This window comes from Zalophus californianus, chromosome 5 (assembly GCF_009762305.2).
Source record: "Zalophus californianus isolate mZalCal1 chromosome 5, mZalCal1.pri.v2, whole genome shotgun sequence".
NCBI classification, from domain to species: domain Eukaryota; kingdom Metazoa; phylum Chordata; class Mammalia; order Carnivora; family Otariidae; genus Zalophus; species Zalophus californianus.
The window spans coordinates 92,683,626-92,807,354 of record NC_045599.1 but is presented as its reverse complement, the minus strand read 5'-3'; the positions used below and the strand labels follow the sequence as shown (position 1 = coordinate 92,807,354).

Genomic DNA, 123,729 nt, shown 5'->3' with positions numbered 1-123,729 from the left:
CGCACCTTCAGACCCACCACTGGTCCACTCAGGCCACACTTGCCCTGGACTGCCGCCAGCCAGGACAGAACACAGGGGGGGTCTGAGAAACAGACCTTTCTTGCCTTCTGTGGGATGCCCCCACTGGGCAACTTTGGCTTGGGGACTCTCCTTAGGTCTAGCCAAGAATTTTTATTTAAAGAAACAGTAAAAACAATCCTAAAATTTATATGGAACCACAAAAGACCCCAAATAACCAAAGCAATTAAAAAAATATTTTATTTATTTATTTGACAGAGAGAGACACAGAGAGAGCAGGAACACAAGCAGGGGGCATGGGAGAGGGAGAAGCAGGCTTCCCGCCGAGCAGGGAGCCCGACGTGAGGCTTGATCCCAGGACCCTGGGATCATGACCTGAGCCGAAGGCAGACGCTTAACGACTGAGCCGCCCAGGCACCCCAGGCAAAGCAATCTTGAGAAAGAAGAACAAAACTGGAGGCAGCACACTCCCTGATTTCAAACTATATGACAAAGCTGCAGTAATTGAAACAGTATGGTACTGGCATAAAAACAGACACATAGATCAATGGGACAGAATTGAGAGCCTAGAAATAAATCCATGCATATACGGTCAGCTAATGTTTGACAAGGGAGCCAAGAATACTCAATGGAGAAAAGATAGTCTTGTCAGTAAATGGTTTTGGGAAAACTGGATATTCACATGCAAAAGAATGAAACTGGATGCCTGTCTTATCACTCACCAAAATTAACTACTCAACATGAATTAAAAACTTACATGTAAGACCTGAAATTGTAAGACTCTTAGAAGAAAACATAGGGAGAAATCTCTTTGACATTGGTCTTGGCAATAAGCTTTTGGATACTACACTAAAAGCATATGTAAGAAAACCAAAAATAAACAAGTGGGGCTACATCAAACTAAAACGCTTCTGCACAACAGAAAAAATAATCAGCAGAATGAAAAAGCAACCAGAATGGGAGCAAATATTTGCAAACCATCTGCCTGATAAGGGGTTAATACCCAAAATATATAAGGAACTCATACAGTTCAATAGCCGCAAACAAATAATCCAATTTCAAAATGGGCAAAGGACCTGAATAGACGATTTCCCACAGAAGACATACAAATGGCCAACAGGTACATGAAAAGGTGCTTAACATCACTGATTACCAGGGAAATACAAATCAAAACCACAATGAGGTTATCATCTCACACTTGTTTTAATGTCCATTATCCAAAAGACAAGACCTAACAAGTGTTGGTGAGGATGTGGAGAAAAGAAAACCCTTGTGCACTATTGGTGGGAATGCATGTTGGTGCAGCCACTATGGGACAGAGTATAGAGCTTCCTCAAAAAATTAAAAATAGAACTACCATATGACAGACCCAGCAATTCCACTTCTGTACATAGAGCCAAAGGAAGTGCAACTGCTATCTCGAGATCTCTGTACCCCCATGTTTACTGCAGCATTATTCACAGTAGCCAAGACATGGAAACAACCTGCTTATTAAGATGGATGAATGGATAAAGAAAATGTGATATATATATTTCTCTCTATATACATACATATATATGGTATAGATATGAGGTATACAGACACAAACAGGAATATTATCCAGCCATAAAAAAGAAGGAAATCTTGCCCTTTGTGATAGTGTGAATGGAACTTGAGGGCATTATGTTAGGTGAAATAAGTCAGACAGAGAAAGACAAATACTGTATGATCTCACTTGTGCATGGGATCTTAAAACCTGAACTCATAGAATCAGAGACTAGATTAGTGACTGTCTAGCTCGCAGGTGGGCGAAATGGGTGTAGGTGGTTAAAAGGCACGCCTTTCCAGTTATAAGATGAGTAAGTCCTGGAGATGTGATGGACAGCCTATATAGTTAACAGGACTAGAGTTAACAATACTGTTCTGTATGCTTGAAAGTTGCTAACAGAGTAGATCTTACAAGTCCTTACCACACATACACACAAATAGTAACTATGTGTGTGTGTGGTAAGGACTTTCAGGCCTACCACAATCAGGCCATGTGTTAACTAGCCTTACTGTGGTAATTATTTTGCAATATATACATACACCAAATCAACACTTCATACACCCGAAACTCACACCATGTTATATGTCAATCATATCTCAATAAATCTGGGGGGAGAAAGAAAGGCAATCTCCTCGAGCTGTTAAATGCTGCGCCCTTTTCACTTTCTATGTCCGTACATATAGTTCATTATGTGCATGATCTGACTGAATCTTCACGAGGTAGGTCATGCTAGCATTCCTGTGGCAAACTGTGAAGTGAGCATTGCTGTTGTCCTAAGCGCTAACAGCAGCCCTAGGAAACGAATGTGATTCCCTATTATAGATGAGAGAATGGAGAGTTAACTTACAAAGGTTCTTTGGCCTGCTCAGCCAGTGTTATTGGTCAGAATGGGCTAAGCTATGCTGTGGTAACAATCAACCCTAGATCTCACAGACAAGAATTCATTTCTCACTCACGTAAGGCTGGCTGTGGATCTCAGCAATTCTCCAGGGCTGCTCTTCTCCATGGGGTGACTCAGTAATCGGGCAAATTGGATCCTAAGGCTTTTTTGAATCCCCACATGAGGCTTTGTTGGTGGCCATGGAAGGGAAGTGGGCAACGAGAGAATTGCCTGTGTGCTTCTCACTGCTTTAGTCTGAAGGTTACCGCTGACATTTCCATTCACATGTCGCTGGCCAGACTGGTCATGTGACTCTGCCTCACTGCAGGGGGCTGAGGAATATAAGGAAGCAAATGGAATATTTGAGGAGTAATCCTATCCTCACCATAACCAGTAATGGTGGAACTGAAATTTAATTGAAATAACAATAGCTAGTTAGCATTTATCTGGCACCTTCTATGAGCCAGGCCCTATACTAGGTGTTGGGCATGTATCATCCTGAACAACCTTGTGACAAATGTACTGTTGTCCCTATTCTAAAGATGAGGGAAATGAGGCCCAGACAGTTTCAATAACTGGACCAAGGTCACATAGCTGGTAAGTGGCAGGGCTGGGACTTGAACCTGGGTGGTCTGGCTTAGAACTGCACTCTTAGCTGCCGTGCTGTTCTGATGCAAAGGGCAGCCTGATGGCTAACCGTGAGGGATGTCCAGCCTGGCCTGAGCAGTGAGAGCCAGGGACTGTGAGACTTGCCGAGGACGGAGGACGGTGAAGCAATGGGAGCCACGACATCAAGGCCCTGCAGGGGGCTGGGACTTGGATCCCGAGGCCGCTGTGGGGACCCCGAAGGCGCTGTTCAGGGAGACATGCTTAGATTTGCATTTCTGCAGTTGTGCAAGGGAAAGCAGATCAGAGTGGGGCAAAAGGTGGCAGGGAGACTGGCAAAGAAGAAGTGCGATTGTTCAGGACAGGGTGGGGGGCGCCTAGTTGAAGATGCGTCCTGCGGGGAAAGGAGGAACTTCCCGGTCCAGAGCTGGTTCATTGTCCCAGCCCCCGTCTCTGGCTCTGGCAGAGAGCTGGCCGCCACCTTCTGAAATGAACTGATTCCAGTGGAGTCAGCGGGACTGGCTGAGGGCTTGGATGAGAGGATGAGGGAGCAGGGAGAGTGAAGAATGGTGCACGAACCTGTGGACAGGTTCATCTCTGGAATGGGAGTCAGGAGCTGTGGCCCCAGGATGGGTTGAACGTGACAGTGAGCACTTCTTTGAGAGGCAGCAGAGTCGGGAGGTTACACGCACAGGCTTCGAGCCCAGCTTACCTCTGTGTAACCCTGGGTAGTTTACTTATCCCCCCGTGCCTCTCATACACACTGGGAATACAAATAGTACTTACTTCAGGGGGTATCATGAGGGTGAAGTGAGTTAGTTTGGGGAACACCCCTGCAACAGTACAGGGCATGACACGCAGTGAGCACGTGGTAAGCGTTGGCAGCTCTTATCATAAGGGAGCCACGCTGCCTGGGACACAGATGATACTCAGTAAGTGTTATTTTCACTCTTTTCCTCTCTCCTCCCCCAGCTGGCAAATAGAGCCTGAACTTTGGGACGTCGTGTGGGTCTGGAGTTGACCTTGGTTCTGCTACTGAATAACTGAGTGACCTTGGTCAGACGAGCACACTTCCGGGGAGCCTCAGTTTTCTCTTCTGTAAAAGGGGAACTCGAAGGGTTACTGAGGATTAAATGGGATGGCTTATGAAGAGAGCTTGACACATAGTAGGTGCCCATTAAAAGGTAGCTTTTACTAACTATTATGTCAGCACCGGGCCCTTTGGGCTCTTGGTTCTTAAATCATGAGTCCTATAATCCTGACTCCCGCCAGATGGGGGCACTCACAGCTTTCTTATTCCTTATGTGCTCAGGGAGGGCCTCCTCCAGCAACAGGCTGACTCACCACCAGAGGGCTTTGTCACCTCTCTTAAAAGCAGCCTCGGGTGGACAGAGTCCTGGACGAGAAAGGCAAACCCATCAGACTCAAATTTCTTTCTCAATCGATTGTTTCCTCATCTAAAATGAGAGGTCAGACAGACCGTCACTCTAAGCTCCGTATGGCTGAGACCTGCACGCTCATTGCAGGTGCCCCGCTGGGTCCTAGTTTTCTAGAGAGAACATGCCCCAGGCACACAGGTGGGCCCCTGCTGGGTCCTCCAGGGGGAAGGGGGGTCATCTGGTGGCAGTGCTGTGCTAGAGCTGCATAGCCAAAGACGTGTACTCAGCCCATTCATCTGCCTTCTGCTGCATGAGCCCCCACAGATGCGGAAGGTGCAGGGAATGATTCAGCTCCAGCTTTTGTAAGTGGGTTTTCACTCATTCACAATTTATTATGGTTTCACACAGGGGGCTGGGATGACGCTTAATGCTACTTCTGCAAGAGGCAGGAAGCAGAGATGGCGGGGAGGGCTTCTTCACTGAGTCCTACCTGCCCAGTGCAATGCTAAGGGCACTGTGAGGGAGGGATTTGCCCAAAGTCACACAGCTAGAGGGGGCAGCCTGGATTCGGACCCTGGCTGTTGTGCTCCAGGAAACCTTAATGTGCCCCCATTCCCCATTCAGTCCCAAATTGGCAGCCTTTGTGGAGGGTCGGCACTGTGCCCAGGCCTCTGACAGCATCTCTGGAAGACCCAGGGATAGCGGCCAGCCTTGCTGGCAAGATAGGGCATATTTGTTGCTATTATTATTTATTACCACCTTCTGAAACCCTGATCTGAAAAGAGAACCAGGAAGGAGGAAGAGGAGCAGGGGTTCTCCCACCTCTACCAAATTGCTGATTAAAAAAGAAAATAAATTTTCCTTCAGTAGTTCAGTTTGGGCCTCTTAAAACTGTTCTCTTTTAGTTGTTTACCTAAATATACCTTTCTGTGAACATTTGCACGGATTCTTGGTTGTCTTGTTATTTTTTTTTCCCTAATGACTGGTGTTGTGGCCAGAGCTGGGCTGGATTTATGCTGACCTAGTTTTCAATTCTGATGCTGTTGTTAAATAAGCTGTGTGACCTTGGACAAATAACTTAACCTCTCTGTCTTATCTCCATCTGTGAAATAGGAAAATTAGAGTATCTTTCTCACAAGGTTCTTTGGAAAGCTTTCAAAATCCACTTTTCATAATGAAACATTTCAAACGTGGAAAAATACAAATAAAACCATGGGGAATGATACAATTTGAAATCCCATGTGCACATTTTGCAGCTACAATAGTCTTTGACTTCTGGCCACTCTTGTTTCATTAATTCTTTCACCACACCACCCCCTTCCCCCTGGATTACTTTGAAGCAAATACCTGTCATCACGGCATTTTATTTGTAGTATATCTTGCAATATATATCTGTAAAAGATAAGCACTCTCTTTTAAAACATAACTTTAGTGAGGTTTTATGGAACCTCTCTGTGGCCAGGATTTTCTTTAAAATTTCCTCGATGGGATGTAACTCCCATATCCTGACATTAGAACTCTTCGAGAATAATTATAACAAACATTCCAAATGCTTTCACTTATTGACTGTTGCTGGATTTTTTGAATGCAACCACATGCAGCACGGGACCATGAGTCTACTGTGTTGTGTACTATGGCAATTATATCTCTGATGATCATTTACTGAAGAAGAGTACTTACTGAACTATATGTTTTTACAACCTTCTGACGCAAGAATGACTAACCTCATCTGTACGCAGGGAAAGAGGCACAGAGAAGTGAAGGGTTTTCCCAGGTCACACAGCAGTCAGCAATAGAGGTAGAGTTTGAAACTAAAGCCCGTCTGACTCCAGAGCCCATACTTTTTTCCTCTGTCCCATGCTGTTATCTTTGGAATTCTGGTGGGCTTCTCTGTTTTGACTGTAAATTCTTTAAGGTGAGTGCTCCACCTTAGACTTCTATTTCCATAGTCCCCAGCTGTCTGATGATTGACTAATAGTCCGAGTAGTCCCTGCGGATTGGTGTGCAAGTGCAGGGGTTTATCATCCCCAGCACCATCATCATTGGTTTGCACAAACAACAAGTGCTTGTGAAAAATCTCTATATAGGCCTGTACTCAGACCCCGTGGAAGCTACAAGACACAGTCTCTGCCCTCAAAATTACTTAGGCAGTCTGCCAGGTGTCAGTTTGAACATAATGGCAACAAGATGGGGAAATGGGTTGGGTATCTCACTGTCTCTGAGTGTCTTACCGCCTTCTTATCTGTCTGGGTGGCCTCATACTCCACATGAAGGCAAAGATGTGGGTATGAGCTGAACAAATATTTACCTGTGCCCGCTTTGGGCCACGGGCAGTACTGGGATCTGGAGAGATCGTGGGAAATATGACAATGGGCCAGACAGACAATAATATAGACAGACAGACAATATACCACAAATGAAGAAATCCACATGATATTTCGAGATCGTGGTAAGTGTGAGAAGGAAATAGGAGGTCGATGCAGCAGGAAGTTATGGGGTCAGGGAAACCCACTTCGGACTAGGATGGTCAGGAAGACATCTCTGAGAAGGTGACCTCTGAGCTATGACCTGACTGTTGAGCCAGAGACAGCCAAGTAAAAGGCCACAGAAACCTGGTTCCAGGCAGAGGGAACTGGACATGCAAAGGCCCAAACACAAGGCAGAGCCTGTTCTCCTGCTCTCCTCCTGCCTCGCTGCCCAGAGCTCAGAGGACAATTTCTTTCCTGTAGGAGGGAGGAAAAGCTTTCTCAAGAGAGGCTCTCAGTTTCCCTTGGCCGGAATTGGGTCATCTGCACATTCTAAACGAATCCCAGATAAGGAATTGGGATTACCTGATTAACTTAAGTCAATCAGTTTCTCTCGGAGCTGTGGAGCGATCATCCGATTGAAATTGGAGTTTAAAGAGCAAGGAGGAAAGGTTATTACTTGGTGCGATGGCCTCCGAGATGGCCCCAGGGACCCCACCTGCTGGCATTCCCACTCTTGGGTAGCCTCCTCTTGCACGGTGCCGGCTGGTCTGTGTGACCAGCAGCGTGGTTCAGAAGGGTTGGACGGTCATTTCTCTGGGAACTAGACTGGGAGACAAAAGGCAGTTTCTGTTGTCACCATCTTGGAAAGAGGGCCCCCAGAGCACGGGGCAGGGCTGGGGGAGGCAGATGAGTGCCCTTGCCTGCTCAGTGTGCTCCTAAGCACAAAGCCTGCCCACTTCCATATCCTCAGCGGCATCTCCCCAGAAGTGCTCCAAGGCTGCCTTTTGTTTCCCGAAGACCTACTACGTGCCAGGCTCTTGGCTGGACATTTTCTGCCCAGCTCTGGCCTATAAGCCTCACGAGGGCAGATGCGTGTCTGTCTTGTCTGGCACCTAGTAGGCATGTGATACGTATTTTGTGAGTGAACGAGTGAGTGAGTGAGTGACTCTTGCTGACTGCTCACACAAAAGATAAAAGGTTAGCCATGGGAAGAGGTAAGCAAAGAAAGGGTGGGTGGAAGGATGGGTGGAATGGGAAGAATATTCCAGACACAGAAAATAGCATGTGCAATGGTCCTGGGGTGAGAAAAAGTTTGTGATTGGGATCCATGCTTCCTTGGCTCCATAAATAGCTCTTCCATTATATCCCATGGTCCTCTGGGGTAAGTCCTTTTGTGACCACCATTCTCAATTTGAAAAATGCTTCCCATCCGCTCCAAAGGGGTGAGGTCATGGGGAGTATAGAGTGCCTTGTTTGAAGAACAGGCTGCTTGGGCCTGGCTCTGCCACTAAGTAACTGTGCTTACCTGGGGTGCTTGCCTCAGTCTCCTCATCTGCTAAATGGGGATAATAGCAGAACCTACCTCAAAGCGCTTATGGATGTAAAGTACTTAGAATATGTCAGGTATTATCTGGTGGGGAGCAGAGCTGTGCAGAGGCAAACCCAATCTGGATACCTTAGGAGCGCAGCCCTCCTGGGGCGCAGCCAAGACAAGGGGAGGGTTGACCACCCCTGCTGGAAGTGGACATGCAATTAGGCCTGTTTGAGGCCCCCTCTGCTGCCTGAGTCCCCCAGTCCTCTGCACTGATCAGAAAGGACTGTTGGGGCAAAGGATTTGTCCGTGGCGTGAGGCCCCTAGCTTCTGAGAGTTGGAGACGACGTGCAGGACTGTCTCCACTTCCAGACAGTTCCAGACAAAACCAAGCCCAACTGCTTCGGAAGAGCACAGGAGTGAGATGAACCTACTGTTTTAGGGCAGCGACGGCGGGAGCTCCGAGGTGCTGTGTGTGTTCCCTTCACAGGCTTGTTGGAGCAGCTAGCCAGCCTGAGAAGCCAGGCGGCCAGGGCAGGTGAGGGGACGTCCCCCGCCCCCACCTCCCACCAGCTGGGCTGACTCACAGACAGACCCGGGGAAAGCCAAGGTCGAACAGGAAACCAGGCACAGCAGGGAGACTCAACCAGGGCAGAGAAAATGTTTGAAGTCATAGGCTGTGCCACTGCCCTTAGAGATCACTGAGGCCCATGTCTCCTTTGTACAGGCCTGGAAACTGAGGTGCAGAGGTGTGGGGGGCAGGTAAGAGGCAGAGGTTCCTTTTCTTTGTAAATTGATGTCTTTTGTTTTAAATATCACCATATTAAATAGTTAAATAACGCACCGGGCATCTCAGTACTATGTTCCTTTGTGGCATTTAAAAAGAACAAAACAGATCTGGGTGAGCTGACTTTGATCTCTTAGATTTGTTAACAGAAAAAAAAGTTACAGAAGAATAGGTACAGCATGTTGCTATTGACTGAGGAACAAAGCCAAACCAGGATGACACATTTCAATACATCCACGCATTGAAAGGTCTGAAGATGGTTCTGGAAGGATGACCACCGGGTCCAGTTGGATGGCCACTTTCCACAGGGACTGGATGGGGAGTGTGGGGCAAAGGCAACCTCAGTTTCAATGGGATTGTTTGGATTTTTAAGAGAATGTTTTCATATATTTCTTGTGCAATTAGAACACAGAATACAAAATACTTTTTAAAAAATTGTCAAATGCTTGTTTGGCCCTGGGCTCGGATTTGTCCAGAAAACATTTCTCTTTTGGGTATCAGACCAAATGACACCCTGACCTCTGCTCTCTAAAGCTTTATTCCCCCCACACCCCACCATGTGTGAGATTTAGTAAAATATGATTTAGTAAAATAGAAAAATGATGAAAACGCTAATTAAAGGACACTCACCCACTCCCTTTGCCCGAAGGCCGTGAGAAGATGGGAAGATGCTTTTTCTCAGGATGCCTCAGGCTTCCAGGAAATTCCCAAGCCCTGGGGGCAAGGCTGATGAGGGTGCACCCCCCCCCCACACACACACCGGTAGTTAGAAGTGGGGAAGGGGGAGCCCCTGGGCTTTATCTCCCGCCTGCTCTGGGTTTCCTCCACTCTTTGCCTTGAGATGAACAGTCAGCACCCTGGGTGCTCTTCCCAGAGAGATGCAGTTATCATGATTTCACTATGTTCAGGTATTTGATTTTTTTAAAGTTATTTTTTAGGAGTGCAAATCAAACGAGAGGACACTCTCCTCTGGGGACGAGTACTGTAGATGAGGCTCAAGTCCCCTGGAACAGCTCCCCATCTCTGAGCTACCCAGTTAGCTGTTGGGCATGGATCCTTACAGAGCGTCCCGCTCTGCATCTCTGTCTAGTTATTGGTACTTGTGAGACTATATATGACGTTGTTGCTGGGGTGTGTGTGAGCGTGGACGGTTGTGGAGCGTCACTAGAGTAGGCGGTGCACGTTGGGCAGCTATCGGGTGATGGCATGAGACTGACACCATGAGGCGATGCGCTTTGGTCCTGTTCCTGCTTTCCTCATTGCCTGGTGCACAGTAGGTGTTCACAAGGGCCCCTCGCCTTCAAACTCAGGGTTGTCACATGCCTGGGCACTTGCGGGCCGCCTCCAAAGCCCCAGCCCGGCCCGTGTTCCCAGCTGTGTCTTGAGAGGAAAGCTTGTGGTGTCCAGACCGGGGAGTGGCCTGTCAGAGCCATGTCACTGGTGGAAGGGACAGCTCAGGAGGTCCGAGCTTGCCCTGGGCCTCCGGGGGGAGAACATGCTAGTGGAGCGGGATCTGGGGAAAGGCGAGATAGGAGAGAAAAGGGCTGGGGCTCTTCAGAGAGGCCTTGAGGACACGCAGCAGGTTTTGCGGTGGGGGTGCAGGCAGGCCCCTGAGGGTGCTCCGTGGGAAGGCCTGTGGTGGGGGCTCGGGTCATGACCACCGGGAGGCTGGAAGAGGAAGCCGTCAGACGTCTGGACTATGTCAAAGAAGTTGATCTGGAGGCCACTCTGGAGCAGCCTCTGGGAGGGAAAAAGAGGCTTCCTTTCCATAGGACGTGGGCCCTTGACCAGAACTAGGACAACCCACTTCCCTTACTTCTGTGAGCTTAATAATCAGATTAACAGGGCCCGAGTCCTGGCTGGGCCACTTTCCAACTCTGCATTTTGGGACAAGTCTCCTCTTGGGGCTTCACTTTCCCCACCTGCCCGACCACATTGTGTGTTTTTAACTAGCCTCAGGTTATATTTATGGACATGGAGGGCACTATTGTGGGTAGGATCGGGGCGCTCAGCTCTGGAATAAACTTCAGCTGGATAAACATATATTGATCATCAGCTGGGTGCCAGTATCAGTTAGGATTCTTGGGTTGCAAGTGACAGAAGAGAAGCTCCCATAATGAAAACAGCCCCAGGGTGGCTCAATCTACCACTTCTTGGTTTCTCTCCATCTATTGTGTGGGTTGGCTCCTTCAGTGAGTCCTCTGCCCTCGGGCAGATCTGTGGTCCTAAGATGGCTGTCAGCGGCGCCCAGGGTTATATCTTCTTCATTCACATCACACAGGGAAGGCAGAAGGACAAGCACCTGTTCCAGCATTTTCAGGAAGACCTTGAAATTCATTCCAACAGGTCATCTTGGGTTCCAGGCCCTCCCTCATTTGGTCAGGTCTATGGACACTTTAAGTGGACAGGCTGGGTCACAGGTCAACCCTGGTATGGGGTCAGTCAGCTTCACTGCCCCATGGACTGAGGGCTGGGGAGGAGGCTGGGTGGCAAAACCCCAGTGCCCCTGAGGCAACAGGAGCATTGGGTCTTTGCTCTGGGCCAGCGAGGTTGAAAGATGGAGGGCATTTAGGTAGAATGTAGGCAAGCTTGGAGGTTCCCATGTCCATACACTCAGGAGCTGGGCCACCTGTTGGAAGGACAGGTGTAACACCACAGTGCCTTAAAAAATCACCCTGTGAGGATCGTAGCTTCTAGAATCTGGATTTCCCAACAGAGAACAACAAGATCTATGATTTCATGAATGAAGAGACAGGAAAGTCATGACCTGCCTGATCACACAGAAGCTCTGTGGCAGAGCTGAGGGTAGAATTTAGGATTTTTGACCCCCAGGGGAGTACTCAATCAGGTGTGTGATTCATTGCACCAAAGGTCACATTCCTGGGGTTGGAGGTGGTGAGTAAATGATCCTAAGTGGAGGTGAGTAGGGGCTGTGCTGTGGGGGATCACCCTGGGATGTATTTTCATGGTCCTGGTGGGCTGGAGGAGGGAGGGTGCCTGGAGCAGGCTGGGCCCTCTCTCGTCTGATGTGTCTCCAGGCCCTGGCTTAATAGACTTCTGTTTATTTCCCTGGTGGGGAATCCTGGAAGCTCTCCCTAAATTCTTGGTATTGTCTCTCTGGTGTCATAGAAAGAATGTGGACACAAAGCCAGACACATTGGTCACTTGCTAGTCTGTGTGACCTTGGGCAAGTTACTTCACTTCTCTGTTGATGCCTCAGCTGTGTAAAGAGATCAATCACCCCTATCTCTCCAGAGGGATGCGGGGAAAGAATGAGATAAGACTCATGAAATGTCCAGCGTAATGCCTGCCCTTGGCCAGTGCATGGCCCCCAGTGGATGGCCCAGTGTGCATGGCCCCCAGTGGAGCAGAGCCAGTCCACCCCTGGGCACATGCTTGCCCTCAGCGTAGCTCTAGACCTAGTATTAGGGCTGGGTCTAAAGATTCTGAGGGAGGAGTGCTGGTTCGGCCTGGCATCTGCAGGTGAGATGAAATTGCCTCTAGAATGATCTAGTTCAGCTTGGGTGCCCCGGTCCTGCCCACTGATCGCCCACACTCCCCAGCCCTGCCTCTGGGGCTCTGAGGGGAGGCCTCTGGCCACCCGCCAAGATGAGCTGCAGGGTTAAGATTGGGTGACTCATCCACAGAGAGGAAGGCCAAGTCAGGGGATCTAAACATGAGAGAGAAAGACTTCTTTCTCCCTCAGTGATTATGAGGAACTCCAAAAGGGACCCACGCATCATCAATTATTCATGGGGCCTGAAGGAAGCCATGCAAAGAGCCCAGCTGGGAAGCAGGGTAGGGTGATGGAGTAAGACGTGGAAACGCTTCACCTCGCCCCAGCCTGGGATAAGCAAAGCTGGAGCATTCTGGGGTGACAAGGGCTGGCTTCGTAGAGGATTTGCCCCAGGAGGGGCAAGCAGTAACAGGCCTTCTACAACTGCCGTGTTGTGGCAGTCCCGCCGCGCTGGGTCTCAGGGGTGGTTAGCCCCATTGTACAGTTGAGCAAACGAGGGGCAGAGAGATGAAGTGACTTGCCCAAGGTCACACTGCCGTGAAGTGACCAAACTGGAAATGAATGAAAGGGACTTGCTCCTATGAAACGGGGATCAATGTTTTTGCAGCATCTGCTATGCTCCAGGCACTGTTCTGGAGGCTGGGGGTATAGCAGCAAACAAAGCAAAGTCTCTACCCATGGGGCTTGTATTTTATTTGTGAGATGACATGTAATAAGCAAGCAATAAAGGAATGTATGAGATAATTTTAAGTAAGGATAAGTGCTATGAAGAAAACAAGTGCGTGAGCAAATAGAACGAGAGAGAGGATGATGCGCAGGGACAGCCTGCCATTTCAGATGGAGTGACCAGGGAAGAACTTTCTGAGGAAGCGACATTGAAGCTGAAGCCTGAATAGAGCAAGGAAATGAACCCTGCAGAGATCCGGAAGAGCATGCCAGATCAGAGAAACAGCAAGTGCAAAGGCCCTGAGCCTGGGAACTTGCTGTGTTCAAAACACTGCAAGAATGCTGGTGTGGGGTAGTGAGCGAAGGGTGGTAGGAGAAGCAGTCAGAGGGGAATAGGGGCTAGAACAGGAAAGACCTCAGAGGCCATGGTAGGGGGATATCCCTATGGAGGAACATGAGATGCTATGACCCCCGAGTGGGCAAATTCCTACTGTGCACATCTGGTTTCCTCTTCTTCTGGGTCAGGTCAATCCAGGTTTCCTGGCCTCCTTCCCCTCGGAAGCACTGCAGAGACAGGGAATACTCAGCCTGCAGAAGAGAGGATTCAGAGCGCACAAGTGTGTCACCACACATCAGCAGAGCTGTTGCCACCGTCCTCGGCCTCATGCCTACCCTTCTTCTAGCGTGGCTGCCAGGTGCCAGGCCTGAAAGATGCGCACATTATCTTGCTGAACGTATGCTTCGAGGCAACCCCGGGAGGGAGTATCCATATGTTACAGATGAGAAAACAGGCTCAGTGAGGATGGACTTACTCAAGGTCGTACTGATTTGAGTCCAGGCATCACTTAACCCAGGGCAGGTCTTTGAAGATCCTGACTCCTCTGCAACTGGGAGCCCCTCCAAACCCAAGCCCCACCACCCCTCCCTGCAGAGGCAGAGGTGCACTTACTTACATCTCTAACTTCCCTCTCTCAGGCTTCCTCCAGGGACCCTGGACACTCCATTAGCCATTAGCGTTATCAGCCTCTGATAGGGAACCACAAACCCTGCTGACCAGGGAATCACTGGTGAGAAATGCCATCCCTGCGCCTTCTTGACCCATTACTAGGTGAACAGCTGTGAGAACGGAAAGCAGGGATTCTCTTAGAGTGGGAATAAGGCTGGAGCCTTGTAGAAGTAGGTGCAAAAGTCTTAAAATGTTCACTTATCCTTTGGGCCACACAGAAATTCCAATCCTTGAAACATATCCAGGGGAAATCACAGGGTATGTGCAAAGATAAATGTACACACAGTGGGGACACATGGTGCGGACAAACCAGCCATTTATGACACTGCCCATTCCAGCTGGTTGGTGTCCAAGACCAGACCATAGCAGTTGATAGATATTTTGAAAGTCACTCTTGCACCTAAAGATGTTGCATCCCTAATGTCAATAGGGAGAAATTGGAAACAACCTAAGTGTCCAACAAGGGGGGGATTGGTTAAAAAAATGAGTGGTACATTCATTCATAGACTACTGTGGAGCAATGAAAAGTTATGTTTCTAAAGAACATATAAGGTTACAGGAAATAATTATAACCCATAGTTAAAAGAAAAAGGGTTACACAACAGCATGTTCCTAGTCTAGAAGACACAATATAAATTTTTCTGATTTTGGCAACATGGCAAACTGAGGTGACACTTCTCCTTCTTCGCCACAACCAAAGAAACATCTAGAAGTACTGGGTAAAATCAAAACAAAGGTATTGAAACACTTTGCTGAACTTCAAATAAATAAAGAGAAATCCCCATTGGGACAGGAGACACAGCCTTGGCACGCATGTGGTAGACACGCAGAATTGAGATACTCAGCAAGGCATTTCCTTTGGAGTAGTCGCTCAGCTTGTTCACCAAATACTTCCAGAGCGTTGTCCAGACAGGGAAGGTTCAAGACAACGGCTACTCCAACAGCCTGGCTCCCTGAGTGAAGACGCATGGAACGGATTTCTCAACTGATTCCTGATCGACATGGAGTAGAAGAAATAAACCTTTGTCGTGTTAAGCTACGGCAAGTTTGGGCTTATTACCGTGATATAACCTTGCCTTTCCTGACTGCCATGGCCCCCCATGAAAGGTGAGGCTTAGGGAGACCTCCCCCAAAATATGGTCTCAAATTCAGGCTCTGGGTGGAAATGAAAAAAGTACCTCTTGAGAATTTGAAATCTCAAGCCACTACCAGGCGAGTGAGAGGACATTGAATTTACACTGTTTAACTGGTACAGGAAGCCCAGACCAAGAAAACACTGTAAAAATCGGTCACGACTAACAAACACTCAGGCACACCAGAAAGAGCAAATATAAAGCTGGTTTTCAAAGACATTTCTCCAACCCAGGGCACATGAAACCCCCATAGGAATTACAGCCCTTGGAAAAGATGGGCTTACCATGAGGAAAACTACAAACTACACAGGAAAATGATTAGCCATAGGGCAGAGTCAGCAAACAGAACAAGTTAGGAGGATGTGTCTCCCCATGCCACAGTCAGAAGGAGACTGACATCTATACTTTCTTTTACAAAAAGGATTAAAAAATGTAGGCTTCAATTATTTTATGTAATGGAATTAAGAGCATGAAGTTAAAGACATGGTGAACTCCTTTGATCAACTTTTTGCCTGAAAACATTAATCCACCTACCCTATGATTCATACATTACCAGGAATCTATAACTTCCTGACATTTCTATTTAAGGCTTCAGATTTGTACTACTTGTGATATTCTTTTCATATCTCTGCAAAAATCTCTTTTGATTGTGAGAACAAACCAAATAAATATATCTGAGGGTTTATATGTTTTTGCAATTACCAAGCAAACATCTAGATATACAAACACATAACTATATATATGCGTATGTGGGTATATATGTAAATGTGTGTGTGTGTGTGTGTGTGTGTACACTGACAAATAATACTTGTGCAATATTGTAACATTTTTAACAATCGTAAGTGTGTAGCTAATACATACTTTAAAAATGATTTAAGATGGTGACCTTAAGAATAAAAGCGAAACCACAAAGGGAAAAAAACCAAGATACCCTGAAAGCACAGCCATCACCACAGAGAAAAGACTGGAAAGAAATATATTTTAATTTGAATATTATCTCTGGGTGTTGGGGAAACAGGTGATTTTAATTTTCTTCTTTGATTTTCTTTATTGCTCAAATTTTCTGTTATGACTAATAATGATTTTTCTTCAGTTTGCATTAAAAACTAATTTTGTTTAGCCATGCAGGTAATATATACAATTAAAATAAAATAATAGAATTAAAAAGAAGTTAAAATATAGACAAGTAAACAAAATTACTTCTATAATTAGGGCAAATACCTTTTCATTTTCCAGTGGGTATATTACAATTTTTCGAAGGGGATTAAGGGAGATTCTCCTTGGCTTAAGCCAGGCTCTGGCTCCTCAACAGGGACCTACATTTGTTTTGGGGGCTCTGGAGAATGGGCAGTTAGGGACCCAAAGCAGGAGACTTGCCTGTGGAACCCCACACCTCCTGCATGTTCCAATAGGAACGGAGGATTTAGGAATCAACAGTCACTTCATATTTTTTGAGGTTCCTTAGCTTACTTATTTAGAAAAAAATCAAGTAATACCAGTTTATGGTAGAAAATGTGGAAATTGACAAAAACCATAAAGATGACACTAGGAATGGTGGAGGGCCCCATCATCCAGGGGCTCCAGTGTTGCTCAGTTTCTCAAATGTGTACCCGGCGGCCCGCTCTGTGCCAGGCACAAGGAGAATGTACAAGGAGTGTGAGACTAAGTTCCAGCCTCGAGGATCTTATCACCAGCTTGGGAGAAGCAGTCTGTTCTTCTGGTTGCAAGCAACAGAAGCAGACGGTCTGACTTCAGCATGAAGAAATGTACTGGAAAAGTATGGTGTGGCTTCCAGACTTCACCAAGAAGCCAGAGGCTTCAGCAGGGGCGGGGCTCTGGGGATCCAGGTAGCGGGAATAAATGGGCACTCTTTCAGGAATGAGTCAGCAACATGGTCATATGTACAGGGTCCCTCTGCTAGAGACTAGGGTGTGAGTGGCCTGGTTGGGTCAGGGGAGGGTGAGGCACCTTGACCGACAGCCCCCCTGGACTGTATGTATGGGGGGGCTACCCCCACAGGAAACCAGGCTGCTGGCTCCAGGAGGAGGGGAGTAGAGGCGGGAAGATCACACCACAGCTTCCCCCACCTGGGTCTGAATCCAGGCAGTGTCTCAGTAGCCACGTGGTCCAGGCAGGCTGCTCAGTCCCAGGGGCCCTTCTCTTATCTCTTAAAGTGGGCGTGATGACAGAGGGGTTGCAATGAGGGGGAAATGAGTACAGTTAGTCTGTGCCATGATGTTGAGCCCAAGACGAATGGTACATTGGAATCCTAGAGTCGATATGGAAGAAGAATGACAGAGGAACCCCTAAACCTGGGCTGAGTTTCAAACCAGAGGTCCGGAGACCATAGTTGCCTCAAGATCTAGCCATTTCTCAGTGGCAAGAGCTCAAACAAGTCACTCCTTGGGCCTCAGTTTCTGTATTTAAAATGTGGTGATAATCTGTGCTGCCTGCCTCACAAGGGGGCCGCGAGGATCCAAAGAGAAGAATGGCTTTGTGAATGGCGTTGGATGGGAGGTGGGTGCCTCAGGGGAGAGGAAGGAGAAGGCCATGCCTTGGAGGGGCACCGGAAGGAGAAAGAGAGGGAGGGGAGAACGGACCGGATCCTCCCCCCCCAGGTTGGTAGGTGCTAATATGCTAATAACAGTATCCGTTTCTTGAGCTCCCGCCCTGTGCCAGGCCCTGTATGAGGTGCTGGGGCCAAAGGGACAACAGGAGGTACATAGCTCCTGGCCACATGGAGCCTAGGGGTGGGACTGGAGCTCAAATAATCAGAGAGGTGCGTGGAAGGGGCACTTGTTTCTTCCAGAGCAGTAAGAGGGACTTGAGCTGGTGTGAAGTCAAGGCAGGCTTCCTGGAGGAGGTGACCCTGAATTGACAGCTGACCATAAAGGAGGTCACTGGGCCTGTAGGTGGAAGAAGAGCACTCTGAGCTGTGGGGACAGCACTGCAAAAGCCCTTTGGCGGGAGGGAGGAAGGCATGCTGGGCAAACTAGTGCAGACTGAGAAAGTGCATGCTAAGGTTACCGAAGGAGCTCAGTTGCTCTGAGGAGCCCCCTGGGAAGCAGGAACAGTGCTACCTGAGGACATTCTGTTGTTAGGGTCCAGAGACAAGCCAATGAAGTGGAGGCTCTCGCTTTCCCTGGGCTCTGGTTCTCTGGGACTTTGAGTGCCTTGTCCAACAGAATTCAGTCCAGAGTATGGCCAAAAGGGGACTCAGATGCTAGGGAAAGCGGGAGCCTAGCAGAGAAAGTGGCAGAGAAAGCACCCGAGAATGAAGAGAGTGCTGTTGGAAGGCTGAGGAAGACATATTCTTTTGGGCAATAGGGAGCCATAGAGGACTTAGAGGTTCTTGGTACTCTCAGCAGCAGTTTAGCTCCCATGTCGGAAGGCTGAAGACAGTTGCTGGGGACAGTGTGCCATGGCCTCCACGCCACATGCCATGTTTAGTCATGGCCAGCAGCAAACCCCAGTGCTCTTTCAAGGCAGTAAGTGATGCTGGTGGGGGAGTGGGAGTTTAATTGGAGGTTGCTGCTATGGCCCCTTTGTTCTTTGGAGGAGGGAAGGCCAGCCTCTTCCTGTGACATGTCTGTTTCTGGGAGAGTGAGGCCAGAGAGAGGAGCTCTGAGCACCTCCTGTGCACCAACCCAGGACAGCCCTTGTGTGCTTGAAGGGAGGTGACAAGATGCCCTGAAGGTCCCCGACCTGACCTTAGAGAACCCAGCCCAGCGTTAAGAAGGCGTGGGAGGTGTACCCGAGGCAGGCGGATCGGTAGAAGTGCATCCTTAACACTGTGACACCTATCTGCAGTGCAGAGCCTTGCTTTGGCTTCGCTGTGTCAATACCTTCTATTTATGGCAAATGTGCCCCGTTTTCTTTTTAAGGTGGTGATAAGAAATTGGTTTCGATAAATTTCCGATAAATGTATTTGAATGATATATTACGATCCCTTTAAAGAAAAAACAATTAGTAAATAATGGGGGGAGATGTGGGTGTGTTACAGCCTGGCTGGTAACACAGGAATGATGGAGGGTTGGGCTATTCCCTCCCACGATCCTCACGATAGCTCTGCGGTGGGGCCTGCCATCCCCATTTACAGCTGGAAAGGCTGAGTCCTGAGAAATTCACTCTCCCCTGCCCTGCTGCTAGCGAGGGCCAAGCCAGTTCTGGAACCTGGGTGTCCCCTGACACTGGCCTCACTCCACCCAGGCCCCCCGTGGCTAGCTAGGGGAAGCCTTCCCCACGTCTCTGGGCTGCTCTTTGGCAGTTCAGAGCTCTCCTGACCACAGGGGTTCTCATCCAGGCCCTGCCTGGTTCCACCACTTACTAGTCAGTGGCCTTGAGCAAATGTCTGACTTCCTCTATGCCTGGTTGCTCGTCTGTAACATGGGGACAATGCTTGTACCTCAGAGGATAGTTTAAGCGCTTTAATGAGATGATATCTTTTATTATTCCCAAATTAAAAGTGAGACAGTGGAATCCCAGAGCCAGGAAGCTACTTGTCCAAGTTCACACAGGTGGGAAGAGGGGGAGCTAGACATGAATTTAGGTCAATCGGGTTCCCAAACTGCTGGTTTTAATGACTTCGTGGTGTTGCGTCCCTTCTGCGGAAAGCCGCGGTGTCCCCATGTTGGAAGAAGCTGACAGGGGCTACAGGGGATAAGAGATACCTGAATGGCAGGTCCATGGGGAGGGGGCTCGGTTCTCCTTAGGGAGGAACTGCAGGACTCTGCCAAGATCCCCAGAAGCATGCAGAGTCAGGAGTGAGGGAGGCCACTTTCCTGTGGGAAAATGTAGGGCGTTTCCACTTATAGCCTGATAATTGGGCCCAGCGAGGTCCAGAGCACAGATGATGTCATTCATCCTCTGTGGCCTTTGGGGCTTAGGAAGCCTCTAGGGAAAGCGGGTGGGGGAGGAAGGGCTAGAGGGCAGAGAATCTGGAAAGAATGGCTGATAAAAACAGGAATCAGGGTTTTGGGTGCATGGATCGTGGCCAAGGGAGCTTTAGAGCCATTGCGGCAGGAGTGGGGGCCACACGTAGGAATCAGAGGCAGAGGCTGAGGGTGAGGGTGACAGAATGCATGAGTGGTGCCTGAGTGGATTTAAAGGGACTCTCCATGCAGAACGCTTAGCTTGGCATGTGCCCCATGAACACTGCCCCCAAGGGTGGGTGTAAGGGCCTGTCTTCGGCACTCATGCCCCTGACTTCCACTTGGCTGTCCCCATCGTCTCAGATGCAACAAGCCTGACCTGTCCCTCCACCCTGGCCATCCCAGCAGCCCTTCCTGGCCACCCTGAGGCTGTGTCACCCCCTTCTAGGCCCCGGAGCCAGCTGTCCGGACTTGCATCTGGGCCCGCTGCTTCCGCTGTGTGACTGATAATGACCTCCCTCGGTAACAGCGCCTACCTCCCCTGAGAGCTGTTAGGGTACACGGCAGTGACTCAGGCACAGGGCCTAGCGCACAGCAGGTGCTCATCCGAGTCGGCCTGATCGTCCTGATCGGGAGACACCCCTCGGGAAGGGTCCGCCTCCCGCTCCAGCCCCAGCACTGGGGGCCCGCACCCCACACCGGTTCCTGCCTCTCTCACACCTCTGTGTCTCTGTGCTGGCTGCTCCTCTGTCCGGAATGTTCCTTTGCCCTTTTGCCGGCTCTTCTTTTCTCACTCGGCTAATTTTGCTTTAAACTTTAAGACTAATTGCTTTGGTCACCTTCTCCGAGAAGCCTTCCCTTGCTCGCCCCTGGGCTTCCACAGCCTTCTGTGTCCTGTCGGGCAGAGGCATTTTTGCAGTCTTGTCATTGTCTGCATTTCCGTCTCCACAGCCCCTGGTCTGTGAGCCCCTTGAGAGAGCACCGTGGCCCTCCTCATTTTAGGTCCCCAGGGTACTAACCGCCCTCACCCTCTTCCAACACGGAGACGCATGCTGGGGCCTGGCTGACGATACCGACAGCTAGCCCGTGATTTCAAGTTTTCTCACGGCTTTTTCTTCTGTGGGCTCTGATTATTGGGATGATTACTTTCATGTGCCCACTTGGCTAGGCTGGGGCCCCCAGTTGTTAGGCAAACACGAACTAGATAGTGCTGTGATGATATTCTGTAGATGTGGTTAGGACCTATAATCAGCTGACTTTAAGTAAAAGAGATTACCTTCCCTAGCGTGGGTGGACCTCATCCAATCAAGTGAAGGCCTTAAGAGCAAACACTGAGGTTTCTCAAAAAAGTAGGAATTTTGCCTTGACAGTCGTATGGGAATCCTGCCTGAGTTTCCAGCCTGTTATTGGCCTGCCTTATGGGTTCTGGTATATATAGATCTCTCTGTCTCTCTGATATATATACATAGGAGACAGATATAAATCTGTCTCCTATTGGTTCTGTTCTTCTGGGGAATCTTGACTAATACAACTATTATCCCCATTTTACAGATAAGGAAGCTGAGGCTTAGAGAGGTGAAATTTTATGGTCAAGGTCATAGAACTGCTCAATGACAGGGCCAGAACCGGGACCCAAGCAGCCTCCCCAGGACAACATCCCTGACCACTGAGGTGATGCTGGGATCCAGGGTCTTATCCTTCCTCAGACATTTCTGAGTGCCTGAGGCCAAGTTCGTGAGCCAGGGCAATTGTCCAGTGAATGAGGCCCTTCCTGTAGAGCCAGGAGAGTTTACAACTCTTCTCTACTTTCTGTTTTCCAGGGAGATGTAGCGAAGCTTCTCTATGTAAGAGAAATAAAAAAAGAGAAGTGGAGGACCTAGAAACAAGCCCTTCCTTCTACTTCCTGGCTATGTGACCTTGGGCAAGTATGTTCCCCACTCTGGGCTTCAGTTTCCACAACCTAAAATTCCTTTGACAGGAGACTGGTTAGATACATTATGATACCCCCATCCAATAGAACAAAGTCAGGAGGTGTATTATAAATACACAGAGGTGTGTTATATAGAAAAATCTTCAAGATAAATTATAGGGTGAAAAGAACAAAGTGTAGGACAGTATGATGTATGCGTTTTTTGTATAAGAAAACGGGGGGGCTTAAGAATATGTTCTTATATTGACATAAAAAAACTCTGGAGAGATACACCAGAAACTATTAAAAAGGATTCCTTGAGAGAGGGGTGGATAGGGACAGAGATGGAATGAGACTTCCCATTTATTTAAAAAATAAATAATAATGATTTTAAAATAGTGATAACAAGAGTATTTCCTTTAAAATGTTGTAGTAGGATTAAGTTAGAAAATATATGTAAAACGCAAAGCATACAGTAGGTGCTCAAAAGTGTAGCTTGTTGTCTTTTTACCATGAATCTTCGGGGCATTCCTCAAGAAAGGGGGAGATGATCATGATAATAGCTCCACTTGCTCCCCGAGCTCTCTCTGTGTACTTCTTGCTGAATGGAGCACTTTGGCTGCAAAGGAAATATACCCCACAGGCTTTGCTTTCCAGGATTTAGTCATCTACCCGAGAAACATGGGCTAACATCCTTGGACTATGTAGTGCTCGGCATTCATTCACTAAAGCATCAAAGGGAAAACTCGTTCATGGCGGGTGGGAATGCAAAATGGTACAGCCACTTTGCAAGACAATTCGGCAGTTTCTTACAAAACTAAATGTACCCTTACCATACCATCCAGCCATTGTACTCCTTGGAAGTGACCCAAAGACTTGAAAACCTGTCTCCACAGAAATCTGAACATGGATGTTTATAGCAGTTTTATTCATAATTGCCAAAACCTGGAAGCAACCAGGATGTTCTTCAACAGTAGGTGAGTGGATAACAAAACTGTGGTACATCCAGACAATGAAATATTATTCAACCCTAAAAAGAATTGAGTTATCAAACCAGGAAAAGACATAGAAGAAACTTAAATGCGTATTACTAAGTGAAAGCAACCAGTCTGAGAAGCCTACATACTGTAAGATTCCAACTCTATGACGTTCTGGAGAAGGCAGAACTACAGAGACGGTAAAAGATCAGCAGATGTCAGGAGTGGGGCCAGGTGGAGGGAGGGGAGAGGTGAACAGGCAGTGCACAGAGGATTTTGAGGGCAGTGAAAACACTCTGTAGTATGTTACAAGGTTGAATATATGTCATTATATGTTCGTTCAAACCCGCAGAATGTACACCACCAAGAAAGAACCCTGAGGTGAACTGTGGACTTTGGATGATGATGACGTGCCAATGTAGGCTCATTCTTGGTAAAAACATACCCTTCCGGTGAGTGATGTTAATAATGGGGGAGGCTGTGCACGTGTGGGAAATCTCTGTATTTCCCTTTCAATTTTATTATAAACCTAAAACCGCTCTAAAAAAAAGTCTTAAAAAAAAAAGATTCAAAGGAAAAGAAGGTTCACTGGTAAGCAAGAGGAGAGGGCTTTACGGGATGGGAGGAAACATTCATTGAGCCATACCAGGCATTCTCAGATACGTCTGTCTTGTAATCCTCCTACCAATGGTGGGAGGAATGGTGCTTTTGTAGGAGACTAAACTAAGCCTCAGAGAACTGAGCTAACCTGTCCAAGAACACACAGCTAGAAGTCAGCTAGACAGGCTCTGAGCCCATGTCCCCCAAATTGCAAGTATCCTTGTCTTCCCCTACACCAAGATGCCTGGCCAGGGCCTAGAAGGTTCTGTTGTGTTGACTAAGTAAAGCAGGGGGTAGATGGTGGGATGGGGGTGGGTCAGGGAGAATAGGAGTGGCAGCATGAGAGTGACCCGTAGGCCCATTTCAAAAATGCTTTATTTTTTTTTTTTTAAAGATTTTATTTATTGATTTGACAGAGAGAGAGAGAGTGAGAGCAGGAACACAAGCAGGGGGAGTGGGAGAGGGAGAAGCAGGCTTCCCGCCGAGCAGGGAGCCCGATGTGGGGCTCGATCCCAGGACCCTGGGATCTTGACCTGAGCCAAAGGCAGAGGCCCAATGACTGAGCCACCCAGGCGCCCCATCAAAAGCCCTTTAAACTTGACAACAATCCTAGTAGATAGGCGGAGGTCATAGTGTTATCTTCCCCCTTTCCGTCTTTTATTCTTTCACTTCTCCATTTAGCCAACCATTAACATTTTAGTGAGAACTAGTCCTTACCAGGCCCTATATTAGGAACTATGGACATCAAAATGAATGAGTCATGGTGTTGGCACCAAGGGTATTACAGTCCAGCGAGAGAAAAAGGCCCACAAACTAATGTAGATAATTGAACGCTGAGCTTAGGATGAACATAAAATAGTTAGGGGCAGAGGTCTCGGAAAATGTGTAGGAGTTTGCCATGTGTGAGGTGGAGCTCGAAGGGACAGCACATGGTAAGGACCAAGGGAGCAGAAAGTACAGTGAATTTGGAGAACAACTAAGGGCTCAGAGTGATTGAAGGGTGTGTGTGTGAGTGTGTGTGTGTGTGTGTGTGTGTGTGTGTGTGTGTGTGCGTGCGCGCAGGGAGAGAAGAGGGTGGGGATAGAGAAATGGTTTCGGAAGAGGTCAGACCCTGATATATTGTAACAGAGAATGGACCTCATCCTATAGGTCACAGAGAGGTAAGCAGGGCAACAGAGTAGCCAGGCAGACCGAGACTTTGGAGCAACCACTTTGGGGGCCTGAAGAAGGGGCAGAGACCGGCGACAGGGGCCCCGGGTCCATCCTGGGCCATCTTCCAGTGTCTTGCGCTCCTCTAGGGTCTTTCCTTTGCCACTGCCCCCTGTTTTATTGACATTTTTATTGAAATAATAATAGACACACATGCAATTGCAGGAAATTATTCAGAAATCCCTTGTAGATTTGCCCATTTTCTCCTAGTGGTAACATTTTGCAAAATGATTCCTTTGCCATGTTTCATATAAGAAGGTGGGTATTGTGATGGAGGTACCAGTGTGTTGAAAGACAGATGCCCAGAGAGCTCTGGACACTACGGGCCTTCTTTCCCATCACCTTCCCTGCCTCCATGAGCCAAGACCATTTTATAGATATGTCATGGGACAAGCTTGGGAAGCCTTGCAGCAAAACTCAACAGCTCATCCTTATAAGCCTCTTACAGATCCTTTTTTATCTCCTCGCAAACCAGGCTACCCCCCTGGGCATCACCCTTGACATGGCCACACCCAACACACAGTGGGTGGAGTGGAGATGATCAGCTCACCAACCAGGGCTGGAGTTCCCCTTATGGTGTGGTGCTGGGAAGTACCCGCCCAGCCCGGAACTATGTCTCCCAGCAGCCCTTGCTGGTCATGTGACCAATGCAATGTGAGCAGAAGGGAGCAGAGCCCTTCACCATGGGGTGCTAAGTAGTGGCTCTGCCATCTTTTGTTTCTTCTCTCACTCTGTTGTCCGGATGACTCCAGAATGATCTTCAGACCACAAGATGGCAGAGGAGCCACGAGATGGAACAGCTGTGTCCTGGAGCAGCCATTGGAGGGAAGAGGAGAGCCAGGGGCTGGGAGCATGAGCATTAGACTTTGTAGCCGTGAAAAGTAAACATGCATAAATATTTCAAATAAACAAAAGAAGTAGAGAGCATAGTATAATAACCCACTTTAGCCATCCATCATTCAGCTTTAAACATTATCAACATTTTTCTACTCTTCTTTCATTCACCTGCCCTGCCCTACTTTTTTTTTTTAAAGATCTTATTTATTTATTTATTCATTTGAGATAAAGAGAGAGAGAGCTCACGAGCAGTGGGAAAGAGCAGAGGGAGAGGGACAAGCAGACTCCGCACGGAGCACAGAGCCCCACGCGGGCATCAATCCCATGACCCTGAGATCATGACCTGAGCCAAAATTCAGAGTCAGTCGCTCAACTGACTGAGCCACCCAGGCGCCCCTGCTCCACCCTACTTTTAAATTGTTTGCTGGGGTTTTCAAAAGTAATTCCCAGGAAAAATACAGAAAGACAAAAACAAAACAAAAATCTAAACACACTTTATTGTGCTAAGCCACGAAGATGAGGGGCCACTTGTCATAGTAGTTAGCCATCCTTGACTAATGCAGTGGACACTTGGTACCTAGCTATTGAACTGAACCAAGTGACCTGTTTTTCTAGGCAGTGCAACACGAGGAGGGATGTGTCTGGGCCTAAAGCAGCAAGAATGCCAAGCCTTCTAGCTCTCTGAGAAGTAGTTCTGTTCTTCTGGCCTGGCTGCACCCAGCCGCTCCCAGCCGCACCCACCCACCCTACTGGCCCCTACCTCCTACTTCTTCCTTTTTCCAGGCTCTGGGCTGCTGAGGGGAGAAGCGGACCTAAGGTGGGACCAGGAATAGAGGGTTTTCAGGGCTGGGTCTTGGCTTGGGCAGGGCCGGGCGTGGTGGGGTGAGGCGGGAGCTAACAGAGCAGGCACAAGGGATGGATGTGGGAAACCCACAGCCTAGCAGCAGGGTCTGGGGCCAGGGGAGCAAAACCTTTTGTGCCTTTCAGCTTGGCCTGTGTTTGCACAGATGCAGGATGAAGCTTTGTGGTGGGCTTGAGTCCATTCAAAAAGTCATTGTTATTGAGTACAGGTTGGGCAGCCCTGTGCCTGGCACTGGGATGCGTGATGGGCCGGATCCTGGCTTAGCTACTCCCCATCTGCGTGACCTTGGGCAGGTTCCTTTACCCCTCTGAGCCTCAGACTCCCCATATTGAAAACGAGTATGGGAATAATCTTACCAGGGAAATTGGTCATGATGTATGAAGAAAGCCTGGCAACCAGTAGGCTCTTGATGACTCAGATTTTGCTATTGATTTCTCTTAACAGCAGCTAGGAGTTTGGAGAGGGCACATGGGCACCCAACCAGGGAGTGGATCAGGGCCAGAGGATGCTGAGCCCCACCCTGTTGGGAGCTGTTTTCAGAGAAGGAGAAACAGGGAATGCAGAGAGCCAAAGAGTTTTTCTCTGGGAGCGGCCAGGTCTAATTTTGCATGTCAGAGGAGGTGGGTGGAATCCTGCAATTCAGGGGCTCTTTCCTGGAAGGGGCTGGATAGGCAACAAAATGCTTCCTCCCTCAGAGACAGCCTCACAGCTGTCAGGAAAAAACAGCTGCATGGCTTCCCTTCAAAGAGGTGAGACCTCAGTCTGTGGGGGAGCAGGGCAAGATGTGACAGCAAACAGGAACTCTCAGGCAGATTTTCTCAGGGGGGATGGACCAGGTTCAAAAGCCAGTCCTGCTTCCTGGCTATGTGACCTTGGGCAAGTCACTTCACCTCTCTCGAGCCTTAGTTGTGTCATGCTTTAAATGATGCTCATCTCACAAGGCTATTATGGGAAGAAAAGATAATGCATCTAAAATGCCTTGTGGTGTCCTGGTACACCGGAAGCACTCGATAAAAGGTCATTGTAAATCAATCACTCACCCCTTGGGCTAAAATGAAACTCCTTTTCTTCTCCCAAGTAACTTCTAAATAGCAGAGGCACCCATTGCCTCTTCTCTTTCCCTACATTGACTTCCTGCAAGGGCTCGTTCACTTCTGCAGCCTTAAACCCCATCTCCATGACATCAGCTCTGTAGATGGCATTTGAGGCTACAGTGCCCTTGCTATTGTTGGTCACGGGTCCTTGATGTTCTTCCTAAGCTGCACCCCACCGCCAGCCCTTCCCATCCATTCAGCAGACAGGCCTTTTTTTTTTTTTTTTTAAGATTTTATTTATTTATTTGAGAGTGAAAGCATGAGGCGGGGCAGAGGGAGAGAGAGAAGAGGGAGAAGCAAACTCCCTGCTGAGCAAGGAGCCCGATGCGGGGCCCGATCCCAGGACCCTGAGATCATGACCTGAGCCGAAGGCAGACGCTTAACCATCTGAGCCACCCAGGCGTCCCGGACAGGTCTTGATTATTCTCTCTCCCTCAGCCCCCAAGTCCAACCCATCAGCAAGTCCTGACACCCCTATCTTCAGAATATATTTTTATTCCCCCACCTCCTCCACTGTGACCCCCGCGATCCATGCCACCATTCTGGCTCCTGCTCTGCTGTCAGCCCCTGCTCCCACCTTGCTCTTCCTGTAGCCTGCTCTCCACACGGCAGCCTTACCTTTTTCCTTTAACTGCTTATTCCCACAGAAAAATTGTAAGAATAGTACAAAGACTTTCTGTGTACTGTTCACTCCATTCCCTACATTAACTTCTCTCTCTCTCTCACACACACACATTTTTTTCTAAAACATTTGAGAGTAAGTTGCAGACATGATGCCCCCTTACCCCTAAGTATTTCAGTGGGTATTTCCTATAAATGAGGGCACTCTCTTACATAGCCACAGTATGATGATTAAAAACAGTACTATTAGCTAATTTACAGACTTTAGTTGCATTCTGCCCTGTTGCCCCCAAAGAAAAGTCTGGAGCATGCATCGCACTCCATTGTGGCACCACTTTGGAATAGTTCCTTCTTCTGTCTTCTTCTGTCATGATGGTGGCATTTTGAGAAGTACAGTCCAGTTATTCTGTAGCATGCCCCTCAATTTGGGCTCATCTGATATTTCCTCTCACAGCGAGAGCTTTTATTTATTTTTTATTGTTTTAAAGATTTTATTTATTTATTTGACACAGAGAGAGAGACAGCGAGAGAGGGAACCAAGCAGGGGGAGTGGGAGAGGAAGAAGCAGGCTTTCTGCGGAGCAGATAGCCTGATGTGGGGCTTGATCCCAGGACCCTGGGATCATGACCTGAGCTGAAGGCAGACGCTTAACGACTGAGCCACCCAGGTGCCCCTCACAGCGAGAGCTTTTAAGAAGTCAAGGCCATCTCTGCACAACTGTGTCTGGACCCTGCAATAGCTGTCCATCCCCCACAGAGAAAGTGCAGACACTCCCACGGCTCTTCCTCTGCCTGTTCTCCTCCAGCACTCTGACCTCCGTCCTCCGTCCTCAGACACATCGCCTCCTTCTAGCTGCACCCCACTCCCACCCCCACCGCGGTGTTCTCTGCCCCTCATCACGCTAGATTTTTCTTCATGAGACCGCCTGCCATGAGGTTAGACACTGAGGCTCCTGCCACTGAATGGAGGTCCTGGGAGGGCTTATGTGTCACCTGCCATGGTATACACAGCATCGTAACAGTGCTCTGGTCCTGGCCCTCCCCTCTGATGGCTTAGAGGCCCTGGCCCTCCCCTTTGGCTGGCTTAGAGGCTCCCTGTCTCCTTGCTTCATGCTGACCCTTGGCCCACGTGAGTGCCCCCTTTCTCCAATAAAGCATCATCCTTAACCCATTACATGTGATGCTGTAGGATTTGTCCCAAGCCCTGGTACATGACAGGGGGAGACCCAGGAGGCATCTCTTTGCATAACACAGACAGACGCGGGGTCCAATCCCCCTGTGCTACTTCCTAGCTGTGTCGCTTGGGCAAGTTGCTGAACATGTCTGAGCCTCTATTTTTTCATCTGGAAAGAAGTGAGAATACTTGGCTAGCGAGATGTTAGATGAAGAATTGAGACATGAATGCAGAAGAACCTGGCACATGTTCTCTCCCTACTTCTCTCGGTGGTGAAGTAATAAGACTGGTTTTATCTTCTGGAGAAATTGGGAGGGGATTGCAGTGGGTTGAATGGTAGCCCCCAAAAGATATGTCCATGTTCTATCCCCCAGAACCTGTGAATGTGATCTTATTTGGAAGAAACATTTTTGCCAATATAACTAAGTATCTTGAGAGGAGATCCTCCTGGCTTACTGGGTGGGCCCCAACCCAATGACAAATGTCTTATTTATAAGAGATACACAGGGGAGGAGATGGACCGATGAGGGCAGAAATCGGAGTGATGTGGCCACAAGCCTCAGAACGCTAAGGACTGCTGGCAGCACTGGAAGCTAAGAGAGAGGCATGGAACGGACCCTCCCCAGAGTTTCCAGAGAAAGCCCAGCCCTGCCAACCCTCAATTTTGGATTGTGGCCTCTAGTAGTGTGAGAGAATAAAACCTCTGTTGTTTTAAGCCACCAAGTTGGCCACGCTTTGTTACAACAGTTCCAGAAAACTAATATAGGAATGAACTTTGGCACCACAACAGATGGAAGATCCTGGCCCACTTGGAGCCCTTTTTGGATGGGACTTTCCACACCTGGGGGTTCACTCCCTCTTCACCTAAGGTAGGAAAAAAGGGAAGCAAGATTCTCCTGATAGGGCAGAAGCAGCATGGAAGGGCTCAGAGGGGAAGGGGCCCTGCCTGAAAGCTCTTGAGCCAGACGTCTCCTCATGTCCCGTGTCCCTGCCCTTAGTAGAGTGGACAGACCTCCCCGGCTCTCCCTTTGGACAGGCAGACACGAGAGAGTGGCCAAGTCAGTGGGGAATTGGAGGCTACTTGGATTCGGGCAAGTGGGGTGGGGGTGCCGGCTGTTTGCAGGGGTTGCCGGGGATGCTGACTGTCTCTGGGGCCTTTGGGGGCCGATAGGATATCACAGTTCCCCTTGGTGGTGGTGGGGAGGAGGTGGGAGCTGTTGGCCTATGGGAGCAGATTGCCCCCTGATAGGTCATTGCTTGGACAACACAGAACAACATTCTGGGGCCCTTTTCAGACAGCCCTCCTCACTGCACTAGTCTGTCTCCAAATCCACATCATTTCTACCATGTCGCAAGCTTCCCTGGAGAACTTGGCATCCTTAGTTTGAATCTAACACTTGGTGGTTCAGCTCCTCCCTTGGCTCAGTACTTTCCATGACAGCTCCAGGAAGCAGGTGCAGGCAACACAGAGCCCATGACCATGGGTCCCCAGTGTGGCTGGATGCCAGGTATAGGCAGAAAAACCAGAGACGTCCCTAGAGCCTCTGTAGCCCCCAAAGGAAGGCTAAAGCTCTGTGTGTGCAAGTAGATCCTAGCAAAGGTGGAGCTTGTGATAACACTTCCTTGCAAGGTTCCTGGCCTGAGCTTTCTTATGGAAAAAGGCACCTCCCAGTTGCTATGAGTCAGCTGGGCCAGAGGGCAGGCTGAGGTGCTCACGCAAGCCGCAAGCTCTCCCCACTACACCCCCATCTCCATTAGGGCCAACTCAAGTGCTGCCCATGAATTCTGTGTGGCTCCCACACCCAGCAGCAAGAGCATATCTGCTCTGGGAATAGCAGACCCCAGAGAGTGCAGACCCTGGGGAGGCACGTGGGGGAGGCAGTCTAGGCGGTTGTCTCACACCCTGTCACAGTGCAGGTAGCAGGTTCCTTTTTGGGGCCTGGAAATGTGACCTACTTCCTTGTAACAAGAATGCTACTTCAGCACTTGGATGGAAAACATGGGTGAAGGATGCATGCCTCCCCAGACAGAGAAAGAGAGAGGTCTGTGCCCTGCGCCCTGACGTGCTCCATACGTTGTTCCCCCTGCCTTAAACACCTGCACTCAGTTTTCCATCTGGAAGAGCCTTTGTAAGCCTGTGCTTTGTAAGTCAGAGTTGGGACTCCCTCCAGGGCAGTCTTCCATCACCTCTCCATGGGGAGCTGCCGGTGTTGGGGGGTAAAGTCATAGCCTTTGAGCTGGATCCTGGGCTTTTTAGGCTGCCTGAGAAAGGGGCCACATCTGCCCTGTAGATGGCTGCATTCCCACGTCTTGGGACAGGTGCTGGCACACGGTAGCTGCTCAGTACTGTTTGCTTATCATCTGTGGGATATGGATGCATGGAATCAACTCCCAAAGTCTCAGTGTCTTCACCTGACAACAAGTTTAGTGTACAACTACCTTTATTGTGTCCTTCATATCAACAAAATCAGGAGGTAGATACTATTATTAACCTCATCACACAAAGATGTAGATTGACCTGCCCAAGCTCTCACAACTGGCAAGTGGCCAGTTCATGATACCTTATAGACCCCTTTTGAGGACCAAATTATATATATGTATATATAATGTAAATAATCTTATGTACCCAATGGAACTGGTGTGGGGGGAAGCTTTCATGACGCACCATATAGGGAGTCAGTTTATTAAGATCAAATCTTCCACAGAGACAACTGAAAAAGGTACATGGCATATAAAAATATCTTAAAAGCACCAAAGAGCCAATAAGAGAGTGAAGAATTAGCTGACCACATTATACTAAAAAATGAGAACTCAGAGAAGTAAGTCTGGTACACAAAGCTTCATTTTCCCTAATGGCATTTACTAATCCAGAAGAAACAGTTGTAGTTTTTAGTGGCTTTAGGACAAAACTTAAGGCCCAGAGTCTATCAAAAGGGGAACTTGGATAAATGCTTCTTCCTGCTCATTTTAAGCTAGGATCCCAAATGTTTACACTGAAAGTTATGAGGAGTCTTAAGCAAACCAACTTTCTCAGGGACTCTCCAGTTCCAGTCATCTTGGTGATCCAGGTAACCTCAAGCCTTGAACTTGGATTAAGGTGGTTCCAGACTGGTAGAGTTCCGAGACGCCTGGCAGAAACAAACAAACAAATCCTCTCTGGAGAAAATGCCATCATCTTTGGTGATAAATCATTCTTACAAATAAGTTTTCAAATAAAACATCCAGAACACAGTGAAAAAAAAAATTCAGGGACTCAAGGAAATAATAAACTTGAGCAAGAACTGACAGAAACTACAAACAACAGAAATACACAGAAACTTCAGTTATTAGAATTATCAGAAATACAATATAAGATAACAGTATAAGATTACTGTTTAAAGAAATACAAAGGGACAAGAAACTATAAAAAACATTGCAGATTTTAAAAAGGTCAAAATAAAGAGCTCAGTCCTCTCTTTGAGCACTGAAAAAAAATTAACAACTCAAAGTCAGTTTATTAGCAGATTAGATACAGTCAGTTTATTAGCAGATTAGATACAGCTAAAGTGAAAACTAATGGACTGGATCCAGAATGTAGCAGGAAAAACAAAAAGACTAAAAATATTGAAGAAAGGAGGAAAGAATACAGTGAGAACATCTAACATATATGTAATTGGGGTGGAGTTCTAGAAGGAAAGAGGGTTATAAAGAAATAATGGCTGAGAATTTTCCAGGTCTGTGGAAGGACACCCATTCCAATATTCATGAATTCAAGAAGTCCAAGTAGGATACAAAAAAAAAAAATATCTAGATACATCATGGTGAATGTGAAGAAAAGCACAAAGTGAGAGGAAAAGGATAGTATCTTCAAAGGAGTGACAGAAAGGCAGCTGACTTCTCAATGGCAATGGTGGAAGCCAGAAGACAGTGAAATGATATCTTTAATGCACAGAAAGAAAATAACCCCAACATAGTATTCTAGACCTAGAGATATATCCTTTAAGAATGGATGTCAAGGGACGCCTGGGTGGCTCAGTTGTTAAGTGTCTGCCTTCGGCTCAGGTCATGGTCCTAGGGTCCTGGGATCGAGCCCTGCATCAGGCTCCTTGTTCGGTGGGAAGCCCGCTTCTCCCTCTCCCACTCCTTCTGCTTGTGTTCCCTCTCTTGCTGTGTCTCTCTCTCTCTGTCAAATAAATAAAATCTTAAAAAAAAAAGAAAGAATGAATGTCAAATACATACAATTTTTGACGAACAAAAGATCACCAGTAGGCTTTCACTAAGGTATTCTTCAGAAGCAAGTTATCTCAGATAGAAGGTCAGAAATAAAAGAAGAAAAGCAGCAAAAGAAAAAATAGGTGAATTGGACTTCAGAAAAACTAAAAACTAAAAACTGTTGTGTTTCAAAAACCACCATCAAGACTGGGGCACCTGGATGGCGCAGTCAGTTAAGCATCCAACTCATGGTTTCGGCTCAGGTTGTGATCTCAGGGTTGTAAGATCCAGCCCTGCATCAGGCTCTGCACTCAGTGCTGAGTGTGCTTAGGAGTTTTTCTCTCCCTCCCTCTGCCCCTCTGCCCTGTGTGTGCATGCTCTCTCTAAAATAAATAAATAAATCTTTAGAAAAAATCTTAAAAAACCCCAAAAAACACCATCAAGAAAGGAAAGAGACAACCCATAGAATGGGAGAAAATATTTCCAAATCATATACCATATAAGGAACAACACCATCAACTGGAGATAACTGACATCTATAGACTACTACTTCATCCAACAACAGCAGATTACACCTTATCCTCTAGCTCACATTCCCCAAGATGGACCATATTCTAGGCTATAAAACACACCTTAACAGATTTAAAAGCATTTAAATCATACAACATCTGCTTTCATACCACAATGGAATTAAACTAGAAATCAATATCAGAAAGATACCTGGAAAATCCCCAAGTGCTTGGAGATTAAGCAGCACATTTATCAATAACACATGGGTCGAAGAAGAAATCTCAAGAGAAATTTAAAAAATATTTTAAACTAAAAGAAGATGAAAATACAACTTAAAATTTGTGGGATGCAGTGAAAGCAATGTTTAGAGGAAAATTTATAGCATTGAATGCATATATTAGAAAATAAGAAAGATGTAAAATTAATAATTAAAGCTTCCACCTTAGGAAACTAGGGGGAAAAAAAAAACAAATTCAATTTGAAGTAAGAAGAAGAAAATAAACAAAAATAAAAAGTAGAGCAGAAATCAATGAAATGGAAAATAGGAAAGCAATGGAGATAACCAACAAATCTAAAAGCTGGGATTTTGAGGAAAAAAAATCAATAGAAACAATAAGCCTTTAGTCAGGCTAACTAAGAAAAAAGGGAGAAGACAAGACTATGATATTAGAAATGAAAAAAGGAGAGCACTACAGATCCCATGGGCATTAAAAGCATAATAAAGGAATATTATGCACAACTCTATGCTCACAAACGTGATAGCTAGATGAAATGGATAAATTCCTTGAAAGACACAGTCTGCCAAAACTCACACAAGAAAAAAACAGACACCTGAATAGACCTATACCTATTAAAGAAGTTGAATCAATAATAAACTTGCAAAACAGAAAGCATCAGGCTCAGATGGGCTCGCTGGTGAATTCTACTAAACATTTAGGGAAGAAATTATACCAATTCTCTACAGTCTTGTCCAGAAGATAGAAGCAGAGAAAATACTTCTTAATTCCTTCTATGATGCCAGTATCACCCTAATACCAAAACCAGACACAGACATTAGAAGAAAAGAAAACCACAGATCAATATCTCTCATGAACATAGATAATAAAATCCTCAACAAAATATTAGGGAATCAAATTCAACAATGCATAAAAAGAATTATACACCACGTCCAAGTGGGGTTTATCTGAGATATGAAAGCCTGGTTCAACATTCAATAATCAATTAATGTAATCCATCAACTCAGCAGGCTAAAAAAGAAAAATTACATGATCGTATTAATAGATGCAGAAAAAGTATTTGACAAAATCTAGCACCTATGCATGATAAAAACCCTCAGAAAACTAGAAATAGAGGTGAACTTCCTCAACTTGATAAAGAACATCTACAAAAACTATATAGCTAATATCATTAATGGTGAGAAACTAGAAGCTTCCCTAAGATAAAGAATAGGCAAAAAAAAAAAAAAACAAAACAGGCAAGGATATTTGTCTCACCTTTCAACATTGTGCTGGAAGTCCTACTTAAATGCAATAAGATAAGACAATAAAAAGTATCCAGATTGGGAAGGGGAAAAAAACCCTCTCTCTTTAACAGATGATATGATTGTCTATGTAAAAATCTGAAAGAATCAACAAAAACTGGAACTAATGTGCAATTATAGCAAGATTGCAGGACACAAGGTTAATATATAAAAGTTAATTGCTTTCTGGGGCACCTGGGTGGCTCAGTCAGTTAAACGTCTGCCTTCAGCTCAGGTCATGATCCCAGGGTCCTGGGATAGAGTCCTGCATCGGGCTCCTTGCTCAGTGGGGAGCCTGCTTCTCCTTCTCCCTCTGCCTGCCTCTCTGTCTACTTGAGCTTTCTCTCTCTGTCAAATAAATAAATAAAATCTTTTAAAAAAGTTAATTGCTTTCCTGTGTGTCAGAAATGAACAAGTGGAATGTGAAATTACAAAAACTTATTATTTACATCACTATTCAAAAAATGAGGTATAAATCTTAGAAAATATGTAAGATGTATATGAAAAAATCGACAAAACTCTGATGAATCAAAGAAGAACTAAATAAATGGAGAAATATTCCATGTTTATGAATAGGAAGACTCGGTATTGTAACAGCACTCCAGCCAGTCTTAAGGATTAGCTTGCTTTGAGCTTACGGTACTCCTTGCTTGCTGACAGACCACCATAGTTTGTAGCAGAACTAACCTGCCTCCCTTAGATCCTGCAGACCACTGGCCTTGAGGAACAAAGGACCACACTTTCTGGAGGATAAGGCCTGACCACACTTGAAATAACCACCAGTGACCATGGTATCCTCAATAATAGACACCTGGGAGTCTTGATTCCTGGTACAGGGAGAGGAGTCTCGACTGCCTTGCCAGGACATGACTTGTTGGGCCGCAGTGGTATCATTTACGGAGAGACACCTGGGAGCCTTGATTACTGGCAAGAGTGGAGGAATCTGGAAGCCTTGCAAGGACAAATGATTAATTGCTGAGCACCAGCTTCTCCTGCATGTAGTGCCCTCATCATTTGCCATATCTTCCCTTTTAAAAAAAACTTCATCTTCTTGGGTCAGCTGGGTTGCTCAGTGCGTTGACTGAGTGACTCTTGATTTCGGCTCAGGTCATGATCTTAGGGTCCTGAGATGGAGCCCACACTCAACAGGGTGTCTGTTTGAGATTCTCTCTCTCCCTCTCCCTCTGGCCTCCCTCCCACCGCCCCCCCCACTTATTCTCTCTCTCTAAAATAAATAAATAAATCTTTAAAAACAGACAAACAAACAACAACAACAAATCTCCTGCTTTGCCTGCACTGGGAAGATGGTCTTTGGGACATTAGTCCACCATCTTCCCAGGCTGTGGGCTTCCTGAATAAAGCAACATTCCCTTTTCCACCAGTGCTTCTCTCGAGTATTGGCTTTTGAGCTGTGAGCAGTGGAAGCTGAGTTCAGAACCCATCTTCTGTCCAATAACAATATTGTCAACATGTAATTTCTTCCCAATTTGATCTATAAATTCAATGCAATCTGAGTAACATCCCATCAAATTTTTTTGACAAACTGATTATAAAGGTTTTTTTTTTTAAAGATTTATTTTTGATTTGACAGAGAGAGGGAGAGCCCAAGCAGGGGAAGCGGCAGGCAGAGGGAGAGGGAGAAGCAGGCTCCCCAGTGAGCAGAGAGCCCAATGTGGGGCTCGATCCCAGGACCCCGGGATCATGACTGTAGCCAAAGGCAGACGCTTAACTGACTGAGCCACCCAGGCGCCCTGATTCTAAAGTTTTTTATGGAGAGGCAAGAGACCCAAAATGTCCAACTCCATATTGAAGGAGGAAGAGCAAAGTTGGAGGACTGGCACAACCTGACTTCAAGATTTACTATAAAGCCACAGTATTCAAGACAGTGTGGTATTGGCAAAAGAATAGACAAAAAGACCAATGGAATAAAGGAAACAGCCCAGAAATAGACCCTCATAAATGTAGTCAATTGAACTTTGACAAAGGAGCAAAGGCAATACAATAGAGCAAAGACAGTCTTTTCAACAAATGGTAATGGAATACCTGGACATCCACTGCAAAGCAATGAATCTAGACACACAGACCTTACAGCCTTCACAAAAACTAACTCAAAATGGGTCAGAGACCTAAATGTAATACACAAAACTGTAAAACTCCTAGAAGAGACTAGGAGAAAATCTAGGTGACCTTGGATGTGGTGATGACTTTTTAGATACAACACCAATGGCACCATCCATAAAAGAAATCAGTGATAAGCTGTATTTCACTAAAATTAAAAACTTCTGCTCTGTGAAGGACAATGACAAGAGAATGAGAGGACAAGCTCCCACAGACTGGGACACAGCATTTGCAAAAGACACATCTGATAAAGAACTGTTATCTAATATACAAAGAGCTCTGAATTCTCAACAATAAGAGAGCAGACAACCACATTAAAAAATGGTCCAAAGACCTTGACTGACACCTCAACAAAGAAGATGTACAAATGGTAAGTAGGCATATGAAAGGATGTCCCATATTATATGTCATTAGAGATTTGCAAATTAAAACAACAATGAGATATCACTACTCATCTATTGGAATGGCCAAAACCCAATACACTGAGCACATCAAATACCAGAAACATGGAACAACAGGAACTCTCACTCATGGCTGGTGAGAGGGCAAAATGGTACAGTCACTTTGGAAGCCACTTTGACAGTTTATTACAAAACTAAATATACTCTTGCTTTATGATCCAGCAATCTTATTCCTTGATATTTACCAAATGAACTGAAAACATGTTCACACAATAACCTGCACACAGATATTTATAACAACTTTATTCATAATTGCTAAGATTTGGAAGCAAACAAGATGTCTTTCAGTAGGTAAATGGACAAATTGTTGTGCATCTAGATAATGGAATATTATTTACTACTAAAACGAAATGAGGCTATCAAACCATGAAAAGACATGAAGGAAGCTTAAATGCATATTACTAAGTGAAAGAATCCAATCTCAAGAAGCCACATACCATAAGATTCCAACATTATGACATTCTGTGAAAGGTAAGACTATAAAAGATTAGTGGTTGCCATGGGTTACTAGAGACAGAGGGATGAATATGCAAAGCTCAGAGGATTTTTAGGGCAGTGAACCCTAATGTGGACTTTGGATGATAATGATGTGTCAATGTCATTTCTTTTTTTTTCCTGTTACTGATTATTTTTTAGCAGAATGTTTTTAAACTATTTTAGCATCCATTTCTCTTTTTCTTTAATTTAAATTTTAGGTAGTTAACATACAGTGGAATCTTGGTTTCTGGAGTAAAATTCAGTGATTCATCACTTACATACAACACCCAGTGCTCATCATAACAAGGGCTCTCCTTAATACCCATCACCCATCTAGCCCATCCCCTACCCCCTCCCTCCACCAACCCTCAGTTTGTTCTCTATTGTTAAGAGTCTCATATGGCTTGTTTTCCCTCTCTCCTTTTTTTTCCTTTTCCCCCTTATGTTCATCTATTTTCTTTCTTAAATTCCACATATGAGTGAGATCATATGGTATTTGTCTTTCTCCGACTGACTTATTTCACTTGCATAATACACTCTAGTTCCATCCACGTCATTGCAAGTGGCAAGATTTCTTTTTCTTGATGGCTGAGTAATATTCCATTGTATATATACACCACATTTTCTTTATCCATTCATCAGTCGATGAACATTTGGGCTCTCTCCATAGTTTGGCTATTGTTGATAATGCTGCTACAAACATCGGGGTGCGTGTATCCCTTCAAATCTGTATTTTTGTATCCTTTGGGTAAATACCTAGTAGTAGGTATTTAGTAGAAATTGCTGGATTGTAGGATAGTTCTATTTTTAACTTTTTGAGGACTCTCCATACTGTTCTCCAGAGTGGCTGCACCAGTTTGCATCCCCACTAACTGGGAACAGTTTGCATGCACCAACGAGTATAAGAGGGTTCCCCTTTCTCTGCATCCTCACCAACACCTGTTGTTTCTTGTGTTGTTAATTTTAGCCATTCTGAGAGGTGAAGTGGTATCTCATCACGGTTTTGCATTTGTATTTCCCTAATGATGAGTGATGTTGAGCATCTTTTCATGTGTCTGTTAGCCATCTGGATGTCTTCTTTGGACAAGTGTCTATTCACATCTTCTGCCCATTTCTTGACAGGGCTATTTGTTTTTTGGGTGTTGAGTTTGATAAGTTCTTTGTAGATTTTGGATACTAACCCTTTATCAGGTATGTCATTTGCACATATCTTCTCCCATCCTGTAGGCTGCCTTTTAGTTTTGTTGATTGTTTCCTTTGCTGTGCAGAACCTTTTTATCTTGATGAAGTCCCAATAGTTCATTTTTGCTTTTGGTTCCCTCCCCTGTGGTGACGTATCTAGGAAGAAGGTGCTACAGCCAAGGTCAAAGAGATTTCTGCCTGTGTTCTCCTCTAGGATTTTGATGGTTTCCTGTCTTACATTTAAGTCTTTCATCCATTCTGAATTTATTTTTGTGTATGGTGTAGGAAAGTGATCCAGCTTCATTCTTCTGCATGTTACTGTCTAGTTTTCCCAACACCGTTTGTTGAATCCAATCTTTCTTCCATTGGATATTCTTTCCTGCTTTGTCAAAGTCAAACTTACACTACTTGCAGATGAGATGATACTCTATGTATAAAACCCAAGAGACTCCACCAAAAAATTGCTAGAACTCATACATGAATTCAGCAAAATTGCAGGATATAAAATAATCTGTTGCATTTCTATACACCAATAACAAAGCAGAGAAAAAGAAATCAAGGAATTGATCCCATTTGCAATTGCACAAAAAGCAATAAGATACCTAGGAATAAATCTAACTAAAGAAGTGAAAGATCTGTACTCTGAAAACTACAGAACACTTATGAAAGAAATTGAAGAGGACACAGAAATGGAAAAGCATTCCATGCTCATGGATTGGCAGAATGAGCACTGTTAAAAGGTCTATACTACCCAAAACAATGTACGCATTTGATGCAATCTCTCTCAAAATACCACCAGAATTTTTCACCGACCTAGAACAAACAATCCTAAGATTTGTACGGAACCACAAAAGACCCTGAATAGCCAAATCAATTCTGAAAAAGAAAAATAAAACTGGAGGCATCACAATTCCAGATTTCAAGCTCTATGACAAAACTGTAATCATCGAGACAGTATGGTACTGGCACTAAAACAGACACATAGATCAATGGAACAGAATAGAGAGCCCAGAAATGGACCAACAACTATATGGTCAACCAATCTTTGTCAATGTCATTTCACGGACAGTAACAAATGCTCCCTACTGGTGCAGGATGTCAATACTGGGAGATGTTGTGTGCATGTGGGGACAAGATGCATACGGGAATTCTGAGTTATAAATTCTGTTCAGTTTTGCTGTGAACCTAAAACTGCTCTAAAAAAGAACATTTATTAATAACAACAAAAAAGAATGAAGTACTGAGACATGCTGCAGTGTGGACAATCTTTGAAATCATTATCCTAAGTGAAAGAAGCCAGTCACAAAAGTCCAGATATTATACGTTTCCATTAATATGACAGTCCAGAGTAGGAGAATCCATAGAGACAGTGTCTGAGTGGTTGCTTAGGGCTGAGGATGGGGAGATGATGCGGGGATGGGGTAATAAGCTAAAGTGTTTGTGATTTTCTTTTGAGATCATGAGAGTGTTCTCAAATTGGTTGTGATGATGGTTGCACACTAAAATCCATAGAACTGTACATTTTAAGGGGGTGAATTGTATGGTATAAAAATTACAATTAAAGCTGTTTTTAAAACTGATCATAACCTCAGCACTGACAAAATAAAAGCATTGAAAGAAGAATAGTGAAGAGAGCAGTAAATAGGAGTATAAATCTAAACGAACACTGACAGTATAAAACAATGTTAATAACGTATCAAAGAGCCTTAAAAATAGACACAGACTTAACATGCACAGAAACTATGACACGGAAGTCAGGAGGAGGATTAATGGAGTTAAAGTGTGCTCTGAAGTCGTCTCTCTGTGTGGAAGATAAAGGTACTAATCAATTATACTTTGTTAAGTCAAGGATACATGTTAAATACTAAAAAGTATATGACTTCCAAATCAGAAGAGCAAAAAAAAAAAAAAAATGAGCCCAAAGAAATAAGTACATAAAAGGAAAACTGCATAGGCAGTTAAAAAAAATGATCAGTAATTTTGTTAAATGCAAATGGACTAGATAACTGTCTTCAAAGAGTAAAACTGTCAGGCTGGAGGGAAAATACAAAATCTTTCTGCTATTTACAAGGGTCACACCTAAAAGACAAGAATAGAGAATGATAGAAAAGAAAAATATGGAAAAAAATGAAGTACCAACCAAGAGAAGTGATGGGGCTATATTAAATGTCTATCACATAGACTTTGAGGATGCACATGCATTGGCAGGATCACCCTCTGTACCACTCCAATCCGAAACCACCCACATATCCACTGAGAGTAGAATGGGTAAATTGTGGTATATTCATGCAATGCAAGTGAACAAACTATAAATACCCACACCATTTGGATGGCTCTTAAAAACATAATACTGAGCAAAGGGAGTAAGACACGAATGAATACATGCAGTATGATTCCATTTATAAAAGTATTCAGAAACAGGCAAGGGTAACAATCTCATGTAGGGAGGTATACCTGGTTGTCTAAACTCTGAAACAAAACAGGATGTGACCATCCTTCCCCTGGGAGGCCTTGGTCAGCCTGCCCACGTTGAGAGAGTTCTCCCCCCAGAAATATAAGGAGGCTTTTGGCAGATTCTATATCTGGATGAGTCAAGGCTCTGCCCATGATAATGAACAACCAGGGCAAGAAGGGGATCTTCTGAGGCTGGGGTGAGCCTGAGCAACCACCTTGACTACTCCTTGCCAAGGGGAGGCAAGGTTCCAAGGGACAGAGGTGATGGGGGAATAAGGGAGGAGAGAAGAGGGTCCTCCTTACTTTCCTGGCCTGTACTGTCTGGCCACAACGTGCCAGTGCTGGGGACCTTCTCGGGCTGTCCTTAGGGCTGGGGAGACCATAATCAGGATCACGTGACCCTTACTCCCAGTTGACTGACCCACCACGACCCTGGGGCCATGGATTCTACAGGCCATGGAAATGAAGGTGTTCAGTGTATCACACCTAAGCTGCAGGAGCCATTAGGATGGAGTCATTTCTGGCTGTCCTAGAATTAGGTCGAATTGGAGTGGGGATTTGGTAGGAACTAGATTTTCCAACAGTGGCTTCAGCTCGGTTCCCCCCAGATGGTCTTATCCACCCCCCTCCTGCAGCTGCTTTGGCCGCATCTGCAGCTGGTCAGGGAATTTGTACTAGTGAGTGCTTCTGCTCAGACCATTTGCAGGCCACTTCTTGATGCTTCAAGTGGTGAGAGTGGAGACTGGCTGGGGACGTTTGACTTGACTTAGTGATTTCTGCAAGAAGACAGTGATGCACCACTTCCCTCCCCGCCTCTTTATTTTGTCTACGCTCGGTCCATACTAGAATTCTTAGCTGCAGTGGACAGAAATTAATCTTGGCTTACTTAATCAGAAAAAAGAGTTTCCTGCAAGGGTGCTGGGTAGACAGCCTGCAGACTGGGTTGAAAGGGAGGCTGATGGGCTGAGAGCACAGAAAGTTCAATCCGAGGGCATGGTCTGATGAGAACGAGGCTGCTGCCGGGGCTGCCTCTGCACTCTCAGCTCTGGGCCACTGGCACCCAGCACTCCAGCTCCCAGGGGCCACCGTCCTGTGGTCACATGGAGTCTGAGGGACTTTAGCTTCTCTCTGTCCCCCACCCAGACCTGTGTCCCAGGTGGGGTCATCTGACAGGCTGGCAGAACCACAGAGGTCGGGAAAGCACACGTCTGGGTGTTTTGGCTTCTACAGAGAGAGGTGGGGCTCTGCAGGACTCACACGGTGGCCATGTCTCCAAACCCAGGAAGCGGGCTCAGATGCTGGGCGATGTTGCACTGTCGCCCACCTGAGGCCGGACGCTGAGGTGAGAGGGAGCGCGGGCCCGGCCCTGCCATCAGGTGGCACAGCAGGTACATGAGCAAAAGCCACCCAGGGACCAAAGGGCCACAGCTTTAGCACAAAGGCGGGGACAATGACTCAGGCCACAGTTTCCACATCTGTAAAATGAGAGTAGTACTAACAGTGCTTGTCTCATATGGTTGGTGGAGAAATAAAAAGAGCATGTGGCAAACTCCTTCTATTGTATTCGCACATGTAGGGCCTTGGCCTAGTGGCAGGAGTCCTCATTAAAGAGGCAGTTCAGCAGAATGGTCAAGAATGTTGTCACTCTTGCTGTGGGGTTCTAGTGGCCCCACCCGTACCCTTTTGGAGGCAGAAGAGTGGGGGTGGTTAAGCCCACAGGCTCTGGGGCCACACTGAATGAGCCTTTGAAACCCAGTTCTTGGGTGACACACTTTAATTGCTCGGTGCCTCAGTTTCTCCCTCTGTAACATGGGAATGGTCACAACTTCCCAGGGTCGCTGTGAGGATTAAGTATTACACATAAAGGCCCCTGAGCAGTGCCTGGCCTGTAGTTACAGTCTCAGTAAGTGTCAGCAATGTTTATTAGTCTGAGGTCTATTGTGGGCACCGATCCCTGCCAAACTCCAGACAGTCCTGTTCCAGATGGGTACACCACTTACATATGACAGCTAAGGAACTGCGAGGCACAACGCCGTTAAGGGCCCAAGGGAGCCATTCAGACTCTGTGTCGCAGCCCTGCTATGTTACGGGCCCGGAGCCTCACGTGCACAGCCTGTGGGAACATGGAGCCTTGTCCGGGCTGCCAGCTCCCAGCTGCGGTTACTGGTCCCCAAGACCCTGTTCCTGCACCAAGCCTGCCATGGTGGTTTGGCCCATCAGTCGATCACAATTTTCCACAGTACATCCAGTCTCACTCAGGATTTTGAACTGCAAAGTAGACTCGAGGGGTGATCGACTGGAGCCACGTCTGGCCCTCTGCCATCTTGCTCAGGCGCCCTCCCAGAAATCCCTAAACTTTCTCCTCACTACCTGTTGGGCAATGTCTCCTGATTTCCCATTCCAAGTCTTCTCTCGCGCACAGCTCTGCCATCTAGCCTGCCCTCCCCTGCCTCTAGGACAGTGGTTCTCAGCCAGGGATGAGCCTGCCAACAGGGGACACTTGGCAATGGCTGGAGACATTTCAGTTGTCACAACTTGAGGGATGGAGGTGTCCTACTGGCACCTAGTGGGTAGAGTGAGACAGTTGAGACAGCCCTGTGAGACAGTCCTGCACAGCAAAGAACTTCCCAGACCAATAAAGAATTTTCCGGTTGCTGAGATTGAGAAATCCCATTCTAGGAATTCTGCTGAATAAGTTGGTGTATATCTTGTTGCGGTATAAAAGTATAAAGAAGAAAGCAAAAATCCCCCCAAATCTCACTATCCAGACCGAACCACTGTCTACATTTTGGTGATCTGCCCTCCAAGTTTCTCTCTCTGCATGTTTACATGTAGACTTATAGATGTGTATAATTTGACAGAAATATGCTCATACTATACATGCTGTTCGCCAACTCATTTTTTTCCCCCACTCAACAACATACCATGGGCATCTTTCCACTGTCAACAAATGGAGATTTGCAACATCCTTTTTAGAAGTCCCCATGACATTCCATAGTAGGGATGTAACACTTTATTTAGACAATCCCTTATTGATGGATATTTAGATCATGTTCAGTATTTTGCTGTTATAAACACTACTGTGATGAATATCATTGTATATATATCTTAGCACACTTGTCTGAGTAAATCCTTAAGATAAATTCTAAGAGTGGGATTGCTGGCCAGAGAATAACATGCCCTTTTAGGACATCTGAATACTCAATGCTGAATTACCACTTTAAAAGTCACATTAAGTTACACAACTTCTAACAGGGCACAGAAGTGCCCATCTCTCTGCCCCTTCACCCACACTGGATAGCATCAATTTTTTAAAGGACTTTTTAAAGCACTCACAGAGAATAGCCAGGAATGCTCAGAGTTAAGTGTGTGATTTTCTCCTTGGCAGCTGAATTCTGGGATTTGATGTAACCCTCTTAGAGTCTGATTTTCTGTCTCCTCTCCCTAATTCCCCCTCTCCTTGTGGTCAAATCCTCAGCCAGGCCAGGGTCGGGGAGGAGAACTTGGTGAGCAGACTGGGGCTCCCATTTGGGGGTGTTGCCCCCCCCACCTATGGTTCTGTCAGGCTGGGAATGCTCCCCTGTCTCCCTGTCTCTATGGCTATTCTCCTGCCTGAGTTTTGAGGACTTAGGAGTGTGTTTCCATCAGAGCAGTCTCTATCTATGGCCTTGACCTGAAGCCCCCTGCTCTTTATTCTCTAACCGGGGCCCTTCTCTACTCCTAGTAAGGAGTAATACAGTAATAGCTCAAATGGACAGAGTGTTTTTGAGTTGAGTGTGTGGGGTTTACAATTCCTCCAAACAATCCCATGAAGGAGTCACTATTATTCTCGCCCCTGTTTTTCTCAGTGCAGCAACTGAGGCTCAGAGAGAGAAAGGATCAGCCCAGGGCCCATTGCAGGTGAATGGCAAAACAGGAATTTGAACCCAAACCTTCTGTTTGTTTGTTTGTTTTAAATATTTTATTTATTTATTTGACAGGGAGAGACAGAGAGAGAGGGAACACAAGCAGGGGGAGTGGGAGAGGGAGAAGCAGGCTCCCCACTGAGCAGGGAGCCCCATGCGGGGCTTGATCCCAGGACCCCGGGATCATGACCTGAGCTGAAGGCAGACGCTTAACCGCTGAGCCACCCAGGTGCCCCCCAAACCTTCTGTTTTAAAATGTACCTGTAGTTTGTTTTAATCAGGTAGGGTAAGACACACGGACATGGAAATGATGGTAATGAAGGGAGAAGTTTTTATACTCACAGATCCCTTGTAACAGGAGGCACTGCTTACTGGGTGGGGCTACGTGGGGAAGCACCAGGGTTGGTCAGGAGGCAGAAGGCTCAAGAGGAAAGCATGGGCTAAGTAAGGCCTTTATGGCCAGAAATGCCTCACCGGCAAATTCCCAGAGTGAAAGGCTTTGGCGTGTACATACTGTATTTTAGAATGGTGTGGGATTTCATGTTTCTGAAATCAGGATACATCTTACAATTAAAGTCTTATTTCACATGTTACCAGGCAGTAGAGTGTATTATTTAAAAGAGAGATCTGTCATTGGATGACTTTAGTTCAAATCTTGGTTCTACCAGTTCCTAGCTATATATGATCAAATTACTTAACCTTGCTGAACCTCCATTTCCTTTGTGGAAAATGGACTTGCTCTCTGTCCTTTGCAGTTAAGGGATACAGGCAGTGAGTGGGAAATCTACAGGGTAAGAATATCTTGCTGACTGCTCCAACAGCTGATATGGAAGCAAGGTGAATGCTGTACTGGGATTGGCTAAGCTCCTCAAAGTTTTTAGAGAAGGCGTATATATGAGTGTTTCCTATGAACTAGATGGGGGCCACCTGGCTGAGAGGGCTGATATGAGAGCATCCCCCTAGGTCTGTCCAAAAGGACCACCTGGAAGGGGTAGGCCTTCAACAGCTGGAAGCAATTCCAAAAGGCTAGATGGAGGAAGCAATGAACCCCAAGATAGGATGTCCCCACATTGAGGAACTAGTTTTGGGAAGTCTCTGAAGAACTCACAAAAGCACCTCACAAGAGTCATCTTTAGACAAACGAGTAGAGGGCAGCTTAAGGCAGAACAATCAAATGAGACCTTCCCTCTCCACTCACCTCTCCTCCCTTCCCGCTGCCATGCCCACCCAACCCCAGAACTGTCAGTAATGCAACTGGCAAGCGAGAAAGGGAGTGCGTGGGAATGAAAATGAATGATCTACCTCATCCTCTTTGCAGAAGGCAGGCAGCTTTCTTGCAGCAAGCATTGGCTCTTATCCAAGCATCCTATAAACATTTCCAAGGCATGGATCCGAAACCAGGCTCTGGTTAGGTGTTGAGGGTAGGGTCACAGGTGAAAGTGAAACAAAAGTGAACCAAGTAAAGCCCTTGCCATCTAGAAGCTCACATTCTACTGTAAGAGGCTGGCATTTGAAAGGTAATTACAAAATGGTGGGATGCATAAAATAATAAAAACAAATCTTCATTGAACACCTAGATTCTGGGGGCTTTGCTGGACTCATCTCATTCAATTCTCACAGCAGCCCTGTGAGATGGGTATTGTTATGCCCATTTTACAAATGAAGAAACTGGAATGCAAAGAAGTTAAATGGATTTGAACTTGGTCCGTTCTGACTCCAAGCTCCTCTCTTATTAATGGTGCACAGAGGAGGCGAACAGTGGGGGTGAGTGTGGAAAATGGGATCTGAGAGGATGTGCCCATAAGAAAGAGAAGTACCTTCCAGAAAAACGAACCAGCGTTTTCAAAGGCTATATACTTCTGTGGGTGCAAGACATTGTTTGTATAGCTGCTAATGAGCATTTATTGAGCACTTACCACATTCCAGGCAATTTACATGGATTTAATCCTCATAGCTTGCTATATATTTTTATCTGCATTGTTATAAAAGAGGGACCTAAGGCTGAAGGAGGGGTAGCCCAGAGACCCACAGACAGTAAGAAAGGGAAGCCAGAACTAGAACCTACGTCTGTCTCATCCCCAAGCGGTGTTTTTTCCACTACACCAGGTACGCAGCTGGAAATTAACAGCAAAGGGCCCCGCCCCCTGCTCCTGACCTGCCCTTTGGCATAAGGGCATACGGACTCTCCCTGGCTATAGGATTGGCTCAGAGTCGAGCACGTGACCCATACTAGTCCAATCACAGTGAGTTCTGGGCCTTGAGGCCTCGCTTCTGGAAGAGGCTTTATTCCTGCTTGTCTTGAAGGATTCTGGGGCGCGGGGCTGAAGCGCTGGCTGATGGGGATGGGGCCTGTGGCAGTGGTCTGGAGCTACAGGGTATGGGGCTGCAGATGTTGGGGTGGGAGAGCCATTGTGCCCAACTGATGTGAGGAGTTGGGAGTGGGGCAGAATCCCCGGCCCTAGCTTGGCGTCGTGGGCCTCAGGGCCCATTTGTAGGGGAGATCACGCTATAAATGAAAGAGAGTCAGGCACTACTTGTACTTTTGGTAATAGCCGCCCACAAGGCTCACAGACACAGTGTGTTCCAGGTGGGTCATCAGGCAGCAGCATTTCATGTCACAGTAATAAACAGGAGACTGAGATTATAATAAAAAACCAGTTTGGACTTCTCCTTGGGATGGCGCCGTGCCTATCTGAATAATGATGCATTCTTTCAGTACCTCCCGCATGCCAGGCTCGTTCCAGCCTCAGGCTTTGGCACACCCAATTCCTTTCGCCTGACACGTTCTTTATCCATCTGTTCACTTGGCCACCTTATCGTCCAGGTCTGGGCATAACTGCCACTTTTCTCAGAGGCCTCCCCGGACCCCCGAGGCTGGGCTCAGAGCCCCTCACCCTGGGCTTCGGTGGGTCCCATCTACCAAGCAGAGGACAGCCTGCCTTGTAGCCAGGCTGCGGTCCTCCCAAGGGCAGGGACACCTTCCCTGGAGGTCGCTTCTCTTTCCGTAGTTCCTAACACAGTGCCTGACATATGCTTGTCCCCGAGTACACATGAAGGTCAGGGATTGTGTCTGATTCATCCCTTAACGGGGGCTCCACCCTGGGTCAGGTTTATGGGCTTGTGATCATCACAGTCAAACAGGGCTCCATGCTCAAAAGGGCCCTGTGCTTGGGATTTAATGCTCCAGGTTCACCATCTTGAAATTCTTGAAGACTGTATACCTGAGTTTGTGTTTTGTACAGGGAGTGTGATGGAACAATAGAGCATGCTCTGGGTGCTTGGAGCCTCAGCTCAGGTGCAGTCCTGGCTTCCATTGCCTTCCCAGGATGGGTTCTTGGACGCTTAACTCCTCTGCCCTGTGGTGTACAGAACGCTGCCTCTGTCCCCCTCCCCACTCCATGAGCGCTGTTGCCCTCTGCCCTGCAGGGGCGTGAGCACATGGAGGTTGTGGTCAGGCATACACACTTGGTGACATCTTGCAACTGGCATGGTCCCACGCTGCATTAAGCACAAAAGTGGTGGTTGGCCAGCCAGAGGCTGCATCTCAAGGAGGTCAAGCCTGGTCCGGGTTCCAAGCCCTCGTTAGCACCAAGGTTTAAAGATCCTCGAGGATCACCTGTCTGCTGTGGGTTGGGCAGCAGACGGTGGGAAGGAGAGATGCCTGGCTGGACTTCCGCAGACCCTGCCCAGGTTATAGCACAGGGTGTTGGGCCAGTGACTAGGAGGAGGGTGAACCCAGCATTCATCAGACCCAAATGAGAATGCAGGCGCCACTCGCTGGGGTGGCTCATGGGTGTCTGTGAGCATATGTGCTCTCCTTGCTTGTGCCAGGCCTCCAGGATTGCTCCTGCAGCTGGCTCTGTGCCCGGAGGGTGTGGGGGGGTGGGGAGGTGGGGTATCTCAGAATCCTCTCCTCCTTTCCACTTTCCTGTGTCTGGCTTGTTTTTCTTTTGTGGCTAGCTCTAGGCACCCTCCTGGGATGAAGCACACAGTACAAATTGTGTAATTTCAGTGAAATTTTTTATGAATTAAATGCCCTGGTATTTACATTTAGAACAGGAATTGAACAATATACAGATGAACAATAAAGTCATGCTAATAATTTAAAATTTGTGTTTTTCCTTCCTTAGAGTGACACCAAATAACAAATGAAAAGCACCATAAGAAGTCAAGAGTGAGACCATGGTAGAAAGAAGAAATTCTCTATGTACCCTTTTTAAAGAACACTTTCTTCTTGTTCTTTGAACAATGAGCTCTGAATTTTCATTTTGTGCTGGCCCTGCCGTAGCTCTTGTTTGTTGAGTGAAAGATGAAATAAATAAATATTTTTATTAAAAAGTGGAACACGCTCATTATTTTCTGTTTCCGGACAGTGCTGTGTGTAATCAGGATTGCTGGCTTGTTGTGAAATACAAGAACATCCAAATAATACAACTACTCTTGAATCACATGTGCCTCTTGTGGATTTATGTGCCCTATGTCTCCAAGGTCATCACGCTCTTCTCAGTATCCTCGTTCCAGTTTCCAGATTCGGTTCTGGTCTTGCTGGAGTAGCTTGTATCAGCGAATCCTTCCCCAGACAACAATGATAAATTCTGGACAAAATCTTAAAGCAACTATTTAAAGAGTCTAGAGAGTAAACAGTCGCAGACAGAAACTAGAGACTTCAACTCATGAAAACAGTAAACGTACTGTCTCACGCACACACACGCGCGCACGCGCACACACACACATGCACACGCCCATGTACACACATACATTACAGAGGGACATAAGCTCTGTGAGAGGAAGACCCTCATTCATCTTATTGACATAGAAGATACCCAATACGTTTTTGTTGGCAAATGCATGTTTTGTTTGGTATACATTTTTTTTAAGTCAGGTTTATTGAAGCATAATTTAGCGAGAGTAAAATTCACTCTTTTTTGTTGTGCCATTTGATGCATTTTGACAAATGTGTACAGTTGTGTAACCTCCACTACAATCAGGATATTGAGAATTTCTGCCACTGACAAAAGTAACTTCTTTTTTTTAAAGATTTATTTATTTGAGAGAGAGAGAGAGCACGAGTGTGAGGGGCAGAGGGAGAGAAGAAACTCAAGCAAAGTCTGTGCTGAGTGCGGAGCCCGACTCGGGGTTACATGCAGGGCTCGATCTCAAAACCCTGAGATCAGGATCTGAATGGATACTGAGAGTTGGATGCTTAACCGACTGCACCACCCAGGTGCCCCCAAAAGTACTTCTTATTCCTCTGCAGGCAGTCCCTTCCCCAGCCCCAGCCTCTGGCAATAACTGACCTGATTTCTGTCACTCTATCTTCGTCTTTTTCAGAATATTGTATAAATGGAATCATACCGAATGTAACATTTTGTGTCTGGCTTCTTTCACTTGCGTTAACGCTTTTGAGATTCATCCATGTTGCTGCATGTGTTAGTAAAACATTTGTAGTATGGCTGAGTAGTATTCCCCTGTGTCAATGTATCTTAATGAGTGGACATTGGGTTGTTTTGAGTTTGGGGCTATCATGGATAAACCTGCTGTAAGTATTTGCATGTGGGTCTTTGTGGGGACACGCTCAGTTTCTCTTGGGTAAATACCTAGGAGTGACATAGTTGGTTCACATGTTGAAATTTGTAAGAAACTGCCAAACTGATTTCCAAATTGGCTGCATCCACAATGTAATGAGGATTCCAGTTGCTCCATATACTCGCCAGCGCTTGGTATTGTCAGCATTTAAAGAAATGTTTAGCCCTTCTAATAAGTGTGTAGTGTTATCTCATTGTGGTTGTAAGGTGCGTTTATCTGATGACTAATGATGTTTAGCATTTTTTCACACCTTTATTTGCCATCCACACAACTTCGTTTTGGTGAAGTATGTATTCAAATCTTTTGTCCATTTAAAAAATTGGATTGTTTCTTATTACTGAGTTGTAGGAGTACTTTATATATTTGGGATAGAAACCTTTATCAAATGTGTGTTTTGCAAATATTTTTTTCCACTCTGTGATTTGTTTTTTCTTTATTTTAATACATTTGAAGAGCAAAATTTTAAAATTTGACAAAGTCCTATTTATCTATTCTTTTTCTTTTCTAGTTTGTGTTTTTTGTATCCTAGGGAATCACTGCCTAAAACAGAGTCACAAAGATTGTTCTCTGTTTTCTTCTAGAAGTTCTACTGTTTTAAATTTTGTACATTTAGGTCTATGATTAATTTCAAGCAATTTTGTTTTTTGTATATGGTGTGAGAAAGGGGTTGGGATTCATTTTTTTTTTTTTTGTATGTCCAATGGTTCCAATATCATTTGTTGAAAAGACCATTTTTTTTCTCCATTAAATTGCCTTTGCACCTTCGTTAAAAATCAATTAGCCATATAGCTGTGGATTTACTTCTGCTAAACTGTTGGACTCTGGACTTCTGAACTATCTCTTCTTTCCATTTATCTATGGGCCTATCCTAACACCAGGACCACACTGTCTCAATTACTGGAGCTTTATAATAAGTCTTGAAATCGGGTAACATAAATTCCCCAACTTGGTTCTTTTTTTCAAAATTGTTTGGCTATTCCAGTTCTTTTGCCTTTCTATATAAATCTTAGAATCAGTTAGAATCAGCCTCTCAAGAAAGAAAAAGCCTATTTGGGTTTAAATTGATATTGTGTTGAATCTAGAGGTCAATTCAGAGAGATCTGACATCTTAACTATACTGAGTCTTCTAACCCATGAACACAGCATATGTCTCTTTATTTGGGTCTTCTTTAATGTCTCTCTCTCTCTCTTTTTTAAAGATTTTATTTATTTATTTGTGTGTGAGAGAGAGAGCACAAGCAGGGTGAATGGCAGGCAGAGGGAGAAGCAGCCTCCCTGCAGAGCTAGGAGCCTAATGCAGGACTCAATCCCAGGATCCTGGGATCATGACCTGAGTCGAAGGCAGATGCTTAACTGACTGAGCCACCCAGGCATCCCCCCTGATGTCTCTTAATACATTATAGTTTGATAGTTTTCAGTACATAGAGCTTGCACATATTTTATCAGATTTATCCATACGGATTTCATGGTTTTTGATTCTATTTTAAATTGTACTTTAAAAAACTTTCAAATCCCAATTGCTTGTTGCCAAAATATAGAAGTTAAATTGACTTTTATGTATTGATTTCGGATCCAGTGGCCCTGCTAAATTCACCCATTAATTCAAATTGCTTCTTCATAGATTCTTTGGGATTTTCACATAGAGATTGCATCCCTGCAAATAGGGACAATTATGATATTCCTGTAGACTCATCCTTTTGAGAACATGAAGTGTACCTGTTGAGAGTGTGGCTTGCAGTCACACTAGCCTGGGTTGGATTCTGGTTGCTTTGTGTCCTAGCTGTGTGACTATGGGCAAGTTGTTTAACCTCTCTGAGCCTCCATTCCACCATTTGTAAAATGGGAGAAAATAATTCCTTTCTAGGATTATCATTAGATAAGCAGTAGTTCCCAGAAGTGGGATTGTAGGTTAACAGGCAGTCACAATTTTAAGGCTTTTTTTTCATCCATGTTGCCAAAATGTTTCCCAGAACTGGCATGCCACTGTTTACCAACCCCTGTGACCCCACCCACTTACAATTATGTGTGCTTTAAGAGACTTAAAGGCCAACAGAAATCTGACCTCTGTTACAGTAGTTACTCTTATCTGCTTTGTTCAAAATTGTCATCTAATTGAACTTCTATGTTTCCTATTGTTTTAGGCACGTGGATCATCTTCACTGTTAGTTTATATGTATTATTCTTTTGATTTTTGAAGTGTTTTTCTTTACAGACTAGAAATTTGATAACCAGCACATCAACAAGAATTGACCTGCATGGGGCCTTTCCTACGTGCCAGCCACTGTGCTTCGCAGCTAATCTCTGTGACAGCCTCATGGCTCTCTTCCTACCTCTCTTTTGTAGGTGAGAAACTGGAGGTGAGACATTAAGTAACCTGCCCAAGGGCAAAACTAGGCAGTAGCAGAGCTGGGACTTTTGCCCTGGGCAGAGTGGCTCTGGAGCTCAAACTTACCACACACCTGCCTCTCATTCAGCACACCGAAAGTCTGGGCAAACTGACCAGGGTTCTAGACCAATTCCTGACCTCATGAGCTGGCCACCTTTGGGCTAATCTCTTAGCTCCTCTGATCCATTAGGCCCCTGACCACAAAACTTTAGTTGACTCTTCTGTGTCAGGCTCTCTGTTAGTTTCTCTCTGTCTCAGTTTCTTCATCTATAAAATGGGCCAAATGATGATAGCTCTGGCATCTGCCTACTGTGAGGACTGGATAAGGTGCTAGGAACACAAAGACTTGATGAGGAGCTCAATGAGGGCTGTACTCCTGCCAGTTCCTTGTGGTTGGGTGGGGCCCCACGACCAGCTGTGGCCAATGACTGCAGGCAGAAGTGACACGTGTTACTTTTAGGTAATATTTAATTACTTGAATCCAATCTTCCCTTTTTGTGTCTTGGCCAGAGTGTACATAGATGGGGCCTCCCTCAACCTGGGTCTCTGAGTAAGGATAGCAGAGAAGAGAGCCCCCTATGAGCAAAAATAAATGCTTTTTTGATTTCAGCTAATCACATTGTTGGGGGATATTTGTTACCACAGCATAATCTTACCTCTCCTGACTGATGCAAATCTCTCCTTCCCAACATGGTTGTGAAGATTCAACGTGAGGGTACGTGTACCGTTCTTGGTACTGGACCTACCAGGTAGTAAGTGCTCATTGAATGGTAGCTGTAATGATTATTATAGGAAGAACACACTAAGAAGCAGTTGGTTTCAAATCTCAGCTTTGCCTTTAGCTCTCCAGGTAACCTTGAACAACAACAACAAAAAAAAAACACTGAACTCTGTAAAATGGGATTGGTAAGCCTTCCCAACAGGAGCTCCTGCAAGGATTACAGAGGGTGGGATGGAGAGGATGTGTTGCATTACGGTGCTTTGGAGTCAGGCAGCATGCCTCAAATCCTGCTGATACCATTATTAGCTGCTGTGTGGCATTTGGCAAAAGCCACTTAACCCCTTGTACCTCGGTTTCATCATCTATAAAATAAGGATAATGTATGTACGTACTTTATTGTATTTATTTATTTTTTTAAAAGGTTTTATTTATTTATTTGAGGGAGAGAGAGAGACAGGGAGCACGAGCGGGGTGAAGGGCAGAGGGAGAAGCAGACATCCTGCTGAGTGGGGAGCCTGACTCGGGGCTCGATCCCGGAACCATGGGATCAAGACCTGCGCCGAAGGCAGATGCCTAAGCCCCTAGATGTACCTACTTTAAAGGGCTACGGGAAGGATTAAATAAATTAATATATGCAAATGCTTGAAAAATTGCCTGATACACAGTAAGCATTGCATAAATTTGAGCTTTTATTATCTGTTTGCCAGTATAGAAAAGGGGTTGGGAGCCCTGGCGTGGATTCCAGCCCTGTGTTTCATTAACTGTGTGACCTTGGGCTGTCATATTATTTCTCAGAGTCTCTCCTTCCTCCGTTATTAAACAAGGACACTACTACCTGCCCTTAGAATCCTGAGAGAATTAAGTGAGACCCCCTTTGGCCTGTGCCCATTGCCAGGCCTGGCTAGCTATGATGATTAAGACATAAATAAACACCCAATACACAGCAAGTTCTCCATCAATATTTGTCCCTCTGCTGTCCCTCACCTTGTGCTGTCTCTCCTCTTGCTTCCACATTTGCACCTTATTCAGTTTTGGGGTGCTCTCCCAGGGCAAGGACTAGGGTGAAGGAAGGGAAGTGCTGAGGACCTGCTCTTCCCATTTTACAGAGGGGAAAAGCAAGGTGCAGCTAGGCAAGAAAGGCAAGCCAGGCACGAGGTGATCCAGGGGTAGGTGGCATCCCCGCTGGGGCAGGGCTTCATTCTGCACACTCCCCCGAAGGGCCCCCACCCCCATCCGAGAGGCCACAGTCCTGCTGGCGCCCGAGCAGGCCTGTTGCTGTCCGCCTGTGCTCTGTGACGGGTGGTGAGTATAGCAGCTGGGCTCCGGGGGCCAGGTGGTGGAGGGGCGCGTCTCTCCCCTGGGCATTGACAGCCACTCTGGTTACTTTCTTGGATTTCCTCACTCACCAGGTTCTGCACTGGGTGGGCATTTGGGGGCTGGTGAAGCACTCAGAGCCTTCACTGCACCCTGCTGCTCCCAGGCCCAGGCGTGCTGCCTGAGCTGGGTGGCCCTGACCACGGCCACCATGGAGAGACCAGGTCCTCAGAGAACCTGTCCCCAGAGGCCACATGGGAATTTTGAGACTCTGTCCCTGAGGAGTGAGCTGAAGGTCGGGAGCTGCTTGCAGCCACAAGGTAGGAAAGGCCTATGAGGCCCGGTGAGCCCTTCCTAGCATATGCACCTGCGGGTTCCCTACTGGGGAGGTGGGGGGCTCTCTGGGGGCCACGAAAGGGACCCCTTATTTCTTTTGACCTATCCAGCAGTACATGAGGATCGAGCCCTGACTCAGGCCTGGCCTGATGCTGAGCTTCAGCCCAGCTGAGAGTAGAGCCACAAACCTGGGGTCCCTGAGGACTGAGCAGGAAAATGAGGGGTGCTGAAGGGGAGGAGACCAACCAGGCAGTGTTGGGACATTAAATCCTCTTTTTAAAAACGGATGCACCAGGGGCGCTAGGGTGGTTCAGTCGGTTAAGTGTCTGCCTTTGGCTCAGATCATGAGCTTGGGGTCCTGGGATCGGGCTCCCTGCTCAGTAGGGACTCTGCTTCTCCCTCTGCCCTTCCCACAGCTCAGGCTTTCTCTCTCAAACAAATAAATAAAATCTTTTTTAAAGTTTAAATAAAAACAGGTGCACCAAACGAGATCTGTATTCCACAACAAAATGTAGTGAGCGCTGTATTGGTCTGCAGGCTGCCATAGCAAAATACCACAGCTGGGTGACTTCAACGACAGAAAGCCATTTTCTCCTAGTCCTGGCAGCTGGACATCCCAGATCAAGGTCCTGCAGGATGGATTTCTGGTGGGAACTTTCTTCCCAGCTTGTCGATGGCCACCTTCTCCCTGTGCCCTCACCTCGTCTCTTCTCTCTGCACACATGGAGAGAGAGAGAGCATGAACTCTTTGGTGTCTCTTCTTACAAGGACACCAATCCTACTGGGTCAGGGCTCTACCCTTATGACCTCATTTAACCTTAATTACTTCCATAAAGGCCCATCTCCAAATATAGTCACACTGGAGGTAAGGGCTTCAGTATATGAATTTGGGGGGACCCAAATAGTCAGTCCATAATAAGCATCTACTATCTACCAGCAACATAAGCCACAAAGTCCTTGCTACCATGGAGCTGACGTTCCTGTGGGTGTGTGTGTGTGTGCCCATGCATGTGCACATGTAGACTGTTATCAGGGAGAGGTAGAGGTGTGGGTCCGTGGGCTAACTATGACCGGGTCACTGGTTTGCGGTGCCTAAGTGGGGTGGTTAACAGTGCAAAGCTTTGGAGCCAGCAGCACATGGGCTCATATCCCCAGTCTGCTGCTTATGAGCTGTGTGCCCTGAGGCAAGCAAGTTTACCTTTTTCTACCTCAGATTCCTTACCTGGGAAATGGGAATAATACCTACCACAGCCTGAGGATGCTGGTGGAACGTACTTGGTTTTAGTGTAGGGTTTGGAATGTGGGATATGAAGAATATGAGACGGTCATTATCATCATTACTGCTCGTGAACAGGGAGATCACCTCTAATTAAGGTGGAGGCTTTGAGTTGGAGATAATCTATCCTGTGAAGTCACATGTTGGAAGGTCTTAGCCATGGGGGGGTTGTCGATCAGGGAGAATGGGCACTGTGTGCGTCTGATACATGATGCTCTTCTCTGGTGCACATATTTTATTTATGTATGTATTTATTTATTTTTAGAGAGGGAAAGAGAGAGAGAGACAAAGATGCAGATGGAGAGGGAGAGAGAGAATCTCAGGCAGACTCCCTGAGCGTGGAGCCCGATGTGGGGTTCAATCTCATGACCCTGTGATCATGACCTGAGCTGAAATCAAGAGTCAGAGACTTAACTGACTGAACTACCCAGGCACCCCCTCATTCATTCACTTATTACTTATTCATTCATTATTTATTTCCCTTGAATTTTTCCACCGTTCTCCCAAAGCCGCCCAAATCAGCTGGTACTGCATTTGCTTTGCAACCTCTGCCTTGTCAGGCTGACTGGCTCCGACTGTTTGAGGACGGGGCTGGAGGCAGGCGGGGGCTGAGAGGTTCTATTTGTGCAGCTGGCTGCCCACCAGCCACAGGCAGACAGGCCCAACATCCATAGCACTGTTCTCAGTGTGTTGGAGGCTCAGACACTCTCCTGCGGAACAGGGCGCCCGAAGCCACGTGTGTGGCAGGGCCAGCGCATGGGGGCCCCAGGTAGGAGGTATGATCTGGCCTGGCCTCAAACCCCAGCTCTTTCCCTATTTGTTCAGTGAATTGCGCTGAACCTGTTTCCTGCCTGGTAAAAGGCAGGGACCTCTCTGGTGGCTGCCACAGCCCCCCTGTGCTGTGGTCGGCAGTGGATTTGATAGTGGAGAGCGAGCAGATACCTTAGTTGATCTGGAAGGAGAGCAGGGCTGTTTGGACATTTACGGAACACAGCAAGGAGGCCAATGCGGCTCGAGCAGAGTAAATGAGAGAGAGCGGGGGAGGATTTGGGATCAGGGAAGTGTAGGATCCAGATTGCAGAGATCCTTGGGGGCTATTATTGCAAGGATGTGACTTTTACTCTGAGATGGGGAGCTCCTGGGAATGAATGGGGAAGGAGAGGAGAGACACGATCCAACCTGAATTCAGAAAGGACCCCGCGGTACGCTGCAAAATGTTCCCCTCAAGATGTCTGCATCCTAACTCCAGACCAGCCTTGGGACAGGCAAAGGGGACTTGATTAAGGTTAAGGTCCTTGAGATGGTGAGAAGAGCCTGGATTACCCAGGTGGGCCCACTGATGTAATCACAGATGTCTTTATAAGAGAGAAGCAGAAGCAGAGACTGCTCCAGAGAAGGAGATGCGATGACCAAAGCAAGATGTTGAAGAGATATGAGCCGAGAATGCAGGCAGCCGTTAGAAGCTGGAAAAGGCAAGGAACAGAGCACTCCTGAAGTCTCCAGGATGAATCAGTCCGCTGACTTCTTGACTTTTTCTCAATGAGACTAATCTCAGACTTCTGGCTTCCAGAACTATGATAGAAAAAATTTATGTTGTTTTTAGGCCATCAAGTTTGTAGTTATTTGTTGTAGCAGCAACAGGACACTAATACAGATCCGTGTGGCTCCTCGGCAGAGAGTAAGCTAATGGGAGTCAGGAGGAAGTAGAAAGACCTTTGAGGAGCCTCTTGCAATCAGCCCCAGAGAGTTGGTGGGGGCGGGGGCCAGAAAAGTGGACGTGAAGAGGTGGTAAGAAGCAGCTGGATTCTGGATGCATTTCAGAGAAGAGCTGGAGTGAATTAGTTGCAGGGTGGGAGGGAAAGAATCAAGAATGGTCTTGCGGTTTTTGGCTGGAGTAACCGTGAGCGCAGGTGCCGTTTACTGCGATGGGGAGGGGTGTGGGGGGAGCAGGTTTGATGGGGGGTGATGAAATTGGGAGCTCAGCCTGATATGTATGAAGTGTGAGTTGTTTATGAAACAACCCAGTGGGACTGTCCAGGAGGCCACTGGATACATGAGTCCATTTCAGGGGAGAGGTCCAGGCTAGAGATATAAATGTGAGGGTTTCCAACCCAGGTCCTTCCTGTCCTTTGTACCAGGGAGAACTTTGGGTGGTTGTCCTAAAGAGCTGTACTTGGCCCTTTGCACACACTCTATGTCCCCCATACCTTTGAGGCCCCACTATCATGATCCCGCAGGGCTGTGGCATAGGCGGCCTCCAGAAGCCCTTACATCTGAGCAAGGTAAGCCAAAAAAGCGTGTTTAGGGTTACAGAGGGGCTACAGAGGGGGGTTGGGGGGCGTGATGAGAACTTCTCTTTCCAGATCCTGTGTCTGGAGCAGACGCCTGAGCTGTGGCTGTCCACCAAAGGTACCTGCCTTCTCCCCAGAGAGCTGAGCTGCTACCCAGGCTCTGGCAGCAAGAAAGAGCCCTTTGTTTCTCCCACACTGAAGGAAAGCCTTTTATTGTTTGTTCAGGCTCTGCTTGATTGTGGGTCATTAATAAATGCATTTGTTTGAATTTCACAAGTATATTTGAATTCCCCAGTCTTCCACAACATACCAGGAGCAAACATGGCCAACACTTTCAGAAGCAGCACTCCAGCAGGACGTAGGTGGGACTAGACTGGAAACTGCTAGAACAGAAGTGTGCAGAGCAAGAACCTGGCACGTAGTGAGGACCTACTGTGTGCTGGGGGAGGTGGGCAGAGCACTGCTATGGGATCAGACCAGGGCTCCAAATCTGTACCCATCGCTGACCGGCTATGGGATTTGGGGCAAGGCGTTCGTCTTTCTGAGCCTCAGTTTCTTCACGTGCACTGAGAACACTAATTCCTAATTGCAGGGATTGTGTGGTATATGTTGTGGAGTGTCTGTGTTGTCACCTCATTTATTCCTCACTCGGTAGGTTTAGGTATTAACCAGCCCCATTTGCAGATGAGAGTGCAGAGGCTCAGAGGTCAAGTCAACTGACCGAAGTCATACAGCCAGGACAGTAGCTCTGCTGGGTTCTAAGGTCACTGCTACCTGATGACCTCGGCCTCAGACATTAGCCAGCCAGGTTAGCTGTTCAGCCTTCATAACCTACTCAGGGACTGGAACTAGGGGAGCGACGTGACTTCCCCCGGGCCTTCTTGTTGACCGGCTGGTGGTTGCTGGTGGGCTGGGCTGGGGAGTGCGGGCCTTCCCCAGGGTGTCAGGCCTCTCCCAAAGTGCAGGTTTGGGCCTGGTGGCAGCTGAGCCAGGTGTCCCAACACCGTCCGGCTGCTCTCAGCCTGCAGGTTGTGATTTGGACAGCTCTGGTTCCTCCTGACACCCAGGGCCGTGCTAGGGGCTCCCTGCCTGCCTCCCAGGCGGCCCATCTTGGTAGATGTGGATTTCCATGTATGGACTCAACACAGCTCATCCCAGACCCTGGGTTGACTTTGCACGCCCATGTCTTTTTTTCTTCTCTCTCTCCTCTAGCTTCCTGGAAGATGGCCTGTTGGCCTGTTTGATTTTTATAGGTGCTGTCACTGTAATTAACCTTCACTGAATTCTGCACTGAGCTTGACTCGGGCTTCATCCGAGAAGGACTAGTGAAGCAGTTTCTTGTTTCTGCCCCTGGCTTGCTGAGTGATCAGCCTGCCTGATGGATTTCACTCCCCTGAACCTCAGGTTCCTCATCTGTGAAATGAGCATGATAATGTTTGAAGGATTCAATGAGATGGCACTTAATCCCGGATGAAAGGAGGTGACCTACAGAGGCCCAGTGCAGTGTGTGGCACTGGGCCTGCCTGGTTCTCTGCTGTCCCCCCAGTGCCTAGAACAGGTCCTCATGGGGCTCCGGAAACCAGCGCTGAATGAATAGTTACTGCTGTCACCTGTCTCTGGGGGCTCCCACTTAGAGCTTTATCGCCCTGGGAGAGGTTCCTAAGAGGAAAGACAGATGGAACAGTTCACACGCACAGAGATGCCTGCAAGGAGGGAAGCTTCTAATTAAATGAGCAGCCAAGTAGTTAAGGCGCATCATTGTTCCAAACGCCAGGCATTCCTGCCTGGGTATCGGGTTCCCAGAGGGGGAGGGATGGAGAGACTTGGCGCCTCCCGTGTACTGGGCACCGTGCAAGGGTTTTTATGTGCCTTAACCTATTGAATCCTCTCAAACATTCCTCAGAGTTGGGGTATCACCCCCATTGTGCAAATGAGGAAATTGAAGGTCAGGACTTGTCCAAGGTCACGCAGCAAAGATGAGAGAGAGCCAGGAAGCCAGAAAAAGCCCTTAGAGAGTGTGTCTTACTGTTTCTGCCCACCCAGCTTCTGCTCCCTTTGTCTGGAAACAGAGCCCTCATTTTCCTCTGAGGAAATACCCCTCCTCTGCTCTTGCGACCAGGAGTGGCTGCTCGGAGTCCCCATCCCCCGGTGGTTGGTTCAGCAATGACAGACAAGCAGGGCCAGGAAGGTCCTGGGCAAGAAGAGCTCTCTGTCTGCTGGGGCAGCTCGAGCAGGCAGGATGGGGCCTGGAGGGCTGGTGGCCGCCTTGCCCCCACGGGAAGGGCTTCCTGAGACAGGAGCCAACACAGAGAGCAGAGCCCTAGATGCAGAGAGGCCAGGTCTGGATGACATGGCTGAGCCTCAGGCTAGCTCTGCCTTTGAGTTCCCCTGTCTTGAGAGCCAATAAATGTCTGTTTTGGCAGAAGCCAGCTTGAGTCACGTGTCTGTCATTTGCAACCCAAACCATCTTGGCTTGTATCATCCAGGGTGGGAGACCAGAGGAGCCCTGTGACCTGACAAAGCAGGGGGAGGCAGGGCTCAGTTGGAGAAAGGGCTTCCTGGATGAGAGAATGGGAACTGTACCTTGAAGGGTCGGGGAAGTTCAACCAACCAAATGGCGTTGGTTTGGTCTTTCCCCTTTTCTCTTTCTTTCTTTCTGTCTCTCTCTGTCTCTGTCTCTCTCACTGGGGCAGAGCCCGATTGTCATGAACAGCTGGGCAAAGGTCTTTTCCTTGGCCCACCAGGATAACACCCTATGTTTAGCCCACCAGGATAACACCCTATGAGTTGACTCAGAGCTTTGGGAGAAAAAGTTATGTTTTCTCTCTTGGGCAGAGCTTTTTGTCCCAAAGAAGAGAGTTGAGGGAATTTGAATGAGGACCAGGAGAGGTGGTGGTGGTGGTGTAGTATCAGCAAAGGCTTGGGGTGGGGAGGGGGCAGACAGATCTGGGGTCCAGTGCCAGTACCAGCATTTCTCATAGCTAAGAGAACTTGGGTGACCTCTCAACCTCTCAACTCAACTTCCCTGAGCCTGTTTCCATGCATGAGAAGTGGGTATATGATAGTGTTCATAGAGTTGTTGTGGGGAGAGAGCAAGTATTGGTCATTTATTGAACAAACTGGAGATAGGGCAAAAAACAAAGCATGGTCTCCAGCCTTAAGGCCCCGCTACCCCAAGAGGGGAAGAAAGTGCTTGGCACAGGGCAGGGTCTGGCACAAAGTCAATCTCTTTCTTTACCCTTCTTCCAGAATAGACAGAGGAATTAACTTGGGTGTAGGAACTTGAGCTTAGCCAAGGGAACAAAGAGCTAGCAAGTGCTTCCCTGAGCCAGCGCCCAGTCCTAAGCTATTCCCTGAGGGCAAGGTCATGAATGGTTGAGTGTGGGCTCTGCAATCAGGGTTGAATGCTTACTGCCCTACTCTCTGGTCCCGAATCCTTGGGTACTCATTTAACCTACCTGGGCCTCAGTTTCCACATCCATAAAATAGAGCTTACACTTCCCTCTTGGTTGTCATATGGCTGAAATAAAATAGAGTCTCCCTGGATAAACAGAAGATAAAAGCCAGCTACTTGTTATTTTTATTTTTAAATCCTGACTACCATCTTTTGGGGTAGACATTATCATTGCCCTTTTTATTGATGAGGAAACAGGCTCTGAGAAGGTTCAGAGCCCACAGGAATGGTCCCATTCTCTGGGCCCTCCCCTGAAGGATGTGTGCAGAGCCCGGCTTCCCATCCCGGGGGCCCCCACTAGGATGGGGAGCAGTAGGCTGTGGCCAGGGCCATCTCCAGTGAGCCAGGACCTCATCAACCTGCTGCCTTCCCTGGACCTCTGCCTGCCAGGGGCTGCCAGCTCTCTGATGAGGGGCTGGGCTGAGCATGCTCCTAGTGACTGGCCTGAGGATCCCCAGCTGGGAGATTTGATGTGTCCCAGGAGAAACCTGCCCGCCCCCACAAGCCATCCCTTCCCTGCGTCCCCAGCCAAGAGCAGGGAGAGTGAGTAACAGCTCAGAACACTTCGGCCTGTTCCAGAGCACACACCAGCGGGGGAGAGCTCTCTCCCCAGAGCCCGGGAAATGCCAGGGCAGCATTCTTGGCCAGAAGCCCCGCCCTCCACCCTCCAGGCCTCTCTCATTCTTCAGCCACTCCTTCCCCATCACTTGAAGTGCACATCGGCAGTCCTGAAGGTGGTCGTGCCTCCGCCGCATGGCTATGGGCCCAGGCTCGCCAGAAGGGCAAACCTCCAGCCCCCCTGCCCGACCTGCCGAGTCAGTGTTCTTGGGCTGCCATCACAAAAGTCTGCAGCCTGGGGGGTTTACGTGACAGAGATTCATGTTCTCGTGTTCTGGAGACTAGAAGTCCAAGATCAAGGTGTCAGTAGGTTTGGATTTTCCTCAGGCCTCTCCTCAGTTTGCAGATGGCCACCTTCTCACGGTGTCCTCAGCGAGGCCTTCCTTCTGCATGACCCATCTGCTGTCTCTCAGTGTCTGTATCCTAATTTCCTCTACTTAAAAGGACACCGGTCTGATTAGATTAGGCCCACTCTAATCACTCCATTTTAACTTAATTGCCCTTTCAAAGGCTCAATCTCCAAATACCGTCACATTCTGAGGAACTGGGAGTTGGGGCTTCAATATATGAATTTTCGGAGCACACAATTCAGCCCATAGCATCTATTGAGCCAGAAACTCTGGGGCAGAGCAGTCTATGTTTTAAGGAGCCCTCGGGGTGATTCTGATGCATGGTCAAGTGTGGAAACCACCAGCCTGGGGTGCCCAGCCCTATGCTAGTCACTTCATTGGTCCACAAATGGTCTTAGCCACTGAGTGATGGGTGCTGGGGTCACACATAAAGCAGAGCCCCACTTTGTCCTCATGGAGAGCACACACGGTCTGGACAGAAAGACAAGTGTGACAACTGATTAAAAATTAAAAAAAATATTCCATCGAACCATTATGAGTGAGTCCAGTCCTGCAAGGGAGATGTGTGGGGTGGCCTGGAGAAGCAAAGCCTTCTGGGAAGAAGCGAGGGCAGCCTGGATCTCAGGCAGAGTGGTGGTTACCAGGCAAGGAAACAGGTGGCTCCAGATGAGTGCCCCACGCCTAGGGAGAGTGTACCCTGGGAGCCTCGAGTATGACTGTGGCACCCCAGGCGGTGTGCAAGGCAATTCCCTGGGGTGCAGGAAGAAAGGAAAATCTCTATTTACGCTTTATCTTGTTGTTTAATTATTTAAATTAAATTTGAGTATATTTTAGATATACACCATAAGTTAGCATGGCAGGACACAGAATAACTTCTTAATTAAAAAGTAGCCAAAAACTGTGGGATATATACCATAAGTTAGCATGGCAGGACACAGAATAACTTCTTAATTAAAAAGTAGCCAAACTGTGGGATATATACCATAAGTTAGCACGGCAGGACACAGAATAACTTCTTAATTAAAAAGTAGCCAAACTGTGGAAACAGCCCAGATGTGACAGATGAATGGATAAAGAAGATGTGGTATATATATACAATGGAATATTATGCAGCCATCAAAAAACGATATCTTGCCATTTACAATGATGTGGGTGGAACTGGAGGGTGCTATGCTGAGCGAAATAAGTCAATCCGAGAAAGACATGTATCATATGATCTCACTGATATGAGAAATTCGTAATCTCAGGAAACAAACTGAGGGTTGCTGGAGTGGTGGGGGTGGGAGGGATGGGGTGGCTGGGTGATAGACATCGGGGAGGGTATGTGCTATGGTGAGCGCTGTGAATTGTGCAAGACTGTTGAATCACAGACCTGTACCTCTGAAACAAATAATACATTATATGCTAAAAAAAAAAAAAAAAAGATAGTAGGAAGAGAAGAATGAATGAAGGGGGGCGGAAATCGGAGGGGGAGATGAACCATGAGAGACTATGGACTCTGAGAAACAAACTGAGGGTTCTAGAGGGGAGGGGGGTGGGGGGATGGGTTAGCCCGGTAATGGGTATTAAGGAGGGCACATATTGAATGGAGCACTGGGTGTTATACGCAAACAATGAATCATGGAACACTACATCAAAAACTAATGATGTAATGTATGGTGATTAACATAACATAATAAAATAAAATTTAAAAAATATATAATATGGGATGTCTTCAGCTTGGGAAGTGTAATATGAAGGGAACTGGCTTTTTTAAAAATGAAAGAAAGAAACAAACAAAAAGGTATACAGATACTGAGGGTGTGCTGAAAAATGTTAAGGGATGAGGTGTATGTCAAAAAAGTTTGGAGGCCACGGATATATATACAAAAGTGGGGAGGCTAGAAAGAGCCAGGAAGGCTGGTCTGGCCAGAGTCCAGACAGCAGTGGGCCAGTGCATTGACATGAGGCCAGAGGGGTACCCTGAGGGGCAGTAGAGGGCCACTGAAGGTGTTTGAGCAGGAGAGGGGCTCAGGGGACACCTGGATGGCTCAGTCGGTTGGGCGTCTGCCTTCGGCTCAGGTCATGATCCCAGGGTCCTGGGATTGAGTCCCATGTCAGGCTCCCTGCTGGGCAGGGGTCTGCTTCTCCCTCTGCCTCTGCCTGCCACTCGCCCTGCTTGTGTGCTCTCTCTCTCATGTCAAATAAATAAATAAAATCTTTAAAAAAAGGGCTCAGTCAGATTTATGCTTTAAAAATAACCATCTTGACACTATACATTAAATTGAATTTAAATAAAAAAATTTAAAAATAACCATCTGGCTTCTCTCAGAAGAATGATGTGAAGAAAGCAAGAACAGCTCCAGCTTAGCTGAAAGCTCTGTGCTCTTGGGGGTGGTCACCTGATGAGGGGGTGAAAGGACACATTCTGGAGGCCCACAGCCTCATTTCGAATTCCATCTCCACTTAGGAGCTGTGTGATCCCAGTTACAGCGTTCAACCTCTCTGTGCCTTGTTTCCTCATGTCTAAAATGCAAGTGGTGATAGTCCACCACAGGCTTGCACTGGGGATGATGGGAGATCACGCTAGGAAAGGACTGAAAGCAGGGGTCCCCACAGAGAAGAGCCGCCAGCACGTGAGGCATTCTTACGGTTCTGGTTATTGTTGTCTCTGCCATTTGCCAGGTGTTCCTCTCCGAAGGGATCCTCATCTGCTCCACCCCGTGTTTCCAGCAGCCTGGACCCAACCTGCTGTGTGCTTTTAGGCCAAACCCTTCTGTTTTCAGAGCCTGTTTCTCCTTGTACAGAATGAGCACTGTGGCTCAGATTGGTGGTTTTCACACTGGGTTCTTTGGAACCTTGGGGTTCTGTGGAGATGCCCCTAGGGAGGGTGGACCAAACATCTTTATTTTCATTTGCCTTATATACTGGGGTCATGCATAAGATTTCACTTGAACAAAGGAACCCATCACTTAAAAACAACAACAACAACAACAACAAAACACCCAAAACTTCTCAGAAGCTTAAATACAAATGGATGAGATGGTCTCTAAGGACTGCCCAAGCCCAGAGCTGATGAATCTCATTGCAACGTCATAATGGGTGAGCAGTTAAGTTGTCCCTGGCACAGAGTTCAAGTTTTCCGTGTATAATCCCCGCCCCCATTAGGCCCAGTAATGCCTGCACACCGGGATATATGATGCCTCTCTGCCTGGGCTGCCATCTGTCCCCAGGATTTATGTGTGGCTCCTGCTTTCCCTCACACAAACACTACCCCTTAGTTCCTTCCATCTTTCCTAATAAGTCATCCTCCTCATCCTTGCTAATCTCTCTCACTTCTCCCAGGACTGCCTCCAGCTGGCCGCTCTTTACGCAGCGGGCAGATGCCCATTGCGAGAATCCATGGGAAGGGTCTCAGCTCAGCTGGGGTTTGAGCTCACTTTAGACCTGTGCTTCTTGAAGCTTTGGAGAACATCAGGATCTCCTGGAAAATGTGTTAAAAATGCAGTTTCCTGGGCCTCGGGTCTTCTGATTCAGGGACAGCCAAGGGGTCCAGGAACCTCAGCATTTAAAGAACCCTGCAGAGGCTACCGAGGGAGCAAGTCTGCTGGTCTCAGGATTCTAGAGAGCCTGGCCTGGGCTTAGATCAGGCTATCCAGATGGAGACCACCCCCACTTCCACTCAAATCATTTGTTTGTTGGTTCGTTGATTCATTCATTCATCCATCCCCCTAGCCAGCCAGTAGATCCTTCCTGAGCACCGGGCATTACTTATGCAGGGCATTGCATTGAGGATAAAAAGATGAGCCAGACCCTGACTCTCCCCTTGCAAGTGCGTGGGACAGTTTGGGAGCTTCTGATGGCATGTCTAATGGAACGAGATATGAGGGGCTGCGGGTTAAAGAGGAGATGACTCAGCTTCGGGATGAGACAGACAGGCTGCTCAGTAACTCGGCGACCTTAGGTAAACGACTTGAGCTCTCTGAGCAGTGCTTTCCTCCGCTGTAAAGTGGTAATAACAGTATGCGTGGCTCAGGGTTATTGCGAAGAAACAGGGTCGTGGATGTTCACTGAAGCTCTTCGCCAATGCCCAGCAGCAGTCATTCTCAATAAACATAGTATTTCATTTTAGGTGGAATTTGCTTTTGATATTTAGTATCCTCTTTAATCGCCCAAATCATTTCACTATGAGAAAAACATATTTCTCTACTTGCTTTTTGTCATTCTTTTCAGATCAAAGTCCCTTTCCCCCAGTACACCCTGGGCTGAGGAACAGTTGGTTAGTCCTTCTCTAAGCAAGTCCATGGGTGTATCTGTTCTTGAGGGTGCCTGAGAGCTCAGTCTCTGGTACTAGGGGGGTTTCAATCCTGATTCCAGCTGTGTGACCATGGGAAGCCATTTCGCCTCTCTGAGCCTAAAGGCAGTATCTCCATCATGGCATCATGGTGTTATGGTGTTAAATAAAAGTAGGCAGACAGCACTTATCTACACACATATTAAGCAGACATGAAATATTAGCTATCATTAGTCATTTGCTGAATAGATATGTATTGATATATGATATATCAATGTGTCACACATTGGACCACAAACTAGGGATATAGCCATGGGTCCCAAACAAGTCCAACAATAAGTAAGTACATAGATACATTGGGTGGCATTAAGTACTATGGAGAAAAATGAAACAGGGAAGGAATTGAGTGTGATAGAGATGTTGTGTGTGAGTGTGAGTGAGTGTGTGTGTGTGTGTGTGTGTGTGTGTGTGTAGTGCTAGTCTAACTAGGATGCTCCAGGAAGACCTCATTGAAAATATGGTACTTGAGCAGAGATATGAAATTGAGGAGAAAGCAAGACTATCTATCTGGAAGAACATCCCCAGCAGAGCAACAGCAAATGCAAAGGCCCTGAGGTATGAGTGTGTTTGGAGTGCTAGTGATAAACCAAGGAGACCAGTGTGGCTGGAGCACAGTGAGTGAGGGGAGAGAATAGGCTTATGATGTAGGAGGGAGGGGATCATGGGGTTACAGGGAAGCCTTGCCATACTCCCATAAGTGGGATCCAAGATAGTCAGGGGTGTACAACACTAGATTTTGTTATTGAAGGTCAATGAAATGTTAAAAGAAGCTGAGCTGAGGAAGGGGACTGTGGAGTGACCACGGGGCAGGTGATGGTGGCATTTCCACACTTTAGGTTTTGTTCTGGGCGGATAAGGTGGGAGGAGGAAGACCCCTTGGAAGGTTATTTTCAGGTGAGCCCTGCCGGTCGCCTGACCACGGCAGAGGCGGTGAGGAGGGGACTGTGGTTCTCTTTTGCTGTAGGTCTTCTTGCATCATGAGTTCTTCTTCGCAGCCATTCAGCCTCCCTCCTACTGGCTGTCCTTCCCTTTGGCAACCCCAGGAGGCTAAGAATGTCCTGGGCCCCTCCTGCTGCCCTGAGCCAGAGCTGTCCCCAAGAAGGAGCTCAGCCTTCCCTGTGACATGTGGGTTCTATTCACTAAGGGGCTCACGATGGTATCCCCTCAGAACATGTGGAATGAAGACACTCCAGGAGTTAACAGAGGCACTGCGCTCCTGTCTCCACACAAGTCACGTATTTAGCGTCATCTCTGACTTCTCTCTCTTGACCTCTCCTCCAACCCTGTAGATAAATGGCCTTGCTCTGGCGCTTGGCTCAGGTCACCATAAATCAGCTGGCTGCATACGCATGTATGCTCACTCTCCCCAAGCCGAGATGAGCCTTCCTGCGATAAACCACCAGTATTTATCTCAGACGTCCCGTGTGTGTCCTGGAAATAAGAATGATTTTGGACTGGGGTGTGTTTTCACAATCATGGTCTGTGCTTCTTACCCCACTGTTTGACAGGCCTAAGGCAAGCCGGGGTTAAGTTGACACACAAAGCCAATGTGGACTACATCACAAGCCCTCCAAGGACTGCTGAGAGTCGTTATCCCAGCCCCAAAAGCGAACCCCTCTTCCTCCAAGTAAGGATGCCTACTGTGTGCCAGGCCATGCACAGGGATGCAGATGGACATGAAGCCCTCCCCTCCCCTGCTCTAGAAGAGCTGGCAGGCCAATGAGGAGGGCTGACAACTGTAACTCAGGACAAAAATCGCTAAAGTCCTGACAAGGAGACATCGCGTTTCCCTGAATACTCACTATGTGCTGGGAGCTGTTTTCAGTACCCATTAGCATTCACACACTTAAACCTCAGAGCAGTCCCACATGGTAGGGACCTGTTGCTATCCACCACGTGTGCCAACTCCACACAGCCCTAGGATGGTCTTATAGCCAGAGTGAGGGAGGATCCTGTGGCCTGGGGTCTGATGTCTGGTGGCTTTCCGAAAAGAAAATGCTTGATTGAGCCCTATTGGTGAGAATAGGCACTTAACAAAGTGGAAATTTATTCTAGGCTGAAGGGCCAGTATGGGTTGAGAAAGGTATATGTGATCCTATTGGATACCCTCAGTCACCCTAGATCCTATTATTGTACCCATTTCCAGAGATCGGGGAGGTTGAGTGAGTTACTCAAGGACACACAGGAGACACTGTTTGGATTTCTACATCTGGTCACAAACTATCAGGTCTCCTGCCTCCAGATAATATATGTCATAGTTCCACCTCATGTAGGGCCTCCTTGGGGGCTAGTTCTGGCCTCAGATGTCAGAAAGTTTGGCCCAGAATGTGCAGGGCTCTGAAGGCTCTGATAAGAAGCTTGGACTTGAGATTGAGTGGATAAGTTGTAAGCACAGCACGAAGGAGAAGACTCTAGAAGACTCCTTCTGGAGGCTATGGCCCCAGTTGGCCCTACCGCTGGCAGGAAGCTTGACTCTCCCAGACCACAGCCCCATGTCCTGCCATGCTCTCCTTCAGACCCTGGGCCTCTGAGAGGGGCAGGACGTGATACCAGGGCCCCCAGACACCCCCCTCCCAACACTGTACCCCTGTGGCCAGAAATCCCCAGCATCCTCCGCTTCTTCCTCAAGGCCTCCCTCAGTAGGGATATTTGCACGAGAGAGGAACAATGCTGCTTTAGAGAATGGTAGGCCCAGCCTGCAGGGCGGGGAACCAGCTCAGCCCTGTCCCCCTTCCACAAACAGGGAAGGCAAGGGGCGGGGGTTCAGGTCTGTTTTGAGGAGACGGAGCTTAGAGACTGCTGTTAGAGCTGGGCCGTGGCTGGGGGGGGGGGGGTGGCGGGAGGTGTTTGCTGTAGTAGAGGACTCTAAGCCCCAGGGGCTGGGCTGGGTGGGAAAGAGTCAGGCAACTCAGGATCCCTCACTTGCCTCACCTGTAGCTTGGGCATGGCGGGAGGAGAGAATGAAGCCGACTACGGAAAGGGCCTAACATGGAGTCTGGGGCGCAGGGAGGAGGGCTTGTTATCAGTGTGGGCCACCACGACACTGGCCACATCCTGGTGATTCTGTCTGCAGCAGGAGACCCAGAACGGCTGACACAGGGTGGAGGAAGGCAGTCCTGATCATGCTCCGCCCCACAGGGCTGTTTTGCTTCTGCTGGTGGCTGTGGTCCTGTTGGGGGTGGGGGTGGCTGAGCTCAGCTCTCAGCCCGAGATGTCTTGGCATTTGATGTGACACTGCTGTTGTTTTTGGCTCTATATCCAAGACTCTTGCGTGGCTAATTACTCATTGTCTTGGCAGACTGGCCCAGGAGCCTGAGAAAGGAGGGACGAAAATGCTGGTTGCTTTTTTTCTCCCGATTAAGGAGGCAACAGCACTGGGACTGATGAGTTAAGTCTTTTGCATGCTCTCAGGCTTATTAGAAATAATCTACACACAATAAAATGCATGCATTTAAGAGTACAGTTCAATTAGTTTGCATAAAACCCCCATAAACCCATAAACCCATAAAACCACCAACCCAATCAAGATACAGAACATTTCCATCTCTGGATAAAGTGGCCTCCTGCTCCCTATCTGTCGATACCCTCCACCTCTGGCCCAAGCACCACCACGTGTCCTCCTTCTGTCTCTGTATGTTAGTGTCACCTTCTCTAACATTTCCGGTGAACGGAGTCCTCCCGTATACCTTCCTTTGCATCAGGGCTGTGTTTGTGCAGCAAGATGCTTCTGTAGTTCACCTGCCTTGTCGCACGTGTCGGGGGTCTGTTCCCTTTCAATGCTGAGTTATATTCCATTATGCGGATATGGCACAATGTATTTATCTATTCGTTGATTGTTAAACATTTTAGGTTGCTTTTCATTTGGGGCTCTTATGAATACAGCTGCTATGAATGCTCTTGTACAAGTCTTCGGGTGAATATATGTTTTTGTTTCTCTTGAGCAAATACGGGGAAGTGGAGATGCTGGGTCCTATGGTAAGTGTATGGTTAGTTTTATAAGACACTTCCAGACTATGAATTCACAGGGATGAAAGGCACAGCATAGAGCACAAAGCCAGTGGTGTTGTAATAGTGTCGTATGGTGATAGATGGCAGCTTCCCTTGCGGTGAGCAGAGCATAACATATAGAGTTGTCTAATCACTATGTTGGACACCTGAAACTATGTAACATCGTGTGTCAACTGCACTTCAATGATTAAAAAAATAAAATAAAGAAAAGAAACTTCTGGACCTTTTCTCAAAGTGGTCGCACCATTTTACATTTCCATCAGCTATGTCTAAGCGTTCCAGCTGCCCCATTTCCTTGTTAACACTTGATATTGGCAATCTTTAATTTTAGCCATTCAGGTGGCTGGTAGTGGTATCTTATTGTGGTTTCAAATTTGCGTTTCTCTGGTGATTAATAATGTGAAGCATCTTTCACAGGCTTGCACCTTTCATGGGATTTTGAAAATGAACCAGGTCCTTGACCTTCTCGTGAGGAGACCATGGGAACTTGGGGGGAATTAGAGGACCATATGCCATAATCTCTACTTTTCCTAACCTAACTTTTTAAACTTGAATTTTTCATTACTTGAGTAACATATATAAATAAATTCATATGATAAGAATATTAAAACATTTCATAGGAGACTTGAGACCCCCCTTGACTACACCAAGGGCTCCCTTCCTCACCCCCCTTGCTTCTCCTCAGAGGCCCTTCTTTATATTTGTAGACATGGTCCCATAGAAAACGTCCAGCATTTATTTTTATATGTGTGTTCTTACATAAATGATATAATACTAGACCAGTTATTCTTTGGCTTACGTTTTCCAGTTATCAAACTGTCTCTGAGAGCTTGCCGTGTCACTACATATAGATCTGTACTGTTCTTTTTTAGTTGCTTAGAATTCCATTGTAAGGATGAATCCTAGTGTACGAATCAATTCCCCTACTGCTGGAGATTTATGTTTGCTTCCAGTGTGTGTTATTGCAAACAGCGGTGCAACGAGCATCCTGTCCTTACCTCATTGGCTGCCATGCATGTGTTTCTCAAGGCAGATTCCAGGGAGTGGAATCATCAAGTTGTTGGATCAGTCAGTTATCTATTGCTGCAATAATGCTGCATAACAAACAACCCAAGACTTAATGACTTAGAACAATAATTGTTTATTCTTTCTCACCAAGCGATGGGGTGGTTGGGCAATTCTGTAGACCTAGTATGAGCTCAGCGGATGGTGGCTGTGCTGCTTCTGTGTCTGAGCTCAGCCGGCAGGTTAGCTGGGGGCCGGCTGGTCTTGAATGGCCTTAACTGACAGAGCTCATCTCTGCTCTAGATGGCCTCACTCCCTCAATCCCATTGGCCTGGCTTGTTATCATTGTAGAGGAAGGGGTCCAAGAGAGTGAGGGGAAGTGTGCAGGGCCTTTTGAAGTCTGGGCTCAGAACCAGCACACATCACTTCTCTGTTCTATTGGCCAAAAACAGGTCATGAGGCCACCCACGCTCAAGAGATGGGGAAATAGAATCCATCTCTTGATAGGAAGAGTGACAAGACACATTGTGAAGGTTATGAATGTGGGGGGAGGAGGAATTAAGGCCATTTTTTTGCAATCAATTCACCACAGTTTTTGAGTAGGCACATTTTCCATTTAATTGGATGCTGCCAAATTGTCCTCCAAATGGCTGGTCTTGTCTACACCCCATGGGCAGCGGACAGGGGGGCCTGCTAGCCCACAGCCTCACCCACACAGAGTCTGTATACTTGGCCAGCACTTGGGCTGGATGTGTTATTCTCCAGCACAGCTCATGGGTTCATGAGGATATACGAGAAATGAAATCCATCCTCCCAGAGCATTAATTTTACTCATCGTTTTGAGAGGAAAAGAGCCCCATTTTAAAAAATTTTAAAAACACAGATACAACACATCAAAATGAAAAACTTACATGAAGCTTAAAGGAAATAAAGGGTAAAATCTCAAAGTACTATCTTGCTTTCAAGGCCAGCTACTTCAGACTTGACCTTATACCCTCAGAATTCCTGCATTTGTTCAGTTGTGTGCTTGTCTAAGACTTTGAGATTGCCTCCTACAGACCAGGCATGGCTCCTGTGCTGGGGACATAGGGGTAGATGTGAGTAGCCAGGTCCCTGAACTTGTGGATCTAAATCTTTAGGGAGAAGAGGAAAGAAAACTAGAAACATTGACATTGTGATTTCAGAAAATGATAAATACTATGAAGAAAATAAAACAGGGTGGTAGAGGGCTACCAGGGTTGGGGATTGCTACTTTAGACTGGGAGGTCAGAGAAAGTGTCTTCGAGGAGGCGATATTTGAGCAGAGTCCTAAATGACAAGAAGAAGACAATAAGGTTGGAGATCTGAGGGATGTACGTGCCAGGCAGAGGAAACAACAATGCAAAGGCCCTGGGGTAGGAACCAAGCTTCGTGTTGCCCAGGAACAGGGAAGAGGACAATGAGGCTAAAGCCCAGGGAGCCTAGGAGAGAAAGGTAGGAAAGGAAGGCATAGAGATCGGCAGGGCCAGACATCTCTTGAGCGCCTAATGTGTGCCAAGCACTGTGCCAGCTACTTTCACCCCCTTCTGCCGTTGTGACAGAGAAGTCAGTGCACCCTCTACTGGTCTACTATAAGGTGGTTAAAATGGATCTTTGGAACAGGCAGTAAGAGCGAGAAGAAGGTACGGTGGTCCCCACACTGAGAAGGTGATGGCAAGCCTTGGCTAGTGTTGGTGGGAGAGGGGGAGCGGCTGTTAGACCATGATTTGGTCCAGGGAAACAGAAGGAAAAAGGATGAACTAAAAATGCAGCAAGGGGGCTCCAGGGGCACGATCAAGGGCCACTAGGAAGGGGCTGGCTGCATAATAGACAGGTGAACCTGGGCATGAGTTCAACCACCAGGGCCCCACCAGCCAGCTGCACATGCCTACGCTCGACCCCACGAGGAACAGAAAGGAGGGTGGTTGGCTAGCCCAGCGGCCCCCCTCGAAGCAGCACATCCCAGGAAATTCTGAGTTATGTAGTTGCTGTGCAGGAAAGATTTGCCTTCAAGACTCTGCTCCCACCTTTTAGCAGTGCTGGGATGTTGGGCAAGTCACCCCACGACTCACCCTCCATTTTCTCACCTATAATACGGGATAATGATGTTACTTAACACCTCAGAATGGTTGAGGAAGATTTTAGAAGATATTGTGTATGTGGGGCACCAGCCAAGTTACACTCACTAACCAAGTACATTACCACTAGGGGTTCATTACACCCCATGGTCCATGACCACTCAGGGGGCCCTATAATCTGACAGACTTGGGTTCCAATCCCAGCTCCATCACCGTGTGCTCCGTTGCTGTGTGACCTTGGACAAGTGGCTCCAGCCCTCTGATCCTTGGTTTCCTCAGCTGTAAAATGGGGATGATGGGAAATCCCCCACTCCTCTTGACCTGCCGATTGAGATCATGCATGTGCTGGGCTGGACTCGTAGCAAGTGCGCAATGAAGAGTAGCAAGCGATGGTGGCCGTCATGGGTGTGCTTGCCCTGACGCCTCTCTGAGCTAGAACCAACTTCCCCACATCCCAGATGAAGACCAGTGAGGCAAAAACAACAGCAAGTCAGTCCGGAAACCCCATTCCGCGTCTGTTCTTTGCAGTCCACTTGCTGTCTCTCAGACCAGTGTGTCCGGGGACGCTCCCTCTCGAGGGGGCAGTGGTCTCATCACAGCCAGCGGACAGCTTTGAGGGGCCAGAGCTGGAGAGGACCATGGGACTGGGCCTGCTGTGCCTCCCCTAGAGGCCTCTGTCAGACCTCGCCTTGGGTCTGTTCCAGTGAGGAAGTCCTTCTTTCCATCCAGCCACATTCTCTCTTGTGGCCATTCATTGATCACTTCAGCAGCTATTTACTGAGTTCCTTCGTAGGATCTAGGCACCATTCTAAGTGCTGGGGGTACGTGAGTAAAGCGGACAGAGACCCCTGCCCTCCGGGAGCTGACGTTCCAGCAGAGGCAGGATGACAGAGACACACAACAAACAGAAAAGATAATAAATAAGTTATGTGTGTGTTAGGTGATAAGGGCAATGCGCGAAACAAAACAAAATAAAACCAACAATAGAAAAACAGGGATCAAAGGATCCAGCTTGCAAGGGATGGGGGGGGCAGTTGCCGAATGAAATAAAGAGGTGGGGGAGGGGTGGGTGATGCTGGCATACCTGAAGAGCCGAGGGAAGAGAAAGATCCAGGCTCAGGGCCCAGCTACAGCAGAGGATGGAGCCGCTGGCTGACGGCACAGCGCAGAGGCCCGTGGGGCCAGAGCAGAGTGGGGAAGGGAGGCTGGGTGATGAGGTCTGAGGGCAGCCTCGAAGGCCATCACAGGGTCCTGGGCTTTCGCGCTGCACTGGTGGGGGCCATTGTAGGGTTCCGAGCAGAGGAGAAAGGTGCTCTGCCTTCTGCTTCCACAGGGCCCCACTGGGTGGAGAATAGATTGTAGGGGCAGGCACAGGGGAGACTGCTGCGGAGGCTCTGGCAGCCATCGAGGCAAGACCAGGGTGCTGGCAGTGGGGGGAGTGGCCACACTCTGGATCCCTCCTGATTAAAGCCCATGTGCACCCATTTGATTCCCCGGGGCCACGAGAACACCCGGCCAGCAACTTCTGCCCCCCAGCACCCCCACTGTGGTGTTCGGCACTGATTGTTGGGACTCAGGTTCCAAGGAGATGCAAATGGTTGAAGGCAGTGGGATTGCTGCCCAGTAGTAACTGAAGGAGGACAGCACGTCGCCCCTAGCGCCCGTCTCCAGTTGGTCTTCTCTATGCCGAGGCGGGGAGTTTAGCGGAAAGACAGCCGGACTGGAATCAGAGGCCTGGGTCCGTTTGCTGCTCCAGCTTCTTATGAGCTATGACTCCTTCATGGGCTGAGGATCTTCATCTACTAAACTAAGGGAACCTCCTCCTCCCAGGTCCCATCAGACAGGGTTGGGGGGTGCAGCTATCTTCCAGGGGAGAGCCCAGAGGACCAGGGACACAGCCAGGGTGACGACAAACATCTTCCCCTCTCCCATGCCATCACACACAGGGCGGGGCAGCAGAAGCAGCAGAATGGGCATCCCAGCAGGTTACAAGCCCAATAAACAAGCAAGGAGAGCACCAACAAGCTTTTGACCCCACCCAGAACGGCATCCAAGGGTTCCTGGGAGATTTATTTTGGGGGCTGCTGCTGGCAGGTGGATCCTGCCTCTGCAAGGCAGGGCCTGGGATGGGCGTTGTCAGCCCTGAAGATGAGCTGGATCTCTTTCCTAATCCGTCCCCTGAGCCAAAGCATAGTACGCCTCACGGGCGGGTGAGCCCAGAAGAGCCGGGCCCGAGGATGGCATCATATGGATCCACGTGCACAGGTGCAACACCAACACACATCTTAGACAAACACTCGGTTTGTCTGTTCAGGTTCAAACCCTGACTGAACAGCCGCTATGTGCCAGGGGCCCTCACCTGCATCGATTCATTTGGTATGTTCCACAGAAGTCGGGAAGCAGCTTGGCAGCAGGAGACAATCTTTGTTTGTTTGTTTTTAAATTCCAGCCGGCTACCAGGCAGCTTCATACATGTTTCCCTCATCCAGGAATCCTTTGAGGTGAGGGTTGTTATCCCCGCTGTACAGATGAGGGACACTGAGGCTCAGAGAGATGTGGTGACTTGTCCGGAGTCACAGCGGGGAAAGATAGAGCTGGGCTTGGAACCCAGTTTGTGGTCTTGTCCCTCTGTCTTTGCCATGTGGGTGCGTAATAATCATAAATAATCATAATAACAATGATAATGATAGTCTCTACTCACTGAGCACTGATTATATGCTAAGCACTGCACTCAGCAGATTAGATGCATTGTCTCCTTTGCTCCTCTTGCCCTGGGCGCAGGGGGCGGGGGGTTGGGGAGCAGGAAAGTGTGGTGGGGAGGGGGGTTGCAGAACTGGGCCGAAGACACAGCACCTCTCTGGAGACTGCCTGCTCTGCAGAGGGTTGGGGTGCACCTCACTTGTGATCTGGTACCTTGTGGGAAGTGAAACTCCGGGGGTGTGGGCCTGAGCCCATTGGGTCCCGCCATGCCAGTGGCAGCCGGTGAGGGCTCCGCAGGACTTGACGCATCAGCGGCCAGTGGCTGTCCAGGCGGTGGAGGCATCTCTGCCTTACTCTCCCACTTTTCTTCCTCCTGAAAGCGGAGAACGTGGTGGTTGTATCTTTGAAGCCTGAGGAGGAGTGAAGCGGGTCTGCATCCCAGGCCTGCCACACCCTAGCGGATGGCCCCTCTTCCTGCTTCCCCACCTGAAAAATGAGGGCAGTCACCAAAGTACCCCTACGAGGCTGGCAGGAGGACTGGGTGAGGATGTCACTCATTCAGTGGTTTGCCTGCCTGGCGCTGGGGGCACAGTGGGGCGCAATGTGGCCCTGCTCTTTCTGGGACCTCCCCATCACATGCAGCCTGCCCCGGGAAGGCTCCAAAATAGGATGGGAAAGCCCAGGTTGCGGGCGAACAGGGCCTGGCCCTCACAGAGAAGGCCGAAGTATTAGCTTGCTAGGGCTGCGTGATCGACCCAACGGTTCCAACAACAGAAGTATAGGTGTCTCATGGCTCTGGAGCTGTAGGTCTGAGATCCACGTGTTGGTGGGGTTGGCACCTTCTGAGGGCCACGAGGGAGAAGGTGTTCATGCCGCTCCCCTAACTTCTGGTGGTGGTCTTCCCTGGCATCTTCCTGGTGTTCTCCGTGGCGCGGAGGGGAGGGTGTGGGTATGCATCTTCCCCCCCCCCACCACCCCCGTCAGTGCCCTGTCTGTCCCAACTGCCCTAGCATAATGGGGACCAACCCTAATGACTTCATTTTAACTTGATTACCTCTGTCAAGACCTATCTCCAAATAAGATCACATCTTGAGGTACTGAGGGTTAGGATGTCAACACAGGAATTTTGAGGGGACTCACTTCAGCCCGTAACAACCAGAAAGGGAAGAAATCATGCTGGCCTCTTCCATCTGCTCTCCCCGGGGAACCCTGGGCAGGACTGGGCACCTCTGCCGCACCATCACCCAAGGGGTCCCCCTCCCCACTGAAGTGGTAAGACAGGCCTTCAGAGAGGTCAGATCACAAGAGCATGGTGAGACAAGGACACGCCCCCCACCCTGTGGATATGGCCACCTGTCTTTGCCTCTTTGGAACTTTATAGGAAGGGGCAACAAGGCCTGAGTCTTCTGAAACACCTTTCCGAGAAAAAGGTGACCGAATTCTTGTTAGGAGCACCTTGAGGACAGGGCCTAGACATTGGTCAAGTCTGTTTGACACAGCCTGGCATGGGGCATGGCTGGTGAGCGTGGGGAGCTCCAAGGCTTGGAGTCCCTGCTCCAGCCTCTTCATTGCTGTGTGGCTTTGGGCAAGTTGCTTAACCTCTCTGAACTCTCGGTTTCATGACTGATAAAATGGAGGTAAGACTTGAATGTGTAAGCGAGCTCAGCACAGAGCTGGGCATACAATGGCAGCTCAAATAATGTTGGCTCTTCTTATATTTGATGATTTGATTGGATGGAAGGATGAAGGGAGAAGAAGTAACAGCTCTCAAGTTCATTGGTTTCCTGGCCATGCTCTCCTTTGAGAGCTCATGAAACCTGCATCTGGCATCAGATGCAAGTACCAGCCCCCATCACTTACTGGCCTGTGATCTTGAGCAAATTACGACCACTCTGACCCTCAGTTTCCCACATTAAATGGGAAGGAGAGGCCGCCCCTGAGAGTTGGTGTGAATATAAAATGACGTGCTCACGTGTGTAATGAGCTGGACCAGGCACTTGGCACACGGGTGCTCTGAGGAAACTCCAGCTCTCTCCTGGCCGCTGAACAAGTGTGCAGATGACAGCAGCTTCCATCCACAGGTGGGTGGTCTGCCCGCATGGCATCAGTGGCGGGGGGGGTGGGGTGGGGTGGGCAACAGCGTTTCCATGGTAGGCTCAGGCAGCGTTTTCTATTTTCAGATGACACTTAGTGACATCTTAACAATGCTGGAACAAGATAGGACCCAGTGAAACAGCAATTTCCTACCAAGGATCTGAGCCTTGATGGGCAGGGAGGGAGGTGTCTCTGACCCTGGTGTAGCCCTGAGCTGGGTTTTAGCTGAACAGTAGGGATTGGGGCCTCTGGAGGGGCACCTGTGGTCCATGCAGCCAGAGCCTACTGCCCTTCACTCTTCCTTTGTCACTCTGGATTCGTCCTGCACCCTTGCTCCCTGGACTGGGCCCCAAAAGGCTGGCCTGCATGGACTCTGTCAGCAGCTCCCTCATGACATGGTTTCTAGCTGGGGCTGGTTGACAGGAGCCTGGCAGGGGTCAGGGCAATGACTCCCTACAGCGCTTTCACCCAGGCAGCCCTCTGCACACAGGTAACCTCGTCCCCTTACCCCTTCGACTAGAGCTTTTGCTGGCTTTCCCAGTGACTGGCACTGTGCCATGGTTGACTTCCTTACACCGTACCTTTTGAAAACATCCTCGAATTACCCCACGTGAGTGTACCTTAGATTTCCTGGTGGATCCCGTCTGATACACTACTTTCAGTCACCTTCTCGTCCCTCCCTCCCTTCTCCTTGCCTCAGTTAAATGCTCGTCTTTCCTCTCCTTCAGGCCAGGTGATGCCTACTGACCCTTTCATACCCAGCCCAAATGTCAGCCCCTTGAGCAATGGGGAACTTCTCTCCTCCCAGCTCTCCCAGCAACAGGACGCCCCCACCTGAATCCTGGGTTTCTGCATTATCACCATCTGTGGTACCCAGCCTTCACGACAGGACAGGATGGGAGCTCCTTCCAGGCCAACCTACCACTGAGTTACCTTTGTGTCCCTGGAGCCCAACAAGGGGTCTGGCACAGGGTGGATGCGTGGTAAACGTTTATTAAGTTGAATGAGTGTAGAGCTAGCAAGTCCAGGGAGTTTAAAGGAGAGGATGATCACAAGAGCCAAAGCAGTCAAGGAAGGCTTCCTAGAGATGGTGGGCCTGGGCCTTGGCTTGAAATGAGGAGATGGAAGGGATGAGGGAGGGGAGTTCCCGGCAGGTAGAATGGAATGGGCAAAGGCCCAGGAGTAGACTGCCAGGATGTACCCAGGATCTGTTTGGACTAAAAAAGAGCCAGGGAGATAAAGTTGGGAAGGAGAGGGTAAGCTCTTCTGAGCCTGTTTCCTCATCTAGAAATTGGGAAATTAGTCCTGCTCTCATACCTATAGATCATACACATGAGGCTCTTGGTGTGGCGTAGACCGTGCCCATGAAGGGTGAGAGCTGGCATCACCCCAGTACATGTAGGGCCCTGGGTCCTGGGCCCATCTCCACATGTGCCCAAGTCAGATGCTTGGGTTTTTGAGAACTCAGATTGCCCAGCTTCCTGGATCTGACTGGGCTGCAATTCAGCAGGCCCCTGCCTTACTTGAACCTAATCCAGCCCCATCCACATTCCCAGAGACTCTCAACCTCCAAGCTCCATCCTGCTGTGGGAGATGTTATCCCAATAGGGCTTTCCAAAAATACTCAGAAGAAAGGGGTTCTCCCTGTGTGTTAAGCTTGATTCAGTAGCGATGTGAAGTTTCATAATTGTATGTTAGAAACATCAGAGGACCCAGGACTGACATCCTCCAGGCACCATAGGTACAATGCCTAGCGCACACCAGACCTTAAGGGGCCCGTGAAACCGTGCTCATTTCTTACAAAGTCATTAAAAATAATTATTATAATCTACTCTGGATGCATTCATCTTTATGCCAATGCAGTCATAAAATAGAATTTTTAGTAAATGTTTATAGGGCAATGGACCATGAAGACAAAAGTGCCTCGGGGCCCACGCAAGTCACAGCGTGGGCCCTGGCCTTTGGGAGGGCAGGGCAAGCTGCAGGGGAGGAAATAGGAACTGAGCTCAGAACTGGGGTGGCCCAAGGTCACACAGCAATTGGGTGTTGGAGCTGGGATTTGTACAGAGGACAACCTGGCCCCTAAAATCCTGTCTGTGGGTTGGTAGTTTTCTTCGGGTCACCTATCAACCTCCATGTTCCAGTCTCCATGGAGGCCTCAGATTTCCTGGCTCCAGTGGTCAGAAATTTGATAGGACATCCCCTCCCCCCCCCCCACCACAGTTAGGGTTGCCCATTACACACCATGGGCATTCTCACGTGCAGAGCTGGGAGGGACCTTCCGGGTGTCTGGTCCATTGGCTCCCTTTCCAAGTGCGGCCCTGAGGCTCAGCAATGGGGAATGCTGCTCATGGTCCCAGGCGTTGGGCTGTGGGATGGAGACTAGCCCTCCCCCAGCTGCCAATTCATCATCCAGTGCTCCCCCATTCCCACTCCATCTCGTTTATGTTGAGCCAGAAATTAGACAAGAATCTGAACATTGTCCAGATGGAAAAGTCCCCTGGTTTTTGGCGAGAAGCTCCTTGCTCAGGGGAACAGTTAGGGCGGGTGTACTACAGCCCAAGCCCTACTGGAAGCAACCCCCCCCGGGGGGGCCAGAGATCTGCTTTCTCTCCCGCCCCAACCCAGCCCCGTCCCACTGTCCTGTCAGAACAGCAGGCTGGAGCCTAGCTGAGAGGCCAGGCCCTCTCCCCACTTCTCTTGGGGTGGGGTTGAGCTAGCTGGGCCCATTCAAGTGTTGGCTCTCATCACATACTGTGATGGGGAGACTTCTCAGGAGCACCCTGACTTGAAGAACATCCCTCTCTCTAGTGCCTAAAATCCCACGATTTGTGCTCGATTCCCAGCGGAAAGGCTTGTTTACTGGGCATTTCCTTTAAAGGCAAAGAAGTGAATGACTGTGTCAGCTCATCTTTCACCGTGGCCAAATGCCTGGGCAGCATGGGGATGCTGAGGTTCTAAGAGTTTGGACAGGGAGGGGGATGGGGACCGTAATTACCGCTTTAGCCCTATATGGCCCTTTAGTGTCCACTCCTTGACCTGTCCTGTCCAGGGAGGTGGCAGAGCACAGTAGTTAGGGATAGGGGCTGACTTGGGTCAGGGTCCTAGCTTTGCCACTGAGCCTCCTGATCTTTAAAATGCAAATGAAGATTTTTGAGGGGAAATAAAAAAGATCCCTCACCAGGGAGTTTGCCCTGGCTCATAGGAAAGGTGGAGGGCAGGTGTTGAACGGTGAAGGAGAGGAGTCATAAGAGAGTAACCCAACCGGATGGGACACAGAAGGAGGAAGAGCGCTCTGGTCAAAAACAGAGCTGGCTGGGGGTGGGCGGGGGCGGGGGGGTGCGGTGTCTCTGAGGCGTGTCTGAACATTTGTGAGTGAGGGACACTTCCTAAGCGTTTGTGGGGCAGAGATGAGGGGAGATTTATTTGTAGAAGTGCAGACACAATCAACATTGGGGTCCCCCAACAGTGATCTTCAGCCAAACCCACTGCTGGGCCTTGCAGTCCTTCAACCCTGCACCACAGCTCACCCTTCTCTCTGGCTCCCCTTCCTCTGTCTTTCTCTCTAGTCCTTCCCTGTCATCTCTCTTCCTCTCTCTCAGAGCAAAACTCATTCCTGGGCTGTGGTTTCTGGGTGCAGTCTGTGTTCCTACTCAGTGGCCTGGCTTTTGGATACGGTGCTCTCAGGTATCTCAATGGGTTAGGTGGTGCTGTGCTAAGTCATCTCTTGGAGCAACATTCCCTGCCAGGAGGGAGCCATCACCATCTATGTTCTCTAGATGAGGAAACTGAGGCTCAGAAAAGGGAAGCCCTCTCTCTCTTCCCAGCCCACCTTCTTGCCCAGGGTGCCCCAGCTCCTGGAAAGGAAGGCTGGGAAGCCCTGGGACCCGTTAGGGGGCCAAGGAGGTGGGGAGCAATCTCTTCCAGCATGTCTGCCAGCCGAGAGGTAGCTCGTTATAGTGGAAGACAATCATTGCTGAGCCAGGATTCACACTCAAATTAGAGATAATAATCCCCCTCTTGTACATCTCAATTAATCCCAATTAAGGAAAATGAATTGCTGTAGTCACAAAGCTAGTGAAGAACAGAGCTGGGACCTGAAGTCACATCTCTGTGTAATATCAAAGTTTGTGCTCAACAATAAGCCAGTATTCATATCACAGCTCTGTTCCTTACATGCTGGGTAGCCTTGGGCAAGTCACTTGACCCCTCTGAGCCTTAGTTTCTTCATCTGTTAGGTGATTATAGTAACATTTCTGCCTTTTAAGTTTGTCAAGAGGATTAAATGAGGTTGTGTCCAAAGGCGTGTCCCAGTGGGGCTGCAGGGGACTGCTGCCCCTGACTCGGCTCCCATCAGGTGATGGTGATGAAGGCTGACATCCAACAGGGACCATCTACTTCATCCCCACCACAACCCTATGAGGTGCTATTGTCTCTCCATTGTACAAATGAGACAACTGAGGCACAGAGAGGGAGAGTCGTTTGCCCAAGTTGTTACTAACTCACACGAGGCAGAAGCCTGGTTTTCTATGCCTTTAACCCCGTGCAAAGCTGCCTTCCTGCCCCCAGTGGAATTCATCCTAAGAAACTGCAAATGAGGTTCATCCCTTAAAAGGCATATAGCATCAAGAGTAGAGGATTTCAGCCCTTTCCAAAAAACAGAGTCCACAGGCAGCCCAGTCCCCTATGGATGCTTGCTCTCAGCCAGGCCCTGCGCTCGCACCTGCTCTTCAGGAGCTCCCAGCTGGGTGGAGGGACCCGGTAATAGCCTGGGGCATAAATGCTGGGGCGGAGAGGCACAGGATGCTGCGGGAGGCTGGGGCAGGAGCCCCAGATTGTGCCTGGGTTAGGGCCAGGCATGTGTGTGTTGGGGTAGAGGTATGTTGGGAGTCATGGAGAGCCACGGGGAGAAAGGCGACATGTCAGCTGAGCTGGTGGACAAAGAGGGGAGGGCACTGCAGACAGGAGGAGCAAGCATGAGGGAAGGCACGGCCGCCATGCTTAGGGAGGATCCGCGGCTGGCCCAGGCTGCTGGGATGTGGGTAGGGGTTGGGGACATGTGGGGTTGGTGGGGGTCAGAAGGCAGGCTGGAGAGACTGGTATCTAACCAGAAAGTGTGGCGTTGAGAGCCCTGGGATCTGCTTCCAGTCGGCACCCTTGTGTTTCCCATGTAGGTTGTCCATGATGTACCATTGGGGATCACAGGCTATGTCGCCAGTGGCCCCGGGGCTGGGAAAGAAAGATGATGTAGCTCAACGAGGAGTCAGAAAGACCTCAGTGCCCGTCTAGGTCTGGCATTTGCTGGTGTGCACCCTTGGCAAGTTTCTCTGCCTCTCTGTGCTGAAGGCTCCTTACTGGTAATAACTCATATTTAATTTGCAAGGTGGTTATGAGGCTTCTGACAAAGCTCATCTGACATGGCCGTCTGGCACATAGAAAGCACAAGAAACGTCGTTCCTTTCCTTCTCTCTTCACAAGGTGCTTTTATATCCTTGTGTTAGCAAAATACAAGGACCATCTGAATTCTTCAGGCTGGGCCATTGTCAGAGACAGAAGCCAGCTTGAATTGGCTTAAGGGAAAATTGAAGAGGCTAATGCCAAAAGGGCCCAGCACTGAAGGAAGCAATGTGGGTGCTGGACAACGAACATTCTGTCTCTTCCTCTCTTTGCCCATCACCTTTGTTTTTCTCCTCCTGCTGTTATGCCATCTCCAGACGGCAAGGCCGAGGCTTTCAGAAGCCCCCGCTCAGCAACCCAGTCGAGAGAGATGCTTTCTTCTGGTGACCGTAGCTCGGTCCCAGGGAAGGACTCTGATTGGTGGTGCTAGGGTCATGTGCCCATTCCTTGGGCTAATCACACTGGCCGGTGACCAGAGTTATTTTAAGCGGCCAGTCCTATAGCAGTGTGGGGCACGGGGGGCACTGTCCATGACCACAGGAATCCGGAGCCCTCACTGGACAGACAAAAAAGGCAACTAATATAGGATAATCCTATGAGAGAGGAGCTCAAATCATATAGCTGAAAACCTAGTAAAGCCTTCCCTGTTCTCTGTAGCTGTGCATCCCCATTTTTTCTAGAACCAGCCCAGGCACCTCCTCCTCCTTGGGCACCATTTGCCCCATACAGCACCTTCCACTCTGGGTCTGCTTCACTTGTGAGTTCCTCCAGGCAGGGCTGGGCTCTGCGCCTCTGTGGCCCTGACGCTCAGCCCAGGGCTGGGCACACAGCGGGGTGTGGAACCCACGTCTTCATGCCAGCATCCAGCATCCTCTCCACAGCCTCCATCTGCCCAGCCGAGCCCTGCCCCTCCCTGGGGACATCCATCTCCCTGTCCTCTGGGTGGGCGGAAAGACCCCAGCCCTGCATTCCTTCTAAATCCCCCAAGACCTGGCTGGAACCCCAGGGGCTGGCGTCCCAGGTCACACGCCTATTTGGCTTTGCCTGCTTCCGCTTTTCCTTTTTCCCCTCACTTTGTTACGTGGGAGGCGCCGAGGCCCTTCACAAAGTGACTGGGATGCTCTGGCCATGAAGGGCCACAGCTGTCTCTCCCCATCAGGCTGACAACCCCACGTTCTTTGCACCCATCCTGGAGCCCCCCCTCCCCTCCCACGCCTCTGACTTTCCCAAGATGAGTCCCCACGGATACCTCGGTCTTGTTTCACCCCAGTGGTTCACATTGCTGTACAAAGAGGAGTTTTTTCTTTTCTCTCTTTCCTTTTTTTGGGTACTGTTTTAAAGAGAGTAATGTTAAGTCTCAGATCCCCTCACATCATGTTAATGTTAAAGTAGGACTAAAAATAAATCTCGGGTTGCCATAGGAACCCTGACTGTTGCTAGGTTTAGTCTGTGGGGATTGGGAGCCCTGCTTTTTCTGGCCCTGCTGGAAAGGTGGCCTTGGTGGCTGGCAGAGCTCCTGGGAAGGGCCCCCAGGGCATCGCTACCACCCCAAGCCCTGCTAAAGGTGGCCTGGAGGTCAGCCTGCCTCTGTGTCTTGGAGGCTTTGGGATCCGCCCTGGAAGGGGGACTGGGGCTCTTCAAAGCCTCTGAAGAGACGTGTCCAGAAGGGAGTTGGGGAGGGGGGTTGGATAAAAGGGGAAGGGAGAGAGGTACTGGAAGGAGAGAAGGGAGGGAGGGAGGGGAGGAGGGAAGAAGGGAAAGAAGGAAGGAGGGAAAGGAGGGAGGGCAGGAGGGAAAGAGGGAAGGTGGGAGGGAGGAAAGGAGGGTAGGACAGAGGCAGGGAGGGAAGCATGCAGGGAGGGGGAGGAAGTGAGGGGGGACGTGCTGGATGGCTCTGCGGTGCCAGGCCCAGGTCAAGTGCTTTTGAACAGAGTACTCCTCCTTCTCCCTCACCTCCCTGCTGTGCAGATGTTGGCACAGAGGTTCGGGGAGGAGAAGGAACATAACGCCTGTCACCACAGCCAGCAAGAGGCACTCCTGGGACCCAGAGCCCAGGCTCTCTGGCCCAATCCTGAGCCTGAGCCACAAGACTCTCGTCCCCCTTCCCACTCCCCTCAGCCCTGTCTGTGGCTGGGTCTGCACACATCCAGCGGGCCTTGGGCCACTGTGGCCCTGTTCACCCTGGCCTCCCCCCAGTGGATTTCCCTCCTCTGATTTCCGCATGCCGACAACACCGTATGCCAACCCCTGGCTGTGTCCCGTGCATTGAGGGAAGTCCCTATGTCCTTCTCTGTCAGCCCTATTCGCTACAACGCACGCGGTCGGGAGGGCAGACACGTGAGTCAGGGGACGTGAGTTAGAACCCAGCCTCAGCACTCGCTGCTGTGCAACCTCCGGCAGTCCCCACACACCTCTGTGCTTTAGTTTCCTCCTCAGCACAATGGAGGCCCTGACACCTCCCCTGAGGGGTCGCTGGGGGGAACGTGTGGGACAGTGCCTATGGACCGAGGTGGCAGCTGCTATGACAATCTCAGAAGACCGCCGTGCACCTGCCGGGACAGCCCGATGCGCTGGCCCCTGCCCACTGGGGCTGTGGTCCCCGCAGTGTGCTACCCAGGAGTGCACTGGGACACTTGAGTGTTGTGCACACGTGTCTGAGTGGGCGGTTCGCACTGGCCTCACAAAGGACGCCTCTCCCAGCCAGAGCACAGGCTGACCCCCGGCCCCCCCACACACGCTCGTGCATTTCTGGAACTGGCCAGATAGTGCTGCCCAAGGGGGCCCCTTGCAAAGAAACGTCAGCCGGCAAGGAGAGAAGGCCGGCTGTCGTGCACACGCCCCCGTCACCAGACCTCCCTCCGATCCTTCCACAAACGTTTCCTGACCGGATCCCAAGTGCCGGACACAGCGCCTGGGCTCGAGGAAGTGAGCTGACCACTCTGCTTTCTTGTCCGTGACATGCAGAATAAACAAGCAGAGAGTGTGAGAGGGGATCTGAGGGGCCCAGAGCTTGGAGGACTCACATCCAGGGATGTCACAGGGAAAGGGAAGCAGAAGCTCTCAGAGCCCCGGGGGCAGGGACATTGTTTAGTCTGCGTCCCAGAGGACAGAGCTCAGGGGTTCACAGTCCCAGGGACTTCACGGCCTGGATGGTTCTGAAGTCAGCACAGGGCAGGACCTCCTCCCGGGATGGCGGTGCGTATAAAAAAAGACTGTCATCTGAAAGTGACACCTGAGGAGCCAGTCAGGAAGGCTCAGGAGAGAGGAGGCGCGATGGGGAAGGAGCCAAGGAGGGCTCAGCCCAAGGTGCAGCTTTGAACCAGGCCGCATGGAGTCTTTGCCTTCTCCGTGACCCGGACCGGCTGAGGCTGAGAGCAGGGGATGGAGACTTGGGGGCTGGCATGTGCGGGAGAGGACTTTAAACTACAAGAGAAAAAGAACAGAGAGGAAGACTGGATCCCAGGAGGGGTGGCCTCCGTCCTGCTGCCCGGCCCCACCCCTGCCCGCAGCTTGGCCCTGACAGAGAGCTACAGAGGGGTGGCTTTAGTTCGGACAGGTAGAATTTTTAAGGAGAAGTTTGAACAATACTGTGCTGGCCACTCTGCAAGTAATCTCTCATTTTATCCACATAAAAGCACAACGAATGGTACTGTTATCCCTACTCCACAGAGGGAGAACCCGAGGCTCAGAGAGGTTAAGTGACCTGGCCAAGATTACACAGCTAGCTAAGAATCTGTAAGCCTGTGCTCTATCAGACTGATACAATACCTGTATTGCACAAGGAAGAACCTGGTGAGGTCAAGGAGAAGGGAAGTGGCATTCATTGAGCACCTACCACATACTAGGTGCTTTCCTTGTTTAACGAAGTATTATACCCACTTTGCAGACGGGGAAATGGGAGGCTCAGGAGGCAAAGGCCCTTGGGCAAAGAGGCAGAGCTGTGTCTTTTCCAGCCTCATAGCCCCAGCACCTAGTTCATAGGAGGGGCACGACAGGTGACTGATGCATGTTTGGCAAGCCCAGAAACGGCTCTGAGGCTGTTAAGTCTTCAGAGCATGGAGCCACCTACCTGTCACTGAAGAAACCCATTCACTGACAAGATGTCTAATTTTCATTCACTCTCATGTCCTAATCCAAGGTCCCAACCTTCAGACTCACCGAAATGAAAATAATTAGTGCAATCTACTGCAATTGTTTTCAAGCTTAAGATTCTGCTTTAAACCTGCGGAGGGAAATATAATTGCATTTTAAACCACATTGTGAAAGAAGGCGTTGAGGCCGGACAACCCAAGTGTGGGGAGAGAGGCTCCCTCTCCCAGACCCGCCAGAGACTAAGAAGACGACCTGGAGGCACGAGGGCTTCTCGGGAGAGAATTCCAACAAGCGGGGCTAAGGAGGGTGGGAATGGAGTGGAGGGGCCCACTCTGGAGCCCTTCAAAGCCCAGGGGAGCTGGGGACAGCCAGAGACTGTATCACATGAAATCGGTGCAACAAAATTGACTGAAATTTCATTTCTCACAGTATATTTATTATTCATCCTACACGCTCCCCCCTCCATGAGATGTCTTCAGAAAAGGCTTCGTGGTCAAATAACTTTGGGAAGAAATGCATGGGAGTCATGAGGCTCAAGCTGATGAAGACTCTGAGAAACACAGGTCCCATTTTATTTAGCCCAGACTGTCCGTTCTGCCATCTGGAGCACAGAGCCTGCTGCCTTCTATGGCTATTTGCATCCTATCACGTAGCCTTGAGCAGAACTCCTGGACTGGTGCTCCTGGATTAAACCTGTGACAAGGAGGCCTGCTAAAGAGGAAGGATATCTTTTCTTTCTTTTCTTTTTTTTTAAGGGTGTGACACTCCGATACAGTCCTAGTAAGGCTGTATCTAACCCTGCCTCTTCATTAGGCAGAAATAAGTCCAAGATGCTTGGGGTTCGTTCATTCAGCAGTTGCTGAGCACCTGCTGTGTGCCAGGCACTGTTCTAGGCACTGGAGACATCAGGGCACAAAACAGACAAAAATTTCTGTCCTGGAGGAACTTCTGTTCTGGGGGAGAGCCCTGTCCCCTCCTCCTTCCACAGCCCTGAAGTGCTATGTGACCCACCCCATCCTGGTGGACATCGCTGGTGGGGCCAGGAAGGGACACCTGATCCCGGAGCATCAATCCAGAAACTGAGTGGGGCCAATCATTTTCAGGACACAAGCCTTGGAGCAAGGCTGCCTGGGTTCAAATACCGACTTCCCCCATTCAAAAGCTGAGTGATCCTGGGCAGTTACTTAATCGCTCCGTGCTTCTCTTCCTTTCTATGATGAAGATAATACTATAACCTGCCTCGTAGGGTTATTTAAAAAATTAAATGCCCACCTGAGACCTTAGACTAGTGCCTAGCACACAATTGGGGCATCTGTGTTTGCTGTTGGGTTGGTAATTCCTGCTTCCAAGTGTGAAGAGACTGGACTCATCAGCTGGGCCTGGGGCCCCTGTAAGGTTTGAGAACAAAAGCTGCCATTTGGGACCCTGAGGAGCAAACAGAGGGAGCTGATCTCCAAAGGGAATCAGAAAACTGTTGCAGATGGGCTGAGAGAGGTGAGCTGAGGTGGGAGAACAGAGACAGCGGCCACCTTGGTGTCTGACAACTCTTTGAGGTGTGGTGGCCCCTGGTCCTCTGTCCCATGTCACTTCCCAGCTTCCTACTAATTCCCGTTATCCTGACTGGTTTTCTGTTCCTGAGAAGAAAGCAAGCCCTGACCAAGCTTAAGGTGTCTTGAAGATCCTGCTCAAGAATGTGAGGGGAATGTCAGGGAAACGAGTTCTTTACAGCCAACCCAATCTAGGGAAAGCGCGGGGCTCCCCCTGCCCGGGCTCCCCTCTCTACCCGGAATCCTGACTGTCGTCATGCCTCCCTGCCCTTCAAGAAACAAAAAGGAGACATTTGGAAGGTAGAAGAAAGGCCAAAGGGTGTAATCAAGGGGGATCCAAAGGCTCTTCCTTCCCCGTCCTCTGCCAGGCCTGAAGAAATTAGCGCTAATTAGCAGGTCCCCAGGGCTGCTTCCTGTGATTCTTCAGGCCCACGAGGAAACTTGGGTCAGCAGAAGACATCTGCTGTTTCTTCCCCTGCTGGAGCCTGAGTCCCTATCCAGCTAAAGAGAAGCCTGGAAACATTCCAGAAAAGCCCCACTCTGTTCCCTCTTCCTGGAAGGAGAGCTGGCCCTCTGACCAGCATTTCCGGTCCTGTGAGGCCTGAGCATTGTAGGTGCTTGCAGAAGGCAGGGAGGGCTAGCTGGGAAGCGTAGGGGCATGACAGCGTGTGAGTGGGGAGGCCAGGGCAGCAAGGGCCCCTGATGTCGGCACAGGGGTAAGCCCAGAAAATGGCTTGGAATAGACAGTGGCCTCGGATGCTGTGCCAAGAAGTTGGGAGCCACTGACAGTCTTTAAGGGGGGGGGCATGTCACGGTCTGACCTGTGTTTGAGGGAGATTATGCTGGAAGCAGAGTGAAGGATGACCAATGATAAGGTGTGGCTGGGTCCCAAGGAACAAGAAACCTGATAGGAAGCAGAGGGCGCGGTGTCCCACCTGGGGACCCTGGGGAGCCTGGCAGTGACAGAGCTGTTGACCTACAGTTCCTTCAGCCCCCTACCCACCGTCCCTCCCCAGCTGCAGGGCTGCAGGGCTGCGCCTAGCATGCCGCCCTAGCCAGGGATCTCCTCCATGATTCCTGGCTCACTAGTGGGGGCCAGGGGAGCCCCGGGCTAGAACTAGAGGTGGGTTCGGGATAGGACAGAGAAAAGAACAACTTTGCAGGAAGGAGCCATATTTATTCCTTCAACAAATACTCCCTGCTTCTCTGGGCTGAGCCCTTAGCAGATACACTTCAAGCTTCTGCTTCTCCTCCTTCTCCTTCTCTAAATACCTGGGGCACCTGGCTGGCTTCGTTGGTGGAGCACATAACTCTTGATCTCAGGGTTGTGAGTTCAGGCCCCATGTTGCATGTAGAGATTATTTAAAAAAATAAAGTCTTAAAAAAGAAAAACTTTTGGCCCTTTCTAACACTCAGGTAAGACAAGTCCAAGAGCTGCCATAACAAATTACCAGAAACTGGGTGGCTTACAACAACAGAAATTCATTCTCTCACAATTTTAGAGCCTAGAAATCTGAGGTCAAGGTGTCCACAGGGCAGTGCCCTCCCTGAAGGCTCTAGGAGAGCCTCCTTCCTTGCCCTTCTCTTAGCTTCTCTTGCTGGCAATCCTTGGCACTCCTTGGCTTGTCGATGTAATGCTCCAATCTCTGCCTCCAGAGTCACACGACATTCTCCCTGTGTGTGTCTCTCTGTCTTCTTTCTTCCTCTCAGGACGAGTCACACCGAATCAGGCCCCACCCTAGGTGAATATGACCGCATCTTGACTTGATTGCATTTGAAAAGAAAACTGATTCCAAATAACATTCGCAGGTACCAGGGGTTGGGACTTCAACGTATCTTTTAGAGGAATACAATTCAACCCACAACATTCTCATTCAAGGAAAAAATATAGGAAATATAGATAAGTAATCAACCAATCAATCAATAAATAACATCATTAAAAATTTGCATCAGACAGAGATAACCACTCTAACATTTTGGGCTGTCTCCTTCTAGATGTTCTTCCCTCTATCAAAAATATGTTATTGTTTTTGCAAAAATTCAGTTATCCTATACACACCATTGGGGTGTGTTCATTTTGTCTGATGGTATGTGGTGCCTGTTCCAGTCCCTGTTTCTCATGCCCTGGATTAGATCTTCGCTCTTACATCTGGGAACCCACTACCTACGTTTCCTTCTGGATGCAGAAAATAATGGGGATGTGGTCACAGCTCCAGCTGCAGAGCTTGCTGGGACTTTACAACAGCACGGTCAAGTCCATGCACCTCTCATGGTAACGGGAACCTCATGAGCATTCCGTGAGGTCAGTCTGATTGGCCCACCTTGGAGAGGAAGAAATAACTTCAGTGGGGTTGAGTACCTTGCCTCAGGTCACACGGTCAATAATGGGTACACGTGGGTTTTGCACCCAGGCCCATCTGACAGCAGACTAATCCTCAAAGCTGCCTCCTTTAATGGAGCTTTTAGGTATTATTATGTCAGGGGCGCTATTAAGATTCACCTTGCACGTCTTGATGGATGTGCGCGAGCGAGAGTTTGCCAGGCAAAGAAGCAGGTGGAGAATATGGTAGATGCAAGGGCACACAAGCACTGAGCGACTCGCCCCGGGAAGGACAGTATGTGCTGTTCGGGGCAGTGTCTGCGTGAGGCCGGGTGTGGCAGGGAGCGGTCAGCTGGACTGTGTCCTGTGAGAGCCTGGGCACTGTCCAGGGAGCCCTGGGGAGCCCCTGAAAATGTGTCAGCAGGGAGACAGCCAGTGCTTTCAAAAGTTCATTCTGGCTCAGGGTGGAGGATGGATGAGAAAGGCTGGCTGGGGCAGAGACCAGGGAGAAAGGGGGCAGGTTGACCAGTAGGAGGAGAAGTGGGGGGGCCGCAGGGGGCACCGAGTCAGGCCTAGAGGATCAACAGCTGCTCCCTCAGTCTTTGGAGGAAGCTGAGGTAGAAGCTGTGCCCTGGGGGGGCTCCAGTGCACACCCAGCCCAGGGGTATCTCCTGTCATCCTTTCTTCCGCCTGGCACACCTCCCAGGTGGCATCAGGCTAAGCCTCAGGCCTCACTGGTTTGAAGCCTGGCTCCTCGCCACAGGAAAGCACAGAGCTAAGCGGTGTGGTGGATGCACTGAAAACATAGGATTAAACACTCAGGAACTGACATAAAGCTGCCCTTCAGAGGCTGAGAAACGGGCACCAGGCTTTGCCTAGTGCTCGGGAAGCTGGGAAGGGAGGAAACAAGCCCTCCTCAGGGTGCTGGAAGCAGGCCCAGCCTTCTCTCTTTGCAGGCTGCTGCCCAGGGTCTGCCCCTTTTCCCTTTGCACCCCTGGGTCTGCTCCCCCCCCATGTAATTCTTCCAGTGTCCCACCCCACCACGAACAGCTGCTCTTGCCCCTCTCTCAGGCTGAGAAATGCACACTCAGGCCAACGGTACAGTCCACGCTCAGGAGGAGGGACTCAGGCCGTCTGTATAGACCCTGGAAGTGGGGCAGAGAGTTCGGGGGTGCTCGGTATCTGGGTGGGGTCATAAGGAGAGCTGTAAACCCTGGGTTTGTGGCGTGGCCAGCTGAAAGGACAGTGCCACTCCCGAGTATGGAAATCTGGGATGAAGGAAGAGGGAGTTGGGCGGGGGAGATGATGAATGATGAATGTGGTGTAGACAGGTTGTCTTGAGGGCCTCGTGTGTGGGCAGAGGAGATTCTAGGGCAGAATCCAGGAGAATTCGCCAGGCCAGCCTTAGCTACAGGCCCCGAGAAGGACCCCCGGCTGCTGACAACCTCCACCCCACAGAGACAAAGGATTCATTCCAAACTCCTGGGCTGGGTGGGGTCCTTCCCTCTCGGGCTGCCAATTGTAGCCATGGGGCTTGAAGTATGGGGGGATGGGCAGCAGGCCTCTTCTGGTCCGGCCCTTTGCCTGACTGCCCTGTGGAAGGTCTCTGGGGGACTGGGCCTTCCAGGAAGAGGAAAAAACAAGATGTCTCAGTCAGCTTCAAGGTCAGGGCAGTTTTCTAAGGTGAAAGAGGAGGCAAAGGCAAATAGTAAACCTGGACAGGCCGGAGCATAAAGAACTAGGGACATTGATGGATGGATTGTGGTAAAATACACATGACAAAAACGTTGCCACTTAACCATTTTAAGTGTACAGTTCAGCGGCAATAAGTACATGTGACAATGTCATGCAACCGTCACCACTATCTAGTTCCTGAACTTCGCATAATACCAAATGGAAACCCGTAAGCTGCTATTGATTGAGGACCTACTGTGTGCTTCATACTCATTAGCTCAGCCAATCCTCCTCATGGCTTTGCAAGGAATCCATTTTACTGATGAGGACAATGAGGCTCGGTAACTTGCCCAAAGCCACATGGGCTGTGAGTGCCCGAGGCAAGATCCGAGCGTGGGTTTGTCTGGCTCCAGAGCCCACTGTGTCTGACGGGGGCAGCTGGAGGATGTCGACATGGCGGGGGACAGGTGGGGCAGCTAACTCAGCTCCCGACTCTGTTCACTGGGGGTGCAACGGGACTGATAGAAATGCAAGCCCCAGGAGATGGTGATGAGGAGCTGTGCTATGCTAGGGAACTGTCTGGATAAACACGGGCATCAAGCCTGGGGGCAGGGCTCAGCTTGGGAGCCGAGGGAGCGTGGCATGGTGCTAGGGCTTCTCACCTACTGAGGGTAACCCCAGTTAGGGGCTGGCACTCTGGACCAGGATCCTGTCCCCAGGGGAGGGCTCTGGTCCCAGCTGAGCAGAAGGCCATGGTCGCAGCTAAGCAGGACTAAGGGCGTGCGGTGGGGAGCAGGCTGAAGGCTTGGAGGCTAGGGTAGGGAGCAGGCTGGGGCCAGAGGGGGCCTGTGTGTCAGGCGAAGGGCTAACTGGCAACTGCCAGGAGGGCTAGGAGGGGGTGAGGCCTGACTCCACTTCCCAGCCATCCCTGACAGGAGTCTGAATCCAGAGCCAGTCCCCGTGGCCCTCATATCTGTCTCTAGTCCACACTGAAATTCGGGCTCAAGACTCTGTTGGTGCAAAGGCTTCAAACATGCTTGTCCAGCGGAAAAACAGAAAATCGGTCACTTTTTGTCCCTCGTTCTCGCTGTCCTCTACATGTGTGGAACACACACAGATGTACAAATGCAATTTTAGTATACATCCAGTTTGTCACCTGTCTTTTTTCTTTTTTTCTCTACTCAAAGATGCCATGGAAATCTTTCCAAGTCATTTTATACGCCATCCCTTTTAAAGGCTGCACGGCATATCATTGTGTGGCTGCCTCTTATTTTTATTTTTATCTAACCTGGAGGTTGTCATTTGGCCGCGTCCGGGGACTATGCCATGTGTCACAACTCGGAGGGAGTGCAATACTACCGGCAACCGCTGAGTAGAGGTCGGGAATGTGGCCAAACATCTTACCACGTACAGGAACGGCGACCCCCACCCTCCCCTCCGGCCACAACAGAGAATGATCTGGTCCTAAATGTCCGGAGAGTTGAGGCTGAGACCCTCTGGCCTCACCAACCCCTACACTCAGGTCAGATCCAGTGGTGTTATTGTTACGGTGTGGCTATCAACATCTTTCGATACAACTGATTCTTATTCTTCACGGATTACGGATTACGTAGTTTCAAGTTCGCTTGCTCACTAGAATTTCTTTGTAACCATAAAATCAATCCTTGCGGCACTCTTGTGGTCATTCAAGGACACGCGCAGAGCAGCAAAAAGTGTGATCCGCCAGCCACATACACACGTTCCCGGCGGGGGTCGAACACAGTGACACTTTGCTGTCTTCTTTCAGCTCTTCTACTATAAACAAGCATCCTGTTTGCAGTCTATTTCATGCTAAGGTTGTCACATTTTTATGCTTTTTGTTTGTGATTGTGCTGTTTGAAATGGCCCCTCAGCACAGTGCTGAAGGGCTGTCTATGGTCCCGAAGCACAGGGAGGCTGAGGTGTGCCTCATGGAGAAAATACACGTTTTGGACAAGTTTCCTTCAGGAATGCATTCAAGCGCTGTCAGCCACGAGCTTGAAGTTACTGAATTAGCCATATACATTAAATAAGGGGGTCTTTAAACAGAAACACACATAGAGCAAGGTTATGTATTAATAGGTCTTAAAAATATTGTGACCAGAGACTCCCGGGACCCTTACTCTGGGAGGCATGGTTCAGTACTTGCCAACTGTGTTCATGGAGACTTCATAAGACATAACTACTGTGAATAATGAGAATCAGCTGAATGTCATGATTGTTTTAAATCCTGGAAGTGTGATGGCTTGTTCACAGATGTGGCCCTTTGGAGGTTTTTTTTTCTTCATCTTTATTGGGGTATAATTTACAAATACCTATTGAATATTTAAGGCATACAGCTTGATGGTTTCCATATACATACATTGTGAAATAATTGCACGAATCAATCTAGTTAACGTATTCATCATCTCACCTAGTTATCTTTTTCTGTGTGGTGAGAAGACATAAGACCTGCTCTCTTAGCAAATTTCAACCATACACAGTGGTTAACTATAGTCACCATCCTGCACATTATAGCTCTCCAGAACTTACCTGGCATTCTTGAAACTTTGTACCCCTTGACCCACATCTTCCCATTTCCCCTCCCTTCAGCCACTGGCAACCACATTCTACTCTCTGCTTCTATGAGTTCAACTATTTTGTTTTATTTTTTTTTAATTTTTAATGTATTTTATTTATTTGACAGACAGACACAGCGAAAGCAGGAACACAAGCAGGGGGAGTGGGAGAGGGAGAAGCAGGCTTCCCGTCGAGCAGGGAGCCTGATGAGGGGCCTGATCCCAGGACTCTGGGATCAAGACCTGAGCCGCAGACAGACACTTAACGACTGAGCCACCCAGGCGCCCCCTGAGTTCAACTATTTTAGATTCCACGTATAAGTGAGATCATGTAGTATTTGTTTTTCTGTCTGGCTTATTGCACTTAGCATTACATCCTCCAGGTTCATCCATGTTGTTGCAAATGGCAGGATTTCCTTCTTTGTGAAGGCTAATATTCCATTCTATAAATATATACCATTCTTTATTTATCCATTCATCCATTGATGGACATTTAGGTGCTTTCTGTATCTTGGCTATTGTGAATAATGCTGCAATGAACATGAGGGAGCATATATCTCTTTGAGATACTGATTTCATTTCCTTCAGATGTGTACCCAGAAGTGGGATTGCTGCATCATAAGGTACTTCTATTTTTAATTTTTTGAGGAACCTCCCTAGTGTTTCCCGTAATGGCTGTACCAGTTTGCATTCTAATCAACAGTGCACAGTGGTTTCTTTTTCTCTACATTCTTACCAATGCTTTTATCTTTTGTCCTTTCAATAACAATCACTCTAGCGGGATGAAAGGAAAAAACTACATAATTGTTTCAATAGACGAAAAAGTTCAACATCCGTTCATGATAAAAACTCTCAACAAAATAGGTATAGAAGGAACTTATCCCAACACAATGAAGACCATATATTAAAAGCCCACAGCTGAGATTATAGTCAATGGGGGGAAATGGAAAGCTTTTCCTCTAAGCTCCAGTACAAGGCAAAGAGGCCCACTCTCACCACTTCTATTCAACATAGTACTGGAAGTCCTAGCCAGGGCAATTAGACAAGAAAAAGAAATAAAATGTATCCAAATAGGAAAAGAAAAAGTAAAATTATCTCATTTTGCTGATGACAGGATCGTGTATACAGAAAACACTAAAGACTCAAAAAGAAAAACCTGCTAGAACTAATAAACAAATTTGGTAAAGTTGCAGGATATGAAATCAACATACAAAAATCAGTTAATGTTTCTATATACAAACAACAAACTATCTGAAAAAGAAAAGCAAGAAAACAACTTCTTCACAATAGCAGCAAAAGAATAAAATACTTAGGAATAAAGTTAACCAAAACGATGAAAGACTTGTACACTGAAAAACATAAAACATTGATGAAGGCAATTAAAGAAGACACAGATAAATAAAAAGACATCCCATGTTCACAGATCGGAAGAACTAATATTGTTGAAATGTCCATATTACCCACAGTGATCTACAGTGTCAATGCAATCCCGCTCAGAATCCCCCAATGGCATTTTCACAGAAATATAAAAAGAATTCTAAAATTCATATGGAACCACAAGAGAACTCAAGTAGTCAAAGCAAGAGTATTGCTTTGCAAAGTATTGAGCAAGAAGAACAAAGTTGGACATACCATACTTCCCGATTTCAAACTATATGACAAAGCTACCATAAACAAACAGTATGGTACTGGCATTAAAAACAGACATATAGACTCGTGGAGTAAAATACAGAGCCCAGAAATAGGTCCATGCAACTACAGTCAACTGATCCTTGGCAAGGGTGCCAAAAACATACAATGGGGAAAGACAGTTCAATAAACAGTGCTGGGAAAGCTGGATATCCACATGCAGAAGAATGAAACTGGACCCTTATACCACATACAAAAATCAATTCAAAACGGCTTAAGAACTTAAACATAAGAACTGAAACCATAAAAAAACTAGAAGAAAGCATAGCAGAAAGCTTCTTGACTTTGGTCTGGGCAATGATTTTTTTGGATATGAAACCAAACACATAGGCAACTACAGCCAAAATCTTCTGCACAGCAAAGGAAACAATCAACAGACTAAAAAGGCAACCTATGCAAAGAGGGAAAATATTTGCAAACCATATATCTGATAAGGGGTTAATATCCAAAATATGTAAGGAAATCATACAACTCAATAAGAAAAAAAACCCCAAATAACACAATTAAAAATGGGCAAAGGACCTGAATAGACAAATTTTCCAAAGACATACAAATGGCCAACAGGTATATGAAAAGGGGCTCAACACTGATAATCATCAGGGAAATACAAAATCAAAGCCACAATGAGATATTACCTCATACCTGTTAAAATGGCCATTATCTAAAAGACAAGAATAACAAGTGTTGAGCAGGGTATGGAGAAAAGGGAACCCTTGCACACTGTTGGTGGGAATGTAAATTAGTGCAGTCACTATGAACAACAGTATGGAGTTTCTCCAAAAAATTAAAAATAGAACTACCATATGAGCAATTCCACTTCTGGGTATACATCCAAAGGAAATGAAATCAGTATCTCAAGGAGATACCTGCCCTCCCAATGTTCACTGCCGCATTATTCACAATAGCCAAGATATGGAAATGACGTAGGTGTCCATCAGTTACTGGGTAAAGAAAATGTGGTGTAGGGCTTCTTAACCACTCTATCCATTGCATTAAGAAGCGTCCCCATCATTGTCCCCAACAAATCTGATTCATTTAGACTGTTTTCACTAAATCTTTTTCTCAAAGGGACATTTGTTCACATTATCTTATTAGTAGTAGATGGCCTGACAAAACTTATCTTTGCAAGTATTAGTTCTGAATGCTTTATCTACAGGGTATGCCTGGTATTGAGGTCACTTAGAAGTGGTTTCTTTTGAAGGTTCTTTCTTCATCATATTCAACCTGAGTGATTTTATTTTGCAACTGCTTTTTGTGAATGAGGCCTGGTCTGATTTTGAGAAATCTAAAGCTTTTGGTTGCTGAAATTACAATCCCTCTTTCTTTCTTTCTTTCTTTTTTCTTTCTTTCTTTCTTTCTTTCTTTCTTTCTTTCTTTTTCTTTCTTTCTTTCTTTTTCTTTCCTTTCTTCTTTCCTTTCTTCTTCTTTCTTCCTTTCTTCCTTCTTCCTTTCTTCTTCTTCCTTTCTTTCCTTTCTTCCTTTCTTCCTTTCTTCCTTTCTTCCTTTCTTCTTTCTTCTTTCTTCTTCTTTCCTTCCTTCTTCTTTCTCTTTCTTTCTTTTCTTTCTTTCTTTTCTTTCTTTCTTTCTCTTTTTTCTTTCTTTCTTTCTTTCTTTCTTTCTTTCTTTTTCTTTCTTTCTTTCTTTCTTTCTTCTTTCTTTCTTTCTTTCTTTCTTTTTTTTTATGTCTGATCGTATTTATTTGTCGCTCATATAGAAAATCTCACTTTGACTGGACTCAGACTTAGAGGTAGAAGCTCTCAGAGAGGACAGCCTCCGTCTCTTGGCAATCTGTTCCTGGCGTTTTTCTTTGGCCTCCTTCATTCTCTTGGCCAAAAGTTTAGCATATTCTGCAGCCTCTTCCTTATTTTTCTTAGTGCGCTGCTTCTTCAAAGCAATACGCCGCCGTTTGTGCTGGAGGACTCGTGGAGTAACAAGACGCTGAATCTTAGGCGCTTTCGTTCTAGGTTTCTTCCCTTCTTTGTTTAGGGGCTTTCTCACAACATACTGGCGGACATCATCTTCTTTAGAGAGATTGAAAAGTTTGCGGATTCTGCTGGCTCTTTTGGGCCCCAGGCGACGAGGCACAGTAGTATCAGTGAGTCCAGGAATATCCTTCTCCCCTTGTTTTTACAACGACCAAGTTGAGAACACTGAGATTGGCATCCACAATGCAACCCTGAAGAGATTTGCGCTTTCTCTCTCCAGTCCGCCTTGGTCTATAGCAGCAATGCCCCTTACTCAGCAGCAGGCGGACACGACCATGGGTCAAGACACCCTGCTTCATGGGGAAGCCTTGTTTGTCACTGCCACCACTGATTCGGACCACATAACCCTTCCATTCTTCACCCAGAGCATCAGCAGCAACTTCTGTGGCCATACGCTTCTCATAAAAGGTACGAAGTTTGCGTTCATCGTCCACTTCAATGAGTTTCTGGCAGCCAGTAGCTGGGAAAGAGATGTTCAGCTTCATCCTGAAGCAGGCTACCACCTCCGAGGCGCCACGAAAAAGAGCACGATTCCTCTTTCTTATCTACCATAGAGATCTATGGTGTGGACATGAACCCAATGGGACACACTCAACATTTTAAGGGCTTCTTAGTGTTCCATTGTGGGAGTGTTTCTATTTTACTTAACCAATGCCCTATTGCTTGACATTAGTTAGGATTCTGGTCTTTTACTGTTATAGTTAGTGCTGCTATAAATTTTCTTATACGTGCATCTTTGTGCACTTATCCAATTATTTCCAAGAGTAAAATTTACTGTGTCTAACTTTGAAGCAACTGCCAACAATTTAAAGAAAAATCACATTCTCATAAAAATCTGATTTCTGACTGTGGTTGACAAGTAAAGCAATCTGGCTGTCCAGGGTCTTCCTGGGGATGATCACAGCTGCCAGGGGCCTGCTCCCCCTAGAAGTTGGTTCCTTATGATCTTTGCCGATTCTTGCTCCGTTTGTGAGAACTGGCTGGCTTTTGTAGATTCTGAGTTTACAAACTCTGGTTTTAATCTTTGCTGATTTGAAGGCTTTACGGTGACATCTGGTTGAAATTTTAATTTACATCTACAAAATTATTAATGCAAGTGATCCTGTCTTCATGCTTTTATTAGCTGTTGGTGTGTCTTATTTTGTGACTTGCCTGTTCATGTTCTTTGCTCTGTTTTCTACTGGGTTGCCTGTAAGAGCTCTTTGTCTATTTAAAGTTAAAAGAAAAGGAAAAAGCATCTCTGCCCTAAATTAGCCTGACTGGGAGATCAGACAAATATTGGCTGCCTTGTGCATACCCAGGAAGCTTCTGAAGTTGTCTGAGCCCAGGTTTGAGGGGCAGAAGCGGACATATGGGCAAGCAGGTGAGTAGCCTGTCCCTCCATTAGCCATGCCTGGACGTGACTTGAGCGGGAAAGGATACATGGACTGTAGGCGGAATCTCTGAATAATATTTTCAGTCAACCTTCTGCCCCTTGATATGACCATTGTTTTACGGCCCATGGAGGTACTCTGGTCAAATGGATCTCAGTTTTAATCCCAGCTCCACTACCTCCTAGCTGTATGATGTTAGGTGAGTCACTTCACCTCTCTGAGATTTTCTTTCCTTCCTCATGCTGTCTCATGCTTGCTAAAGCCAGGAGGCTTGGTGGAGCAGCAGGTCCTTCCAGCCATAGCCTCAAAGAAAGGAAAAACAAAACAAAACAAAAGTCCTGTATTAGGAGAAATAAGTTTGAAAATGTAGACTGAACACTGACATTTATTCCCCTTGCGCCTCAGTTTCCCCATCTGTAAACAAGGGTCTTGGATGCTGCGAGGGTCCAGAATGAGGATTAAAAATTGCCTGCTGTCACTGTATCTTGAATTCCTGGTTAAGTCAATCACTTACATTGGATACATTCGGTTCGGTTCAGTTTATTTCATCTTGATTTAGGTCATAACCATGACCTGAGCCCCTTTGATGCACCAGGCACCAGACAGATCAGCAGCTTCAGAAAGGGGCAGAAAAGGTGGGGTCCCCACCCCCACAATACCCATAGCTAGACCCAGGAAAATTTCTGGGACCAGGAGGTGTTTACTGAGCTGTGGGTGGAGGAACAGTGGTCTTCGCAAAGACATTAAGGAACCTGGGCTTCCTTAAGGGGAGAAAGGTTTTGATCAGAGGACTGATAAGGTCAGATCTGCATCTTCCAAACATCTGCATCTGCATCTCTGGCTGCAGAAAGGATGCTGAGGGTGGACTGGAGCGAGGGAGGCCAGTGAGGAGGCGAGTAGGGATGGGGAGAGGAGGTGGTCTGAGGGTAGTTCTGGAGGCCAAATGCTGGCTTGGATGCTGGATGAGAGAGAAAGGAAGGCAAGGAGGGTGGCAGCCAGCTCCCTGCTCCGGGTGGGGCGTGCGAGAGCAGCTCCGGAGGGACGCAGACAGCCTGGTGAATGGGGTGGTTGAGGATATTTGGCGGGGATGACCCTCTGAAGCCCTGGAGGATGGACTCGACAGCAGATCTGTCATCGCACTGTGGCCCAGCCGTTGGGTGAAAGAGACCAAGAAGGTGGAAGGTGCTAGAGAGAGAACAGGGCAGAGGCAGGGGCAGTGGGGAAGGGGCTGCCGGGCTAGAGAGGGGTGGCAATCTACACGAGGTAACCAGGGACGATCTCACTGGGAAGTAGGCTTGGGAAAAAACTGTCGCTCTGTCCTTGAATCCACCCATCCATTCATTTATATGTGCAGCGATGTCCAGGGAGGGGCAGCTAAGGAGGCCACTGCAGAACTCACCCTAGGATCCACTGGAGGCATTCATTCTCTGAGGGTGAGTCTAAGCAGAAGCAGGGGATCTTCCCCTGGCCAGGGAAGGGGGGCAGAGTAGGGAACCTCCAAACCTAGCAGCATCCCCCACCAGCTTGCTTTCAGGAATCACCAAAAACAATTACAAAAAAAAGCAGGACAGCTGTTGTTTTACTTGGGATTTTTTTTTCTATTTATACATTTATAAATCAGGTCTTCTTTTCAACTTTATTTCAAAGGCCCGTGGTGCATCATTCCCCAGTCCCCCAGCCCTGGCTCGTCGTGCTGTCCCCTCCCTGTGGCCTGGCTGGCCTCTGGCTTTTATCGTTTTTAGAATGGCTGCGTACAAGCCTGTCCCCTGCAGTGAGCAGGCTGGAACACAAGATCATGAAGCACAGTTGCCAAGAAAACATCCACAAACTTCAGAGGCTCAGGCCTAGATTCAAATCCCTGCTCTGTGTCTGGCCTGCCATGTGGCCACTGGGGAGGCCTCGTCACTTCTCCGTTTCCATCTCTGTAAGATGAGTACAAACATCCAGACTGAGCTGTCTCTAGAGAGTGGCTAGGAGGGTCAGATGAAGGAACGGGCTCGGGCAGAGTACAGAAGCTTCTATGTCCCACCCCCCGTGGGGTTTAGGTTCTGTGGAGGAGGTAGACATTAGGCAGATGAGCCCTGAGCCGGGCTCTGGGGACGGCCTCAGGGGTGCAAACATTCAAACCACAGTGAATTAGGACAGAAGACAGAGATGCAGGAAGCCATTCATTCCCCACACAGAGGCAAAGACAAGGGGCACTGCCCCCCCCCCGCCCCCGCCCCAGGGCAAGGAAGCCCGACCGACAGACCGTGGCGGCAGCGTGGTGAGGGGATTACATGAGATCTTGGGAATTAGCTGTTATGGGTGATTTACAATGTAGGTTTTGTTACTGCTCAGGTGTGGCAACAACGGACAGGAGGGGCTGCCATTGAAAAGATAGGTTGTGGGACGCAGGGCTGGCTCAGTCGGTGAAGCGTCTGCTCAGGTCATGATCCCAGGGTCCTGGGATCGAGCCCCACGTGGGGCTCCCTGCTCAGCGGGAACCTGCTTCTCCCTCTCCTTCTGCTGCTCGCCCCTGCTTGTGCTCTCTCGCTCTCTCAAATAAATACATAAATACATCAATCAGTCGATCAATCTTTTTAAAAAAAAGGAAAAAGAAAAGATTGGTTGTTACTCACAGTCCCCAAGAGGAGGGGGCAAGACCACGCAGGGGAGCCCGGCGTTCATCATGGGGCAGAGAGGAGCAAGGAGAAATATGGGCAAGAGCCTTTCTGGGGGTTACGGTGGGAAGGAATGGGCAAAGCAGAGTAAGCAGGCTTAGGATTGGCCAGTTTGAGTAAGTCCAGCAGGCTCCAGGTACAGGGGCTGCCCTAGTTGTCTAGTGCCTGGCCCTGGGTGGTTGGGGTGAGGGTAGAGGCTCCAAGTGTGAGAGGTGGTGGAGGAGTGGGTGCTGTGGTGGTTAGCTTGCAGATGGAAGGCATGTTAGAGGGGAGTGGTTTACTATGCTAGGAACTGGCTAGCCCTGGCAGGGGCAATCTCTTCAGGGTCAAGATGACAAGGCCCCAGGTATCAAAGCATCAGAAACACATGGTTGACACAACCAGCTCCCGAGTCCTGCCTGGTAATTTGCAAGCTGTGTGGCCAGAAGTGCCTTGCCTTCTCTTTGGCTTAACCTCCTCATGGGTAAGACAGGAGTGATGACACCTTTCCCCAGGCTTTTGTGGCGTGACTAATGGTGCCCAAGTGCTAGTAGAGGTCTGGCACATGGTTGGCAAGTTCTGCTCCCTTCTTCCCAGTGTGCTGACTGGAATAAGTTAACGGGGAGCCCCGTGGCGAAGGCTCTGCTGCTTGCGCCCTCAGTCCCCTGCTTGTAGGCAGCATCCTTGACACCTTCACTCTGACTGCAAGATTTAATCCTTTCCCAGCAACCCTCTCCCACTTTTGTGCACCGCATGACCCTGAGGGGTCCCAGAGAAAGCTGACCCTAAATGCCCGGGCACCTGCCGTGGGTCTGGGCTCCCACAGGCACTACGTCTTTTAACTTCATCTCTGCAAAACTATGTGGTTAGCATTGTTCTGCCCATTGTACAGATGAAGAAACTGTGGCTCAGATGAAGTGGCTTGCTTACACTCACTCAGCAAGTAGGAGTTGTCAGGGCCGTAGTGTTGCCTGGACACAGGGGTGGATGGGACTAAAGTCCAGCACACACTCTTTGACCGAGCTGGGTGCTGCGGGCTGCCTGTCAGCCAGGAGGATGGGGGCTTTATAGTAGGTGGCCCAAAGGGTTTTAGGCACAGGTCCATGGCCCCGTCTGCTTCTCTTCTAGGGACAGGAGCGTTCAGGTGAGTAAATCCCAGCCTCTTCTGGTGAGGCTTTTCCTTCCTCATAGTGCTGGAACTGTCCTGGGTGGGTTGAAGACAGGGGTTACCTCAGTTATTTGGGGCCTAAGGGTTCACTGTGGCCTCCCTCTCCCCTGCCAGGTAAGGTCTAAGGGTGGCCACACACACACACACACACACACACACACACACACACATCAGACATACACATGCATATACCCATCATACACACGCATATGTACACACACACACATGCATACACACAAACACACCAGCCCTATAGCCTGGGCTGGTCTCCCTGAGCTTGCTTTTCCAGGCATCCAGGACTGGACTTTCCCCAGCCTATTCCTATGCGGTGTCCTTGGCAGGAGGCCAGGCCTGGGTGTATACCTGTGTGGGGGCGAGGATGGATGATTCCCCAGGTGTGTGTGTCATAGATAGAGGGATGTTTTGTGAGATGTTATTGAGAACGGGAGAGGTGTGTGTGTTGGGTGCAATGTGTGTGATGTTTCATGTGTATGGGGTGTGGTATGTGTACTTTGTGGGTGTGGGGGTGTGTCATTTATGAGCAGACAGGTGGGGGACACACCGTGTGGGCAGTCTGCTCAGCCTCAGACTCTACGCTGAGTGCAGAGCTTGACGCGGGGCTCAATCTCACAACCTGAGATCATGACCTGAACTGAAAGATAGATTGTTATTGAGCCGAAACCAAGAGTTGGACACTCAACTGACCATACCACCCAGGCGCCCCGAATTATACATTTAAATGGGTGGATTTTATGGTATGTGAATTCTAGTTCAATAAAACTATTTTTAAAAAACAAGTTGTAGAAGTACAATTCTCTATGTATAAGAAAAAGGTGTACATGTGTATGCTTGTCTGGGCATTAACTATCTCAAGAGAGAGGTCGCTAACCCACTGTCTGCAATGGATGCTCTGGGAGAAGCTTGCTTTTGTTTCCTAGACACTGGCCTGACACCCCCCACCCAGTCCCTGCTTAGGATCTTCCTGAGATACCCTTGTCCCCATAGGATCCAGTCCAAGCCCCTTGGCCAGGCATCACCATCCTTGGGTCCCTGCCCTCTGCCCACTTCTCCAGCCACTGTTGCCAGAAGGGGAGAATGAGTCCCCATGTTTAGACTGAATCATCCCGCACCCCGAATGGAATCAGCATCCCAAACCACGCAGATCCCTAAATGGAAATAGGAGTTGCTAGGAGAGGGAGCTGGGAAATGGCTGCTGAGGGGCCAGTGGTCAAATACTTACTCTGCATTCTCCCAAAGTTCCCTGACTGTGTGCCCTCAGACAAGCCCCTTCCCTTCAGAGCCTCCATTTCTCCATCTATGAAATGAGGGGATTGAGAACTCTTACCCCGTGGGGCAGTGGTGATGACAGAGTCTGCACTCACTGAACATTTTGTCCCAGAGCCACTGGGCTGCACCTCTACTTCCCTGACCTTCTCCCTCGACCCTGTAGGCTTCCCTCACACACGCCCCTCATCCCCACCACCCGTGGCTTATGCCCAGCATCCTCTTCAGCAGGACAGGCTGCCCCCACCAACCAGCCCGGCCCACAGAAGGCCATCTCCCAGCTGGGGCCACTTGGGGATGGTGAGCCCTGCCGGCTCCTTAGAGAAATCCAGGAAACGGGAAGGACAGGGGAGGGGAGCGGCAGGCCCACGTCGCCCCTGGCCAGCAGGGTTCCCACGAGCACATTGCCACTGCTCCCAAAAATAACCACAGTGAGTATCTTGTGGGCCTGGCACTGTAGATGTGTGGGATAAACCCTCATAAATCCAGGATAAACCCAGGGCCAGTTAGAAAAACGCTGAAGACCAGAGGAAGGTGGTGATGGCCACAGACTCAGTTTCTCTCCGCTTCCCTCTTCCTCTCTCTCCAGCTTCTTCCTCTACCTCTGATGCTCTCTGTCTCTCTCTCTAAATCTCGGTCACTCTGTGTTCTGTCTCTCCATTTCCCTCTGAGTGTCTCCTTATCTGTCAGTCTGTCCCTCCCATTTCTTCCTTTCTCAGCTCTTTCTCCCAATTATTAACCTGCTAGAGAGGCCCCAGCCTACCAAACGCCCACAGAGCACATATTTTCATGCGGCTTCACAGTCTTCCAGAGAAACAGATGCAACAAATGCGACATTCTTCCTGCTCCCCGGAACAGCAATTAAAGAGAGAGGCTTGGGTGAGGGGGGCGCAGTGGGAGGGGACGGCCGACAGGAGAGGCTTCGGGAGAGGAGAAAAGAAAGCCTCCTGGTGGAGGCTGCTCCTCTCAGTCAAAGCAGGTGATGAGGCAGGGCCCTGTGTGACTGTCTAGTGCTGTGACATCTTCCTCCCCGATGTCAGCTTGGCGAGGGTGGCCCGGCTCACAGTGGCTCTGTGGGCAAAGCCCAGCAGTGGAGAGACAGGAGGACAGTAGGTGCTCCAGACCCTGGCCAGAGTGATATTGTTAGGTGAGCACAGGATTCTGAGTCCTGCATTCAAATCCGGGTTCTGCTTCTTGGACCCATGTGAACTCAGGCAACTTGAATCTACTTGATTATGTATTGGTTCATTCCCGAACTCACTCATTCATTCCGCAAGCGTGTTCTGAGCCCCTAGTGTGGGCAGGTCTGTGAGTATGTGGCAGGACTACAGGTAAATAATTGCAGAACAACATGAGGGCAAGTGAACATCCCCTTCCAGAGGGGATGAGATGGCCCAAGTCTAAAGAATGGGAAAGATTTGGGTGAATGGGGTGGGGTGGGGATGGGTGTCCAAGGGGACTACAACTTACAAATGGGAAAACCTACAGTCCCTAAGAGCATGATGGCCTGCCAAGTTTGCACAAGGTGGGAGAGGGTCTCCAAGGAGGCAAGAAAGGCTGCCTGGGTCTCAGAATCCTCAGGGTCACCATCATCCAGGGCTCAGCCTCAGACGCCCACAGGGACAGGCAGAGGATGTAGGTAGGCGAGGTAGGCCAGGCAATTGGGAATCAGCATAGCACTCAAGGATTTATGCCCATCGGAAGAGGGTATTGATGGTTGCCATGTGGGACTGGGGGCCCAGAGTTGCCCAAATGTGAAATTTTTCATGAGAAGATATGAAATATGTGATCGGTATTCCATGAATCCTAAAAGAAGAGGATGACTCAGATGTTGGGTGGGGGGTATCCAGGACAATCTCTGCTACCCCACAAAATGGAGCTTGATTCCTCATGTTGGCCAGCCAGTGAGGCAGCTCCCAGACCACAAAGTCTCCCCCTGATTGTCCACTCCTCTTCCAGACATCCTTGCTGTTCTCTGTGGTCAAGAAGCACAGGAAATTGGCACATTGGTCACTGACCTTTCCTAGAAGAAGCTGTTTTTAGTTTTATGGACACTTGAGAGAGTAAAGATCTCTCGGGTTAGCTATTTCCTCTCTTGTGGCTAAGGCAGGGAGCAACTTTGAGTTCCTTGCCTTCTAACATTTCATCAACCCATCCACTCAGCTTAGAATGTGCTACTTAACCATGGGGGGAAGGGAGAGTCAAAAAGTGCCTCGGAGACAGTCCCTGCTCTTGAGGGACCCACCATCTCACTAAGGAGACAAAATAGCCATATGCAAGCAGAAACTTCTCATACAAGATACCAGATCTCTTACTAGAACGATAAAAGACAATTTCAAGGACACATAAGTTAGATCAAGCTACACACATAAATACTAGAGCAAGAAACAAATGATAATAAATGGATCTGTGAATACCTCCTATTCACAAAAAGCACTCTTGAAATTTGCTGTGGCTGATTCACAAGATTGATGCTGAACTTCCTAGCAGCCAGCATGAAAAGGGCAATTTGGTCAGTGACATAAACCACAATGATCATACCATTTGAACAAACCAGTTGCCCAGGAGAATTATAATAGTAGTTTGCATCTGTTGGGTGTTTACTACTCCTCATACACCTATACAAGAGAAGCACTATTATTATCTTCACTAACAGGGAAGGAAAAGTTCACAACTTGCCCATGGTCATAGAGCTAGTGGATCAAGAATTGGAATACAAAACATCTAAATTCAGAGCCTTGGTTCTAATTAATCTTCTAACAGTTCCAAGACAAGATCTTTCCCAAGGGTTCTCACAAGTGTGGACACTATGTCATAACCAACACACCTGCAGTAGACACGGGAGGGGCTTCACATTCTATCCCACCATTCCATACATTTATGCTTTTCTGTCAATACACATCTCAGGTCTACAACCCAAGTCCCAATGGTGAGTCTCCATTCCCAACCGGCTGCCATCCCGCTGCCTCCAGGATAGATTGGAGAATATCTGGAAAGGAAGAGGGACAATCTGTCTTTTAAGGAATCCTAGCTCAGTATTGGTTCTTTCACTGAGCTTTGGCTAAATATTGCCTCACTCATCCCACAAATTTATCTTGAGGATGTATGCTGCCGGGCATGGTTCTAAGCTCTAACCCCACCACCATGAACATAGCGGGCAGGGTCCCCACCCTTATGAAACTTACAATCTTGCAGAAAAGACGAACACTAAATGAATAAAAACACAAAGAAAACACATCTTTACAGGTTATGATAAGCCTATGAAGGAGGCATAATGAAGAGGACATAATTTCAGTTGAGATGGGGCAATGCAAGTCCCCTTGGAGGAAATACCATTTAATCTGGAAATATAATGATGAAAAGGAAAAGGCTAGACAAAAAGGAGAGACAAAAGCCCTCCATGTTGAGGGAACAGCATGGAAGAAGGCCCTGAATGGGGAAATAGCTTAGAGTATGCAAGGAATTGCAACTGACTACACTGCTGGAACACAGTAGGTAAGGGGAGAATGGTAACATAAGATTAGAGAGATGGGCAGGGGTCAGAGCGTGAAGGTCAAGGTAAAGACTTCTTTATTTATTTTTTTTATTTGCTTGGAATTAGAGTCCCTGAAAGTGCATGATTTCTGTAATTATTCATCATAGCTGAGAACAGACCTAAGCAATTTGTTGAATGAATGGGATGGATGGATAGATGGTTGGATGGATGGATGGATGGATGGATGGATGGATGGATGGATGGACTGGTGAGAGGTTGTATCCTAAAAGACTCATGAGGCTATCTCAAGCAGGACAACTGGCTGGAGGTGGGGGGTAGATATAGGAGGCAAGAGTCCCGTTAGGGCACTTCAGTCCCCATCCAAGCAAAGTCAGAAAGGACCTACGTGTTGGAGGAAGCTCCTAGAAGAAGCCTTTCACTCCACTCTAAGAAAAGTCTTGTTTGGTCAAATAAAGCTACTGAATTCAAAAGAACCCAAAGGGGGTCCAGCCCACTTCAGGGAAGACTGGGCTTTGAGCTGAACAAGTGAGGGGTATGGTGACCTTCTTGGTCCAGAGCAGAACAGCTAGAGGAAACAGGAAGGATCATAATGTTGCCACTTCACATTCATACAGAAAAAACCCTGCGGTTTGCAAAGCACTTTGACAATGTGATGAGGGTGGTGATGATGACGACTGCCATTTGTTGCATGCCTACTGTATGCCAGTCCCTGTACTAAACCCTCAAGATGCATTTGCTCATTTAATTCTCACTGCAATCTTGCATGGGCCATACTATGATGACCCCCCCCCACCCCACTCTGCAGGGCACTGAGGCTCAGAAAGATGAAGTAACTGTCCTAGACCACATAGCCACCTACGGGACACCTCCTTTATCCTTTTATCTGTAGAGCGCTTCGGGGATTCCCTACTGCCTGCCTTGACTCTTTCTAAGCACAGGTCTTAGTTGGCGTCAGTTCCCAGGCTAAGTGAAAGCTCTGGCATTTCCAGATGTGTTTGCCTGAAACAAACGTAGGAGGGTGGTGGTGGCATAGGGGGTGGGTAATTGGGACAAGATGGGGTTGAGCAATACAGCAAGGTGACTTCTGGGAAAGCTTTGATGCTGTTTGGTGAGCGAGTGGATCTCCTATTTGATCTTATTGATGAGCAAGGCAGTGTACCAAAGCCATGATTCCCAAATTGCTTCCTGGACACCTCTAATCCACAGAAGCTTCAGGAAACGTTCTTACAGTTGCCCAAATAAAATTTCACTGCACTATAAAAGAGCTTTTAAGCTAGTCACCAAAAGCTACGCAAATGAAAATAGCAATGAGCTACTAGTATTCTATCTAGCAGATGGGAGAGATTAAAAGGGCTGATAAAAGCCATTGTTGGAGGGGTGGGGTGAGATAAACAGGCATCACCGAGGCTTAGGGAGTATTAATTGATACTATCTTTCTGGAGGGCAATTTGGTGCTCTCATTAAAAGCCTTGGGATTATGCATATGCTTTGGCAGCCATTTCACTTTGGAAAGAATTAGGGACATGCACCACGGTACCATAGGTCATCAGTGGGGTTTTGGTGCTCTGGAGCTGGCTCGCATGGGCTTGCAGGGATTGTGCTCACTCAGGGACGTTATGTTTCGGTAGCTTAGAATCAACCTTGGTGGGAATATTTACACCCCTCAGAGAACCGAACATTTATCCGTTTAACAACGCTGCATGGTTGGGGTGCCTGGGTGGTTCAGTGGGTTAAGCATCTGCCTTCGGCTCGGATCGTGACCCCAGGGTCCTGGGATCGAGCCCCACATCGGGCTCCCTGCTCAGCAGGGAGCCTGCTTCTCCCTCTCTCTCAGATGCACCCCCTGATTGAGCGTTCTCTATCAAATAAAGAAATAAAATCTTAAAAAAACCCAACAACAACACTGCATGGTCAAGATAATTTATCATTGGTAACAGCTGAAATGCCCAACAATTGGAAATGGGTTGGATAAATGAAGGTGGTCCATGCAACAGAACATTGTGCAGGGAAGAGAGTGCATGGACTGATGTGGGAACACATCCCTGGGGGTGCAGAGTGAAGAAGGCTTCTACAGAATAGTAGCTACCTGCTGACCTCAGACATGCACACAAGGGCTCACACAAGCACACGCACACACACTTGTAGAGGCACAGACTGAACGTCTCTATAAGAGGATGTAGCATCAGTCACCTCTAGGGAGAGCAAATGGTGGGGGGTGGGGTGGGGGGAGACCGGGGCAGGGATGGAAGATAAACTTTACTGTAGAGATTGGATTATGGGCATGCTCTCCTTAAACCTTAAAAAAAAATGCCTTCATTAAAATGTAACTCTGCCCCTTTCTAACTCCAGCACGGGGGAAAAAAAGACGGGGCTTACATATACTGAAATGTTAGGAGGGACCACCTGAGACTAAGGAGGACTTTTTAAAGTTTTATTTATTTATTTATCCATCTTTTGGGTTTTTTTTCTTCATGCTTTTCTGAGTGTTCTGCATATAAGTATAATATTATATTTCGGAAGAATAGCAACCTGATTCATGTGCTAAGTCCTTTTCTGAGAGGGACAGGAGGTGTTGCGAGAATTAGGATCCTAGTTCCCATCGGTCAGTAGCACCCGTTGGAACAAAACAACATTTTATGGTGGTGATGTAAAAAATGACTTTCCGGCTCCCAGAGTCCCAACGGGGAGCTGGTAGACCTGCTGAGTTCAAACACAGGCGGGTGCCTCTTGGCTCCGTGGGGTTTTCGGGACAGATTTGAAGTCAGGGGACTTACTGACCAGCCTCCGGCCGATGGGGGTCGGGGAGAAGGTGGAAGGGGAGATACTGGGTGGGAGAAGCCGTCTTCGGGAAGCCTAGGCCTCTCTTGGGGAAGAACTGAGATTGGCGAGCCTGGAGGGGGGTGAACAGGCAGGACCCAGCTTTGCGATCAAATGCATTCATTCATTCCTTCCACAGATAGTTCCTGGGCACCTCTTTCGGGGCAGACCTGGGTTAGACACCTGACATAAACTGTTATATCTAATCCTTGCAATCGTCCCGGGAATTATTCCCACTTAACATTTGAGGAAACTGATGTCCGGGGAAATGGTGTCATTTGACCAAGTGTGTCTATAAATGCAGATTCCCTAATGCCCAGAGGACGTGACTTCCTTCTAGGCTCGCGGGACTCCCGCGGGGCGTCATGGACAAGTGATAACCCCCAGTCTCGGGAAATTCCCCCTTCTTCCTCTTCTCTGTTCTCCCTTCAGTAGCAAACATGGTAGCATCCCAGGGGAAGGGTGAGGCTTTGGCCTCACCAAGACCACAGCACCGGTAGCTGAAAGGGTCTTTTAGAAAGGTTCACTGCTGGTTCCATGGGTCAGATGAATGCGGAGTCCCAGGGCCCTTCTCCCTCGTCCCACCCCCCAGCCACGCAGGGCCCAGAGGTGAGGACGGGGACAACTGCCACACAGCCCCTCCATTGCCTCGCCTCTGCCTATTTATTACCTGCACAGGGCAGCCCCACTCCAATTGCTGAGGCCTGGCAGGCCCGCTCCTGACCCTCCATACTGCCAGGATCTAGGGGATGGAGTAAGCGGGCAGGACAGCTGACTGGGCCTCCAGAACCTTTAAAGGCCTTGTCCTGCCCCAGGTTGGTCTTCAGTCCCAGCCCTCCCCCACACTGGTGAAGGTGAGTCTCAGGATGTGAAGCATAAGCCTGCCGCTTGTCCCCCTGTTCTCAGTCACCGCGGGTTCTCGCCAGTTCCCTGCCCAGAGGCAGTCGTCTGAAGAGAGAGAGAGGGGACTCAGTAACAGCCAAGCCTGATGCTAATCCTGGCTCCACATCTACTAACTGTGCAACCCTGGGCAAGTCACTTTTTAGCTCTCTGTGTCTCGCCTTTCCAAAGATCTTGGGCCCTGAGAAAGGACTAGAGCATGAGGATTAATGATAGCTATTAATCATAGCTAATGCAAGGACTCGTGCTTCCTGCCACAATGACGTAATGGGATCTGGATTTACCCTCCTGCCCCAGACAACCAAAAACCGGACACAACATACAAAATAACACCGTTTTAAGACACTGGACATGAAGCAATGGAAGGACAGGGATCTCCAAGTGTGAGGAAAGGAATTCGGCCAAAATTACGGCCTTGAGGGAGTTCCCCGGCCACAGTACAGGGTGTAGGGAGTGAGGGGACCTGGGCAAAGCCCAACGGCCTCTCTGAGTTCAAGAGCCAGATGGAGAGTCCAGGGAGGCCAACGTGGCTAGAGTTCCCGCCCGGAGTATTGGCCTGGAGAGGGCTGCACAGAGGGAACCTGAGAGAGACCCCAGGAAGTCAGAGGGCCCTCTCGAGCACTCAGCCACGTATACACCAGTACCCACATGTGAGCAAACGATCTGAGCCAAGGAAGATGCGCCGGGAAGAATTAGATGCAGCAGCTCCCAATGCTCACGCAGAGCCAGGAAAAGTGCCTCTTCCTACCAGCCAGACTAGAAAGCTCAGGATGCACCGAGCATCAGGTAGGCCACACAGAAGGGTCCTGCCACCCCCGTAGTGGAGAATAATTAGCCCTGATGAAATGAGCTCCTAAGCATCGCTCCAGTCCTTAGAAGCAAGACTTGAGAGGATTGAACTATTTTTAAGTAACTTAATTTCACCCGAGAACTTAGGAAGACAAAAATACCCAGTCCCTAACAAGGAAAAAGTCACAATCTCTGGCATCCAATCAAAACTTTCCAGGCATACCAAGAGACAGGAAGATAGGACCCATAATAAGGAGAAAAAGCAGTGGATGAAAGCTGACCCAGAAGTGACCCAAACGTTAGCATTAGCAGACAAGGACGTAAAATCCGTGTTTTTCGCTGCTGTCCACGTGTTTAAAAAGTTCAATAGAGACTCGGACGGTGTAAAACAAGCTTCTAGAGAGGACAACTGCGATGTAGGAGAAGCCACACCGGGTGGGGTTCATGGCAGAAATTAGTAAATAGGAAGCTAGAACAATAGAAACGATCCAAAATGAAACACAAAGAGGAGAGAATTACAAAGAAACATCGAGCGTCAGTGAGCTGTGGAACGCCTTCAAGCAGCTTAATATATGTGAAATTCTGTAGGACAGAAAAATATTTGAAGAATGGCTCCAAATTCCCTAACCCACAGATCTAATAATAGCTAATGTTCACAGGTTGTTTGCTGTACCACGTGCTGACACATGTTAACTCATCCACTTCTTACAACGCCTAAAAAAGCTCTAGAATTCTCGATTTGTCCCCACTTTAAAATGCAAACACAGAGCCACAGAAAGTTCACCAGTTGCTGGTGGTCCCGCGGCTGATGAGTGGCTGAGCTGGTCCTGGAGTTCAGGGACTTCATGGACCGTTCAAATCTTGGCTCTGCCACTTGTGGACATTTTCAACACCGGTAAACAGCATCCAACCGTTATTTGTAATGGATGTGTAGTATTCTATTGCCAGAGTTTATTTAGCCAATTCTCCCCCCAAAACAAAACCAAATTCCCACTGGTTGAAGTACGGCTTCTAGTGTGTCGCCATGATGGCAAATGCTGCCCGGGACTTGCACAGAGCTGAGTTGTTGAGACTCTTGATGATAATCCTCAGTTTCTAAAGTTGAGCAACTGGGTCAAAAGTAGGCACATTTTGCAGCCTTTTGCTGCATCTTGTCAAGTTGTCTGAAGGAAGTTTGCACAGCTCCTCCAGAGACGCCCCCCGCCCACTGACTTCCTGTGCTGCCTGGGGCAAGTAACTTAACCTCTCTGAGTCTCAGTGTCCTCATCTGTGAAAGAGGTAGAATATTCCCTACCTCTCAGGACTGCTGTGAGGATTAAATGAGACACTGAGTAGCCAAGTGTTTATCATGTCACATGGCGTGGCATGGAGTAGGCGCTCCCTTTCTGTGACATGCATGGTGTAGCGGGAGGGGGTCAGTGCTTCCTGTGGAACTGAATCATGCTGGGGACGTAGGAGGAGCCCAGAGGGAGGCAGAGCTTTGAGGCCAGCCCCCGTGAGTCTCCCTCAGAGAACCAAGGGCTGCTTTGAGTATCTCCAGCTGGAACCTTCCTCCCCCCTGATCCGCCCGCTGACTCACGGTCTCACCCAAGCTGTGGAAAAACAATCCCTCATTGTTTCCTCTGTGTGTGGGTCCCTTCCCTGCTTTTCTATCAGCTTCTTTCAGGTAGAGGAGGTTTACATTTCATACATGTAACACTCCCCCCAGACAAGCCCCCCCCCCACTCTCATCCCCCACAGAGTCCTATTATGACCAAAGAGCCAGTTTTCCAGAGACTGAGCATAGTTAATGCAAAGGGGTGATGCTGACAGTGGAACTGTCGGCGCGGTGGCCCGCTAGCTGCGGCCCGGTACCCTGAGCTCCAGGAGCTGGCCCTGGCCCACGGGCCACTCCCATCATGCCTTCTTCACAGTTAATGCCACTGGGCCCTGAACAAGGATGTTCTAACTAGGATTTTCATTTCCCATGAAATCAAATTCACAAAGAAATGTCTCCCTTCCCCTTCCTTTTCTTCTCTCACATACACAGCTTTTCAAAATATGGTGTTAATGTGCTTTCTGAAGCCTGTTAGCCAATGTGAAGAGAGACCCAAACCCTGTGAGAAACATGTTCTCCCGATGGACTACATTACGTGTTTATTTGCAGTGTGAAGGGAATGAACATTTATTAAGCACATACGGTGTGCCCAGTGCAGGGCCTGATGTTCTGCCTCTAATTGCTTGCCGTGATCTCCAACAGTGCAGAGGGCAGCGGTGATTATTTCCCAGATGAGGGCTCTGAGGCCCAGAGAGGCCAAGGGACTTGCCCAGGTCACAGAGCCAAGTTGTGTGTGGGCCAAGCAAGTGGGTCCAGACCCCTCTGACTCGGACACAGGGAAAAGTCCCCTCCTCAGGGGTTATAGGAAGCCCACCTCACCACACCCCTCCAGATCCCCCTGCTCGACTCAGCTCTGTACACATAGTAGGCCCTTCTTTCCTAATGACTTCTGTGTTTTGCCCAACCTTCCCCTGTCCAGTCGGCCAGCACTGGTCGAGCACCTACTATGTGCTGGCCTGTGCCAGGAGGCAGGAATGCAGCAGCAAGCAGACGGCCACAGCTACTGCCTCTGTGAGCCCCAGACTAGGAAAAAAGGCACTAACTAAATCATCTCATGAGCAAATGCTTAGTTGTGCCCATGAAAGGTGCCACAAAGGACAAGTGAGGCAATCCGTGAACTCAGAGCAAAGTGAGAGGAGAAGGGGTAAAGACTAGGCTTCCCTGACGTCTGAGGGAGGCACTTAGGGGAAGGTCAGTGGCGGAAATCATTCCAGGCAAAGAAAGCAGCATGGACAAAGAGCAGGTGCCTGGAGGGAGCAGGTCCCATGCGTGGAACCAAGAGGAGTGAGATGAAGACAGAAAAGAGCAGAGGTCAGGCCATGCAAAGCTCAATGGACCACAGAGAGGAACCAGGGGTTGAGCCCCAGAGAATAGGAAACCACTTCAGTGTTTTAAATAGGACATGATCAGATTTGTGTAGAAGAGACTCTAGGTGCTATGGGAAGAAAAGGTTATTGCATATGAAAGCTTCAGTGTGTATGGGGCTATCTCTAAGTTTGAAGGTACAGCCTTGATCAGGCTGGCTGAGAAAGCAGAAGACACTGGGGCAACAACCACATAGTACAGTCTTGAGGAAAAGCAACCTCCCTCTCAAATGTCCATCTGCTCTGTCTGTACCTCCTACTCATTGACAGACTTGGTAGAAACATCTGCCCCTTTCATTCTTTCTACCAGCGTGCCCTCTGACATAGGCCCCACCCCTAATCCACACAGGACACTTCAAGTCCAGGCATGGCCACATAGATCTTTCCTTCCTGGAATCTTCCAATATGACTGTGAGGCAGATTTCACGTTGATGCCCATTTTACAGAGGTAGGAATTGAGGTTTGAAGCAGAGAATCAAATTGCCCAAGGTCATTGGCTTCTAAGAAGGGGAGCAAGAGTAGAGGGAGTTCCAGTGGGCAGATTCTTTCAGACTTGCAATCAGTTGTAAAATAACCTCGTGTTTCCTGGAAGGACAAGAAGGAACTGCACATCCATCCATCCATCCATAAGTGGCTGGGCTGTGAGCTCCGTGAGGGTGGGGACCGCCCTCATTCACCAGGAGGCACTCCACAAATGCTGGCTAGATGGATGAAATATTGCAACAGCCTCCTCACAGGGATACATGTCTTCACCCTCTCAGTCCTCAAACCCATTTGCCATTTGTTCAAAAGGCTTCCATGGCTCCCCATTATCCTCAGACTACGGGCTTAACCTCCAGACCTAGGGCTCTCATCAGGCAGGCTCCCACTCCCCACTCCAGCCTTGAGTGTTGGGGAAGTGATATTTGAGAAGCTGTCAGAAGATCGAGCAAGGCTGTAACTAGAAGAGCTCAGGAGTAAGGCCCAGGCCTCTTTGGTTTTTCTATAAACTATTGGTAGACCACCTCCTCAGTGGCAGGAACGGGCATGTAAGCCCCTGGGCCTACCACCAGCGGCTCACTGCAGCCCCTGGAGTTCTGCCACCAGAGCCACTGCCTTGCACGAAAGTGTTACCTCCTGAAAGCCTTCACAAACGTGCGGCGGACACCTACACCCACACCTACACTATCCAGCTCGGCACTGGCACCCGGAGACAGCTGGGGCATCAGGGAGCCGGCTCTCAGCCAGCAACAGGCACAACTCTAAGGGATGAAGGAATAGGAGTTAAGTTTGGACTCAAATGGAAATAAAGAGTTAGGCCAGCCTGGATGGGACTGTACAACACAGTAATCAACTTTGGGGGCGATAATAAATAATAATAAAACTGTATAATAAAATAAAACGAATAAATCATAATAAAACGTTGGGTGTTTATGATTGTATTGCTTTCCCACCTTCTAAGCAGGAGGGGACGGATTACGCATTTCGCAGGGCCAAGACTCCCTCGGGACCATTCTGCCGGTCGAGCTGACCTCAGACTAAAGCTTGGAGCAGTGGTTTTCGAAGTCTCCTGCAGCGGAATCACGGGCTGGGGTTGTGGAAACGCAGATTGCGGGGTCTCGCCCAGACCTATCAAATCAGGCATTCACAGGACTCTGCATTTCAAACACACTGCCCTTTGTGCCTCTGGTGCCTGTTGAGGTCTGAGAGTCCCTGATGTTGCTGCTGACAGACAGGAGGGAACAGGTCTCAGCCCACAAAGAACCGGTGAACCCCTTTTCAGGCCAAGCTGCCAGCCAGGCTGGCCCACAGAGCGCAGAGGCCAGGGAGCACCAAAGAGGGAGTCGAGTCTAGGCTGGGCAGGGTCAAGGTGGATGGTAGCTCAGCAGGTTAAAATGAGGCAGGTGACTGGGAAGGTCACTCCAGGCAGAAGAAAGAGCACGCAGAACAGCTGGGAGGCGCGAAGCCCCGGGGAGAGGGTGGAGGGCCAAGGCAGTTTGACAAGGCAGCTTGGAGGGCCACCATCACGGATCACCGTTGCTCCTCTCGGAGCTCGAGTATCTTTGTAAGATGAAGATAACTCCAGGTTTCATCAATTCTACAAGGCATATTCGCTCACGTTTTGGTGGGTCTGAAACGAGAATGCATTTTATGCTGGTTGGCATCCTAGGTTTGACAGATGCAACAACAGCCCCTGCCTCCCACAGTCACCGGGGGGATTGGATGCAGGAGTGTAAGGAAAGCACCGAGTGTGTGCTTGACACACACCAAGAGCCCGGTAAGTGTGAGTTCCCTTCTCTCTGAACACCCAGGTGATTTGGGGAGTTGGCATGGAAGTTTCTACAAAGGTACCTCGCCTCTCACCTTCATCCCAAGGCCCTTTATGGCGACAGTAATGTCCTTTAATGACCTGACTCGATGACAAGCCCAGGGGAGCTGCTTGTCAGAGGCGCTAGCCTGAGGGACACAATCATCTTGTGGGTGCAGGTCCTGTCCTATCACCCGTGGGCTGTGATCAAAGGCCTGTCCTCTCCGCATGGCAGCCTGGCACTGGTTAAGTTAGGCAGGTGTTGCCAGCCTTTCACCACATGCCCCTGAGGAGTGAAGGCAAGTTCGGGCTCAGTGCTGGGTTCCCGACCCCAGACCCACTAGGAAGATTCCCCACATACAGGTTGTGTGACCTTGGGCAAGTCACCTAACCGCTGTGGGTCTCAGTTTTCTCACCTGGAAAATTGGAGAAAGAGCAGTAGCGTTGCTGGGGGTTGGGGTGAGAAGTCATTCATTCATTCATTTACCAGATGTTTCTTGAGCACCTACTATATGCACATAGACTCTGAAGATACAGCAGTGAACAAGGCAGATGAGATTCTTGCTCTCATGTTGCAGGCCTTCTAGTGGGAAGGAAGATAATAAATGAGTAATCCTGTCATGATACTTTCAGAAAGCCTTTGAAGAGGGGCGCCTGGGTGGCTCAGTCGTTAAGTGTCTGCCTTCGGCTCAGGCCGTGATCCCAGGGTCCTGGGATCGAGCCCCACATCGGGCTCCCTGCTCCGCGGGAAGCCTGCTTCTCCCTCTCCCACTCCCCCCTGCTTGTGTTCCCTCTCTCGCTGTGTGTCTCTCTCTCTCTCTGTCAAATAAATTAAAAAAAAGAAATAAAGTCTTTGAAGAAAATAAAACAGAATGCTAAGATAACCCATCCCCGAGGGAGGAGGAGCAGGAAAGTTAAGTCCAACAGTCAGGGTGGGCAGAATCGAGGGGGTCTCTCTGAGGAGATCACACTTGAGCTGAGACCTGAGTGATGGGATGGAGCCACTTGGGAGACCTAAAGGAAAAAACATTCCAGGCGGGGTGAACAGAAGGTGCAAAGGCCCTGAGGCTAGATGAAGCTCAGTGTACCTAAAAAATAGAAGTCTAGCGTGGCGGGAACCGTAGTAAGCACAGGTGACTGGTGGGAAGGTAGGTGGGAAAGGTCCATAAGAGCCACATCAAGGTAGGTCTTGTGGGCATCGGGAAGTGAGCTTAGACTTCCCAATGTCCAAGGGGCCACCGGGAAGGGACACCACTAGAGGGGTTCAGCCAGGGTCATGTCACGGAGGAGGAGTCTGGCTGCTGTGAGCAGAATGGATATAGGAAGCCCAGCTCAGTAGCTGGTAGACCTCACTATGATTATTGGCCTTTCCCTGCAGGATCAGGAGAACCCAGATTCCTCACACAGACCACCAGGATCGAGCACCGGGAGCCCCCACACCTGCGGAGCTTGCCAATCTTCTCTTGTTATCCTGACACCCCAAACAGTGACTCATGTACTAAGGCAGTCAACAGCTGATGCACTTGGGTTAAAATTATGCAGACCACATGCGATATTAAAAATCCAAGGAGCATATATTTCGAGCTCAGGGGATGCCAAACTGTAGCTATTTTATTTAAGGAATTATTTGGCTGGTGTGAAAGGATGTTTATCTGAGATTTTTTTCCCAGTGGGGAGGGGGGAACAGGTACATGAGGCTTGGTTGCTAAAAATAGGGGGATCCTCAGCCTGTTTTCATATGATAGGTCCTGAAATATTGTCCCCACCCCACTGCCTTTCCCACACCCACCTCAGGCTGAGGATCAGAGCAGACTCTCAGAGACCTGGCCATGGGTGGGCTTTGCCTGGGAAAGGAACTCCTGCCGCACAGGCCCTGCTGCAGGGGACAAGTGCA

General features: G+C 48.4%; 1 long non-coding RNA gene and 1 pseudogene across 1 annotated transcript; one reads left to right on the top strand and one right to left on the bottom strand.

Annotated features, from left to right (window-relative positions):
* The first annotated feature begins 4,664 nt into the window (after positions 1 to 4,664).
* Positions 4,665 to 50,569, top strand: LOC113928684. Its single transcript, XR_003521929.1, has 3 exons — positions 4,665 to 4,773; positions 23,410 to 23,509; positions 50,401 to 50,569. It is a non-coding gene; the product is annotated as an uncharacterized LOC113928684 (long non-coding RNA).
* A 51,259-nt stretch (positions 50,570 to 101,828) lies between these two features.
* LOC118356965 lies at positions 101,829 to 102,608 on the bottom strand (annotated as a pseudogene).
* Positions 102,609 to 123,729: the final 21,121 nt, after the last annotated feature.